The following is a 144,179-nucleotide window of genomic DNA, read 5'->3' on the forward strand; positions in this document are numbered from 1 at the left end:
TAACCTAATATGCATGCAAGCATATATATTTATATTAAACCCTATCAGCTCACGGTTGGATAGGCCCAAACCGGAGTAACAAAACTTGGACTATTAACCGAGCCCAATGGACGCAATACATCAAAAAGCTACGCTACCCAACAATCTCCCCCTTTGCGTCAAATTGGAGCGAGATTACTTCTTCTTCATGCTTGGGCCAGCAGCGGGAACCTTCTTCTTTACAGTTTCAAACAGACGTGGGATGAGCGCGAGGATTGTCTGTCTGAACCGAATGTACCATTGTATCATGTCGTCAAAATACTTGATATCATCCGCTGTATTTTCTTTGCATCTGTGGATGATCCCCAGCACATGCTCTAGACAAGTAGTGGTATAAAGATGTTTATCAGCTAAGGCAAAGAGACATTTCTATCCTTCACTCCTAGTGAACATGACTGAGTTTCGCCTCGGGTCAATTTTTCCCATCTTCATCTGGTTTAGATAACTGGCCGAGCCAACAGGAGAGATCTTCGATTTCTTCTTGAAGACAGTTGCAATCTCCTGATCCATCAGTGCGACCTCCATGATATAGCACACCAACATCCTCTTAAGATGGTCGATGATCGGACCATATTCAGCTTCGTTGGTCAGAAGGATGTTGTACAGAACAATCCAATCATGTGGATTGAGGTTCGATAGATCTGCTAAAGAAATGGCATGTTCGGTTTTTGCAGATCCCCTGAGCACTTTGAACCGAACGTTGATAAACTTCGCTTCAGTGTATGGTTTCAAGACCCGAACGTTGATGATCTTCTGAGCGCTCCAGGTTTGGTATTGAGGTTGAGTAGCCTTCAGATAGAATTCAATCAAATCCCGATAAACCTCCGGATGAGGATGAGGGAACTCAACAACGTTGGAGAAGGCGTGAAAGATGAACGCCTTTCGGGTAAGTGGCATGTTGAACTGAGAGTCGACAGAATTGTAACAGTCAAATGAGATAACTGGTTCAAGCCACAAGATGCTCGGGGTGTCAATTGCCTCCTTTATCATCCTCTCTTGAGTCCAAGCAGGAAAAAGAGTTTTCCTACTCTCGAGAAGGTCGTGGGCTTCTTTCTTTTTGTGTTCAACTTCTTCAGCTTCTCTTGCCACACGATCACTTTCACCTGCATCATTGCATCGACTCTTGCGTTTTAACAAGTCGGCAATGGTTTCTTGATCATCTTCCTCTTCTTCCTCAGCAATCTTCTTGCCTTTGTCTTTCACACCCGAACCAGAGGCTTGGCCTACAGGAGGAGGTTCGGTTGTGTGAGTTGCCTTGGAGGAATGAGGTGGTTGAGGTGCAGACTCCTTTTCTCCCCCTTGTTTCGGAATGGACACGAAATCGGGTAGCCCTTCAATTTTGCTTAAAAGGTCTAGGGCAGGAGCGAGCTTCTCTGCAAGGGTACGCCTCACATAATGATTGAGTATCGGATCATGTGCTTCGAGGATGTTAGATATTGCTGAGTGGACATCCGAAACACACGTCTTGATGACCTCCCGTTCGGACCGAAGAGTGTCAATCTGTTGTTGAGAATTGGAAAGTTGAGCACTCTTGACCTTCAGGGCAGTGGTCTTCTTTGCCAAAACATCCATCAACGAGTTCTCAGCCGCCAAATCTTCTTGAAGCTTTGAGAGACGCTCGTCAATAGAAGCACGAAATGCTGAGTTGTCATCAGTGAGCGATTGACGAAGTGAAGCAAAGGACTTCAACTCAGTAGAGACAAACGTGGCCAACTATTGAACAATTGGTTCCAACGTAGTCTTGGTGGCATCAGCACTCTCCAGTAAAGACTTTAACAGGGCAGAGGCATCAGAAAATAGTTAGTCGACTTTTTCGGTCGTAGCCTGGCAGGCTTTCGTTGAGGCATCGATGGCGGTGGTTGCAGAAGCGACAAAGTCTTGTTGAGCCCTTGAGAAAGCATCAACAATCTTCTGAAGAGCAGCTTTAGAGAGAGATGATTGAGATGTAGAGGAAGAGGCAATGAGCAAGTCGACCTTGTCATGGAGCTCCTTAAGATGTTTCTTTGTGACTGGAGCGTCATCATCATCATCATCGCTTTGGACTTGAAACGGACTGTAGTAGACCGAATCAAACGTCATGTTTTCCCCGCCAAGGAAAGGGTTATCTCCATCAGAGACATGACCGGGAGATGGTGGTGCGGGTGAAGCTGGTGGTACATTTGTATGGGTAGGTTCAGGTTGGGTTGTTTCGGGTGTAGGTGTAGGTGTAGGTTCAGGTTGGTTTTGGGTAGGGGTAGGTTCGGGTGCTGTTTGAGTTTCGGTTGTGTGTATGGTTTCGGGTGCTGGTGGTGGTTCGGTTGCATCAGTATGAACCCCTGTATCAGATACGTTGGCTCTAACATCTGCAGTGGATGTTGTGGTTGCTTCGTTGAATATTGGTGGTGGCATTGGGATTGAGGTTTGTGGAATGTGGGTGAAGGGGTTTATGGTGGGAATGGAAGTAGGAATAGTTTGAGTAGGAGAGGGAATTGGAGAAGTATGGATTTGCATTTCAGGGGTAGGTGATCTGGGTGGTGTGTTGCCTCTTGGAGAGCCGTCAGAATCTGAACTCTCACCCTCTGACTCACTGGAAGAGGAAGCGATAATCAGCTTTCTCTTTGGTTGAGTTTTTCGCCTCTTGTGCTGCGGAGATTGAGCAGCTTTCGTGGGTTTCCTCTTCTTGGGGGAAGGGCCTTTAGCCCCTTTCGCCACATGTTTCCCTTTGTCTGCCTTCTTGCCTCTTGGAGCAGGCTTGTCGGCATCATGGATCGATTTCAACATCTCCTGTGTGAGATCCCTCGGGCCAGAACGTTTGAACTCTTTGTAGCTTCTGATAATCCGGCTGTCAGCTGGAACGTCAGCATACATGGTTTCTGGAATGGAACCATTCAAAGGGAATTTCGAAGCATCTGAAATGATGATCTTCGTGGTATGGAATGTACCAATCGAAGACATCGGTGCACCGGCGACAGTGGGGACGTTGTACTTGTCCATTACCCACTTCGTGATCAGGGTCCAAAAACGAGCATACGACACCTCTGAATGCCGCGAAGAAGATGAGAGACTCTGGATGAGTTGTTGCCAAAGAACAAACCCATAGTCGACATTGATGCCATTGTAGACCCCATATAAGATGGACAGGAACAGTCGACTGGAACCATCTGAGCCAGAGCTCCTTTCAGAAAGACCTTTGAATAGCACAGTGAACATCTCGTTCCACTGTGGCGGCAAGCATGACTTCTTGAACTTGGCGACGGAAGTAAGAACCTCCGTATAACCCATGTTGTAAAACATATTAAACAGATGCCCCATGGGAATTGTCTCTGGATTAACCCTTGTTGGATCAACTTCAAACCCTAACAGAGAGCAAAAGCGTTGCTTGGAGATAGACGCTTTATGATGAGAAACGTCAAAGAAGATCCTATCGACCACTTTGTCGTAATGAGCAGTCGCATAGATCTGCGACAGGAATTCCATGGGCACTGATTCCACCCTTGATAGTGCAGGAGCAATTGGCAAATACTTCAAGCACTCGATGATGGCAAACATGTAGGAATCATAGACATGAGGGGTGAGATCGATAATGAGGCATTCTTGAGGGCGAATAAGAAGAATGTGGGAAGTGGCGTTAACGGAGGATGAATCTGCCATTATTGAAGAGAGTGAAGAAGATGATGAACAGTTAGGGTTCAGGGAATTCTTGCGCTTTGGGATTCTTGATTGCAGTAAAGAGGTAAATGGTAGATGATGTCGCCTTTTATACTGGGGTTTAAGGAGAGAGAAAAATCTTCCCAAATCTTCTATCGAAATACGAAGGGTTTTTCCGGAATTTGACTGGTGCGTGACAGTTAGGGAAACCGATGATCACGCATGAGAGAGAGTGTCAGATTCCTTAGAACACGCCTCCCATCAAGCGCCGGTTGGATAGAAATCGTTTCAGATTCACACGCGCCCTTTCAGTGCTTTTTAGAGAAGAACCGTTTCAAATTCGCACACGCGTCTGCGACGGCATTTGGAGATTAGACGTTTCAAATTTGCACGCGTTCCCTTTTTACCGCCGTTTGAAATCAAATCAATTAGACTCCCGCCTGAGTCAGCAACCCTTCATCTTATCCCTTTAAAGTGTAACGACATCTTTTGAATAATACGCCCATGTGGATTAAAATTGACCACAACAATTAATCAACCACCAATCCAATGAAAAAGCCTGTAATTATTAGAACCAGAATTTTGGAAAATCAAAGATTTTCGTGCTGAGAGTGTAAAAGAAAAGAAATAAAACAATCCCTTTTAGGAAAAAGGGTGATGTCAATAAAGACATGAAACAAATGATCCCGAGCACGAATCTCATCCTTCAAAGTCAAGAAAGACCTTAAAGTGTTAATGTGGTTTCCCGTTGAATAACGATCAAACACCTATTAAGAAGTGTTGAAAGGCATCTTTTAATTAAGCTTTTTAGGGTGGCTTAGCTTTGATTCAACAGTCCTAATCTTGAAATAAGATAGAAAATGAACAAAGTACTTGTGAGACCGGTGTAGTCTGTTGAACAAGTAGGTTTGAAATAATTTTAAAGTGGCTGGGAAATATAAAATCTCAACAAAAATTAAAAACTGGATCCCAAGGGAAGAAATGTTATGGTTTGTAACAATTTCATAGGAATCACACAAAAGAAAAATTTGAGACTTCATGAAGATACGTCCGTCAATTCATTAGTGAAAACTAGAGCAAATTAATTGTTCACCGTCAATTCAGATTGGGTATTGAATTTTGGGTTTCACTCAGCTCGTAGTGGCACGAAACTAAGATCATAAACGCAGTTTTTGAGTAACCATAAACCTCAGTGGTAATTTCTGAGAGTCTCAAGGGTTACGTTTGTGAAACGAATTTAATGGAGAAATGCAATGGAGATGGTGTAAGAAATTAAAGTACCTCTGCTATAAAAAAAATAGGACCAAGCAGAAAACTCTTATCTCATGTGAGAAGAGAGTTAGATAGCTCTCGATTAGAATAAATGAGATAACCTAATTGGGAAGACAAGATTTGTGTAGACCAAGTCATTAAGGCTATTATTCAGAATCTGATGAGGCTTTGGGCACATACAGCAGCATGCTTCTAGGGACACTTAACTAATTCAACCATTTCCCCACACAAATAAAGTAAAAAAAAATAAAGAACAAAATATTTTTGGAGTTTTTGATATTAAAAGAAATATTTTTGGAATTTTTGATAAAAAAAAATTATAAATAAAATTAATAAAAAAATAAGACTGAAAGAAAAAAAAAAAGATAAGATAAAAAGAACTTTTGAAAAACCGAACCTGAGCGTTCGGTTGGTTTCGGTTTTGAAAAATTTTGGAAAACCGAACCCGAGCGTTCGGTTGGTTTCGGTTTTGAAAAATTTTGGAAAACCGAACACGAGCGTTCGGTTGGTTTCGGTTTTGAAAAATTTTGAAAAACCGAACCCGAGCGTTCGGTTGGTTTCGGTTTTGAAAAATTTTTAAAAACCGAACCCAAGTGTGCGGTTGGTTTCGGTTTTGAAAATTTTTTAAAAACCAATGAACTTAGACTTTCAAAAAGGAAATGATTTTGACAATAAGATCAACAAGTTTGTAAAACAATTGTACATGAAATTTACAACCAAGAAAACTACCTTTAATTGATGAGCGAAAGGCAGATTATTCAACTGAACCCGAACGTTCGGTCTATTTCGCTTCTTACGTTTGAGTTTGAGAGGTAGTTTGTGGTACTGACTCTGATTCCATCATACCGAGCCCTTGTAGAATTTTATTGAACGACGCTTCAGGAAGGGCTTTGGTGAAGACATCAGCCAGTTGATCAGTGGTTCTAACAAAGTGAATTTCAACGTTTCCATCTTCCACATGATCTTTAATGAAGTGATACCTCAGTGCTATGTGCTTAGTCTTGGAGTGTTGCACTGGGTTATGACAAATCCTAATTGCACTTTCAGAGTCGCAATATAGTGGGATCTTTTTCATATTAAGTCCATAGTCTCTGAGTTGACTCTGGATCCAAATCACTTGAGAAGTACAGGATGCAGCTGCAATGTATTCTGCTTCACCTGTAGACAAAGATACACACGTTTGTTTCTTTGATTGCCAACTAACCAACTTCCCGTCAAGGAATTGGCAGCCGCTTGTGGTGCTTTTCCTGTCTAATCCACAACCTCCAAGGTCTGTATCTGAGTAGGCCTGAACGAAGAAGCCCGAGTTGGAGGGATACCATAGACCTAAAGAGGTAGTTCGCTTGAGATATCGTAGAATGTTCTTCACTGCAAGCATGTGAGGTTCGCGTGGGTTCGCCTGAAATCTAGCACCGTAACAAACAGAGAACATTATGTCAGGCCTGCTAGCAGTAAGATACATCAGAGAACCGTTCATCTGGCGATAAAGTGTAATATCAACTACCGGTTTATCCAAGGATGGAGTGAGCTTGGTGTCGAACGCCATTGGAACTTTGACCTTTGAATCTCCTATCATGCCAATTTTTTCTAGAAGTGTCTTCGTGTAAGCTTCCTGATTGATAAAGATGCCTTCGGGTCCCTGTCTAATATTTAAACCAAGGAAAAAGTTAATTGGACCCATTGAGCTCATTTCAAATTTAGTCTCCATCAGCTTTCTAAATTCAGCCGTTAAGCTTGGATTCGTAGAGCCAAAGATGATATCATCGACGTAAATTTGAACAATCATAAGGTGGTTACCTTCCTTCTTACGAAAGAAGGTTGGGTCAACCGAACCTTGTTTGAATTTCGACATCTTTAAAAACTTTGTCAGCGTTTCATACCAGGCTCTCGGAGCTTGTTTCAGTCCATACACGGCTTTGTCCAAAATATAACAATGATTAGGATACCTTTCTTTTACGAATCCAGGAGGTTGCTCCACGTACACTGTTTCTTCAAGTTCTCCATTGAGAAATGCACACTTGACGTCCATTTGGAAGACTTCAAAGTTTTTGTGTGCAGCATAGGCGAGAAATATTCTAACGGATTCCAGCCTGGCTACAGGAGCGAAAGTCTCTTCATAGTCAATTCCTTCCTCCTGACAGTATCCTTTCACTACCAGACGTGCTTTGTTTCAAATCACGTTCCCTTCCTTGTCCATTTTGTTCCGAAAGACCCATTTGAGACCAACAACTGAGGCATCTAGAGGAGTTGGAATGAGTCGCCAAACTTTGTTCCTCTCGAATTCATTTAGTTCGTCTTGCATAGCTTGAACCCAATCGGAGTGATCAAGAGCAGTGTTAACTGTCTTTGGTTCAACTTTTGAGACAAAGGAGTTAAACAAACAAAATTCTAGTTTTGAAAACAAGGAAGTTTGTTTTGCCTTGAGTTGTGATCGGGTCAGAACTTTTTCAGATATATTACCAACAACCTGGGAGACAGGATGATCTCTAGTCCATTTGATGAGAGGAGGGTAGTTTGGATCAAAGGTTGGATCCAATTCAGCGTTTATCGTCTCTTCTGGTTCGGATGGACTTTCATCGTCATAAAGCATATCGGCATGCTCCCCCTTGACAGATGAGCTTTCAGGAATGTCTTGTATGTCTGGTGCTGAGCTTTCGGGTGTTGATGCACCTTCGGGTGGTGAGGCACTTTCGGTTGGTGTGGTACTTTCGGTTGATAAAGTGCGTTCGGGAGCAGCTTGAGAACTGTTCTCCCCCTCAACATGTAAGTTCGGCTGTGATGATGATGGCGGATCCTCCCCCTCGACTGAAGCATTGTGTTGTGGAGGGTCATCAGAACTTGATCCTCCTTCATTTATTCTCTTTGCAGCATCATCGATAAGTTGCTTCAGATGATCTACCTTGTTGTCAACTGTGTTGGCTTCTGAGAGAGTTGCCTTCTCTGGTTCATCAAATAACTCAACGAACTTCTCAAAGAGGTTTGCAATAGAGGCGGTAACTTGGCCAGTTTGAGAAAAAATTTCTCCAGCTGTGTCTTCGTTGGCCTTTAGCTTTTTGACATAGCTATCATCAAAAATCACGTAATAAGTTTCTTCTATTTTTCTCGAGCGCTTGTTTAATACCCTGTACGCTTTAGAAGTTAGAGAATAGCCCAGAAATATCCCCTCGTCGGCTTTGACATCAAACTTGTTGCGGTTTTCTTTAGAATTGAAGATGAAACACCGTGAACCGAACACATGGAAAAACTTGACAATTGGCTTCCTGTTGTTGATGATCTCATAAGGAGTGAGTGTGAAGCGCTTATTGAGATATGACCTGTTCTGTGTAAAACAAGCAGCAGAAATAGCATCAGCCCAAAAATATAAAGGTAAGGAAGCGAAACTTAGCATAGTTCGGGCCGCTTCACACAAAGATCGGTTTCGTCTTTTGACAATTCCGTTTTGTTGAGGAGTGTAGGGAGCTGAGAAGTTATGACTGGTTCCCTTTTCGGCCAAGAATTCTTCGAATTCTTTATTTTTGAATTCCAGCCCATTGTCGCTTCTGATGTTGCGAACGACTTTCTTCAGCTGTACTTCAACCTGCTTAATGAACGTCTTCAGTTTGAGAGTCGCTTCAGATTTTTGCTTCAGAAAGAACACCCATGTAAAACGCGAAAAGTCATCAACAATAACAAGAATGTACTTGCTACCACCGATACTTTCGATAGATGATGGACCACACAAATCAATATGAAGTAACTCGAGTGGTTCAACGACTTTAGTGTTTATTATAGATGGATGACTTTGACGACTCTGCTTCCCCATTTCACATGCAGCACACAAATGTTCTCTATCGTACTTGAGCAATGGAAGACCTCTAACATGACCTCCAGTGACAAGTTTATTGATGTCTTTAAAGTTGAGATGAGAGAGCCTTCGATGCCACAACCAGCTTTCGTCAGATTGTGCTTTGGATAACAGGCAGATAGCTGGGTTCCCTTTGATAGGTTTGAGGTTCAGGGGAAACATTTCACCTTTACGCTCCGATTTGAGAATAACTCTTTTCGTCTTCTTCTCAATTATTTCAGAACCCTCATCATCGAATGAAACTTTGAGACCAGTACCTCCAACTAGCTGAGATACACTGATGAGGTTATGTTGTAGTCCTTCCACGTATGCAACCTTTCTAATCGTGAAATCACCGTTTGTAATCATTCCATAGCCTTTTATGGTGCCGAAGGAGTTGTTCCCGAATTTGACATTTCCACCATTTGAAAGAGATCTGTATTCCCTTAGCTCTTCCTTCCTTCCTGTCATGTGACGCGAGCAGCCACTGTCAATGTACCATTCTTCGTCAAACTGCTCGTCACTGATAACCTGCAAAAATCAAGCAGATTTAGGAACCCAAAGTTTATTGGGTCCTCGTGAGCCTTTCACAGGAACAGGAATAGTAAGAGATATGTCAACAAGATATGTTCTTTTTATTAGTGTTGTTTCATCCTTCCTTTTGATGGTGAATACTTTAATTTTATTGGGATTCGTTGCTTTTGGTTTGAACTCTGGTTTAACTGATGAAACCTTCGAATTTCCTTTCGCTTCAGTTGATGATTGAGGTTTTTGAGAATGAATCGAATGGAACTTAGAACGGGGTGGAGAGGAATTAGAAGAGTTTGAAGAATTAGAAGAGTTAGAATGAGAGAACTTAGACTGAGATGGTTGCTTGTCTTGAGATTCTAGGTGACCTTTTTGCTTTTGATCATTAGTGGGACCGAACCTAGAATTTTAATCTCTTTTGTTCTCTGAACCGAACCTTTGCTTTCGGTTGATGTTGTTTTTTGAACCGAACCTCTGCTTTCGGTTGATGTTATTTTCTGAACCAAACTTCTGCTTTCGGTTGCTGTTGCTCTTTTGTGATTCAACAGGATTTTTCTCTGACTTTAAGTTCCTGTCATGATGTGAGAAATAGGCATTTTGAGATCCCCAAAACTGTTTTCTCTCAGAAAGATTCTTCTTGTATCTTTGATTTCTTTGTTGTTTTTGATTTCTCATCTGCTTTGGTTGATGATGGATATTGGATTTTGGTTTCTGTTTTCCTTTAGCTGGTTCACTCTGAACTGATGATGTTTCTTGAGGAACATCTTTTGTACCACTAGTACTTGGCACATCGAAGCTATCAGGCTTATTCAAAGGTTCTGGTACATATCTGCCTTTGCTTTTCCATGAAGTCCTTTCAGATAGACCTACCGTTTCATCAGCATTGTCGATGGGAGCTGACCAGAAGAACTCATCGCAGCCGTCGGCATTGTCTTCGTTTACAATGGCTGTGAGTTCAGCAGTTTGATGTTCGGTTACGCCTATGACCTTATACACCTGATTTGGAGTGGTCCTAACTTTTTAATATACTATTGCCTTTTCTGCAAGGATCGGGGACTTTTGTTGAGACAAACGAGCATACTCCACTGAATTTTCTGAGATTAGATTCTTGTGGTATTCGGGTTCGCTCTTAACAAATTCTGAACAATCAACTATGTCCTCTACAGAAATTTCACTCATATTGTCGTCCTCATTAAGCTCAGATGCATTTTCAACATCAATTTTATTTTCTGAGCTCAAGTTGGCGTTCAATGAGTCAAATTTTTGTATGGTTTCGGTCCTCAGTTTCAGTTTATCATTTTCATCCAAAAGGTTTTTAAGCATGTCCTTATGGTCCTTGGACTTAATGAAAGATTCAATTTTGTCCAGTCCATACATATACGTCGGATTAACTTCCTCAGACGAAATAACACTTTCACAATTATACGCTTCAGCATCAATTTCATCCTCCTTAAACTCAAGTAAGGTTAAAATCATGCGATGAATCTTTTGTCCTATTTCACAGTCCAAATGAAGCTGAGTGATATTAGTATAAAGACGTTTAGCAATCAAACAAAAAACATTTCTCTATTTTAAAAGCTTTAAATTGTCTCTTTGCAAATAAATGTTTTCATCTTTGGTTTTGATTAACTCCGACTCCTTCAGTTCGATCCACATTCTTCGTTCCTCACTCTTCGAAGACACCTTGCTTATTTGGTCAGTTAGGTTAGAATTGGTGACTCGAGTTTGAGTTAAACTACTGTCTAGATGAGAGATTCTTGAATTAACACTTTTTAATTCTTTTTCATATGAGCATTGTGGGACTTTGAATGAAACAAAAATGGATTGTACCTTCTTGATCAATTCATCAAGCTCGTTGAACTGCACGCTGAGCGGTTTTGCTGTGAAGCACAAGTCCTCTCGCTCCTTTGCGTCTCTGTTCCCACTATCTGTGTTGTATCCCCTCATCTGAGACACGTCTGTCACCATCAAGCATTTTCCACCGCTGCCCTCATCTTTCGCCACATAAGCCTTTCCATGAGAAGGCTTCCTCACTTCATCATCTTCAGAGTCAATTGACCAGACCTGCACGCCACCGAACTCATCATCCGCTACCGAACCCTGCACAATTAAAGCATTCATAGAAGGGTTAGCAGTAGATTTCTTCTTCCTGATCTCATCCAGCTTTCTCTGCAACAAAGCTTCTTCATCCTTTTCGTCATCTTTTTCTGTTATTTTCTTGAGGACGCAATCTTTTGCATAGTGGTTCTTTCTTCCACAGTAATAGCAGCTCACTCCCGAATCTCCTTCAGCTTTTAGTTCCTTCTTTGATTCTTCTGCCTTCGGTTCATCTTTGACCTTTTCAGAACTATAACTTCCCTGCCAATTTCTATTCTTATTTGTGGGAAATCTTTTCTTGATGAACCTCTTGGGATTTGACACCATCATAGCATAGTCTTCAGAAGTGAGGTCGCAGTCCTCCAAGTTGAGATCATCTTCTTCCATCACCGCTTTGCTTTTGGACAAAAGAGCCAACGAACCCAAGCTTGAGACCACACTCTTCTCCTGTAACATGATCTTTTCTTGAGATTTCAGGATGCCTACCAGTTTCGCCAAAGAGTAGGATTTAAATTGCTCATGCGCTTTAACAGTGGACACAACAGCTCTCTACTCAGATCTGAGGCCATTCAAAAACGTAACCTTCTGCTCAATAAGCTTCCTTTCAATGTCATGTTTAATCATCTTGCTAAGAAGATGATTGAAGCGATCGAACGTTTGAGTCACGGTCTCTTCGGCCCCCTGCTTGAATTCACCAAACTCAGACAAGAGTAAGGTTTGAATGGAGTGTTCAAGATCTTCGTCCGTAGAATACAATTCTCATAGCCTATCCCATATTTCTTTTGCAGTTGTGCATGAACTCACCAGACTGAAAGTATCGGATTGAAGAGCGAATCTGATTAATCTCAACGCTTTGATATTGCACTGAAATTTATCTTTTTGTCTTGAGCAATATCTTTAACGTCTTTCAAAAGATCATTATACTCCTTCTGAGTTTTAATAATCCTTGAAGTTGCGGAATGAGCGAAAAGTCCAGAAACGATTGCTTCCCAGATGAGGTATCCATTGTCCTCAGATCCTATAACATAGTCTTCAAAGTGATGTGCCCAGACTTCATAATCGTGGGTGTAAAGGATGGGAATCTTCGTTGTTGATCCAATGTTGATCGAAATATTAATTGGATTGGATTGCAACTCGTCCATGCTTGATCGAATAACCTGTTAAAAGATCAGACTTGTAATGTATTAAATTAGGGCAAAACAATAAATATCGAGTTACGTCAATTATGGGATGACGGCTCAATAAATATCAGTAAATGCGGAATAACCCTAATCAAAACCTTTTTCACAGAAAAGAAGTGTATGAATTACACAACCTCCTGCTCTGATACCAATTGATGAGTTAAACAACTAACTTGAAGATCGATTAGATCTTATAACAGGTAAAATAATAAATATGAAAATTGTAAACAACTCAAGTATGGATCGAAGAATGTTGAATGATTAATCAACAATCCTCAGCAGAGCTCGATAAAGAACTTCTACTGTAGAGGATTTAGGGTTTACAAGAACGATGAAGAAATAATCTGTGATCTATCGTAATTGCTATCAATCGTTAACCTAATATGCATGCAAGCATATATATTTATATTAAACCCTATCAGCTCACGGTTGGACAGGCCCAAACCAGAGTAACAAAACGTAGACTATTAACCGAGCCCAATGGATGCAATACATCAAAAAGCTACGCTACCCAACAGGACTGATTAAGACCCTAAGAACTAAACCTTTGGACTGATTTTGACCCAAAACCTGACAAACACCCATGAAAATTGTGCCTCTAGACGTGCGCCCAAAGTACACAGGACGTACACCAACGTACGTTGGTGTGTCTATATCTCTATTTTTTTTTCTTTTATTCTTTAATCTATTAATGTTTTTTTGGTGTTGGTTCTTTTGTGCTTTAATTTTGAAGATTATGGATAGAGGAAATCAAAGAAGAAACCAACCTCCCAAGGAAATAACCGATCACTGCTTTTTACAATTCCCACAATCTTTGAACGAAGAAACTTGTGCTAGATATCAAGAAAAACTTATTTTATTACTCTCCAAAGAAACAAATATTACGCCATCATTCGATTGGAGATTGGAAATCCGAACTGGACTAGATGAACTAATCCGGAATTTTTTGCAATACACCCACTTGGACGCGAGTGGAGTGCCTTTGTTTGTATGTTGTAGTTGGGAAAGATTGTTTAAGATATGTGAACCTGTCTACCGAGAATTTTTGTTGGAGTTTTATGCTACAGTTTCCTATGATCTTAGGTAGACTCCTGATCACAGGACAACCGTTTCTTTTCGACTTGGTGGACTGATTAACGAGTGCAGTGTGATTGAGCTTGTTGTAAGAGTGGGGATTTATACTTTGGATTAGACGAAGAGTGTCCACTTCGAGACATTCCTTGCTAATAGTGTTATGGGACGGCCCGCTGACTATAACGAAAGTACATTTTGGGCTGAGATTACAGGAGGAGTGTATATACCATCAACCGTAAGAGGAAAAATAAGTCGCTCCACCACTTATAGATTATTGCATCGATTGATCTCCATTTCTCTCACATATCACAAGAATAATGAGAGAGTGTCTTCTTCTGCTTTGTTCTTCCTATGGACTGTAACGTCCCAAAATTCAAGACTAAAAATTTCTTCTATAAAACATTACTTAAAACATATTTATCAATCCATAACATAATCAGAGTATTAATTTCCAAAACATATGTTCATTATCAGAGTAAAACATCCCAGACGGCCTAGTTTATGGTGTGTGCCATGCGATCACCCCGAGCTCTTTCCTCCGCTACCAGAAGTACCTGAAACCAAAACTGAAAACCGTAAGCACGAAGCTTAGTGAGTTCCCCAACCTACCAGATACCATGCATAACCATATACTACACATATTGGGCCACGCCCGCTATTCTGGGCCTCGCCCGCTACAACGGCCCCGCCGCTCCAGGCCCCCCTAGCTTTGAGCCCGCTCGGACACAGATGTGTTTCGCTTAGGCCTCGCCTGTCACCGTGCCTCGCCCGCCAACATATACTAACACATAACATATCACAACACATAAACTAAACATATACTACCGGATCCTGCTCTAAAGGCCTTGCCTATCTTGGGCCTTGCCCTTGTCCTGCAACTAATGAGTCATGGAACCCCGTCCACGCTCCTACTGATAGTGAGATACGGGCCCATCCAACACTCACTCTTTCCCTAACCTGGGCCTCGCCCTTACTCTACTACTAATGAGATATGGAACACCGTCCATACTCTGTTGCTGGTGAGATACGGGACCTCGCCCACACTCACCTTCCTACCAGGCACATACATGTATCACACAGACAACAAGTATAACTATCGTGCAAACCATTCCTTGGGCACCCGCCCACTACACTGGACCTCATCCTGATTATCATACTAGCATACTGTACCTAGGGCTAACCCCCGGGTCTTCCTACTCATAACTACATGGGCCAACATTGTGGACGTAGACCCATTCACATAAGGGGAAACTCACCTGCACTTGCTGAACTTGCTGATAACCCCTCAAGTTGCTGCCCAACAACTCCTTGAACTCCTGCTCCACTAGTTCCCCGAGCTACCAATATCAATGCAACACTTAGTCTAACTGTTCCCCGAAAGTCAACTAAGTCAACTCTGGTCAAAGTTAACCTTCCATGTCAACCCTACTCGCCGAGTCTGCCTACTGACTCGCCGAGTTCATATGCTCAGAGTCCTTCCATTCGCGACTCGACTCGCCGAGTCAGTCCATGACTCGTCGAGTCCACCGATTTCCGAGTCCTAACCTGTCCAACTCACCGAGTCCCCACTCAACTCACTGATCCGAGTCTTACTTGAAGGGTTTGGGGTTTAGCGACTTGACTCAGCGAGTCCTAGAACAGACTCTCTGAGTCCAAGGTAATCTTCAACAGACTCGCCGAGTTGTTCTTCCAACTCGCCGAGTTCCTGCCCAACTTCATCCAACTCACCGAGTCCACCCATGTGACTCGCCAAGTTGCTCCAGCTCTTAATCCATTCAATGACTTTTTGAGCCATGCAGGGGCTCCAAATCATAGATCCATACCTCCAAAGCCTATCCCTCACGTAAAGGTGCAAACTTTACGTGTAGCTAAGGAGATCTAGGCCCAAAACACTCTAAACTCGGGTTTAAGACAACCATGCTTCACCTACAACCTCAAGACTGATACTTTATGATTTTCTAGGCCAGAATACACTTAGATCTGAAGTAGCAACTTCATATTTGCGCTCCAACTCGAAATGATTCAAGGACATGGCATAAAAGCCCCAAAACTCATAACCAAGATAGATCTAGATGCAAAGGAGTCCAAGTACTAGTTTATTACCTCCAAATGCTCTGAAATGTATTCCCGGTCTCGGATCTATAGCCCCTTCTCGCACCTCCAAGATCCTTCTTCCTTCTCCAAGCTTTAATGCACTCTTCAAGGCAAGAATTAGCCCAAAAACGGATATGGTAGCTAGGGTTTGGTGTTCTGGGTTAGAGAGGCAGTAAAGGAACCCTAGGGAAAAGAATGAGATGTTTAAATAGGCTCCAAGTCCCGGATTTAGGGTTTTCCTCGTTCAGACCAGACTCACCGAGTCCCCTTTGCCGATTCGTCGAGTCGGTTACTTAATCGATCCCCCGGATCCCACTCCGACTCATCGAGTTCCTCCCTAGACTCGACGAGTTGACCCTTTGACTTAGGGTTTTCTTTCCTTTCTTGGCCTTTCTGATTTTGGGTGTTACATGGATACTTGTTACACCAGGGAGGCACCTGAACCTCCCAATTTCTTTAACTACTTATATGGGGAGGAGGGCCAACGGGATTCAAGAGGATAGCCCAATTTGTGGTGGACACTTCATCACATATTTGGCAAGATCATGTCTATTGTTGATGTGAGAGATCACGAGATCGATGGTGTTTTATGACGCGAGGCAAATGAGTTTGTAGATGTTGGAGTCGATGAGAGTACTTGAGCGTGGTGAGGATGGTATTTTACGAATACGAACAGATGATATGGCTCAAGAGGAGGGAGTAGTTAAGCTAGACCCTAAGAGATAAGGGAGGTGTAGACCTGGTCCACAAGGAGCCCAACAGGGACCACAGCCAGAGATTAATATTGGTTACCTATTTCAGCGTATGGATGTCCTATTTCTAAAGACGGATGACTGTTTTGATTATGTCGAGACTAGGCAGCAGCGGTTTGAGGGGACATTGACTGGATTCTTTTCTTCACATGGGTATCATCATCCAACTCCCTTTCCTCCACTATATGGACAAAGGGGTGACAGAGCATGGCCGTCTGGGATGTAGCATTAGGACGACAATGATGATAAGTGATCGAGTTATCCTTTTTATTTTATTTTTAGTTTGTTTTTGGTTTATTAGACTTAGTTTTATTTTTATTTTGGTGTGTATTTAGTTTGTTAAAATTAGGATGTTTTATTTTTGGTTTATGTAATTTTTTTGACATGCTGATGCTCTTTGATCTTTTAGATTTTTGTAGAACCTTCGCCCTCAGAAAGCTGGCACTAAGTTCAGCCGCTAGGACTGGCTGTTGTTTTATCAAAAAAGAAAAATTTGTGTGAGAGTTTGAAGATGACAATCGAGAGCCATGACTTTCAATAAGTGTGGGGTGAAATTCGATTTCATGAGGGATTATTTTTGAAGAGTGGTGTTTCTAACTATAGATTGATTCCTATGCCATGGAAGAGTTGTTCCCACGCCATGGAGTTTTATTTCAACGCAAAGTAGAAGTATCATCCTGGTTGCCACGATGCTTGAAACTTTCCTATGTCATGGGGGAGTTTTTCATCATGAAAGGAGTCTGTCATTCTAGACTCCACGACGTGGTTAACACTTACCACGTCGTGGCCATGCTGTTATTCGTAATTCAAATTTTTTCTCATTCGACGATACGACGTGGTCGACACTTTCCCATGTCGTGCTCACTATACATTGCATTAGTTTGAAATCCTTTGCACCACATTTCAGAAGTCGATGCTCTTGGTTTTATTTTCCAGCCCATTCAGAAGAAATAATTCCAGTTTCCAGTCTTCCAGCAAATCCATGGAGCAACTTTTAGCAGCCCATTCGATCTCGTCACTACTACCCCATGGGAGTCTGTTCCTTTTTCTGATTTTTTACTGCTTATATGTGCTTAAAAGGTTTTATGCATACAATGAGATCATTGTATGAAATAAGTGTGGGGTAGAGGGTCGAAAAAGGAATTTAAGTTTAAATTGGAAAATTAAAAATTGCTAAATCAAGAAAATTTAAAAATGTATAAACTTGAAAAATGGTTTAATATGAAATCTAGTGATAATTAAAAAACTTAATGCTAGTATTGTATGGGATGATCCGAGGCGATCCTAAATGTTTACCTGAGCCAATATATGTTATAGTGTATTTGTGGTTTCCCATTGCTAGTGAAAAGTCATGAGATATGAACGGTAATCTGGTAGTTTGTACGATATAAAAAGTTTTTCAGCGTGTACCCGAAATCTATCCAGAATAGCTTATGTAGTAATTGCACTTAGACTAATTCCTCTAACCAATAAAGGTTGAAGTTAAGCTCCCTTGCCTAAGTATGTAGGAGTTGAGCGAAAAAAGTGAGCTATGAAACATACACACACACACACACACACAGAGAGAGAGGGAGAAGGAGAGAGAGAGAGAGAGAGAGAGAGAGAGAGAGAGGGAATTGCAAAAGTTGAAAGAATTTTAGAGTTATCAAGTATGAAGATCAAAAGATCAAAAATTCTGAAGAATAAAAGAATTAAAGATGCCAAAAATCAAACAAAAAGGTGTTGAATTCGAAGAAATCAAAGAGCAAATATCAAAGAAGTAATGAATTCAAAGAGTTCCATTGTCGTATCAAAGTTATAATTCTTTCTAGATCATATGTATGTTTAGGAAGCTTAACCAAAAATACCTTGAGGTTAAGAAAGATTTCTGAAGATGGATTCGGAGGGTTGCAAAAATGAGTGTCGTATAAACTAATGGGTGAATGCTCAAAAGGATTGTGAGTATTTAGCGTTTGGAAGTTTTTAGGAATTATAGACACAAATACAAGCATTGCAGTCTTGGGATGATGGTTGGGTTTAAAACGGATTGTTTTATGCGATATTGGTAGATTAAAAATCAGTTTTCCTGGGGGAAAGCAAACGACCAGTGTGGGGTAGTTTGATAATGTCTATTTATAGATTGGTTTTACATACGCCCATCGTAACTTCGGAGTACGCCCAGCATACTGGGATACGTGTTAGAATCCAGATCGCGACTTCTTTCTTAGTACGTCCCGCGTAAACCGACTTACGCCCAACGTACGTAAGTCGGTTCTAAAACTTATAAATTGTAATTTTCGGTCAACCAAAAGAGGGAACTCGATTTTCATAGATCCTTAGTTGACAAGTAACCTTCCTTCTGCCGGCTTGAGAGTATAGAAGGTGGGCAGAGGGCCATTAAGCTGACAGGAGTGAAGATGTGAGGGATTAGAGAGCAGATTCACATCAGAGATCATGTGGTTTGTTGTTCTTACTAGGATTTGCATTCCACTATGATTCCATTATGCGTTACTTTCTGATTTGGGTGTTAAAACCCTTTACTTTGTGTTTATGATTGAATGAATCTTTGAGTTTGTGAATTAATTGCTATTTGGATTGTTTATTCTTATTTACTATATTTTGTCAAGTTTGATTTAAAGATCCATATGTGGTAAAGATTGTTACTTTATTCCCTATTGTTGAATTAATAGAGTTAATATGACCATCTTGACTATGTTAATTTGAATCATAGTCGTCCATGATCATTGGAAATTATGACTAGAGTTGGACCAAAACCTAGGGTTAGGAAATAAAGTGGTGAACTTTAGTGTGTGTGCATTAGTAGATGACTATTCTATGCATGATTTAACTCATATGACCATTAGGGTTAAATAAGATCATTTCATGATAGTTTGTTCACTTGATCAATGAATTAATAGTTGTGTTAAAATCAACGAATTAGTAGTCATGACCATGATGCTAGTCATTTTTGGAATCGGTGAATAACGAATGAATGTCCATTACACTTGAGTAATTAACCTTGAGATGAAATCCACTCTAAACCAAAGTACCTAAAGAAATTTTTCTTCTAGTCAGTTTATTAATATTTGATGTTAAGTTGTTATTTTAGTTTTCTAATTTAATAAAACCCTTCTTATTGCTTTTGTGTGTTTTGTATAACCTATAATCAAACATTCTAAAATTATTTCACCACCCTTCCCTATCATGTGTTCAACACCCTTGCTTATCAAAACTAAACTTTGCTCGATCAAGTTCACTACCTGTAAGGTGTGGTTAGATGCGATAGACTAGGATTTATAAATAAAAAACTAGTGCATTAAATATACACATCAGAGTACAAATAATGGTTTTTCCTTGAGGCCTAGGAAGTACAACCCACACGCGATGACATTCAAACTCATTCAACTCGTCTTGCATATACTACATCCATTCAGCTTCCTTGAGGGTATCAGCAACATTCTTTGGTTCGATCATCGAGACAAAGTTCACAAACATGCAGAAGTTATTGATGACTATGATACGAGGGAGAATCCTAGACCTTACATCTCCACTGATTTGAGATTCAGGATGATCTCAACGAAATCTAAATTAGCACTTTAATTCACATTTGAGTCTTCCTGATTTGAAGAATTGGATGGCTCGGCTTCTTCAAAGATGACATCCTGATCTTTAGAGTCAGAATGAGAATTGATAATTTGATCAATATTAGGAACAACAGGGTCAGTGACATTTTGCAATAACTTAGGAACAGGGTCTAATGGACTGAAAGTGAGCTCACTGAGAATGGAAGAAGGATGATCAATCCGATCATGGATGAATGAATCCTCATCAAACATAACAAGGGCAGTTTCTTCAATAATTTTCCATGAAAGATTGAACACCCTAAAAACCTTGGACACACTAGAGTATTCCAAAAACAATCCTTCCTCAGCATTAGCTTCGAAATTTGAATGTTGATCTCTCTGATTCAGAATATAGTAGACACAACCAAACACATGAAAGTAAGAAATGTTGGGTTTTCTCCCTTTAAGCATGTCATAAGCAGTTTCCCATGATGCTTTACAATGATGGAATAGTTTTGAGTGTAACACGTTTGTGTTGATAGCTTCAACCCAAAAGGATAGAGAAAGACCATCTTCAACAACCATAGTTCGCCCAGGTTCAATGAGAGTCTGATTTTGTCTTTAAACAATGTCATTTTGTTAGGGGGCTTCTAATAACAGAGAAGTTTTGAGAGATTCCTGAGTTTAGGAAAAAGTCTTCTAAGGAGGAAATTTTGAATTCAGTTCCATGATCACTTCGTAATTTCATGACTTAATAGTCATAAAGAACTTCCCATTGCTTAATGAGAAATATGACTTCATCAGCATCATGACTTTTCTTTTTCAAAAACATCACCCATGTAAATCTTGAATACTCATCCAAGATGAAAAGAATGAACTTTTTCCCAGATCTTGACTTAATTGGGACCTATCCAAAAAGGTCCATATATAGGAGATGAAAGGGTTTGGTGATGGAGGAACATGACTTTGGCTTGAAAGATGACTTGCTTTTCTTTCCCTTTTCACATGTTGAACATAGTTTATCTTTAACAAACTGCATTTTAGGAATTCCTTGCACAATCCGATTCCCAGAAATCTTTGATATGTTTTTGAAGTTCAAGTGAGATAGTCTCTTGTGCAACAACCAATTTAGATGAGATTGAGCACGAGAAAAGAAGCAAATTCGAAGAGAGTTGTCAGCAGAAAACATGTCCAGAACATTGATATCATTCTTTCAGTTTACAGTCAGCATAGTGACATTCTTTTGATAAATCACGTTTCCTTCCTTCTTGTTAAAATGAACTTCATAGTCAGCGTCACATAGTATTCTGGTTAAGATGAGATTGTGATGAAGATCTTTGACGTATGACACATTCTTTAATACAACATAATTGCATTTGATAGTGCCATATCCCTTTGTAGCCCCCTTTCCATTGTCTCCGTAACAGTTGGACCATCTTTTCTTACAAAGTCATCCATAAGAGATTTGAACCCTTTCATATGCCTTGAACAACCACTATCTAAGTACTAATTATGTTCTTTACCCTAAAAAACTAAAATATACAATCAATATATATTGACCCATCTCGCAATGGGTCACTTAAGAGAAAATATGATCACAAGCCTCAAGGAGACAATTTAATGAGTTTACCATTTTGATCCATTTATTATTTCGATTCATGATGTTGTTAGCGCGAACAAAGCTTTCTTTAAATGTACACGCATTGACTCTGTGAAAACCATCAACATACCGATAACAAACTCTGGTTCCAGAATTCTTTCTTTTAACATTAGAGCTTTGATTTTTTTAACAACCAAACCTAAAAGATCTTGATCATTTTATTTGAAAACTCTTTCTTTGGTTCTAGACAAAGGAGTGTCATCAATGATGTACTTATATGACACTTTGTCATGGGATGCATAGGGGGTGGAAGGATGATTAGAGGAAGAGAGTTTAGGTTGACCTTCAGTTTCAATGTTGCTAATGGAGCACTGAGGAAACATGCTAAGAATTTCCTTTACATGTGCACTTCTTCGTTGGAGATGGGAAATTTCAGCAAGGTCTTAGTGGAGGGAAAAACATACTCACAGTGAGGAGGTTTCGTGAGAAGGTTCAAGAACAGATAAGAGAAATATACATTTGGTATTACCATTTGATTCATTATTACAATGTGTATCAATTAGAGTTTGATTTATGTAACAAGTATTGAAAAATTTGGTTTCAAAATCTTTCTCGATATTATCAGCATTATATAAAGTTTGTTTATTCTTAAATTTTTTTGATTAAGGTAACATCACCTTCAATATCACCACCAAGATTTTTCTCACACTGATCATGAATTTGATCATTAATAATGCTCATGACAATATAGTGGGAAGATGCCCAATTATTTAAGATACGTTGAATGCTTCGCTCATGATCAATAGCTTTTCTCTTTTTCAGTGTGAAGAAAATTATTGGTCAGTGAGATATAGTTAATTTCATTTTTTTCAATAGAGACAAGGCGTTGTCCAAGAAAGAGAGTTTTTCTTTAAAGTTTTTCAATTCAATTTTGAGAGAAGATTTTTCCTTATTAGAGATAGAAAGAACAAAACGTAAATGATCAAACATGTCATCTTTTTTTTCAACAGAATAGTAGTTAACAAATTTTTTTACTTGATACATTGAGGCTGAGTCCCAGTCCTGAGACTTGGAGTACTTTGCAACTTGAGAGAGGTCATCATCAAAAGTAATGATGTTATCCTTGGTGCTTCAGTATGGGACTCGTTTATTCAAGCCATGAGACACTTACCTTTTGTATCCTCATCATTAGAAAGCTCTTCTTTGTCAAACTCGGTTGATAAAGTGTTCATCATCTCTTGTGCAGTTGATCATATTTGAACCAATCGATAGATATGATATGGAAGAGAATTTCTAATAGTAACCCTTGCATTTACGTCAAGGTTTTGAACTCTTTTATCTTCCTTGTTGTATCCTAGCACCGAATTCTGCTTTAGTCCACTAGAGAATGCATTTTCATTAGAGGAATGATGTATAGAGATGATGTGACCCTTGCTAAATACATCAAGTGTAACACCCAGAATTTTGAAGAACAATTGTAAGGAATGAATCTTATTTTGAGGACTAGACACAGCGTGTTGGAGGAACCAACACGACATGTCTGGTTAAGGAAAAATGTGGTTCTCATTAAGTTCAACACGACATGTTGGAAGCTCGAAAGGAAACCTTAATTTTTAGGATGTTGCACCCTATATAATATCTTTAAGCCCCAAGGGCTGGTCTCCTTACCAGCCTCCATTGACACTAAAACCATAAAATCAATCCCTAAGTCTCTTGGCGGCGTTCTTGAGCTAGTAAGAATTTCTTGGTGCTTATTTTTGGCCTCTGTGAAGGAAGAGGAGATCTTGAAGTTTTCTTACTTGGTGGATTGGCTTTAGATCCAGAATCATCTTCTTTTGGGCAAGATTTCTAAGGTATCAAGTTTTAACCTTGACTTATAGATGTTTAGATCTCCTCATACTGTGCTTTTTTATGCTTTTGGTCCTTTTTGGGTGGATGAGAGATTGAAGTCGTTTTAAGGGCTTTTTATTCCAGATATGAGTTTGTTTTGGTCCCTTTGAGCATAAATTTGCAAGATTTATGAGATTGTTGGTATCATGCATGCATCAAGCCAATTATTAAGTCCCTTTTAAGCTTAAGAGCTTCATTTATACATGCATGAATGTAAAGTTGGCAACTTTACGTGGTTTCTAGCTCAAGGAAGTCAGATCTATGTTTTGGGCTATGTCTTCAAGGATTAAGTGCTTATTAGTTAAGCCCTTGCTCTATCAAGCCTTTTTGGATGGGTTGGAACCTTTTTGGTAATCCCTATGGGTAAAGATGGAAACTTTACCCTTCTAAGTCTCACTATGGTATAGATCTGAGCTTTGGAGCTCTTGGAATCGAAGAGGGTAGCTTAATGTATTAAGTTGTTGGAATTCAGGAAAACACAGTGTACTTGCAAGTCAACACGACGTGTTGGTTTTCCCGATTGTTTAGATGATGGCGTAGCACAGCATGTTGGCTAGTCAACACGGCATGTTTGGTCAACATGGGCTGTTAACTTTGACTAGAAGTTTGACCAGGGTTGACCATAGGTTATTTTGGGCCTTGGGTGTTAATTTGGAATTTAGGCTTTTCGATTGTTTAATTGGGCCATGGCTTTGGGCCAAGTTATGAAGATGGTTAAAATGTCTTTTACCCTATTTTAGACACTTAGTATGAGTCGCATCCGATTATTGATGGATGGTTATCTTATGATAGATAGCGCGGGGATTCTTGCGGGCCAGCAACCATAGATTCTTTTTGTGAGATTCGATAGTGTGAGGTGAGTCTCCTCACTATGTTTAGCGGGTCGAAGGCACCGATGCCGACCGATGATTTGTTATTCTTAGTATGCTTGTTGTTTGGGTGGCTCTTGCATGTGTTATGTGTTTTATGTTTACCCGGCGGGGCCTGATGAGCATATTATATGTTAGTTATTTGTATGTGCTTTATGATTACCGGGTACAACCCGATGTCGGGCGGGGCTCGAAGGCTAGTTTGCTTTGTGATTATGGCATGTGTTGTATGTTTATATGTTAATATGTTTATATGTTTATACCGGGCGGGGCCTGATGACTGACAGGTATGTTTATCAAGCGGGGCTCAATGCGGGGCGGGGTCTGATGCCAGGTGGGACTGATGACGGGTGGGGACCATTATGTGTTTATATGTGCTATTATGTATGGTAAGCGGTATGTTGGGGAACTCACTAAGCTTTGTACTTACAGTTTTCAATTTATGTTTCAGGTACTTCAAATTTTCAAATAGAAGAACCTGGGATGATTGCAGAGCCCATACCCCATGTTTCCGCATTCTGTGAATTACTCTAATTTGATGATGTTTTGATAAATATCGATTAACTTGGTTTTATGGTAGTAATATGTATTAATGATTTATTAATCTAAAAACGAAAATTTTATATCATTATTTTTGGGACATTACATCAAAGCATATGACAGTCCATGATCTTTAGAGAATCCATATCCTTTGATTTCCATGCACCGAAGTTGTGTTCATCAAAAGGAGGAATCTTTCTAACAACAGACGACTTTGAATTATAAGCGGAAGACATGATAAGTTGTATGTATCATAAACCTACTTGGATACCAATTGAAGGTTTGTATCGATCAGATACAATCAAGTTTGAACAATAAAAAACAAACAAATAAGAAATAAAGAGAAGATCACAAAGATACTTACACTACGAAAGAAGGTTCTCACAAAGAGAACGAGGTCACAAATATGGCACGGAGATCTATTAGTGTTTAACCCTAATAGTATATTACATACAATTACAATAATGAAGATTCGACTACTTAGGGGATGTATACTAATCTACGTAAAGGTTTGATCATAATCACTAAGATTACTGATAATAATATATCATATATACACAACGTATAACTACCATATATATATATATATATATATATATATATATATATATATATATATATATATATATATATATATATGTACACACACACACACACATATATATATATATAGATGTTATCGGCTAAGTATGTTCCACTGGTAGAGAGATAGATAGAGAGAGAGAGAGGTTGGCCTAGGAGTATCTATTGCTCAAGCAGACAAAAACGTCAGTGACATAGATCACCAAGATGTTCACGGAGAGAGACATTTTCTTCCCGGAGTATGATTCTTCCGAGCAGGTTCAGATGTCACGTTACTTGAGCATGCTCAAGACGGAGATTAGAGAGTTTGTATCGATGCGATAGTATTGGATCCTAACTGAGTTGAAATTATTTAAACGGAGGAGGGAGATTGAGCTTGGGACACTATCAAAGGAGAAGAGGCAGACCCTAGTTTAGACCCATCCTGCAGCGAAGCGGTTTAAGCGCGCTGATTCCCGATCTAGAGGCTAGAGGGTCCGTACTTGTGGCTAGTGTGGGAAGGTGCACGAGGGTGCATGTAGTTTAGCGACCAGGTGCCACAAATGTGGTGGGGAGGGCCATTATAAGAAAGAGTGTCGTTAGCAACAACAGGCCTCGCCACCGAGTGCTCGAGTTTGTTATCATTATGATCAGGTTTTCCATATGATGGCCAACTATCCATTAATCACTGGTAGGACAGTGCAGGCACTGGCCCCGATGACTCGTCGCATCACAGATGTCCGCCAGGGGAGGGTTGAGGCCCCAAAGGCCATAGGATGTTCTTTTCAGCTGACTGTAGAGGAGGCTAGGGCAGCACCCAACGTTGTTGCTGGTATGTATCCATTTATATTATGTCAAATTATTTTCATGTATGCTTATATTTATGTCTATGCTAGTTACCTTCTTAGTAAAAAAAATTCCTGCTTTAGTAAGTGTGTGTCGGTCCTCTGTATCTTCATTCATCCATAGGATTTTTGGTGTGGCCCTTAAGGATTTGGAGCATCCATTGCTAGTCTCCATTCCCGACGAACACAAGGTTTCCACTTCGGGTCTTTTTGTGGCTATATTTTGGAGATTGTTGGAGTGCCTTACCCGATTGATCTGGTTCCCATTCTTATGAGGGGCATTTGCATAATCATTTATATGGATTGGTTGAGCTGCTTTAGGGATCTTATTGATTGTGAGAGACAGTTAGTGGTAGTTCGTACCCCAAGTGGGGAGACCTAACCATTTACAACAAGGGTACCAGGGTTGGTTCTACTTTTTTTCTTTAGCGAAGGCCAGGAGGCTCATTCAACATGGTTTTTCGGGATATCTTACTTATGTGGTGGATACTTGTGAGGAGCAGAAGTTCTTGATTGTTGATTTTATGATAGTTCATGACTTTCTAGATGTAGTACCGGAGGATTTACCTGGTGTACCTCTGGAGAGATAGGTTGATTTTAGGTTTGATTTGATCCCTGGTGCAGTCCTTATTGCTAAGTCGCCATATCGCCTTTCACCACCTACAATGTCGTATTTTTCCTCTCAGCTTCATGAACCGTTGGGCAAATAACTCATTCGGTTGAGCAGTTCTCCTTAGGGAGCACCGATCTTATTTGTGAAGAAGAAAGATGGTTATCGCTGCACGTGCATTGATTACTGGGAGTTGAATAAGTTGATGGTGAAGAACTGATACCCACTACTAAGGATTGATAACCTCTTCAATCAGCTTCATGGTGCATCTTGGTTTTCCAATATTAATTTGAGGTAAGGGTACCATCAGATGAGGATATAAGAGGAGGATATTAAGAAGACAACCTTTCGGACTTGTTAAGGTAATTATGAGTTCGTGGTGATGCCAATTGGACTCACCAATGCACCGGCAACGTTCATAGACCTGATGAATCAGGTGTGCAGGCCGATGCTTGGTCGGTTAGTTAACGTGTTCATCGGCGATATTTTGGTCTATTCCAACACCAAAGAGCAGCATATGGAGAACCTACAGGAGATTCTCAAGGTTTTGAGGAATGAGAGACTTTATGCTAAGTTCTCCAAGTGTTATTTCTGGTTGTGAGAGGTTCATTTTTTTGGACACCTTGTCAATCAAGACGGGATTTTGGTCGATACGACCAAGATTGAGGCAGTGATGCAGTGGGAGGTCTAGAAGTCTCCATCTAAGATCCAAAAATTCCGTGGGTTAGCAGGGCACTACAAGAAGTTTATTCAGGATTTCTCCCAGATTGCAATTCTTCTTACCTGTTTGATGAAAAAGATTGTTGATTTTCGTTCGGAGCCTAAGTAATAGGCAGTGTTCGTGACTCTAAGACAGAAGCTATGTGAGGCTTCAGTATTGACCCTTCCAAAGGGTGTTGAGGATTTTGTGGTTTATTATAATGCTTCCATCATGGGTATGGGGGCGGTGCTCATGCAGCGGGGTAGAGTGATTACTTATGCTTCCATGCAGCTAAAGCCTCATGAGGATAATCATCCTACTTATGATCTGGAGTTGGGGACGGTAGTTTTTGCCCTCAACATTTGGAGGCATTACCATTATGGAGTCCATTGTACCATCTACATGGATCATAAGAGTTTGAGGTATCTAATGGATCAGCCCAATTTGAACATGAGGCAACGGAGATGGCTCAATTTGGTAAAGGATTACAGCTGCGAGATTTTGTACCACTCGGGAAAGGCCAATGTGGTGGCCAATGTGTTGAGTCGCAAGGTGGTTAGTGCTCCTATCGGAGATCTGCTTTTGAGAATGACTATCTCTTTACCACTTTTGGATTTGATCAGAGAGGCACAGGTCGAGGGAATCAAGTAAGAGAATCGAAAGAAAGAGAAGATTAAGATACATGTTGTCACTTTTGTTTTGGATAGTTGTGGGTTATTGACTCGGTGTGGCAGAGTTTGGATTCTGGATACTGGAGAGGTTAGACACATTCTGATGGATGAGGCACACAAGTCCAGATTTTTCATTCATCCTGGTGTGACCAAGAATTGTCGGGACTTGAGCTCATTTATTAGTTGCCTTGCATGAAGAGGGAGTTGGCCGAGTATGTAGAGAGGTGCTTCACTTGTAGGAAAGTCAAGGTCGGACATCAGATGTCTCACGACAAGTTGCAACCTTTGGAGATTCTCATATGGAAATGGAGCAGATTTTAATGGATTTCATTACAAAGCTACACTAGACTCCTAGAGGATTTGATGCTATATTGGTTATTTTTGATTGGTTGACTAAGAGCGTGCACTTCCTTGCTATTTGGGAGAGTTCCTCGAAGGAGAAGTTAGCTGACATTTACATTCAGGAGGTGGTTTCTCTCCACGATGTGCCTATCTCTATTGTATCGGATCGAGATGTTCTGTTTACTTCAATGTTTTGGAAGAGATTCAATAAGGAGTTGGGTACTAGACTGCACTTCAGCATGACCTATCATCTGCAAACAGATGGTCAGAGTAAGCAGACAATTTAGACTTTGGAAGACATGTTGAGAGTTTGTATCATTGATTTTGGTGGGATCTAGTAAATCTACCTTCCTTTGGCAAAGTTTTCGTACAACATCTACCACTCCAACATTAGAGCACCTCCATTCGTGCTTCTATAAGGGAGGAAGTTTCATACCATTATATGTTGGGGTGAGGTCAGGCAAATGATCATGGGGAGTATTAAGGTGGTACTCCAAACGATAAAACTCATTCAGCAGATCAGACAGAGGTTGTAGACGACATAGAGTTGACAAAAGAGTTATGCTGATAGATGATGGTCTGATCTACATTTTAAGGCTGGATATGTGGTTTTGCTGAAGATCTCACCCTGGAAGGGTGTTATACACTTCATAAAGCGGGGAAAGTTGGGCCTCGATTCATCGTACCTTTTCGAGTGGTGGACTGGGTTGCCAAGTTGGCTTACCGGTTAGATTTGTCTGGGAGCTGAGCCAGATTCATAGCACTTTCCATGTTTCTCAGCTCTGAAAGTGCTTGGTAGAGGATACAGCAGTGGTCCTTTCGGACGACATTCAGGTTGATAAGCGCTTGAATTATATAAAGCGATCGGTGGCGATATTGGACAATAATGTGACATCCCCATTTTCACGGCCAGAAAAGACTGATTTGTTTATGCTTTTTTTTAAAAAAAAATCAGAGTAACCTTTTAAAGAAATTTTTTACGGAATTTGTTCCCAGAAAAACATGAGAAATACATTATCAACCATTTCCGAAGAAATGCATTTTATTCATTTTTAAAACATTGGGATGTCATCGTTAATATAGAAACAAAAGCATAAACAGACCTTACATTCTTTTACACTAGTGATCTACATCTCTTTTAATTCTCTCAGTGTAAAGTACCTTCGTATCAACACCACTGATACAAATAAACTTGAGTGGGTCAGGTTGGGAAACCTGGTGAGTACAGAGGGATTTCAATCCCACAATGTTATATCATATATATAATTTAGAACTCACAAAATATACAATTTCACCATATATATATATAAGCAGCTCTTACACCATATCGTCGATCCTCCCAACGACACTATCCATACTCTCGGACCTTAAATTTTACCTCTTACTTAATCCATACTCTCAGATCTAATCCACGGTCTCGGATCAATGACTCTGCCCATTCCATACTCTCGGACTAGGGACAAACGTCTATGTCTAAATCTATATTCCTAGATTAATGACAAATAACTATGTCCTATTGTAACATCCTAAAATTTGAGGCCAAAAAATTCATTTTAATTTAAGTGATTTATAAATCAGTTTATCAAAACATCGCCAAGATCAAGTCAATACATAAAACCATAATATCGTGTCTCAAAACCCAATCAACATAAGTAATGAAATATCTGAGTTGTATGAACAACCCGTCGAGTCCATCTTCAAAGTTTGGGAGATTGCCTTGGACTCGCCGAGTCTGTTCATACACTCGTCGAGTCCCATGATTCCCAGGTTCCTTTTCGTGTCTAACCGCCTACGGGACTTTCCTTCCTAACAACTGGTCCATCCACATAAAGGAGTTGGGGTCATTACACCGCGACTCGCTGAGTCCCAAGAACAACTCATCGAGTCCATCCTTGACCAACACTATACAGTCGATTTAAATGGATCTTAACACCTCAAAATCATAGATCTGGCCTTCTAATGTCCATTTCATACGTAAAGTTTCCAACTTGGTGCACATGCAAGGGGTCTTTGGCCTAAAAAGCCATAAAAGATGCCCTCCAAGGTGCGTGGGGTGTTCATGGCAGCAAAGTGGGCACCTTTGTGCCATAACCCCCCCCCCTCAATAGACCTGGATCTAAAGCATACACTGACTTCCAACACTTAATCCTGAATACAACCTCTCTAGGGATTAGAAAGATGTAGGAAAAGGCCCAAAATCAAGATCTATAGACAAAGGTCCAGCTTCATACCTCCAATAAGCTAAAAATGAGCTCCAAACTCTGGATCTTCTTGTTTCCCCTTGGTCTCACAAGTCTCCGTCTCCTTTCCAAGCTTCAAACACAAAAAGTAGCACCACAAGATTCCAGAACACAATAAGAACGGCTAGGGTTTCGATACACAACTCTCTGGGAGTGATAGGGGCGATGGAGGCTGAGACAAGGCGTTTAAATAGGGTGCAAACCCTCTGATTAGGGTTTTACTCAAACAGCACCAACTCGCCGAGTCATCCTTCCGACTCGTCGAGTAGGTCACTTAAACTGACCACGGATCTCGACTCTACTCGACGAGTTGGGCCTCCAACTTGTCGAGTCCCATAGAAAAAACACAAGAATTGCTTGAATTAAATGCGTACCTGGAATTCGGTGTTACAAATCTCCCTCGCTTATCTTAGACTTCATCCTCGAAGTCTGCTGCTCGATCCTGAAAAAGCTCGGGGTAATGCTCCCTCATCTCGTTATCCGACTCCCAAGTCCATTCCGAGCCCTTTCGGTGCTGCCACTGCACCTTTACCAACTCCACTCTCTTGTTCCTCAGATCCCTTGACTTCCTGTCAAGGAATGCCACTGGCCGCTCGATGTAGTTCAAGCTATCATCAACTTGAATATCCTCGAAAGGCATTACCACCGAATCGTCCACCAGACATTTCCGCAACAGAGAGACATGAAAAGTGTGATGAATCTGATTGAGTTCGGCTAGCAGATCCATCCTATATGCCACCTTGCCCATTCAGGTCATAACCCTGAAGGTTCCAATATACCTGGGGCCCAACTTGCCCCGCTTCCTGAATCGAATGACGTCCTTCCAAGGCGACACCTTCAGGAGAACCATATCCCCGACCTGGAACTCCAGGTCCGATCATCGCTTGTCGGCATAACTTTTATGCCGACTTTGAGCAGTATGAAGCCTGCTCTGAACATGTTGGACCCTCTCCGTAGTCTTGAGTACCACTTCAGCACTCCCCATGACTCTCTGCCCAACCTCTCCCCAGCATATCGGGGTCCTGCACCTCCTCCCATACAACATCTTGAAAGGAGGATGGTCGATACTCACATGATAGTTATTGTTGTAGGAGAACTCCGCCAACGGAAGGTAAGTATCCCAACTACCTCCGAAGTCTAAAACACACGCCCATAGCATATCCTCTAATGTCTAGATGGTCTGCTCCCTCTGACCATCCGTCTGCGGGTGAAAGGCGGTGCTAAAATGTAGTCGAGTACCCAGCTCGTCATGAAACTTCTTCCAAAACCTGGAAGTGAACCGTACATCCTTGTCTGAAATCACTAAAACTAGCACCCCGTGCCGCGCCACTACCTCCCAGATATAGATGTTGGCCAACTTTTCGGCCGAAATACTCTCCTGGATTGGAATAAAATGGTTGCTCTTGGTCAATCGATCAATGATGACCCAAACCGAATCCACTCCTCACGCGCTCCTGGGAAGCTTCGTAATGAAGTCCATAGTAATATCCTCGCACTTCCACAGCGGGATATCCAACAGCTGGACCTTGCCGTGAGGTCTTTGGTGCTCAGCTTTGACCTTCCTGCAGGTCAGGCACCTCTCCACAAACCAAGCTATGTCCCTCTTCAGAAAGGGCCACCAATAATCAAGACGAAAATCCCTGTACATCTTCATCGCCCCGGTATGGATAGAGAACCAGGATTTGTTTTCCTCAGCCATCAATACCCGGCGCACACCCCCATGATAAGGGACCCACAACCTACGTTGAAGAGTCAACAATCCCCGACTATCATAGTCGAAGGAGGAAACCTGGCCCACAATTCGCTCGCTCTTCTGATGTTCCTCCTTCATGGCCTCCTGTTGGGCCTCCCGAATCTGCTCAAACAACGGAGTCACAATTGTCATTCTCAAACAGATGTCCCTGATCGGCGCTTCCTTATGGCTAAGCGCATCAGCCACGACATTGGCCTTCCCTGGGTGGTAAAGGATCTTGCAATCATAATCCTTCACCACATCAAGCCATCGATGTTGCCTCATATTCAGATTTGGCTGGTCCATGAGATACCTCAGGCTCTTGTGGTCCGTGTAAATGGTACAACGAACCCCATAGAGGTAATGGTGCAAAACCTTGAGGGCGAAAACAGCAGCCCCCAGCTCCAAATCATGCGTTGGATAATTCGCCTCGTGAGGCTTCAGCTGCCTCGAAGTGTAAGCAATAACATGCCCCCTCTGCATCAATATCGCACCCAATCCTGAGATGGACGCATCACAATATACTACAAAGTCCTCCATGCCCTCTGGTAGAGCTAAGATTGGCGCCTCGCACAATCTCTGTCTCAACGTCTTAAATGAGGTCTGCTGCTTGGGCCCCCAGCAAAACACCACGGCTTTCCTCGTCAACCGCGTCAGGGGCACAACTATCTTGGAGAAATCCTGAATGAATCTCCGATAGTAGCCCACCAGTCCTAGAAAGCTCCGAATGGCAGATGGAGACCTCGGAACCTCTCATCTCATCACGGCCTTCACCTTGGCCGGATAAACCTAAATCTCGTCCTGGTTGACAAGGTGCCCAAGGAACTGCACCTCGCAAAACCAAAACTCACACTTGGAGAACTTAGCATACGAGCCCTCCCTCCTCAAGGTATCCAAAACCTCATGCAAGTGCTCCTCATACTGCTCTCGTGTCTTGGAGTAAACTAAGATGTCATTGATGAATATTATCACAGACCGATCCAACATCGGTCTGCACATGCTGTTCATCAGGTCCATGAACGCAGCAGGAGCATTGGTGAGCCCGAAGGCATCACCACGAACTCATAGTGACCATAGCGTGTACGAAACGCAGTCTTCTGCACATCCTCCTCTCCGACCCTCATCTGATGATATCCTAAATGTGGATCAATCTTGAAGAACCAAGATTCTCCTCTCCGACCCTCACTGTAGCTGGTCAAATGGGTCATCGATCCTCGGAAGTGGGTAACGATTCTTCACCATTACCTTATTCGGCTCCCGATAATCTATACACATCCGATGCGACCCGTCCTTCTTTTTCACAAACAGAATCGGGGCTCCCCAGGGTGAAATGCTTGGTCTAATGAATCCCTTGTCTAACAGCTCCTGCAGCTGTGTAGACAACTCTTGCATCTCAGGAGGAGCCAACCGATATGGTGCCTTGGCTATCGGAGCCGCACCAGGGACTAGGTCAATCCTGAACTCTACCTGCCTCTCCGGAGGTATCCCAGGAAACTCCCCGGGGAATACATCCGCAAACTCTCGTACCACTGGCACATCGCCCACCGTCACCTTACCCGCCTCCCGGGTATCCAGAACATAGGCGAGAAATCCTGCACAACCCTGCTAAAGGTAGTGCCTAACTCTCGCTGCTGAACATAAGGCTAGTCCTCGTTGTGGCCTCTCGTCCTAAATCACCAGCTCTCCCCCACTTGGGGTCCTAATCTGCACCAACTGCTTTGCGCAGTCGATCACTGCCCCATTGGGGCTTAGCTAATCCATACCAATAATAACCTTATGAGAACCAGATCTACTAGGTAACACTCCTCGAACAGCCTCAAAACACAATCTCAGTAGACCTTTGATGCTCGCACTGACCGGTCTTCCGCAATCTCGACCTCTAGAGGGCAATCCAACATGCCTGAAGACTCATGAAACTTCTTGCTAAGCACAAGAAAGAAAAATGATCGGGTATCACCCGAATCAAACAATACTTGAACTGGGATACCGTTCACATGGAACGATCCCATCACCACATCGGGTGCAGCGTGTGCATCCTCGGCTGTCAACTAAAATGCTCGGCTGCACACCACCGGAGCCTCTACCTTGGCCTTCTCGCCATCCGTAACCCGCGCTGTCACTGGAGTTGGCGCCGCCGCTGGCACTGCTACTGTCGCTGCTGTCAATCTAGGGCAGTTGGCCTTCTTATGGCCCCTCTAATTGCAATGGAAGCAAATCAGATCTGACATTTGTACTGTAGGATCAGGGGCAGTACAATCCCTGCTAAAGTGCCTCATCTTGCCGCACTTGTAGCAGCCGATCGATCCCGCTCTACAAGCTCCCTCATGCGGCCTGCCGCATTTCCTGCAATGGCTCTGGCCTGGCTGACCCTTCGACTGTACGTTGGATCCCTTGGGTTTCTTCCCCGAAACCCCTGTCACCTGCTGAGACTCTGTTATCCTCTTCCTGACGTGCTCCAAATCGAGATCCCTCTCCTGCGCCCTGGAAATCATGGACTCCAGGGTCGGGCAGGCCGAATAGCTGACATGCTCCCGAATGTCAACCCTCAACATATCATGGTAGCAGGTATTCCGCATCTCCTTATCCCCAACATACTAAGGTACCAACAAGGCCCTTTCCCTTAACTTGGCGGTGATCTCCTCCACTGACTCCGTAGTCTGTCTCATATCTAGAAACTCCCTGCCCAGCTACTGAAGCTCTATAGTTGGCACAAACTCCGCCCTAACCTGGTTAGAAAGTCCGACCACGTCATAGCCTCCACGGCTGGGGCTCCCAGCGAGTCACCGACTGACTCCCACCAGTCTCTGGCTCGATCCCTCAAACATCCCGTAGCAAAGCGGACCTTCGACCCTTCCGGGCAGAAGCTCGTCCACTGCACAGACTCAATGTCTACGATCTATCTCCTGGTAGCAATGGGGTCCTTCACCCTATGAAAATCCAGCGCACCACTCCCTCTGAAGTCCTTGAAGGATAGCGTGCGCATACCCGCTTGGCCAGACGCCAAATCACTCCTGAATGATCGGAGGCGATTCTCCATCAACTCGATAATCCCCTCCTTGATCGACCTGAAAATGACCGGGGTCGACTCAAGGATGCCTCTCATGATCTCAGACGCGATGAACTCGCATAGCCCATCATCAACCTGCTCAGATCCTGCACCTGAACCCGATCCTGATCCTGACCCAGATCCTAGTCCTTTTGCTCCATGTCGTGTAACCACCATACTGAAAATAAACACATAAATTTCAGGATCATACTTACTCTCGAAAGGTCTCACACACCCTCCAAGTTTCCTGGTTCCATCTCGGCCCTCCTTGACTCGAGTACGGATACTTTGCTTCCAGTAGTACGGGCCACACTACCTTCCACATCTATTCATACTTTCCTCAAGGATTTCTTCAACTTCACCAAGTCCTTTGCTTGTACTGATTTCCACTAATCCCATCCTAGGCTTTCCTAGGGCACCCTCTGACCTACTATCTACCATCAGTTGCACTAGGAGTCCCTACTTCCTTTCCTTAAATAGCTTGCGAATACTGTTACATATCCGCTCACTAGTTAGTTAAAGTTAGCCAGGACCCCTATAGCACAAAGCAAGCAGCATTCGTGCATTGAGTAACCATACCAATCATAGCCTAATTAGGCTATCCTACCACTGACTAAATGGTTCTAGCATGCAGCTCATACCACAGGCATTCATGGCATCCTCCTAGATCCTTAGCGCTAATCTAGCATGCAGCTCTCAGAATCATATATCAGACATAAAAGGCATCCTCCTAGATCCTTAGCCTACTCTAGCATGCAGTTCTCAGAATCATAAATCATGCATAAAAGGCATCCTCATAGATCCTTAGCCTACTCTAGCATGCAGTTCTCAGAATCATAAATCATATAATGTAACATAACAAGTATGGGTATCTTGGGGAAAAATTACATGAGCTCGGTCGGTCGCACACATCACACACCTTGTTCTTTCTCAAATTTCCTTGATTTAAAATTTTTTAAAACTGTTCTCTTTGTGAAAAATATTTTAGTCCCTCGGTTTGAGTCCAGACACCCTCGAGGGTGTGTCTGAATTCCTCAAACCAGGGCTCTGATACCAACTTGTAACATCCCATAATTTGAGGCCAAAAATTTCGTTTTAATTTAAGTGATTTATAAATTAGTTTATCAAAATATCTCCAAGATTAAGTCAATACATAAAACCATAATATCGTGTCTCAAAACCCAATCAGCAAAAGTAATGAATATCATAGTACAATCCCAGAAAACTCTAAGAGGAAATCATGTGTGTATGTGTGATGCGCTACTACACCGTCAGCTCCTTCCCCTTGGACAAAGAGGTACCTGAAACCAAAACTGAAACTGTAAGCACAAAGCTTAGTGAGTTCCCCCATCATACCGCATACCATACAATCACATAGCATACATATTTTCGGTCAATTCAGGGGCGCCCGTCCTACCCATGTCAAGCCATTATGGGGTGCTGACCTACCCATGTCAAGCCATTCTGGGGTGCTGACCTACCCATCTCAAGCCATTCTGGGGTGCTGGCCTACCCATGTCAAGCTATTCTGGGGTGCTAACTTACCCTCCGGTCTATCTCAATCGAACACGGGGACTATTTCGCCCTCTATTACTAACACTTAATATCATATCACAATCATGTCGTCAGACATATCTGGGGTGTCCGACCTACCCATTGGTCCTAGCGACCAAATCGGGGACTAGTCCCCTTCTACTGATACTATCTCACATAACATAGCAACTAGCAAACTAGCATACTCACATATCCAGCAATAACATACCAGACAATTATCACAAAGACAATCATCTTAACTAACAATTACTAGTGGGCCGGCCTTGGAGCCTTAGACCCACTTCTACTGGAAGGTAACTTACCTTGATGTCGTGTAGTGTATGAATTGTCCTCGGCGTGAAGGTCGGATCTCCTCGACTCCTCAATCCCTACACGATAACCTTCAAGTCATCAGATAGAACATACAACCCTAACCAGGGTCAATAGCAAAACCAGTCAAAGTCAACACCCAATTGACTTGACTTGCCGAGTTGGTTTACTAACACGTCGAGTCCATACTCCACTAACCCAATCCAACCTCGACTCCACTCGTTGTTTCTAGCAAGAAATCGACGGGTTCTCCTTCATTCAAACCATCGGGACCATCTTCATCCGACTCACCGAGTTCTTCCTTGAACTCGGCGGGTTCATCTCCCTTATAAGAATGTGTCCGGTCTAAGACTCGCCGAGTTGTATGAACAACCCGTCGAGTCCATCTTCAAAGTTTGGGAGATTGCCTTGGACTCGCCGAGTCTGTTCATACACTCGTCGAGTCCCATGATTCCCAGGTCCCTTTTCGTGTCTAACCGCCTACGGGACTTTCCTTCCTAACAACTGGTCCATCCACATAAAGGAGTTGGTGGTCATTACACCGCGACTCGCTGAGTCCCAAGAACAACTCGTTGAGTCCATCCTTGACCGACACTATACAGTCGATTTAAATGGATCTTAACACCTCAAAATCATAGATATGTCCTTCTAATGTCCATTTCACACGTAAAGTTTCCAACTTGGTGCACATGCAAGGGGTCTTTGGCCCAAAAAGCCATAAAAGATGGACTCCAAGGTGTGTGGGTGTTCATGGCAGCAAAGTGAGCACCTTTGTGCCAGAAAACCCCCAATAGACCTGGATCTAAAGCATACACTGACTTCCAACACTTAATCCTGAATACAACCTCTCTAGGGCTTAGAAAGATGTAGGAAAAGGCCCAAAATCAAGATCTATAGACAAAGGTTCAGCTTCATACCTCCAATAAGTTGAAAATGACCTCCAAACTCTAGATCTTCTTGTTTCCCCTTGGTCTCACAAGTCTCCTTCTCCTTTCCAAGGTTCAAACACAAAAAGTAGCACCACAAGACTCAAGAACACAATAAGAACGGCTAGGGTTTCGATACACAGCTCTCTGGAAGTGATAAGGGTGATGGAGGCTGAGATAAGGCGTTTAAATAGGGTGCAAAGCCTCATATTATGGTTTTACTCAAACAACACCTACTCACCGAGTCAGCCTTCCGACTCGTCGAGTAGGTCACTTAAACTGACCACGGATCTCGACTCTACTCGACGAGTTGGGCCTCCAACTCGTCGAGTCCCAGAGAGAATAACACAAGAATTGCTTGAATTAAATGCGTACCAGGAATTGGGTGTTACACATATCCATATACTCGGACTAAGGACACCTGACTATGTCTTGATCCATACTCCCAGATTAATGACAATTGACTATGTCCAATACATACTCTCGAACTAGGGACAATGACTATGTCTAATCCATGCTCCTGGATCAATGGTATATTTTAAAGTTCTATTCTCCGTGTATATCTCACTCGTTCTTATAAAGAGACACTACCCAATATTCCTCATAATTAATTTAGGTTTACTTTGTATCCTAAATCATCGTATATTATCAGGTACGTTCTTTAACACGTATTTTAGGAAATATCAAATATTTTACACACCAACAAACATTTAATACATTATTCAATACTTGTATTAAAATCTTGTTCATGAAAGGAACTATGCACTCACTTGTTAAAGTGACGATTCCAAACTCGGGCAGGGCTTTGCTTTTAACGCTTTTATTATCCTTTGAAGAAACCTAGAATTATTATCGCTAAATTTAAGTCTAATATTTATTGCGACTAATTATTAGTTTAGATTCATCATTAACTCAGAGTCTACTTCATGATCTATCAAGTAAGGATCAGCCAAGCAACACAGTTGGAAGGCAGGACCATTTCGGCATATAGCTTTTCTAAAATCCAACAACCAAACCCAAAGTGACCATTCTAGACACCTTTACCGTAAGTAGTTCAATCAGTATAATGACTTTGAATCACTGATAAATTTTATTTATACGTTCATAATAACGATATTATAAGCTATATTTAAAGTAGGGTAGCATAACTTACTTAGCTAGGAGTCGGGCTCTGCAGGGGCAGAACTTCGCCGCTGAATCGTTCTAAGAAAGATTCTTGCAACGCTTTAGCGCTCACCTTACTATACTAAAAACCACAGAAAGCGAAGTCAAATCACGAGGGACCAAAATGCTCGGGGGATAAGAAGAGAAAGACTCTTAAATCAAGATAATGGTGCAAGAAATATGAGAGCATAGAGGCTCTTATTTATAGTAACTGAATTTTCAAAAACCACCCTCTATATTTACTTAAATGACTAAACACTCATTTATAATACTATTTTAAAAAAGATTTAATGATATTTGTACTAAACTAATGTCGAAAATACTCAACATTAGTCTTATAACGACCGCATCATCGATACCTTTCTAATGATATATATAGACGTATATATGATTTACGCTTTATTTTAATACGTAAATGTGCTATTAAACATTATAACTCGTTCATACGAAATCCATTTTTGACATTCTTTATATCCACGCTATTCACAAGTACTACAACTTTCATTTAGACGCCGTCAGCTAATTCTCATTCTATCTCAGATTTACAAAACTGTATCGAATTTATCGTGCTCGAAGAGTAGAGACCAAGTTTCGTCCATATCTTTAACATACGATCTCTATTCTTGATGTTCTTTATATCCACGCGTTGGTATTTATGAGTATTACAACTTTCATTTAGACTCCATCGGCTAATTCTCATTCTATCTCGAATTTACAAATTTGTATCAAATTTGTCGCGCTTGAAGAGTAGGGATTAAGTTTCATCCATATCTTTCGCATACAAGCTCCCTTTTGCGACAGTCTTTTTATTGTTGAGCTCCTATTAACGAGATCTTAAATTATCATTTACACTATTTTGGTTAAAAATCGACCAATCTAAAATTTGAATTTCGAGTTGTGCACTATTATGCTAAATCTTAGAAAAATCATAACTTCCTCATACGAAGTCATATTTAGACGTTCTTTTTACGCACACTCTCGGTTTAACATATACTACGACTTTCATTTCGATCGGTAAAGCTAGAAAGTATTTTATCGTAAATTCACTTTTTACGATTCCCGGTGTCGTGTCGGTTTTGTCGTACAACTTCAACGAGTCATAACTTCTTTGTTATAACTCGGATTTCAGCGTTCTTTATATGTATGAAAACCTTGTGAGATATACTATAACTTGGTCAAGAATATTTATTCTAAATAATCTTATATCAAAAAAAAGTTATTTTTGACGCTTATTGTCTCTAAATTGACTAACCCGAATCTACGGGTGTTACAAATAAATCCAAGCCTTGGGTAAGTATGTGGTGCCCCTGGTTAAGGTTTAGTGACAACATCGGAAGGGTTTCGAGTGGACTTGAGGGCCCAAGGCGGAGATGCGCGAGCACTACCCAGATATGTTTTTGACTATGGATTTCAAGGAAGAAGTCTAGTTCAAGTGAGACAAAATTGTAACACCACGTTCAAGGTATAATTGCTTTTGTGATTTTTGCATTTAAGACTTAAAAGTATAATATTTCTGGTAGCCACGACGTGGTGGTGATAGTACCATGACGTGGCAGCACCCGATGAAAATGTGCATTCATTTAAGGTGTCACCATGGCAGGGTGATGGCCACGATGTGGTGGCCGCCTGCTTGCAAAACCCTAATTTTTCGGGTTTTAAGCCTTACTTAAGGGATGTGATGGATAGGTTTTGCTCACCCTCACCCTCCGTCACCTCCCTTTCAATAAAGCCTACCCGCCATTGTTGACCTTTTGAGCTCTTATGGTGGATTTTTGGTGCTTTGAAGCAGAAAAAAGGTTTCCATTGAGCATACTTCCAGTAAGCAAGTTCCCCCACCACATTCTAGCATACATTTTGGACCATTGTAAGTCCACAAGTTCTAAACTTAATGTGTTATGCTTCTAGATCAAGGCTTATATACATTTTTCTCCATGTTTGGGAGAGTTTAAATGGATGGATTCCATAAAGTTGGCAACTTTAAGGATCCATGGGGTCCATTTGAGGTTTAATGTTCCAGATCTAAAGATTGGTTGAGTTTTGGTTCCATGCATGAGGTTTTAACCTTATTTTTACCATTTTGACCAAACCAATTTCAAGACATGCATTGGAAATGCATGTCCATATAGCAAGGATTTTTTGGAGCTTATGCATGTTTGAAAGCCTTTTGGAAGAGATGAGTGTGTGGCTTAATGGATTAAGGGCTTCATCCATAAAGTTGTTTCTGGACAGTTCCTATAACGTTACAACATGCTCACCACGTCATGGTGATAGGATTCCTCACAACTATTTTTTAACGAGAGTGACAGGTCGTAGCAGGTGCTTTGCCATGACGTGGTGACTAGTCAAGTCGACTTTTAACTGTTGAATTTTGACAAAGTTGACTTTTGGTCAACTTGAGGGTTTTTGGGCTACAGATTGAGGATTGGCCTTTATTTGTTGTATAGGCGACTCATAATACCAGTTCGTGTCTTCATGTGAGTTGTGGTGATTAGCTGCTAGATTGCAAGGTGGGTTTTCTCACTATACTTTGCATTATAATATGTATCCTTGTGTGTAGGATGTTGTTATGTTGTAGTAATATGTGTGTCCTTGTGCATAGGATGTTGTTATGCTCTGTTAAGCAGGTAGATATGTTATGATTACCTATTTTGCTTATTATTGTTATATGTATGTCGACATATTATGGTTGGGTTGAGGCGGTCCTACTTTGTGTAGTAGGTCAACATACTCGGGTGGTCCAGGTGTACTGTAGTGTGACAACCCAAATATTTCCATTCTGTACAACCATCCACTTCAATGGAAGTCAAGAACTGATTCTGCTAACTTTCAAGCTTTTTGGAATAAGTTTGAGTGTTTTAAAGATAGTACATCAAGAGATATCATGAGAGAGGATACCCTAGGGTTTATTGTGTAGAAATAAAAGCCCAAAACTTCAAGAGTTTGGAGTTTACGGTCCAAGATGGTATTGGGACCGTAAACCCTAAAGACTACATAAGTGAGACTTAGATATTTTATTCACTTTTTCACATTTCCAAGACTAGAGCCATTTCTCTCTCAAGTGTCATCCCATTTTTCTTCAAGATCTTCAACTTGTAAGTGTTTCTAGCCCTAATGTGTTTAGATCAAGTGTTAAACATCAAGAAATCATCCAAATACCCCAAGGAAAGGTTGTTCACGGCGCAAGATCTTCTTGGACCGTGAACACTAAAAATAAGGCCAAAGTGTGCCTTATGTCCCTTTAGACCTTGGAATCAAACATAGAAACTATCCTTGACATGTCTATACCTTAAGAGCATCAAGAAAACACCCAAAGATCACAAGGAACAAGTGTTTACGGTCCAAGAATCTTCTTGGACCGTAAACCCTAAAAAGGGTGCAAAAGTGTCCCTAATCTCTTGCCAAACCTTGGAAACAAACCTAGAACCTTCCTTTGATGTGTTTAGCACATGAAAACCACAAAAATTTCCCATGTATATGTGTTTACGGTTTGGGGAGCTCCCAAAACCGTAAACACCTCTTAGGCATGTTTTGATGCCCCAAACTCTTTCCTTAAGCTTAGAAGCTAGCCTAGACCTTTACCTTGAAGTGTTTAAGTCTTGAAAACATCATTTGACCATAAACCATTTGGGTTTACTACCGTAAACCCAAGGACATATGGTCCAAAAACCGTAAACCCCATAAAGGGGTGATATGTTGCCCTAATCACTTCCTAAGGCTAAGACTTGAAGTTAGGATGCTTCAAAATGACTTCTAGGACTTCAAACCACAAAATGGTCAAAACGACATGAGTTTACGGCAGTAAACTCATGGGTTTACAACCGTAAACTCAAGTGGAGTTGGTTACAAAACCGTAAACACCATTTAGTGCCATTTCACTTCCTTTTGTTGAATCACATGTGATTCCAACACTTAACGAAGGTGTTTCCTAGTCCCAGAAGGTGTTATCTTTCATATAGTTGTTTATAAACACTATATTCATGTCAATATGTGTCCTTATATGTCATTTAGGACTTGTTGTGTCTCGGGACTTCATTCGTGGAACTTCTCATCCTTACACGCATACCCGTTTGAATCACCCACATCAGGTGAGTTCATACCCCGTAATGAATCATTTAACCATTTTAACTGTTTTAAAGGGGGGGAATACAGGTTGAACACAATGATATTTGTGTAAATGTTTGTTGTTAAACATCTTTCAAAATATTACTTATGTTATTTATAAGTTATCAACACATTTCAAAACTCTTTTAAAGTTATCTTACTTTATAGTTATACAAAACTCCATTATTAAAGTGAAAGCATAACTTAGTAGAGAAATGAGTCATTTCAGTAACAGTCCAAGTAGAGCATTAGTAAACTATTATAGGTATAGTTTAGGAGAATGCTATTCATTACTTCTAGTACAATGAAGCACACAAAGAATCAATACCACAACAGAACAAACGGTGAAGAGAATCAAACAATACCAGTTAATAACATAACAAACAAGTTAGGTTGCTATAGCATGAGAACACACAGACAGGATCTAATTATACCAATGAATCATTAACGCATTAGTGATAGTTATATTGGGTATACATGATCATATAACTTTAATGTGAATTACACGGCTTGCTAGGAATTGCTGGAGTCGCGTTTGGTTCCCTTAATCTCTTTACATTGAGAGCGTTTAGTTGGGGTTCTAGCTTTCACATTATGACCGTATTAAAACAATTATGTTTTTAGGTTATTAGTACATCCGCATGTCGTTATAAACGACATCTATGTACATACTTTTCCAATTACTTTCATAAAGTGTCGGTACCACTTGAAAGTTAAACTATTTTCTAGTCAAGATAGTTATGAACTAGGGAGAATACACTTCTACATTTGACAAAGGAACAGTCGGGTTTTAACTCAGAACAGAAGATGCCTTGGTAGAAGGCTACGATTAAAGGTTAGTATCATAATGCTAGCTTTATGATTCCTTAATGTATACGCTATAGGATACATATATGCTAGTAGATTCCGACAGCTAATAGGATGTGTACTCTTTGCTTCAATTCCTGTTCCCGTTGGATGTGGGCTTGGACTGAGGTCACCCAACCTATTATCTACCTGAATCTATATATATATCTATGCTGAGTATACGTTAAGTCATCATAAGGGTACCAGGTATGGATCAGGTCATAGGACACAAAGTCAACACACAGTTTTTCTAGTACAAAACTTACTTTACAAAGTCAGTACTTTTGGTATACAAAACTAGAGATTTCCCAGATAAGGGCTTAATCCATTTTTATTAAGCCAGTACAGTTTTAGAGACTTTAGGTGAGTAACTCTATAACACCTTAGTTTATACACCATGTTTATATATAAAACTAATATCCAATAGATAGTTAAATGTGTGTTTTTCGCCTTACTTCTTGTTCCCGTTGGATTGTAGGATTAGGGCAGATTCACTCAATTAACTTTCTACCCGATATCAAATTATATATAGCAGTATAAACAAAGCTATTATAAAAGTAGTCACCGTAGTCATTATTTTACTATAAGAAATATAGGTTTTCTTAAAAGAACTCATCATTAGATATAAAGGAACCATTACAAATAACTCCATGAGTAACAAGTGAATACACCAGGGTTATATATGACAACGATCTAACAACCAATGGAATGTGTGCTATCCGCCTTACTTTCTGTTCCCCGTTGGGTTGGGAGTTTAGGGCAGATGCGCACAATCGATTGGTTATTTACGCTGAGTATATATAACTTGTACCCACTTAGTACGCATAGAAAGGCTTGTAGTGTCATTTTACTTAACTCCCATTCAAGTAGGAAATGTAGGATTTTCTAGAGGAACAGGCGAACATTTCAAAACAGAACTTACAGCTTACATCACTTGTGCATATACATTTTCAACCACATTTTACAGCTTACTCACATCACTAAAATCTTATGAACTCACCAGCTTAATTGCTGATCAACTCTTTCAAATAACTTGTATTCTCAGGAGACTATTTGACAGGTGCTCGTGCTGGGACTTCAGAAGATGGAGCATTATAGCTTCAAGTCTTGTTTTGTTATTTGTTTATGACTTCTATGTTTTGTGAACACACACCTTGTAAACACTTTCTTTCTGAATGAAATGGTTGTTCATTACTTGCTTACCATATACATAACTCGTGATACTTGACATGACGTCCTCCACCCCCCAACGTTTCCGTCATTCCGGTTTTGGGGTGTGACATGTAGGCCTTGTGAGGCGGTCCAATCAGATTGAAGGCCTAATGAGAGCGATTCAGGTGTCCTGTAGGCCTTACGAGGCGATCCAGTAAGACCGAAGGCTCATGTGTGCATGCTTGTATGTGTATTGTTGTGTGGGTTTTTTTGGGAACTCACTAAGCTTTGGGTTACAGTTATGGATTAAGTGTTTTATGTACATTAAAAGATTAGGGAAAGGAGAAGGCGTGATTGTACACATCATCCAATAGTTTCATGTTTTGAGAGACACCCTGATTTTATTACTGTAATTTTTATATGGCTGTAAAACAATGTTTTGATGACTTATGATGTCTATGAAAATGTCTTTTAAAAATGAAAATTTTTACTATGGTTTTGGGACATTACAATATTGACATGCTTAAGAATACAAGGACTTATGGGCTTGATGAGCTAATATGAATGGATAGATAGGTATGTCACGGTCACCTAAGAAGCACGGAAACTCCATTTTGGGTGACGTTCCCGTATCTGAAATGGTCTGGATACGCCATGGAAACGTCATTGAAACGTTTTCGTGATGTATCGGGTATCCAAAAACGTCTATGTGAAGTTTCTGCAAAGTTTCTATTTTTTTAGGTTTTGCATGGGCTTTTTAAGTCCAAAAAAGACTAATGGGCTATACTAATCGTTATTACCCTACAAGCCTAAATTGATCGACTCTCGACTTGTGTCTACTGCCTCGTCTCATCGATCAGTCATGATCAGATGATCAATCGATCACCAAACCATTCACCAATTCAGAAATCATATCAATTATGATGGCTTCTCAAGAACAAGAAATAGAAGGATCATCATCAATTACATCAATAGACCAACCTCCATTGTGGGACTATGTGACTACAAGTCATGCTCAAGACTTGATTTACATCCACAATAATCTCCAACTTTTGTCAAGGACACCGAATAAAGATGTAAGAGATGCTTTTGATTCAACAGAAGATGTAGGGTTTTTGGAGGTTGTCGACCTCTCACTAAATGAACCAGATTTTGAAAATGATTTGATTATGGATAACTAATTACTTTTGAAAGATTAGTATTTTTGGAGTTTAAACTAACATCAATATATATATCTATTTTGGAATTTGATATATATATATATATATATATATATATATATATATATATATATATATATATATACTAGCCGTTTACCCGCGCCAAGCGACGGATGCATATAGTTTTTAGAAATTAGTTTCTAAAAGCGATTAGTTCTTTTCTGCAAATTACTTAAGTGTAATCAATAATATGGGAGTGTGGTGTGGTGGTAAAGACCACAGGGACCAAAAATACAATATATATCAACCTACTTTCATTTATTAGCAATCATAGAAGCCTACTTTCATTTCTTTTTATAAATAACCACACACAGACTCGCACACATACGCATACAAACCCTATTTCTTATATTATGGCATTGTATTGTCAAAACACAATGCTTAGACAAAGAAATGAAAGTTATATATTTTACAATCAAACGTTTTAACTGTTGAAAAATAAAACATTTTCCGTTTTACATGAACGTGAAATATGGGTGTGTGGTAGGGTAAGGGCATAATTGTCATTTTCAAAAATATATTCCACAAAGTGTTAGTTTTAACAGACCATGTCAAAAAAATCAAAACTTGGATGAACAGTATCTATTAGAGCAAACCACAAGGACCCAAACTGCAATATATAGTAACATACTTTCATTTATTATCAAAAATGGCAACTTATATTCGTTTCTTTTTTCAAATAACTATATTAAACTTGAAAGTACCCAATGATATAGGCATAACACCTTTAATGAAAATAATAAAAAAATATGGAATTGTCCAAGATCTAATAAATATTGTAGAAAAATCATGTAAATGGTTCTTATTCCTTCCAAATCCATATCATCTATGATAAGCTAAATACAGATAAACAGTAAGAATACAAAATCTACAAAAATGGTTCTTACTCCTTCCAAATCCCATCAAAATCAATATCATTCTACAATGTCATTGGTCTTAATGACCTACACGATTGTGCACCAGTAATGTGTAAATAAACTTAGGTATGTTGTTATTTTGGGGACCACAACTTTATGATGTTGCCACGTATACAAAGATAAAAGAAATAAACACCACCCATAGTGAGTTCGAAGGCCCTTAAAAAAACCAGTTTTCTAGTAATAGACCATCCAATAACCATAAAAAATGGGACAAATCATAGCTGGGGTAAAATGGTCCAAAATACAAAGAATTCTGAAAATGCTTATTCCAATACCTCTTCATTATGCAGTAATCCATAAGTACTAATCCATCAGATCAATGTTCACTTCTTTTGGATAACCTGTCAGAAATTGATATCATAACACCATCTTCATCACCACTTATGTGACATTTGCTTAATATGGATACTACAAAACAAAAAATAAAAAATCAATCAAGTAAAAAAGGAAGTTAGAAAAGTTGACCCCTTAGCTTGCATGTAGAGTAGTAACCCAAAACCAACCATAACATCATAGATTTCTCTATAGCATCTTTTAACACTCAGTAAATGCAATAAGATGTAAAACAGCGATTGAAGTTATCCATACCCATTCTGAGGGTAAAATAGTCCAGATTACCCCATTAGGCTTTAATGACCAGACCACGAAACCATGAAACCAGAAGACAGATGCGATACTGTCTTCATCTACATCACAAATATTAAAGTGGATAGAAAAAAAAACAAACATATAATAGAAAATTAGATCCAGATCTAAAACCATTTCAGCATGTTAGGTGAAACATCAAGTCCATTTTCTACCCTATGATACAACATTATCAAACTATGTATGCTATGTATCTCATGCCCCATTATGCAACACTATAAAAATCAAAATATGAATGTTAAAATAAGTTTGTTTGAGTCTAGAAGTCATATATATATATATATATATATATATATATATATATATATATATATATATATATATAGACACACACACACACATATCCATGTAAAAAGCTTACATAGACCAATTTGGGACAGTGTAAGACCTTACCTTACAAACATGTTGGGGATATCTAATCTCAGATCAAGTATTGTATTTGAACTGCAAAAAGAAGAATTGAAATCTTGGTTGGTCAGAGTTGAAATCATCACCAAATAAACAATATTGCCAATAATGAAAGAAAAACAACTCCAGTTTGTTCAAAACTTTATTAGCAAAATGTGCTTGTTCAAGTTGGAAGCATTAATTTTTATAACATACATAATATTCATAGAGTGACAGCAAATGCAAGAATCTTTCGAGTTATAATCTCAGAAACCAACAACTATATAGTCTCCTTTCATCCTAATCTAATACATTTTCACATACTTGTTCTACAACCATTGTCAGTCAATCCATCAGAGCATTGTTTGGCAGACTTGTATTTGGTCCGAAGTTAACAAACAATAATAAAATTAGTAAATTATTAAAAGGGTAAAATGGTAAATGCAAATATAAAAACGACCTTGGGATGGTAAATGTTTCAAAAAGGGTAAAAAGGTAAATACATATATAATCCCTATTGCACTATAATTAGGAGCTTAAACTTGCAACCAATGAAAGATGATTACCAATCATATATACGCATGTTGTTCCTCTTGGGGTTGAAAATACTTCAGACTTCCTTTGTGGCTGACTAAATAATAACCATTGATCAATCACATACATATATACATATTAGATCACACACACATCTGAAACCCTCAAAAGAGTCCAGATCAGATATGGTTTGTCAAATTGTAGGTTGAAATCATCTCATCCAAACCACGAAAAACCAAAAAATATATAACATGAAAGAGATATACAATGAATCAGAAACCAGAAAACACCATCTAGTTGTCTTTATAATTTGGAATTTACTTTTTTTTTACATAAAATCAAATTAAAACTCAATAAATTAAGGGTTAAAATATAAGAAAACACTTGCATAAGTTAATTCTATAAATAAAAGATATAACATGTAAAAGTGAAACAAATAGAAGAAAAGGTTGATTGTAACCACCTTTCAAGATTTCATCTTTAGGACATTCGTGGAGCCTGTTGTGCCAAAATCAAACACCTACAGCAGCTGAAAGATAATGTATTCAGAACCATAATGTCAAGACTGTTACATGTCGAAGGTGAATTGTAGGGGTTCTAGTATAAGAGCATGAATATATTCAAAGAAGTACAATAATCTCAATCAAATCTTCAGAATTTCCTCTAGGCCTGCCATGTGCACCTCAAATTGTCTATCTTGGAAATCAATTAAGATATGGCCTAAAATTTGTATCTTTATTTAAAAAAATACATTGGTGTGATAACTTCAACAATAAAAAGAGTTCGATATTCCTGCATATATTGGGTTAAATGTTTAAAATGTTTACCTTTAGCATGCCCTGTAAGTTAAGTAAACTAATTCCGTTTGATTTGAAGTTACTGATCAGAACCACCACCATGTCTACTCAATACACAGTTTTCTAAAAAAGAAACTCTTAACTTGAGAGTACCTGTGTAAATGAAAGTAATAATCCAGAGTAAATAAGTTATGAGAATTACGGGAGAGTAAGTTGTGCATCGATCGATGTCAATATGAGAGATTTATGAATTAATGTCAACAACCCATTATAGCGTGATGTACTTTCAAAGCACAACAACGTAAAAAAGAAATGAGGAAATGATACACAGAGTAAGATGCATGAAAAAATGGCCCAACCAAAACAGGTGTGAACAAACCATTCGTCAAAATTAGCCAAGACTACAGGTTTAACCTGGACAAAAATACTATGATTAGCGATAAAATCTAGAACAAAGAGAGAGGGAAAAAGATAGATAAATATGGGGGTATACTGTGGTGGCTTACGATGAATCGTGATTGTGATGGTCGATGGCTGAGCGTGTGATGCCTTACGATGGCCTCTGATCAAAAAGTTTGAAGATTTTGGTGGCTAGTGAGAGGTTGATGTATTTTTTTGTTCAGTGAGTAAGTGTGTTTGTGTTTATATCTATGTCGTGGTAGAGGCCGGTCATTGGAGACAACAGACGGCGGTGGGGGAAGCATTAGGTCGGCAATTCGATGGAAGTGGTAAACAATGGAGGCGAAAAATAGTAGTTGAGAACTTACGGTTTCAGTGAGAGAGTAAGGCAGAGAAGGAGAACCGCTTTTGGAGAGAGTGTGATAGGGTTTTGATAAGTGGTGGGTGGTGGCCGTCGTTAGGTTAGATTTGGGGAGTTTTGGTGGTAGCAATAATCAATGAATGTTGAAAGGTTCGATGGTGTTCTTCCAAATACATAGCTTGTAACTCGAAGATGTGGAGGCTTTAACTATGTTGGATGTGGGTAGATGAAGGGACAAAGATACAGAGAGCATATCAAATCAGAATATTGAAACTGTGAAGTGGGGGTTAAATGGCGGTGGTGACAACGACGAATTCACCCATATTTTAAGCAACAAATTAGGGATATGCGATTTGAATTAGTCTTTAAATGAACAATCCTTAGACTTACGTACCTGTTGACCGAATAAGCTTTAATGCATCACATCATTGTACATATTGGAACTATTATTGTACCTCTACATTTTTTTAAATTTAAATCCTTTATATTGGGTAAGAGAATGATGTAGGTTTGAATGTTTCAATATTAATTTTACACTTGTATTTTGTAATTTGTTGATGGTTTGTTGTATTATTATCTTAAACATTTGGACGTTTTAAATCTATTTTAGGAAATAGTAAGATTTGTATAATATATATATATATATATATATATATATATATATATATATATATATATATATATATATGTGTGTGTGTGTGTGTGTGTGTTTATCTATATTTTTATATTGTCGTATCTCTATCACATCTGTATCTTGAATTTTTTAGTTTTTCGTTTCCCGTCTCTGTTCCGTATCCGTTTCTCGTTGCCATATCCGTTTCCGTGCAACTTAGACTGTCACATCGGCTGCTCCTCCGGTAATTCATTAAGGGAAAACCACACTTGTCAAATTCAATTGAACATTTATTTTGGAGAAATGATCAAATTGAAATGATTTTTTTTATAATTAATGGAGTAAAATGACAATTTTTAAATGAAGATGACGCTAAGGATTTTGGACTACTAAAATTTAACGCCTATTTCCAACAAAAATATAATGCAAGTCATGATTATCAAGAACATAATGAAGTATAGTCACATGTGCCCCTATCATTAAGTGACATGTTAAAAAGATGTGGCAATCGTTGTGAGTAGTTCCAAAGAGGCTAGACTTCGACTGTTTCTTGTGGTACATCAATTTCATGGTGTTCGGCACCTATATGGGCTTCGGGGCTTGCTTGGCGCTGTTGTGGTAAATAGTCTTTACCACAACATAGAAGAGAAAACACACTTAGTACTACAAGAATATAAACAACTAGGGTAGTTTGTAAAGTTCATTTTGCAAAACGTATGGTGATTTTGTAAAATCTATTTAAATAATGATCATTTCTTGAAAAGAACTTAATCATGACATTTTAGACATTAATCCTCAGATTAATTGCCAAGAAAAACATTTGATAATCTAATTTAAATTGATTCTTAACAAGTCAACATGTAGCCATTAAATATCTACGACATGATTAAGAAATATGTTTTTATTTTTAAGATCGTATAGTTTTACATAGAAAAATGTGACATGTTTCACTAATGTTAGATATAGGAAAAGCTACATAAAAGTTCATATTTTTTTGTTCTATTGACAATAAAGTCACCTTTGTTTTTGTTTTTGTTTTTTGTTTTCTTCATTTTAACCATTGAAACCGACAATTACTTGCAATTGAACAATTAAAACCGGTTATTTTAACATCAATTCTATTTAATAAAAACCTAAAACCAATTAAAATATAAAAATATATTGTTATAAAATGTATCATCACTTTTTGATGATGGAACTAAATCCAAATTTGATACAAAATGTTTTGACTTCTTCAAACATATGAATTTTTTTTCTAACAAATTCTTACTTATATACTCCTAATATATAAACAACATGTATAAATGAGAGGAAAATAAAAGGTTATTATAAAATGCGATTAACTTAATAACTATAAAAGTAAAGTTACTAAATTAGTTGTAATTTGAAAGGTTGTGGAGGTTTCAAATGAATGTAATGAAAATCATAATGGTTTAGATGGGCTCTTTTATAAGAGTTATATAGATATTGATTACAATATACCACATTGTTACCAATATGCCCACGATTTTAAAAATCCAAACAACAAAGGCCATACGGTCTTCTTTTTCTCTTGGATTTTCATAATGATTACCAATATCAACAATGGTTTCATATTTGTCTTAAAACTTATTTATGCAACAGGAAAAAAAATCATTTGCATATCACCTTCCTTTTAATTGTGATTTTGATACATACCAACTCATATGAAGTTTTTTCAACCAATTACTTGGTATGTGAATGTATTTTATATCAAATTTCCATTAGTTTCATCATAAAAAAGTGACGATACATTTCATAACAATATATTTTTACATTTTAATTGGTTTAGGATTTTATTAAATAGAATTATAATTAAATTTTGTATTTATTTATTATCATATATTAAAAATCAAATAAGTTGTAATGGTTGTATCAACAAAAATAGATTATAATTTAATCTTAATATATATAATATTTGAGGTTAAAAATTTATTATGCATTGACAAAACTACCTATATTTTGGCCTATTAACAAAATAGTCACCTTTGATATTTTTTTTACAATTTAACCATTGAAACTTGATATTGTTAGTGGTTACCTGGAAATAGTCGATTCCAATGGTTTAATTGCAAGTAATAGCCGGCTTCAATAGTTAAAATGTAAAGAAAAAAATCAAGGATGACTTTTTTTTATCAATAGAGCCAAAAATGTATTTTATCCAAATTTTCCTTATATATAAATAGATTATTGTTATGGGTCAAATTAAATCTCATTTTACCAAATATAAACGTATTGGAATAAATCCACAAAATAAAATTTTTAATGTATGTGGTAATGAACTCAAACTTAATTGACTTTAAAAAGCTCATAGAAAAACTGAATATGGGGAAATAGCTTATTTTACCGTTTTTTATTAAAGGAGTTGTTAAAATGCGTTCAAATCTTATCACTTGAAAATGGATTCTTCATACCAATTGGTGTCATACTATATCATACTATACTTGTAGCCTGCCATACCATACTATACTTGTAGCCTCCCGTATCATTTTTCCCCACCTCATAAAACTGGTGGGTGTCATACCACACCTTACAAAAAAAAATTATGTTTTTTTTAATTAAATAAAATATAATTTAATATTTAGATATGTATAAATAGTATATCAATGTTATACTCTATTTATAGAGTAGAGGTGAACATTGGGACCCAGGAAAGGTAACATATGAGCTTTCTCGGGCTTTGACCGGTAAACAGGTGGGTCAGGCAAGGGCTTCAACAGGTCGAGTTTTCAAGAGTATACTTTTTTGTCGGACTATACATGGATCAGTTTTACATGATTTAAAAAAAGGATTTACTAAGTCTGTGAGTATGATTCCATTGGTGTTAATGTTCACTCGTTATCACTAATCTGATTCGTGGTAGTGGTATAGTTTTGGAGCGGAAAACTATAATGAGATAAACAAGCCAATTTTGCTTACAAATTTTATCTAGACAATGAGATAAAGATTGTAACCGGTTATGTTCCTAATTACGGTTGTAGGCTAGGAAAGAGTATGAATTTCTTTTAAACTATGTGTTTATAGTTTTCCGTCCCAAAGACTGACCAATGATTAAACTGATCATTTGCGGTGATGATTTCTTTCTTTTATCAATACTTCGATAGCTCCACTGTATGCTCATTATCACATGTTTTATTAGTCTTGGACATAATTTTGAAGCTCAATAAAATAAAAGAGGATTAAGCATACAAATAAACAAACCAAAATAAGTAGGATGCATTAGTATGAAGAAATAAAAGTAAAATGAGGATGCTATAATAGGAAGAAATGAAATTAAAATTTTATAATAAACAAACCAATAAAATATGTTTCTATTACTTAAGAAACATAAAAAAAAAAAAAAAAAGCGAGAAACCCAACTTTCAGGCCTAAACGCAGCCCATGCAAGGCCTAAATGCCTTACCAGGTTGTTTTTCAAGGATGGCCTCCCGATCTTACTTCCACTAGTTGAGTAAGATTTGACCATGACCGACATTTTGGGCCAGTAGGATGGGTTGGGTTGAGGTCGCGCAGCCTTTTTTGCACCTATGGTTTACGAGTTAAGAATCAGTCGGATTGGTCTTTTAAATATTAATGTAGTAACAAAATAGGAAATAACATCTACATTTACTATTATTATACTTACAGAAAAGTTCCTCAAGGAAACAACACTTTTCTCCAAAAATGTTATTCTCTGACTATGTCAACTCCTAAGTTGACCCACATCTCTCACTACATTGTTGACATACGACCTACTACCCACAGAGTGCTCGATTCACATTGAAAATAAGGTGTCGTTTGTTTTTTCGAAGCGAAAATACCTAAAGTCTGCGGACCACCTCTGCAAACCTTTTGTAGCAGAAGAGGGAGACCAAACGTCTGCAGCATGTAATAAAAAGTTTGTTTGTGTTTTTAACATCTACAGACTGTTGCAATAAGTTAAAGTAAGGTGTAAAGAGGTTTGAAGCAGAGGGTCAAGTGTTGCGCTACGCAACAGTTTTTAAGTCAGAAATCTACTGAAAAACAAACAGTTGCGAAGGGCCAACTGTTGCACGTGTGCTGCGTAGCGCAACAATAAGTGGTCAGAAGTGTTTTAAAAAAAAAACAGCACCTAAGACTCCTACTTTAGTTGTTAACATTAATAATTGTACATTTTCTGCAGTAAACCACCGATTAACAACATTTTATTGTCGTCAACTATTGGTACCCTCTTGGACTACTAATCGAATAAAATTTTATACTCCTGCAAATCGATACCATGATCTCAAGAATGTAAAATCTCTACAAACCAAGGGGTGTTTGGTTCAAATAAAGTTTTGGAACGAATGAAATCTATCAAATGAACTAGAATGTGAAGGAACTAGAATCTATTATGTGTCTGGTTGACATAGAATGAAATCTGATCTTCTTGATTTCATATTTTAAAATGAATTGGAAAGTAGGTTATATAATATGACCAAAATAATGTTTATGATTTTGTTTAACTTATTATTATTATCAATAAAAATGATAAATGTTCATTAATTAAACTCTTATCCACTCGAACTTATGTAGGCATGTTAACGTGAGTGAGTGCTTATGGGTGTGGGTATTAGGTTGGGATAGAGGATGAGGTAAGGTGGGGTGTGCGTCGATGTGGGCTTGTGGATGTTGGTATGTATGTAAATATGTGTACGTGTACGTATATTTGTGGGTGAGTATGTAGTGTAGGGGTGGGCATAAAGTCTGGGTGGGTAATGTAAGGGTGGGACGGGGTATGAATATGTGTATGGGTGTTAGGGTAAGGTGGGTGGAATGGGTGGTGAATGATTGGGTGAGGGTATAGAAGTGATGATGATAACATGCTCTAATTTAATGAACTATGGAAAAAATTAAGATGGGATGGATAAACTCTTTCTCTTTATAATAAAACATAAGTAATGGTCAAGGTTGTAGAACTCGTTGCTCGGTACCTGTTCGGCCGACTACCGAGTAGCGAGTACTCGGGAGTACTTGTGAGTACTCGGGGAGTACTCAAATTTGGAAATTTGTGCAAAAATTCTTTTAGGGAAATTATATATGTCAAAATCATAAGATAAAATCATAAGTTGATTGAAATATATAACAAAATTGGATACATGTGAAAACACAAAAAATGAAAAACACATAATGGTGTCACTTCGTGAATAATTACTGGAAATTTAAGATATATATATATATATATATATATATATATATATATATATATATATATATATATATATATTGTAATAATCAAATATGTGTGTGTTAAATAATAAATCATTAAGTATATTATACATATTAATCACCGAGTTGAACGAATTTCACAACACTACTCAGTTCGCAAGGGGCCGATCGGGGAGTACTCGGGATTATGTAACTCGCCTCGGTAAGGGGGGAGTAGCGAGTACTCGAAGGAGTAATCGGTCAACTCGGTGAGTTTTACAACACTGGTAATGATATATAAATATATTTTTAGTAAAAAAAATAACAAATTCTTTCACACATAATTTAATGTAATTTAAAAATTCTACTGTTTTTGATTTTTCGCTCAAATACAATTTTCTACTTGAATTCAAATTTTATTTCCTTCAAATTCCTTCAAAAGTCGTAAATCAAACACGTGCTAAAAGTCAAAGATACTTATAAAAAATTATAAATTTTAGAAGTTGCATCAAATCCAGTAAAACCGAAAAATAAAAAAAAATAAAAAAATAAAAAAATTTAAAAGTTTTTTTCTTTTGGTAGAAAATGAAAATAATAGTAAGTTTTTCAAAAGCTTTACCACAAAATATCAAAAATAGTCATGATTTTTGTAAGTTGACCACTTGAAAGTTCAGATTTTCGGTACGTAAAAAAAATTGTTTTTTTAATTTATTTTTTGTAAACTTCAACCTTTATGATTGTTTTTCGTAAAAACTCCATTTCTATCTAAATTTTTTTTATTGTAACAAGGGTTTTTTATGAACATATTACATACCAAATTCAGATGTCAGAAAGTCATACTTTTTTCAGTATTGTAAAAATTGGTCTAGTCATTAATCAGTACTTAGGCGTTAGGCGGCCTCGACCTGTCTACAATTGATATTAAGCGGCCTTTTAATGCGGTCTCAGTCAATATTGGTTTCTTGGCGGAGCTAGGCAATACTAGGTAGCCGAAATTTTCAACATTTTCAATTTCAAAATTTTCAAATATTATACTAAAATTTTCAAAATTTTGAAATTTTAAACTTTCAAATAATATATCAAAAGTTTTAATTTTCAAAATTACAAAATCTCAAATTTTCAAATTTTTAAATACTTATTTTTTTTATGATATATTAATTTATGAATAATTTATGCTCTATGATTAATCCCCGTCTAGACGATTGTTCTCTTACCCTTAGTCGTCCAACTAACTAACATCCATCGTTTTTTATAACCTTAACTTTTTTAGCTCCAAAATAGGTTATTGGATGAAAAATAAGGAAAAAAAAAAATTCAACTTTGATCCTTCATAAATTTAAAAATGAACTATGTTTGAGCTAATTATTATTATTATTATTATTATTTTGTAACAAGAGTCATGCATTCACATACTACACTCTCAATAGGACGTGGAAAAATAATATTTTTTTAGCTACAAAGTAGAATATTCAATGAAAATTATAAAAAAAAAAATTATAATTTTTGCATATGAACTTTATGACAATCATTAGAGCATTTGGGTTAATCACAAAAATGACTTGTAAAAATCTTTAAAGAAGTCATAGGCCATCAAGATTTTAGCAGATGTTGAACTAGAAAACTTTATAAACAAAAAGTTCAAAAAAAATATTTGAAAAATAAAATTGAAGACCACCTAAATTTCCACCCATATAAAAAGAATCACATACCATCAAAATTTTAAAAGATAGTAGTGCAAAAATTAATGTCATTTTGTATTTTCTTACTTTTTTTTTTTTTTTGTAAAAACCTTTGAAATGAAAAGAAATTTTCCCCTATTTGAAAGAAACTTGAAGTTTGCAAGGTATTTGAAAGGGCTTTAAAACAGATCTCTCATGGAAGTGCAAACTCAATACAATTCAGCAATTGATAAAACTGCTCCATCGGTGGTATGCAATAATGATGCATCTCTAATAGTATTTACATTCCTTTTACTGATCTCATGAAAAGTTTCATATCCAGGCATAGAAACGATGGAATAATCGAACAGAAACCATACTATGTACCTGAATTTGCACGATGATGCTTTGTTCTGATACGACTCTTCATTGGGAATCTATGTAACGCTTAGTGTAGTTGATACGGTGCTTTCGCTGTGCCATTCACCGGTGACGGAAACCGGCGAAGGCAGGAAGTCTTTCAACAAAACCGTCTTATCACTGGCTTCAGACGGTGGTGGCGCTTTTACAGAATCAATTCTCCCTGGGGCTTGGATATCCTCCAACACATCCAACACCTCACTCATCGTAGGCCTCATTTCTGAATAATACTGTAAACATTGAAAAGCCAACTCTGCCACTGATGTTATCATCCTCATGATTTCAGCATCTGAATCGGATCCTAGATCCGGGTCTATTAATTGATCTAACGCACATCTTTGTATCCTGTTCAAAGCTAGATTAGCCAAACTAATCTCATCTTGTGACCTGCTTAAATCGACAGCCACCATTGATGATATTAGTTCAATCAAGACCACTCCAAAGCTGTAAACATCACTCTTATCCGTTAATTGGTAACAATGGTGATATTGGGGATCCACGTATCCTGGGGTTCCCTGAGGAGCTGTAGACACGTGAGTGACATCATTCGGTATCAGCCTCGAGAGCCCAAAATCTGCTACCTTGGCACTGAAATTGTGATCAAGGAGAATGTTACTGGTCTTGACATCTCGGTGTATGATTTCAGAGGCATGAAGGTACACCAACGCTCTGGCAGTTTCGATAGCAATGTTCATTCTTAATGGCCATGTCAGAAAGCTTGGATTTGCTAGTTCTCCATGGAGGTGATCTGCAACAGTGCCATTGGAGATGTACTCATACACAAGGAGAAGCTCATGGCTTTGTCGAGAAGTGCAACCATAGAGGACTACGAGGTTGGGGTGCCTCAATCTGGCGAGGATTTTGACCTCATTAATAAATTGTTTGACTCGCTTGTAATTGTGCTCGTAGAGTCTCTTCACTGCAACTTCTCTCCCATCTTGGAGTTTTCCATAGTAAACAGCTCCAAAACCTCCATTCCCCAGTTCCTTAGAAGGGTCGAAATTTTGGGTGGCATCTTCAAGCTCTGTGTAGGAGAAAACAGAGACACCATAGAAAAGACTCCCATCTTCATTGTTTAGTGATATGTCGTCCTTTGATGAGTAATAGGAAGGAGGGTTGGTCTTGTAGCGTCGCCAGATTATGAACATAAGAAGAGAGAGGATGAGGATGAAGGCAGATCCAGCGAGAACTATAACATGAAACTAAAAAACCTTTAGGTAAAAATTCTTACAGATGTATGTGTGTGTTTATGTGCGTTCATATAATTTGTAATAGTGTATCGAACCATCGATCAAGGGATATATTAATTTACCTAGGATGAGTTTCAGTTTTCTGTGTGGCTTTTCTTTTTCTGCAGCAATTAAACAACAAACGATAAGTTACATTTCATTTAATTCTGGTGTACCCAAAATAAGGAGAAAATGAAAAGGAAAAGATAATGCATAAATACCCTTTTTTGTGTTGGTAGACTTGAGTCCATCATGGTTATGCCAGTGCGCATCACCCATTTTGGCGTTGGAACACAGAAACTGTCCATTTTGAGTATGACACTGGCCTTCTTCCTTGTGACACTTATCACAGGAAGGTGAGAGCTTAATTAAAACAGAGAATTTGGAACTGAGAAGAGAAAATATGTTTGTTTCATTAAGTACTTTATGGTCACCTGTCTCTACAGGCAGCCGTATTGCTTGACATGTAAGTGGGAGATCACTTAGAATTGTTGTGTTGCTGATTGAATACTTATAGTAGAAGTTGTGATCTTTGCATTTGTTATAGCTATTGTAATTAAATTGGTGAAAATAAGCCTCCGTTTGTGCATCATAAGTGGAATTGTTTGTACATTTGTAAAGCCTGATGAAAGGTTTGATTGAAGTGGAATACAAAAGAGGACTTGGAGAAGAGAAATTATACATAAGTGCCTCACACCTTTCCTTCTCTACAAGTTTTCCAAACACTTTGTTAACAACCCAGATGGAAGAATCAGATACAAAATTGCCTTGAATCTGATACGAGTCTCTTCCAAGATGAATTTCCCCACCATACGAAGTACAATTGACCTTGATCAACCCGCATTGCGTGTCAGTGGCATTATAAAAAGGGTATTTGGATGGGGCTAAATGTGGGCAAACGAAACTTTTTGGGCAGATTGATGTAGAAATGCTGTGGTTTGTAGCAGAGTGAAGAAAAGGTAGACAAGAGAGAAGAAAGGAGGCAAAAAAGACCACAAGAATCATTTCAGATGTCCAACAAGAAATAGGTTAGTTAGACGCTTACTATCAGCCAGATCTATGTGTTCTCTAGAGAAAGTACTCTTTGGAACAATTAGTCTGAAAGATATGAGGTTTTATGTAATATTTAATAAGCTTCCTCGGCTTGCATGCCAAAAGCATTGAAATTCCATCACTTTGGTAATTTTCTCCTTATTTAAAAAGACCAAGACTTTTGAGTCACCCTTCTCTTCTCCTCCATTCATTCTTAACCCTTTTCAAACGCCAAAATGTCACTTGGAAAATTATATGTGATTCCCATTTATGCCGCATCTAATACGTTTCAACTCACCATAATCCAAACTTATGCGAATTAGACATCTTTAGAATTTAGACACTTTTTTCTTAAATTTCCAAAATCATATCATCCTAGAAAAAAAGTATATAATTTTTCACCGACAAAATATTAGACCATGAAGTTGACCTTAGGTTGAGTCTTGGACCAATCAATAAAGTTGTACACCTGAATCATGGAAACTACCCACTTGAAGAAAGTTAGCAAGGTAACATAAGCTTTCACATTATTTGTGTTTTTGCGGTATCAAGGAAAAATAAATAAATTAGAATAAATTACATGCATCGTCGGATCGTCCCTCGTGCAAATGTAAATGCTCGTTCAGTCTCTATTTTCATAAATTAACGTGGACCGTCTCTGAATTGTCATTTCCTTGCATGGTTAGTCCTATCGTCCTTAGTGGTTGCCAATTAAGTACCCCATAGGAACGATCAGTCTCTCATTTGTTTTAAATGACTATATTGCCATTTTCTATTTATTTTTCATTTTTTTATAATTTATGAATTAAATTAGGTTAACTATAAATTTTAAAAACTTATATCATTTCATCTCTCTCTCTCTCTCTCTCTCTCTCTCTCTCTCTCTCTCTCTCTCTCTCTCTCTCTCTCTCTCTCTCTCTCTCTCTCTCTCTCCGGTCACCGATCATGACTATCTTGTGACATCCCCAATTGTCTCGGCAAGTAAAGACCGTTATATATATATATATATATATATATATATATATATATATATATATATATATATATATATATATATATATATATATATATATATATATATATATTGTTAGGTCATATTTTGTTGGTTTGGGCTAGGCATCCATCTGTATAGGTCTTGTTAGTATTTCTTTAGGTATTTATAGTGTTTACGGTTGGGTGAACCGAAAACAAGATGTTTTCGGTTCAGTTGGTGTTTGCGGCGGTGAACTGTTTTCGGTTCACTGTTCCCTATATATATGTGTCAGTCTTGTCAGAATAGAAAACGATTATATATGTGTGTTCCATTGTACCCGACGTTGGTAGCTATACAGAAACGTGTGCAATTTTGATCATTATTGCTATTACTCCTTCTTGTTCTCATTGATTATTGTTTGTTCTTGTGTTTGATCACTAGTTGGTTCCAGATTTGGGGACTTACAATTGGTATTAGAGCCAATCTAGTATCAAAATTGTTCAAGATGCGTTTTCGGTTGGAGTTTGTCTTCATTTTCGTGATTGTTCAAGCTTGGTTACTGAGTTTCTGCTGTTGATCGTGATTTCAAGGCCAAAGGGATTGACGATTTGCTCAAAATCAGTTGTTTTCATAAATTTCTGGGTGTTTTCGGCTAAACATTATTCATCAGTTTTTGACTGTAAACGCGTTTTCGGCCGTAAACGTCTTGTGTTTTCGGTTGTAAACTATTCTCGACTGCAAACGTGTTGTGTTTACGGCTTGTGTTTTGTTTTCGACTGCACACTATGAACTGCCTTGAACTGTAAATTGTTCTCAACCGCAAACCTATGTACGGCCGTAAACCCTCCTTGGCTGTAAATCTTAGTTTTCGATTGTGAACCCTTTCTGTTTTCGGTTGTGCTTTCTTTATAAGTTTCGTTTTCAATCAATTAAGAAAATTTTAAAAAAATGGAATCACAAAACATGATAGTTCATCAGGAGTTGGACTCTATCATGGGAACTACCATGAAAATCATGCGTCTTCTGTCAGCTGAAGGATATCCTGAAAGGAAGTACCGAATGGAGAAATACATCAAAATGAAGGATTTCAAGATATGGCGCAGCATTCTGAAGGTTCCAGTTCGAATCACTACCACTCTTGAAAATGGAACCATTGTTGACAAAGACTTTGCAAATTACACAGATAACAATTTCGAGAAAATTGAGGAACAAGAGAAGGCTCTTGCAACACTGACAATGGCCTTATCTCCTGAAATTGCGCAAGGATTCTGTGAGTATGACTCAGCCAAAGTTTTGTGGGAAGCATTGATTGAAGTTTATGAGGGAAATAAAGACATGAAGCAGAGCCGTCAAGACATGCTCATACAGAAGGTCAACATGTTTAATTATATTCTTGGAGAATCATTGGAGGCTCAACTACAGCGATTTATTACTCTTACCAATGAGATGAGTTCTGCTGGAATTTCAGTGCCAAGATCAAAAATTAACAAGAAATTGCTGAACTCTCTCCTTAAGTCATAGGACATGAATATCTTTGTTATCAAGAAGACAAAAGATCTCAACCGATTCAGTCTTGCAAAAACAATGGCAATCATTAAAGCCTATGATCTTGATGACAAGCAAAGGGAAATCAACCATGTGAACTCCTATTCTACTGTAAATCTTGAGATTTCTTCAAACAGTGCCTTTTCATCCTTTACCACTCCACAAAATCAAGCTTTTTTTGTTCCACAACCACCATCACATGTTGTTCCACCATCCATGCCTTATCCACATGCAGCTTCTTCCTCAAAAGCTCATGCTACCACCTCTGCTGCCAAAGAAGCCGAAGAGAACGTGGTTTTAGCCTCTGGCTTGGTGAATTGCTACAATGCCTTTGTGGTTGGTGAATTGCCTCCTCAGATCTCTTTCGCTGATCTTGATCAGATTCACCCAGAGGATGTAGAAGAGATGGACATTACCTGGCAAATTGCTATGACGGTATTCAGGGCCAAGCAATTTGCAAAGAAAACTGGAAAAAATAATTGGTGGATGAATGCTGAGAAAAGGGTTGGATTCAACAAATGAAACTTGAGGTGCTTCAATTGTCACGAGTTGGGTCACTTTGCTCGTGATTGTCCAAAACCTAATAGAAGAGTAAATCATGAAAGGACAATGGTTCCGGTTGGAAATAACAGGGGAGTTACGGCTACCAACGAGACTGCAAATCTAGCGATGGTGGCTCAGTCATTTGATTGGGAAGACCAAATTCAGACCTTGGTCATTTCAGGTCTCAAGGGTAAATCGGTTGTTACCACTCCTACTCCTACCCCCTTGTCTTAGCAATCGGGCAAGGCAAAGGAAAGAAGAGGAAGAGCCCTTCGAAGGGTACCAAGGGAAAGTCCCTTGATGGCTCCTCTTCAAGTGGAACCTAGAGAGGTTCTGTCACTCCTTCTGCCAACCTTAAAGAGGCTGAATGCTTCTATTGCCATGAAAAGTCGCACTGGAAGCGAAACTGCCCAAAGTACCTGCAAGATGTTAAGGATGGGAAAGTAAAACCCAACCATGCAGGTATTTACACTATATTGTCTAATAACTCACCCCATTCTAATTATTGGGTCCTTGATACAGGTTGTGGTATTCATATATGTTCTGATTTGCAGGGACTAAGAAGAAGTGAGAATGTGGAGCATGAGAAGATAAACTTGATCATGGGGAATAGGAAAGCTTCACCTATCACCAAGATTGGAGTTTATTCTTTGTTGCTAAGTAGTGGATTAGTGTTAGATTTGAATAAATGTTGTTACACATCTGAAATGGCGAGAAATATTATTTCCTTTCATGGTTTGTACAAACAAGGGTTTACCTTTTCTTTTGATAATGAATGTGGTGGTATTAATGCTTTCTTTAATAATGCTCTTTATTTTAAAGCATTACCTTGTGATGGTGTATATGAAAGTGTGTCGGTTGTTGATAACTTAGGAAATAATGTGTTGTGTATTAATTCTTCCAATAGCTTGGATAAAACATCATTACGGCATTGTCGTCTTGGACATGTAAGCAAGAAACGCATAGGCCAACTCCAAAAGGATGAAGTCTTGGAGTCATTTGACCTAAAGTCGGATGATAGTTGTGAATATTGTTTGGTTGGGAAAATGACAATCGGTGCTAAACGGTATGAGGATTTGGCTACGGGGGTAGCTTCGGAATCAAGTCGATTCTAAACTCGACATGGCGTTTGGGAGGTACTCCCGAGAGATCTTCGGGAAATACGTCGGGGAAGTCACAGACTTATGGAATATCCTTGATGTATTTCATTTCTTGTTTCTTATCCACCACATGAGCTAAGAAGGCGTAGTATTCTTTGAGAAGATGCTTTTGAGCCTTAACGCAAGAAATTAAATTATTTGAAGGTTCGTATCGGGTTTGTCACCATAAATGATGAGGGTGTAACGACCCAATTTTCACGTCCAAAAATTTCGTTTTTAAAACATTAATGATTAAAACATTGTTTAATTAAACCATTTCACATCGAAAACCCAAATTTGAAATCCAAAACATGTAAACAACCAAAACATCAAAGTATCAATCCCAGAATAAACTCATAACTGCGGAAACAAGAGTGTGTATGATATGCTGCTACCGCGCCGGCTCCTTTCCCTTAGCTGAAGAGGTACCTGAAACCAAAACTGAAAACTATAAGCACGAAGCTTAGTGAGTTCCCCCACTTTACCACATACCATATAATCACATAACATACATAAATTGTCAGGCATATCTGGGTGCCTGACCTACACCTTCGGTCCTCTCGACCGGATACTGCCTAGCATATCTGGGTGCTGGCCTCCCCTTCGGTCCTCTCGACTGGATACTGCCTAGCATATCTGGGTGCTGGCCTCCCCTTCGGTCCTCTCGACCGGATACTGCCTAGCATATCTGGGTTTTGGCCTCCCCTTCGGTCCTCTCGACCGGATATTGGGAACTATTCCTCCCATCTACTACTACCACATAACGTGTATCACAATATCAGAATCTATCTAGCATGGCTGGGTATGACTACCCCTTCGGCCCTACCGACCGGATATCTTGGGGACTATCTCCCCCTACTGTCACAAGCACATAGCATCATATCATACTAGCACATCATATAACACAGGTAGTAGTAATCCCTAGATGAATATCACAGAGACAATCATCTACATACAACTCCTGGTGGGTCGGCATTGTGGCCGTAGACCCACCGCTACTGGAAGATAACTCACCTCAAAGTAGTTGTTGATCTGATCGGGAACTGACTGTCTGTTGTTGCTGCTCCGGACGTCCTCCGGCTATAATTCCTACAAAACGATCAGTCAAACACTGCTAGATGTACTTAGGGTAAAATGACCCTTTTACCCTTGACCAAGTCGAAATCCAAGTCAAAGTCAACTTCCACTTGACTGGACTCGCCGAGTCCGCGAGCAACTCGCCGAGTCCTTCGCTTACTAATCCGGTCCTACTCGCCAAGTCCCTCTCCCCACTCACTGAGTTACCCATGACTCACCACTCGGGAATAGGGGGCCGACTCGAGTCCCGACTCGCCGAGTCCGCGAGCAACTCTCCGAGTTCCTCGAGCGGATCCCATACTCGCTTCCAATCCACACCAGAACACCCCATACGAGGGTTTGGGGTTTTGGGGACTTCGTTACACGGTTAATCCCGCGTGCAGCGTGACATCCCCAATTTTCACGGCCAGAAAAGACCGATTTTGTTTATGCTTTATAAAAATCAGAGTACTTCATTTCACAAAAAGGTTACAGAATTTGTTCCCAGAAAAACATGGTAAATACGTTATCAAAACATTTTCGAAGAAACGTATTTATTTCATTTTAAAACGTTTGGGATGTCATCGTTAATACAGAAACATAAGCATAAACAGAACTTACAATTATTTACACTAGTGATCTACATCTCTTTAAATCTCTCAGTGTAATGTCACTTCATATCGTCACCTATGATATAAATAAACTGAGTGGGTCAGGTTGGGAAACCTGGTGAGTACATAGGGTTTTCAACTCACAATAATATAATTATTATGTTCAATAATCAAACAATTAACCCAATTACCCATCCCCATTATCTTATTTACTCTTAAGGATTTAACCTAAGAGTCATCTATCCTACATTCGTTTATTCCGAAATCCCTTACTTCCAGGGTTATAGGACTTGCACTAAATCCATAGCTGCCGACGTTCGTTCGTAAAGCACTAAATCCATAGCTGCTATATCCTACTCATCGGGTACTAAATCCATAGCTACCAGTGTTCAATAGGTACTAAGTCCATAGCTACCAATTCCTAACAGGTACTAAATTCATAGTTACCAGCGTCTAACTAATAGGTACTAAGTCCATAGCTACCAATTCCTAACAGGTACTAAATCCATAGCTACCAACGTCTAACAGGTACTAAGTCCATAGTTACCGGTGTTTGTCCCATAGGCACTAAGTCTATAGCTGCCAATGTATACTCACGTCATCTTCTATCTCTCATCATTCATCTACCCATCTCATACCTAACATATTCGTATATATAAAATACGTATACAGTTTAAATCCTTTAAAACATGTATAAAACGTTCATCCAGCATAGACAGCAAGTATTCAAATAATATGCACACATAGCATGTAGTTTATATAAAATATTTCATATCTATGTGTAAGATGAAAGGGACTATGCACTCACCTGAGTAGGTGGTGACTCGGCGCTTGGACAACACTTCGTTACTCTTAACACACTTTTCCTTCGGCAAAATCTAGTATCATTGCCACAAGGGTTTAGTCTAATATTTACTGTGACTAATTAGTAGTCTAGCTATTATTACTATTATATAAGCGTTAAACGATACTTATATAACCCATAATAATAGTCCAAGTACTTATTATAAGGTCCTAATAACATTACTATATTAAAACATAAGCTAAACTAAAGATAGGATAGGTACAGCTCACTTACAACGGGTTTTTCTCGAAAACTGGGCTTCGCTGGAGCAGCGTTCCCGAGCCGAAAGGCTCTTTTCTCGGGACTCCGGGAGCCTCAGGGCTTCCTTCGGGTGCTAGGGGGTTTACCTAGGCTTTTAGGGGGGGGGGGGGGGTTAAGGGGCTAGAGAGAGAGTCTAGAGAGAGAAAGAATAGTTTAGGAAGGTGTGAAGAATGAGGGAACCCGACACCTCTATTTATAGGGGTGCTGACTGACCTACTCGCCGAGTAGGAGGGCCTACTCGCCGATTTGGTGCATGTGGCAAACTTCTGGTGGTGCCACGTGTCCAATTCTGGTGGTGCCATGTCACCCCCTATCGCGTATCAGCCTTCAAATTTAGAAAAATCATAAATCTCGCATACAAGATCCGTTTTCGACGTTCTTTATATCCACGCGTAGGTAAAATCAATATCTACAACTTTTGTTTAGACTCCGTCGGGTAATTCTCAACCGATCTTAAATTTAACAGTAGGAGGCGTTTAGATTGTTAAATGACCGTGAAGAATTCGTAACTCCTTCATACGAACTCCGTTTTCGTCCATCTTTTTACCGTTAAGTTCCTATTAATGAGATCTTCAACTCTCATTTAGATCATGTAAGCCAAAAACCGCTCGAACTAAAATTCGAGTTTCGGGCCGTGCACTGCTAAGCCGAATCTTAGAAATCATAACTTCCTCATACGAAGTCAGATTTGGGCGTTCTTTTTATCGACGCTCTTAGTTTAACATATTCTACAACTTTTGTTTAGATTGCTAAGGCTAAATCTTGCTCTATCGTAAATTCACTATTTATGTTTCCCGGTGCCGTGCCGGTTTTGCCGTAAAACTTCGACGGGCCATAACTTCTTCGTTATAACTCAGATTTCGGTATTCTTTATATGCACAGAAACCTTGAGACATATTCTACAACTTGGTTAAGATTATTTATTCTAAAAAAATATTTTGTCGAAAAGTCGTTTTCGACCCCTATTACCTCTAATTTGACTAGCCCGGATTTGCGGGCGTTACATGCAGGTACGAAGGGTTGATCCTTCAACGCTTAAACCCCTCTTGCTCTGTGAAATTTCATATGACTCGCCGAGTTTGAAGAACAAATCGGAGAGCTCCAGGAAATCTTCATAGGACTCGCCGAGTTGTTCATCCAACTCGCCGAGTCTAAGACCATCTTCATAGAACTCGCCGAGTTCCACTTTGGGACTCGCCGAGTCCCTCGACCCATTTCCCGAGTAGGCCAGATCTGAGACATGCAATGCTTCAAAACCACAGATCTATGGTCCTAGGGCATGTTTACCACGTAAAGTTGCAAACTTTACGTGCATGCACGGCCCTATGAGCTCAAACATGCAATTCCAAAGCTCTTTAAGAGGTCCTACACTCAATAGGGACCTCAATCACCTCAACCACAGAGACTTTATGCTACTAGGATGTCCTAAAGGTCCAAATCTGAAGTCCTTGCAGAACATTAACCATAAACACATAGAGATTTAGGTTATTAGGGCTTAAAACCTCTTCTTAGGGACAAAAAGGGGGTTCAATGAACTAAAGATCAAGGTAGGAACTTTTCTACATGAATAGAAGCCCTTCACAGAGTAGATTCCGGATCTTCTTCCCTTCTTGCACTCTTCAACCTTCTCCTTCTTCTCCCAAGCTCCAAACCACCTTCACAATGCTAAAAATTACCCACAAGGACACAAAGGGGGCTAGGGTTTCGTTCTACAAATCTCTGGGAGTGCTAGGGAAATGGAGGCTGGGTTAGATCGCTTAAATAGGGTGCAAACACCCGGGTTAGGTTTTTAGTCCAGACAGGGTCTACTTGCGGATTCCCACGAGCCTACTCGCCGAGTAGACATAGTAGATCCCGCGTCTAGTCCAACTTCTACTCGGCGAGTTAGTCCTTCAACTCGCCGAGTCCAAGATTAAAATGCAATATATAAGGAGAGTTAATAATCAAGAATACATACCAGGAACCAGGTGCTACAAATCTCCCCCACTTATTTTAGACTTCGTCCTCAAATTCTGTTGCTTTCTTCAAAAATAGCTCGGGGTAATGCTACATCATTTCTTCCACCGGCTCCTAAGTCCACTCTGATCCTTTCCGGTGCTTCCATTGCACCTTCACGAGTTCCACTTGCTTGTTCCTCAAATCCTTCGACTTCCGATCGATGATTGCTACTGGTCTCTCAACATAATTCAGGCCGCCATCGACCTGAATGTCCTCTAACGGAACCACTGCAGAGTCGTCTACCAGACACTTCCGCAGCTGAGAAACATGGAAAGTGAGGTGTATCTGACGGAGCTCGGCTGGCAGATCCAACCTATACGCCACCTTGCCCACCCGCGCTACAACCTTGAACGGCCCAATATACCTTGGGCCCAACTTGCCCCGCTTCCTGAATCGAGTGACGCCCTTCCAAGGCGACACCTTCAGGAGAACCATATCCCCAACCTGGAACTCCAGGTCGGATCGGCGCTTGTCGGCGTAACTTTTCTGCCGACTCTGCGCGGTCTGCAGCCTGCTCTGAACCTGCTGAATCCTCTCGGTAGTCTTGAGCACCACTTCGGTGCTCCCCATAACTCTCTGACCAACCTCTGCCCAGCATATCAGGGTCTTGCACCTTCGTCCGTACAACATCTCGAATAGATGGCGGTCGATACTCCTGTGGTAGCTGTTGTTGTACGAGAACTCAGCCAAGGGAAGATAAGTATCCCATGTCACACCCCCGAACCAGACGGCGGAAACGTCCGGGGGCTGTTGTGACTCAATTGAATACCATAACATTGAATATATATGAAACATAACAACATTCGTCACCATGCATTAATATAGTACAACCAGTAGCGTTTACATGAAATACATTGTTTAAACATTACATTCCCAAAAATAAATTGTTCGACTCGTACATAAATAAACTACAGGCCACCACTGAATATTATTTCCTTTGTATCACTGGTTCCCTGAGAATACAAGTATTTTGAAAAACGTCAACATATGAAATGTTGGTGAGTTCATAAGCGGTATTTGAAGAAAAACAATGTTCGTATCGTTTGAAAACCACCAGAAAATCCGATATTTTCTGAAATGAAAAGCTTTCGAAAATGTTTGTGAAGATCCATAGGTATGCTTGTTTGTTTCTATACTTGTAAAAATTATTCATTAAAGTTGTATACATTTCGAGTCCGTATGTATTGAAAAACCCTAGGAAAACCCGATGTTTTCCTAATCCTTTGAATTCCATGAAGTTACGTTGAAACCATTGCAAAACGAGTAGTCTCATTCCCAGGCGACGTTGGATTATTTTTGAGCATGATTAATTGCTACAAACACGCATTACACAAACGACCAGTTTATAGCTATACTAACGATCCCGTAGGCGTCGTCCGTACTAATCACGTTATCCAACCGCCCTGACTACGTGTAGTCCCACATCCGAAGAGAAAGAGGACACGAAGACCTCGATGACTCCATTAACCGGTTGGGGATAAAAAAAAATGTACGAGGGGTCCCCGAACCGCCTCGCATGAAATGTAGACTTTACTAGCAATACCGAAGGACCCTTGGGGACCAGTAGTATACGAGCCATTGAAAGTCCTTCTACGTTGTGCCAAGTCGGTAAAACCCAACACTTCGTAGAACAAAGGTCTTCGGGCCTTAAGATCAGGTCATTGGGCTAGCTAGGCCCAACAAACAAGATTTTACACTTTTGGGGCCCAAAGATGGTGCGTAGACGTCTGTGCACACTCGCATGTATATTGAATTCCCAAACATTATTTGTATGAATCGTAGTGTCGTCGTGTTAGTAGTTTCGGATTTTCATTGGTTCGAGACCGAACCAATTCGTTTCACAACGATTTTGGTATTGTAGTGTATTGTATTTCGTCGATAGTCGCGGTACCATTGTTTGATCAAATTGCATGTATTGAATTAGCCTTGAAAGTTTTCTGTTTTCAGTCCTTCATTGTTTGAAAAATTTACTTTTTCAACCCTTTAATTAAATACTTTCCGGTTTGGTCCTTAAATCAATTTTCTTGACATTTTAACACCAAAAATTATTGAAATTGATATTTTTCAGCATATTTTTCAATGAAAACAGTTTAAGTCCCTGAAATTTCAGTTTTCTCGGTTATAACCCTTCTTTTTCGCAACTTTGACAATTTTGGCCCAAATTGTAAAATTTTTGCAACTTTGGTCCTTTTTAAATTTAAAAAGCATTTTAAACCTTTGAAAAGGATTTGGAACACTTATAGTCCACTGTTTTACAGAAAAATACAGTTTTGGCCCTCCAAAACAGAAAATCTCGCACAATGGGCCTCATTGGGCCGAAAATGTCATTTTTAGCCCATTAAGCTTGAAATTTATGTTTTTAATCCTCTAAATGAGTAAATTTCCAGAAATTGTTTTATTGAAACTGTTTTGGCACACCTCATCCATCAGAATTCGTGATATGTCAATTTGGGCCCTTAATTTTGTATTTTTTCACATTTTAGGCCCAAAATTTGTGTTTTTAGCCCAAAGAAAATTGTTACTAAACCACTTAGCTATTTTTCTTGAAACACCTTGTATGTAGAAATATATTTAATGCGAAAATCATTTAACATAAGATATATCTCGGTTTTGAGGGGTTTTATGGCTAGATCCAACATTTTAGCACACAAAAGCATACATGTAAGCATGGAAATCATACAAGGCATACAAAACACATATAGATCTACACTTTAACTTGTATTCCCCCCCCCCCACAAAACTCATAAAAACAGAAAATAGGGGGTATGAAGCTCACCTTGGTGTGTGATTTCGGTTTTTGAAGAAAAGATGGAAGAAACTTGGTGATTTTTGGCCTTAGCACCCTTTTCTTGAAGATCTCGAGTTTGGTGACTTCTAAGGTGTATGATCACGATTTTTGCATAGATTAGGAAAGGATTTTGATAAAACAAAGAATTTAATTCATAGATCCAAGCATAACCTTACCTTGGATGAAGAGTTGGTGGAAATATCCTCTTGAAAGCCTCCTAATTTTCGAGATTTTGAGTGGAGAGGGAGGGATGTTCTTGAGAGAGTGTGAGAGATTTTTGTGAGTGTGTGTGTGAGTATGTCCGAGAGTGAGAGAGATAGGAAGAAGAGATGACTTTTGAAGTGATATGCATGGAGATATGGACTAAGGTGCATGGAAACATGTTGGGTATTAATGAGGTGGCAAGCAAATAGTCAACTCTTCCATTTCCTCTTGGAATTGGGCCTTGGGCCGAGAATTTGGAAGGGAAAAGGAAAAATTTGGGCCTTTGCCCCTAAGCCCAATATTAGAGTTAATTTGGGTATGTTTTAAGCCTAAAAGAATGTGGTAGGATTTTTATATTTTTATTGGACTAGTTTAGGTTATTCATGTATCAAGGCTTTTAATTCATTTCATTCTAGGCCCAATATGGCCCAAAATGTTGAAATAAATTAGTGTGGGTCCAATTAGAGCCCAATTAGGGTTCTAAGCCCATGATAGTCTAATTGGAAGCTTATTGGTCCATTTGGATCCAATAAGGAAGTCCTAGTCCAAAATGGACTTAAACAAGGACTTCTAGGGTTTCCAATTGTTTGATGACTATTTGTAGTACTTGTATAATGTATTTGATTGAAGTTTTTGAAGTCATAATCATAGGTGTCAATCATGTTCTTAAGTTTTTGATTCACATTAGCTTGAATGTATATAGGTGCCAATTTCTCGGCCGAAATGCTCTCCTGAATCATAATAAAATGAGCACACTTGGTCAATCGATCTACGATGACCCAAATTGAATCTACTCCACGCACGGTCCTGGGAAGCTTCGTGATAAAATCCATCGTGATATCTTCCCATTTCCACAACGGGATGTACAACGGCTGCATCTTTCCATGCGGTCTCTGATGTTCGACCTTGACCTTCCTGCAGGTCAAGCACCACTCAACGTACCAAGCCACATCCCACTTCATGCAGGGCCACCAATAATCTAGACGAAGATCCCTATACATCTTCATCGCCCTTGGATGAATAGAGAATCGGGATTTATGCACCTCATCCATCAAGATATGGCGCACGCCTCCGTGATACGGCACCCATACCCTACGGTGTAGTGTCAATAGTCCTCAGCTATCATAATCGAAAGAGGAAACTTGACCCACCACACGCTCGCTCTTTCGATGCTCCTCCTTGACAGCCTCCTGTTGAGCCTCCCGAATTCGCTCCAACAGGGGAGTCACTACGTTCATCCTCATGCAAATATCCCTGATCGGCGCCGCCTTGCGGCTAAGCGCATCGGCCACCACGTTGGCCTTCCCCGGGTGCTAGAGGATCTCGCAATCATAATCCTTCACCACATCCAACCACCAACGCTGCCTCATGTTCAGATTCGGCTGATCCATGAGGTACGTCAAACTCTTGTGGTCCATGTAAATGGTACACCGAACCCCATAGAGGTAATGCCGCCAAATCTTGAGGGCAAAAACCACCGCCCCCAACTCCAGATCATGTGTCGGGTAGTTCGCCTCGTGAGGCTTGAACTGCCTCGAAGTGTAGGCAATGGCATGCCCCTTCTGCATCAGTACCGCGCCCAACCCTGAAATGGACGCGTTACAGTAAACCACAAAATCCTCTACACCCTCTAGCAGGGCTAAGATTGGCGTCTCGCACAATCTCTGTCTCAGTGTCTCAAACGCAGCCTGCTGCTCGGGTCCCCACCGAAAGACCACGACTTTCTTCGTCAGATGCGTCAGGGGTACGACTATCTTGGAGAAATCCTGAATGAATCTACGATAGTAGCCTGCTAATCCTAGGAAGCTCCGAATCTCGGATGGAGACTTAAGAACCTCCCATCTCATCGCGGCCTCGATCTTGGCCGGGTCGACTAGAATCCCGTTCTGGTTGACAAGGTGTCCGAGAAATTGCACCTCGCGCAACCAAAACTCGCACTTGGAGAACTTGGCATACAAGCTCTCCCTCCTCAGGGTCTCCAAAACCTCTCTCAGATGCTCCTTATGCTCCTCCTGTGTCTTGGAATAGACCAAGATGTCGTCAATGAAAACTATCACAGACCGATCCAGCATTGGTCTGCATACGCGGTTCATGAGGTCCATGAACGTGGCAGGAGCATTAGTGATCCCAAACGGCATCACCACGAACTCAATGGCCATAGCGTGTCCGAAACGCGGTCTTCTGCGCATCCTCCTCTCTGAACCTCATCTGATGATAACCCGAACGCAAATCGATCTTGGAAAACCAAGACGCTCCCTGAAGCTGGTCAAAGAGATCATCAATCCTCGGGAGTGGGTAACGGTTCTTCACCGTTACCTTGTTCAGCTCCCGGTAATCTATACACATCCGATGCGACCCGTCCTTCTTTTTCACGAACAGAATCGGGGCTCCCCAGGGTGAACTGCTCGGTCGAATGAATCCCTTGTCTAACAGCTCCTGCAGCTGCGTAGACAACTCCTGCATCTCAGGAGGAGCCAACCGATACGGTGCTTTGGCTATCGGAGCCGCACTAGGAACGAGGTCAATCCTGAACTCCACCTGTCGCTCTGGAGGTATCCCAAGAAGCTCCTCTGGAAAAACATCTACGAAATCTCGCACCACCGGAACCTCGCTCACCGTCACCTTACCCTCCTCCCGGGTATCCATCACATATGCGACATAACCTGCGCATCCCTGCTGAAGGTATCGTCTAGCCCTCGCTGCTGAACAGACTGAGGGTCCACACTGTGGCCTTTCGCCATGAATCACTAACTCTCCCCCACTTGGGGTCCTGACTCGCACCAGCTGCTATGCGCAATCTATCACCGCCCCATTGGGGCTCAACCAATCCATGCCTATAATCACCTTGTTCCCACACAATGGAATGGGAACCAAGTCTACCAGGTAGCACTCCTCAAACAAACGCAATACGCAATCCCGAAACACCATCGATGCTCGCACCGATCGATCATCAGCAATTTCTACCTCTAAAGGGCAATCTAACACGCCCGAGGACTCAAGAAACTTCTTGCTAAGCGCAAGGGAAACAAATGATTGGGAGGCACCCGAGTCGAACAAAACCTGAACTGGGATGCCGTTCACATGCAACGATCCTAATGCATACATATACACACAGAACACATATCAATATCATAACATCATATAAATAAATGAGAAGGAAAGAATCATACCTGTCACCACATCGGGTGCAGCGCGTGCCTCCTCGGCGGTCAGCTAAAATGCCTGGCTCCTCACCACTGGAGCCTCTGCCTTGCCCTGTCGGCCATCTGTGATCCGCAGGGTCGCTGGAGCTGGCGCCTTTACCGATGCTAAAACTGTCAACTGGGGGCAATTGGCCTTCTTGTGGCCCCTCTGGTTGCAGTGGAAACACAGCAACTCAGACGTCTGAATAATTGCTGTCGAAGCAGTGCAATTCCTGCTAAAGTGCCCAGGCTTGCCGCACTTATAGCAGCCTGATGATCCTGACTTGCACGCCCCCTCGTGCGACTTGCCGCATTTCCTGCAGCGGCCCCGTCCCTGTTGGCCCTTTGGCCCAAAATCTGATCCCTTGGGCTTCTTCCCCGAAGTCCCTCCTGACTGTCTCTCTTCCGCCTTCCACTTCCGTATATGTTCCAAATCTATCTCCCTCTCCCTCACCCTGGCAATCATAGAGTCCAAGGTGGGGCAAGCTGAAAAACTAACGTGCTCCCGAATATCAGCTCAGAGCATGTCATGGTAGCGGGTCCTCCTCATGTCCTCATCGCCCGTATATTGGGGCACCAACAGTTCCCTCTCTCGGAACTTGGCGGTGATCTCCGCCACAGTCTCCGTCGTCTGTCTCATGTCCAAAAACTCCCTGGCCAGCTGCTGAAGATGACAGCCGGCGCAAACTCTGCCCTGAATCTGGTCACAAAATCTGACCATGTCATAGCCTCGATCGCTGAGGCTCCCAACGAGTCACCCACTGACTCCCACCAGTCTTGAGCTCGGTCTCATAGGCACCCTGCTACATATCTCACCTTCGACCCCTCGGGGCAGAAGCTAGTCAACTGTGCAGACTCAATGTCTGTAATCCATCGTCTGGCGGCAATGGGGTCTTTCACCCTGTGGAAATCCGGCGCACCACTACCCCTGAAGTCCTTAAAGGACAGTGTGCGAGATCCCGACTGGCCAGATGCCATGTCGCTCCTGAACGCCTAGAGGCGATCTTCCATCAACTCAATGATCCCCTCCTTGATCGACCCGAAGATAATGGGGGTCGACTCAAGGATACCCCTGGTGATCTCTGACGCGATGAACCGCCATCTATCAGCCTCGATCATAGTACTGTTGGGTTTTGAGCATTCTAACACTCCTAAGTGTACATGTAACCCTAAATACCTTGGATCTATGTTTTCTCTATTATACATGCAAATAAGAACTTCCAAGGTATAATCCTAATCTAGCATACAAAACAATGAGTGTAACAAGATAGAATACATACCTCTTTGATGTAGAAATTCTTCATGAAGCTTGAGTGCCTAGCCCCAATAGTGTGGAAGCCTCAAATGGAATCACAATCACCAAAACACTTAGAATAACTTGAGAGAATTCTACAACTCATGAAATCGGCTAGCCCTTTTACTTCACACACTAGTGGCCGATTTTGGTCAAGAATAAGATGCTTATATAGTTAGGGTTACACCATGTAAACCCTAATTGACATGGCCTTTCATTTCCATGATCCATGGGTACAAATACACCATGGAGCATCCATGGACCATCCTATGGGTTTTAGCCCAACTTGATTATCCATGGAGCATTAGCCCACTATACAAGTATGGATGATTTACACAATCAACCCATATATTTAATTAGTCTTCTTTTGATCACTTAATTAATCCTAGATTAATTCTTGATCAATACTAATTAAATAATCTTATTATTCTTATTATTAATATAATAGAACTTATAATATATTAATAACCATAAGTGTCTTATTTCTCTCATTATAGTCTATCCAAGTGCATGATGGTATGCAACCCAAATGGACCATGCCGGGTCGGGTCAAGTCTTACCAATTATAGTTATGGACTTAGACATTAATCCAACAGTCTCCCACTTGGATAAGTCTAAAACTATTATTGCGTCTGACTTCAGGAACCAACTGGCAGTCATAGCTCTCAAAAGCTTCTGTCGAACTCTGACCTTGCAGATGAACTCTGACCTTTGTCAATGACTTGTCCATTAGATAAGGGATCATATATTCCTCCATTCTAGATATCGTATGGACTGAGACATGGATTATAATCATTCTCTCTGTCCATTTGTTGTTTCTCGATTTCCGATTTATGACGACTGACTAATTGAACAAATCAAATCAGTCCTGGCCCGGCCGAGCACTTCCATTTGTCATCATCAAATCATCGAGGGGCCCACAGATATCGCTTTTATCCCGAAGGTAAAAGGAATGGATAAACTTCGACTCATATGGCTTGTTCTACTACTTGTTGAATCATACACAAAGGCACGTTTTATAGCACCGAGTTACCAAATGCGTTTTCGTGCAATCAATGTACTATCAACTCATAGTAACAACTCATATCTCTAGGTTTGAAGAATATAAGATATTATCATCTCATGATCACTCGTGATAAAATCCATGAAGTGATTCCAATGAGCGCGGGTTGAATCCAATACTCAGAACTTATGAGCACTCATGAGTGTTGTAGCCCTTTGTCCAACACCTTAGACCTCTACAAGCCAACTCATGACAGTCTTAATTCATATCTACTTCCAACATATGACCGACTGTGGATGATTTGAATAACTTAGTCATTCCGGAAGAATAACCCAGTTTATTCGGGAAGTCAAAACATGCAAAATGAAACACAATAATAATTGAATCCAATATGGTATCAACCCTTTGAACATAAATAAAACACCTTTTATTTATCACCATATGATTACACATTATTCATTGTATACTGTTTCAGCTATCAACTTTATTCTTGAATTTAAAACAATAGTTGTCCCATGCTCCAAGCATGTACACTATGTTTTCTTAAACACTAGCCATGCCATACACCAAGTATGCATACTATATTTGTCTATGATCTTTACTTTGTGACCTAGATCAATTGAACATAACATCAATGATTCTCTTTTCACAGTCCCAAATCCTTACTGCAAATGCAAGAATTCCAAATTCATGCCATTTACTGAAATCTGTTAGATTCTAAACTTATATGCATTGATCCTCTTGTAATGATTATGCACAAAGTCAGAAAGACTTGACAACAATCATTACAGAGTATTCCAAAGGAGATCAACTCCTTGGAAACATCCTTCTTGCATTAAGTTTCCTTAATCTTACACAGATTGAAAATTCTAACTTTGAAACATTTCCAGATTCCGTTTTGACTATCACTTCTGAACAAGAGTTGCCTCCTTACAGATTATGTCAATATGGTCCTTCCAGAATTATCACTATACTTCCAACTGTCCTTGTGCAACCAATCTTTGGAAAACCTTAGATTGTCCTCGACAATTGTTTAATCCTTTTAGTCATATCCAGTTCTAAACCTTTTCCCTTCTTAATGCCCCAGACATTTGGAAAATTTTAGAAAGGATGAATATAGCACATGTAATCGATCCTATATACGAAGCATATGGGAATCGATTCATGATGTCTCACATAAAGACTAAACCAGTCTTTTGCTATAACATTTCCATTTCAATTTGCCAAGTTCTCATAATTCAGATTATGAAAAGGGATGCCGTAATCATAATCGAATTTTAGAACGCAAATAATGGACCCATATATAGAATTTCCTTATGTTGAGCCATTCCAACATGAAATTCATATATATATATATATATATATATATATATATATATATATATATATATATATATATATATATATATATATATATATCCTTGACTAAATGATTAAAACCTCACGATCTAAGCTTATAGATTTGAGATGAAGTATAATTTCCTCTCCCTTAATTATAGCAAAACAACCTTTTTCCCAATTGAAACCTTTTGTTTTCTATAATTAACATTGCTAGCTTGCAATACTTATCATAATTATCATGCTCACACTAACATGATGATTATTAGCATAACACTTATGCTCCCACTAGCTTTGACATGTTCTCAGAAATCACCTGGACTTCTAGAAATCAATACTTCATTGACTTTCTTACCAAAGTTCAGATTTCTGATACTAGATTGTTTTGATAAAACTTTATCAAAATCATACACCTTCCCTTAGATAGCACACTTGTGTGTCTAAACAATTATGAAGAGGTATGCTGTAATCATAATGGTTAGACCTTTTTGCCACTTCTCACAAGTCCAGGTTAGTGTGCCGGTAAACCACACACACTCCACTAACGACTTTGAGAATGCAAATATCACAATTGCTATCTAGATAAAATCTACTTAGTGAAAGTGTTTCCTCACCATCATTTTCATGAATCGGAGAGAAACCTTATGGCACTTAGATTTTTATGGTGTATGAGTTCCTACCCATATGAATTTGTCAAAACCATAATCACATGACAAGGATAATGACAAATCCAAACTCATATGGATTGAACTGAATCTTAATTTCTTGCCACCTGGCAGCTCAAGGGCCTACCATTGCTTCCAAGTTGTTGTGCAACAAATTGAGAACTCTAAGAACTCATATGCAAAGCCAACTTTACTGGAATGGGCATAGAATATGTCAACACGATAGGTTATAAACCTCAAGTCGTGTGCTATTAAAGAACTTCAGGTTTTACTCTTGATTAGTTCTTGAGACTTTCAAGACCTTTAAGACTCCCACTATCCTCTTGACCTATAAGACTCCCTTGTCAAACATCCAAGAGATAGTGCGGATTCTAATCAAGACAAACACTTCACACAATTGGCCTAAGTTGGTCTTTGTTTTATCCAAAACATCACAACTTACCAATTTCAAATGTACAAGAGTAGAAAACTTTTACTCTTACATTTGACAAGTGTTTTAAACCTTCTTTGAGACATGTCACTCAAATTACAATCTTGGAGTATGACTCTAAGACTTGTATTGGAACGAAGTATGACTCATCTTCTTGATTTAACCATTTCAACAATTCAAGTTCCTCTTCTTAGTCATAAGAATGCACTAAGATTTCCTTTGAGAAATAATTTTGATATGGTTTCTTAATCATTAAGATAATCACAAAACTGATACTAAAGTACTCTCCCATCTTTTCAGATTTGAGAAACTTTTATCCTTCTGCCTAAGTTGATTCTTCTTATTCGCTCTGCCATACATTGGAACCTTTTTCCAATGTCTCAGAATTACACTTAAGCATGTAAGTATAATCATATTTACTGAGCTTTAGTAAACTATGATGAATAGTCTTATCAAACTTTTGTGGTGGACTTAATCAGTGCACAAGAATGTGTACTCGATCCTTTAGTCCTTTACTTGACTCACACATCCATGTGAACAAGTAATTAGTCTTAATTTTCCAAAACTTGAAAGTTCTCATTCATCATGCTATACAACTTGCATGATTCCAAGTTCCGGTCCAATTGAAACTTGGGTGATGAGAATCTTTCCTTATTTGGTGAATCTAGACATTACCACAAATGAAAGAATCAATTTCATATTTCCACTCTTGCTATTATTGGAATCATATAAGCAACAATTTTTTCTCAAATGCCATTGTAAGGATATTTTAAAATAGATAAAATCTAAAATTTTTCTTTTATTTTAAAACTTTGCGGAAAAACTTATCCTTACAATCCATATAAAAACTTGTTGTTATCTATTGCTAAGCAATATCTCATAACTCCTAAGAAGTAGCTCAAGAATCCGATCTTCAAACTATGCGATAGAAATCCATCTACGCCATCAGATTCAGCATATTCTTTCTTTAAGTTTCTTCACTTTTCTTTGATTCTTAAAACATCACCATGTGACCCAGTCACATCATGTATCAAGAATCTCAGAATAGAAACTTAGCAGAGTTAGATAGTGGACTTTACCTGAAGTAGAGTCAAACTTATTGACTTCAACATCCTTAGATAAATCTGGCAGATTCGTAACCAATGTCCCTTCCTTTGGCAATATAAACATATGGACCCTTTGATAATGGTACACGGGACTATCACAGACTTAGCTTTTCTCTTTACCATTTGGTCAACCGAGTTGACTATGGCCGATCCCTTTCCATTGGGAAGAGAATGCTTTTCTGGATTTCCCGTGTCACTATTGTCAATGTCCATCAAGTTGGAGGAAGTTGATCTTAGCAAATAGATAAGATCATTAAGGGTCTTGTCATAGTTTGTTTCATAGGTGTCCCAAAGGAACTCACTATGTGACTTAGAAAGTGATTGAACCACCAACTTTCTCAAGACTTTGACACCCAACTCTCCCGGCTTGTCAATATGTGAGTACATCTTCAAGATGTGTCCACACCTAGACCTTGCCTTTCCAATAGGGCTTGAGTGACCTTAAACTTTTTTTTTTCAGAACATGTGGGTTAGGGAGAATAGTTGGAGGAGGTGAAAGAAGTATGATTTCCAAGGAACATCATCTTCATTTAGGAAACCTTGTTTCAAGAGATTTGGGAAGATCATAGGTGTCTAAACCAGACATCTTTTGGGAGATATTCAAGATAGTTGATTTAAAGTCCTTAATATGACACCCAATATGAAATATTAAGGCTAGGACCCAACAAACTATTTTATAACTTAGAAGAGGTATGCCGTAATCCAAGCTATAAAATATTTGAAGGTAGGTGAATGACGATTCACCAATTTCCACCATGAAAAACGAAATGTATTATTAGGTTTTAATTGGTTTTGAAACTCCTAGATCTTTGAGATTCATTGAACTGTTCAAAGGCATGTTTCAATCTCGAGTGTGCCCTTCAGGTTTTGTGACTGGGATGCCGAGGATCACAAAACAAGGTGTGAAGTAACCATGCAAATTACTTGGTACCCTTAAGTGTTTACCCCTCAATCGATGTGCCGGTTAACCACACACGCTCCATCGATACTATGACAAACATTAAGTTACCCTTTGCCTACCTTGTTAAATACGAGTTAGTGTGCCGGTTAACCACACACGCTCCACTAGCCGACTTAAACAAAGTGCAAAGTGTAATTTCATGGATTAGCACCTTATTCACATTTTCCTAAGTAACTAAGATTGGGTATTATTAAGAGTTTAGTTACTTAGTATTATCATTAATACTTTTAATGAAGGGAGAATTCTAGTCCTGTCAAACCCGTTCGGCTAACGACCCTCCACCAGTCAAGCAAGCGGTGGGTGAGAGTGGACACCCATTAAGTTGCCATTTTATAGGCAACAACCTTATACCCACCTTATAGACCGACTTCGTGAATGAGGCGTACTAGCGGTAAGACTGACTTTACTATTATACATATATATATTATTAACTTATAATATTATAAAGTATAAGGGTTGAATTTTAACTTTTAAAATTCTAAGGGCTAACTTGGAATTAAAGTATTCATAAGTGAAAACTTTTCAAATTCCAAAACTTGAGGGCAAGTTTTGAAACTATTCAAAACTAATTAATTCCATAACTTATGTGTTTAAAGTAGTTTTAATCCAAAAACTCTTCAAGTTCCATAATTTGAGGACAAGTTATGGAAGACTTTAAACTAATAAAAGAACTAACTTTTCTTTATTTTATAACTTATGGATTTAATTATGGTTACATATTTTTCTTTAATGAAGTGACTCTTGAACTTCCATAACTTGAGGACAAGTTATGGAGTCATAAAAAATTATTCAATGACACAAGACTCTTCATTTTGTAACCATTGCCAACTTTTATGAGTTTTATGAGTCTTTAATGTGACTCTTCATGTAACTTGAGGACAAGTTACATAAACACATTTTATACTCAACTCTTAGATTAAAATGGATTGAAAACAACTATTTCAATTAACTTTTCTATTAATCTAAGCAACTCATAAGTACAAGATAATTCAAATCAAACTTTTTCATGTAATTAGTCTAAACCTTAAACTAATACAAAACATGAATCTATTGACAATTATCTTTGAAAATGGATTAGCATGAACATTACCACATCAAAAAACAAGTTTATAAGTTCAAAAACAACTTAGGGTAATGTTCCTAGTCCATTTCTAGCCAAAAAAACTCGAAAATATGCTGTCTGGGGGTCCAACTCGTCGAGTGCATGAACCAACTCGGCGAGTTGGATCGAATTGATCACATTTTAGGCATGGACTCGCCGAGTCTGATGATCAGACAGCAACAAATTCGTTTTTTTTCAGCTTCTATTGCAGGTATAACAATAAAACAAGCCTAGGCTCTGATACCACTGTTGGGTTTTGAGCATTCTAACACTCCTAAGTGTACATGCAACCCTAAATACCTTGGATCTATGTTTTCTCTATTATACATGCAAATAAGAACTTCCAAGGTATAATCCTAATCTAGCATACAAAACAATGAGTGTAACAAGATAGAATACATACCTCTTTGATGTAGAAATTCTTCATGAAGCTTGAGTGCCTAGCCCCAATAGTGTGGAAGCCTCAAATGGAATCACAATCACCAAAACACTTAGAATAACTTGAGAGAATTCTACAACTCATGAAATCGGCTAGCCCTTTTACTTCACACACTAGTGGCCGATTTTGGTCAAGAATAAGATGCTTATATAGTTAGGGTTACACCATGTAAACCCTAATTGACATGGCCTTTCATTTCCATGATCCATGGGTACAAATACACCATGGAGCATCCATGGACCATCCTATGGGTTTTAGCCCAACTTGATTATCCATGGAGCATTAGCCCACTATACAAGTATGGATGATTTACACAATCAACCCATATATTTAATTAGTCTTCTTTTGATCACTTAATTAATCCTAGATTAATTCTTGATCAATACTAATTAAATAATCTTATTATTCTTATTATTAATATACTAGAACTTATAATATATTAATAACCATAAGTGTCTTATTTCTCTCATTATAGTCTATCCAAGTGCATGATGGTATGCAACCCAAATGGACCATGCCGGGTCGGGTCAAGTCTTACCAATTATAGTTATGGACTTAGACATTAATCCAACAAGTACCACCATTCTGCAATACATAAATAACAATTATTAGTGATACTGATACTTCTTGAGGGATCACAACCACTTACAAGTTCCCTGGTCTTATCTTGGCCTTCCTTGGTTCGGGTACGGATCCTATGCTTTCAGTAATACGGGCCCATACTACCTTCCACATCTATCCGTACCTTCTTCAAGGACTGCCTCGACTCCACCAGATTCCTTCCACTACTGCTGATCACCGCTATACTCATCCTAGGCTTGCCCTGGGAAATCTCAGTCTCCACCCTACCAGGTCCTCAACTGCTGAAGGCCTCCTAGTAATGCCAGTTAACCATTACCTGAATACCATCACATGGGGTGAGGCTTGGATAATCCTTCGAGTAATAGACTCGTCCCTACAATGGTTAGACTCAAACGAGAGTTGCGCAATAGGGTCAAATCCAGCACTCTAAGATTATTCAACCCTGATCACATGTGACGTGACGTATTCACCTACTGGCTAACTCCCACCACTCAGGGTCCCACAAAGCACAAAGCAAGCAGCATTCGAACTAAGGGAACAATCTCAAGCAAATCCGCTCTCATAGAGAGAAACTGATCTAGCATACAGAGCTAATACTCATACTATCAGGCATAACCTAACAGGCTATCTTACTACTGTCTACTCAATTCTAGCATGCAATTTTCATACACTGAAGCACATAAAGAAGGAACATAAGGCATCACTACTAGATCCTTAGTCCTATTCTAGCATGCTGTTCTACTGAAACTGATAAACACAACATAAGCTTGTATGGGTACTTTGGGGAATACTTACTTGAGCTCGGCCGGTTGCGCACATCACACACTTCGTTCTTTCTCAAACCCTTTTCTTAATTCTTAGAAAACATTTCTTTTTGGAAAATCTTTTACTCCCATGATTTGAGTTCAGACACCCCCGAAGGTGAGTTCGAATCCCTCAAACCAGGGCTCTGATACCAACTTGTAACGACCCAATTTTCACGTCCAAAAATTTCGTTTTTAAAACATTACTTAGAAAACATTAATGATTAAAACATTGTTTAATTAAACCATTTCACATCGAAAACCCAAATTTGAAATCCATAACATGTAAACAACCAAAACATCAGAGTATCAATCCCAAAATAAACTCATAACTGCGGAAACAGGAGTGTGTGTAATATGCTGCTACCGCGCCGGCTCCCCTTCGGTCCTCTCGACCGTATACTGCCTAGCATATCTGGGTGCTAGCCTCCCCTTCGGTCCTCTCGACCGGATAGTGCCTAGCATATCTGGGTGCTGGCCTCCCCTTCGTTCCTCTCGACCGGATACTGCCTAGCATATCTGGGTGCTGGCCTCCCCTTCGGTCCTCTCGAACGGATATTGGGAACTATTCCTCCCATCTACTACTACCATATAACGTGTATCACAATATCAGAATCTATCTAGCATGGATGGGTATGACTACCCCTTCGGCCCTACCGACCAGATATCTTGGGGACTACCTCCCCCTATTGTCACAAGCACATAGCATCATATCATACTAGCACATCACATAACACAGGTAGTAGTAATCCCTAGATGAATATCACAGAGACAATCATCTACATACAACTCCTACTGGTGGGCCGGCATTGTGGCCGTAGACCCACCGCTACTGGAAGGTAACTCACCTCAAAGTAGCTGCTGATCTGATCGGGAACTGACTGTCTACTGCTGCTACTGCTCCGGACGTCCTCGGGCTATAATTCCCACAAAACGATCAGTCAAACACTGCTAGATGTACTTAGGGTAAAATGACCCTTTTACCCTTGACCAAGTCGAAATCCAAGTCAAAGTCAACTTCCAGTTGCCTGGACTCGCCGAGTCCTTCCCTTACTAATCCAGTCCTACTCGCCAAGTCCCTATCCCCACTCACTGAGTCACCCATGACTCACCACTCGGGAATAGGGGGCCGACTCGAGTCCCGACTCGCCAAGTCCGCGAGCAACTCGCCGAGTTCCTCGAGCGGATCCCCTACTCGCTTCCAATCCACACCATAACACCCCATACGAGGGTTTGGGGTTTTGGGGACTTCGTTACACGGTTAATCTCGCGTGTAGGTACGAAGGGTTGATCCTTCAACGCTTAAACCCCTCTTGCTCTATGAAAGTTCATATGACTCGCCGAGTTTGAAGAACAACTCGGCGAGCTCCAGGCAATCTTCATAGAACTCACCGAGTTGTTCATCCAACTCACCGAGTCTAAGACCATCTTCATAGAACTCGCCGAGTTCCACTTCGGGACTCGCCGAGTCCCTCGACCCATTTCCCGTGTAGGCCAGATCTGAGACATGCAATGCTTCAAAACCACAGATCTATGGTCCTAGGGCATGTTTACCATGTAAAGTTGCAAACTTTACGTGCATGCACGACCCTATGAGCTCAAACATGCAATTCCAAGCTCTTTAAGAGGTCCTACACTCAATAGGGACCTCAATCACCTCAACCACAGAGACTTTATGCTACTAGGATGTCCTAAAGGTCCAAATCCAAAGTCCTTGCAGAACATTAACCATAAACACATAGAGATTTAGGTTCTTAGGGCTTAAAACCTCTTTTTAGGGACAAAAAGGGGGTTCAATGAACTAAAGATCAAGGTAGGAACTTTTCTACCTGAATAGAAGCCCTTCACAGAGTAGATTCCAGATCTTCTTCCCTTCTTGCACTCTTCAACCTTCTCCTTCTTCTCCCAAGCTCCAAACCACCTTCACAATGCTAAAAATTACCCACAAGGACACAAAGGGGGCTAGGGTTTCGTTCTACAGATCTCTGGGAGTGCTAGGGAAATGGAGGTTGGGTTAGATCGTTTAAATAGGGTGCAAACACCCGGGTTAGGGTTTTAGTCCAGACAGGGTCTACTCGCCGAGTCCCACGAGCCTACTCGCCGAGTAGACAGAGTAAATCCCACGTCTAGTGCAGCTTCTACTCGACGAGTTAGTCCTTCAACTCGCCGAGTCCAAGATTAAAATGCAATATATAAGGAGAGTTAATAATCAAGAATACATACCAGGAACCAGGTGCTACAGAGGGTTTCGCTACTTGGTAGATTAAGGAGAATGGCTTTTTCGTAACATAGGATATCGGCATGGTGAGGACTTAACCAATCCATACCAATGATGATGTTGAAACTTTTTATTGTGACCGACATCAGGTCGATTTGGAAAGAGTGGTTGTTTAGAGTGAGGGTACATCCTATGTATATATCGTTAGTATTCTCTGCCTTACCGTTTGCCATTTCTACGGTGAATGTGTCTTTTAGTGATTGGGAATTTTGTTTAAGTAAGCATTTAAACTTGTGTCTCACGAAACTTTTCTCCGCACCACTATCGAAAAGTATGCATGTATATGAGTTATTGAGGAAGAACGTACTGGTAACCACAGTAGGATCATTCACGACTTCCTCATGCCCAATTGTTAAAACTCTTCCAACACCTCCAGCATTCCTCGCTTTTGGGCAGTCCCTCATGAAATGCCCTGTTTCACCACATCCGTAGCAAGCCTGTCTCACTCCGAGATTAGTGGCTTGGGTGTTTTGCTATGCCGATGTCCTACAGAATCGGGCAGTATACCCCTTCTTTTTGCAATTGTTGCAGTACATTTATTGGTAGACTCCGGTGTGATGGAAGTTTCACTTGTTACACTTTGGGAGAGTTCCAACATATGGTTTGGTGGGTGTTGGAGTGTCAGGGACAGTAGCATCGTGGACTGCCACCGTTTGTTGTTTCTTTGCGGGCTCTTATGTCGGTTGGCCCTTCTTCTTGTTCCAAAATTTCCTCTTACTCTCACTTCCTTTGGTTTGCTCAGGAGTAGCTGTCATAAAGCCCCATGATCCACAAGTGTTTGTGCCAAGCATTTGGCACTGTCAAAGGTAGATAGGTTTGCAGCTATCACATTTCCTTGAATCTGGGGGGAAAGTCCCCAGATGTATCATTCTACCTTCTTACTTTCCAAGGTGACCATCCCGGAACATAGTACTGCTAGGTCACTAAACTTGGTAGTATAGGCTGCGATGTCAGAATCCTTCATGGTAAGGTTCCAAAGCTCTTGCTCTTGCTCTAGCTTTTGTACCTAGCCCCTCAAGTAGTATTCTGCTAACATCAGAATTTTCAAGTCTTCCCAGCTCAAGGCGTTGGCTACTGGGAGAGTCAATGATTTGACATAGTCATTCCACCAGGAGAGTGCTCTATCAGCGAAAGTGCAGGCTGCAAATTTGACTTTGCTTCCCTCTGGGCATGCGCAGATTTCAAACACCGACTTTGTTTTCTCGAACCAGCATGTCAGAGAAATGACACCTCAGGTGCCATCGAAAGATTTTGGTTTACAATTTGTGAAGTCTTTATATGAGCATTCCCTTGGTTGCCCCTGGCTATTTCCTTGGTTAGTATTACTTGTACCACCTCCCGTTCCACTGGCACTATTCGTGCTTATTTAAGTCATAGTAGCAGTCACAACGGCTGTTACAGTAGCTTGAAAAATGGCAGTGTCCATCTATGGTGGTGGTGGCGGTGGTAGAGTTTTTGGGTGTTGTTTTTGTTCCTGTTTGACTTTTTTGGTGCATTTTTCTGCCATAAGGTTTAAAGATGTTATTGAATTAGAACATTTTTAATTACATGCCTGTTTATGTCAACTGTACAAGAATAATAGTATGAAAGACACATAAAAAGCCTACTTGCATAGTTCCATAGTATCACAAAATACTCTTATAGTATTTTAAACTTTATGTTTAGTTCTAGAGTTTCCTTGTATGGAGTGTTGGCAATATTAATTTATTTTCTTACTACCTTGGAATCAAAGTACCGTAAAAGAAGTGAAGAATATCTTTATAACTAACAGCTTATATAAAGAAGATTTTAGAGAAATTTGGGTTGCTTGATTGCAATCCAACAAATCACCAATGGAACCTAAAGGTCAAGAAGGATGAATTTAGCTAAAAAGGCGACCCATTCAAATGTAGTCGAGTGGTGGGTTATTTGAGGCACTCGACTCACACTCGACCTGTCATTTTTTGTTGGAATTGCAAGTTGTTTCATGGAGTAACCGACCACTTTACATTTCCAAGTTGTGAAACGCATCTTACAATATGTGAAAGGAGCCATTAACTATAGACTCAACTATGGAATAGATCGTGAGTTCAAATTCAACAAAGCCACTTTTTAACAAAGGAAACTTCTTATACACATGGTGAACACAATAAAGTGTAACATTAGTTATAGTGGTTGGTTTAGCTATAAATATAAGCTCTAAGCCTCTAAGCCTGTGACATCATGTGTAAGACACCGCAAAACAGAGTGTTAAGAGAGTAATACTTAGAATGAGTATTAGCCTAGAAGCTTGTTTTTTTTGTATCGAGTGTGTAAGATCTTTATGTGGTTTCAAAATAAAATTGAGTGTTAGCATAGAGGCTTGTTTTTTCTTTGTAATATTAAGGTGTTGTTTGTTTTTTTCGAAGCGAAAATACATGAAGTCTGCAAACCACCTCTGCAACCCTCTGTAACAGAAGAGGTGGACCAAATGGCTGCAATATTTAATAAAAAATTCGTTTGTTTTTTAACGTCTGCAGACTGCTGCAGTAAGTTAAAATAAAATGTGAAGATGTTTGAAGCAATTGGTCTACTGCTGCGCCACGCAGCACATGCATAACAATTTTTAAGTCAAAAGTCTTCTAAAAACAAACAGTTGCGAATAGCCAATTAATGCGCGGCGCAACAATAAATGGATTGGAGTTGTTTTAGAAAAAAACAACCAGCATCTAAATGTGTAAGATCTTTCTTTTCAGAATAAAAGTATCTTTGAACCCAACAAATGATGCATCTTAATATTATTTACATTCCGGTTGCTGATAACATGAAAACTTTCATATTTAGGGCATAGAAACGATGGAGAGAAATAGAACAGAAACCATATTGTGTTCCTGAATATACATGATGATCCTTTGTTCTGATACGACTCTTCACTGGGAATCTATCTAATGCTTAGTGTAGTTGACACGGTGCTTTCGCTATGCCATTCACCGGTGACGGAGACTGGCGAAGGCAGGAAGTCTTTCAACAAAACCGTCTTATCACTGGTTTCAGACGGTGTTGGCGGTTTTATAGAATCAATTCTCCCTGGGGCTTGGATATCCTCCAACACATCCAACACCTCACTCATCGTAGGCCTCATTTCTGAATAATACTGTAAACACTGAAAAGCCAACTCTGCCACTGATGTTATCATCCTCATGATTTCAGCATCTGAATCGGATCCTAGATCCGGGTCTATCAATTGATCTAACGCACATCGTTGTATCCTGTTCAAAGCTAGATCAGCCAAACTAATCTCATCTTGTGACCTGCTTAAATCGACAGCCACCATGGATGATATTAGTTCAATCAAGACCACTCCAAAGCTGTAAACATCACTCTTATCCGTTAATTGGTAACAATGGTGATATTGGGGATCCACGTATCCTGGGGTTCCCTGAGGAGCTGTAGACACATGAGTGACATCATTCGGTAAGAGCCTTGAGAGCCCAAAATCTGCTACCTTGGCACTGAAATTCTGATCAAGAAGAATGTTACATGTCTTGACATCTCGGTGGATGATTTCAGAGGCATGAAGGTACACTAACGCTCTGGCAGTTTCGATGGCTATGTTCATCCTCAACGGCCATGTCAGCAAGCTTGAATTTGCTTGCTTGCCATGGAGGTGATCTGCAACAGTGCCATTGGAGATGTATTCATACACAAGGAGAAGTTCATGGCTTTGTCGAGAGGTGCAACCATAGAGCACCACAAGGTTGGGGTGGCGTAATCTGGTGAGGATTCTAATCTCATTCACAAATTGTTGGACTCGTTTGTAGCTGTGCTCGTAAAGTCTCTTCACTGCAACTTCTCTCCCATCTTGGAGTTTACCATAGTAAACAGCTCCAAAACCTCCATTCCCTAGTTCCAGAGAAGGATCAAAATTCTGGGTGGCATCTTCCAGTTCCGTATAGGAGAAAACAGAGACACCGAAGAAAATACTACCATCTTCAACATGTGGTGATTTGCCCTTTGATGAAAAATAGGAAAAAGGGCTGTTCTTGTACCGACACCAGATTATGGAGATGACAATAAAGAGGATGATGATGAAAGCAGATCCAGCAAGAACTAGAGCATGAAAATATATCACCTTCAGGTAAAATTCTGTGTGTATGCATTTATATATTCAGTAGTAATGCATTGGATGAAAGAGGTAAGTTACCTGGGATATGTTTCAGTTTTCCGAGTGGGTTTTCTGTAGCAAGAAAACAACAAAAGATAAGTTATATATGTTTAGACCTATCAACTCAGGTATACCCCGAAATAGAGAAAAAAAAAGGTGTGAGTACCTTTTTTGACGCCTAAACACTGAAACTGTCCATTGGGGGCATGACATTGTCCGTCTTTCTTGCGACATTTATCGCAGGAACTTGACAATTCAAATGTAATAGAGAATTGAAAACTGAGAACGGAAAATATGTTGGTTTTGTCGGGTACTCTAGTGGTATTCCATTGCAGTTTCACAGGTAGCCGTATTACTTCACATGTAGGTGGGAGGTCACTTGGAAATGTTGTATCACTTATGTTATACTTATAATAGAAATTGTATGGTTTGCATTTGCTGTATCTATTGTAAGTAGATTGGTTAAAATAAGCAACCATTTCCTCAGCATGATTGGTATTGTTGCTGCATTTGTAGATATTGGTGAAAGGTGTGATTGAACTAGAATACATAAGAGGACTTGGAGAAGTGAAATTATACTCAAGTGCCTCACACTTTTTATCATTTACAAGTTTTTCAAACTTTTTGTTAAGGACAAGGACCAGGACGGATGGACGAGAATGAGATCTATAGTTGCCGCCAACCTCATATAATTCTCCTCTGAATTCCAGATTTGTACCATTTGAAGTACAATTGACCTTAATCAACCCACACTTTGTGTCATTGGCGTTATAAAACGGGTAACTAAATGGTTCCAAATTTGGGCAAGTGAAACTTTTTGGGCAGATAGGAATGGAAGTGTTGTGGTTTGTAGCAGAGTGAAGGACAGGTAGACATGAGAGAAGAAGTGACGCAAAAAAGAATACGATAATCATTTCAAATGTCTGGTAGTTAGACACTTACTATATATATCACCTGTGTTCTTGAGACTCCATTGTACGTGTTTTCTAGGTGTATGTGTTCTGTAAAGGAAGTCTTTGCTCTTTGGAACAGTTGGGCTGAACGATGTGAGGTCTTACGTAAACATTTAATAAGCTTCCTCACTCAAAGACTCAGCTAATTGCACCAACGTGAATGCCAAAAGGATAGATATCCATTATCCAATCACTTTTGTAATTTTCTTCTTTATGAAAAAGACCTTCAAGACTTTTGAGTCACCCTTCTCTTCTCCTCCAATCATCCTTAACCCTTTTCTAACGCCAAAATATCATTTGGAAAATTATATGTGGTTCCCATTTATGCGACGTCTCATACTTTTCAACTCATTATAATGGCATAATCCAAACCGACGAATAAGACATTTTTAGAAGTTACACAATTTTTTCTTAAATTTCCAATATCACATCATCATATAAAAACGTTATGTACTTTTTTACCGACAGAAATATTAGACCATGAAGTTGACCTTAGGATGAGTCTACTGTTGGACCAATCGGTAAAGTTGTATCTCTGAATCAATGGAAATAACCCACTTGAAGAAAGCTATCAAGGTATAACATAAGCTTTCACATGATTATTTGTGTTTTTACAGCATCAAGGAAATATGAATAAATTAAGATGGTTTACCATGTGGAAAACCAGCAATTGACTTGAAGTTTCGATTAAAAAAAAAAAAAACCAAGTCTTTTAAACAAGTGGACTGAAATTTTGATGAAATACTCCTTACCCATGAAGACAAAGTATAAAGACCAAGTCCATGGTACTTGCTCCACTAGCAGTTATCATTTTGCCTTCCTTTGAAACACCAAATCAAGAAGACTAATTAATTTAATGAAAATGTGAGAGAGGAAACATCTATTGTTAAAGTTAAGGAAAATATATTAAGGGGAGTTAAAGATACCGGTGTCACGATCGAGATTCTAGACTCTTCCAGAGTACTCAAGAAAATGGGAGAACTTACAAGTATAGCACATTAGACCCTAGAACGTCTTAGATTTCTCTAGGACATCGAAGAATGATTTAGAACATTTCATGAAGACTTGTAAATATATGTAACTTGGTAGAATATTCTAGATTAGTCAAGAATATAGGACTAATGTAGTAATATCTAGAAACTTCCCAAGGGGGGGAAGGACAAGTATAAATAGGGAGGAGCTCATTTGCTCCAAACCATCGGAAAGTTTCCTTGTATTCTCTCGAGCTCTTATAATAGAAGTTCTCTTTCGTTTGTAGAAACTCGAAAGCCTTATTCTCTTGCTCACTTAATCGTTTATTCATCTCTAAGGAAGTGTTGTAGCCTGACTTAGTCGAAGTTACACTAAGTGGCCCACGGTGATTGAGTCGACCCGTGACACGTGGTATCAGAGCCAGGTTCGTACAAGCAAGAGATCATGGCTACGGAAGCAGGAAGTAATGAAGTAGCAAACCTACCCCCTGTCGTCGAAGAGAGAGGAAGGAAGTCCAAGAAGAGGGACCAATCAATAGATGCCTTGGCAAGCTTAGAAAACAAGCTTACAAGGACAGAGATTAACGTCGGTAAGATCCTTGAATGGAAGGATACCATCGATCAGTTCGTTGCAGAGATAAGTGATACGAGCGATGGATTAAAGGAGACCATCGGTGTCCTCAAGGAAGAAGTCCTTGGACTTGTCAACACCCTGCGGAATGAGTTCTGTGAGAAGATAAGCACTCTAGAAGATGAGGTGAAGCTATGCAAAGCAGCGATAGCCGGAGGATCTATTACGAAGATGACGCCACACACAGAAGCACCTAAGCCCTCGAAATATGGAGATAAGCGTGATCCTAAACTACTCGAGGAATTTTTCTGGTCCCTAGAATGTTATTTCAATGCTATCGGAGTAAAGGATGACAAGTACAAAATAGACACCGCCGTTCTGTACTTGAGTGAAAATGTGGCACTATGGTGGAGGCAGAAGCATGGCGACATTGAAAAAGGCTTATATGTCATAGACACTTGGGACGAGTTTAATAGATAACTCAAGAAACAATTCTGCCCCCATAATGCTAAGACGTTGCCATGAAGAAACTCCGAGGATTGAAACATGTCGGGTCTATTAAAGATTACGTAGCAGAGTTCACCGCCTTGATGCTGGAGTTACCCGATTTACAGGAGAAAGACAAGTTATTTTACTTCCAAGACGGACTATAATCTTGGGCTTACAACGAGCTCAAGAGGAGGAACGTCCAAGATGTTGACGAAGCTATAGCAGTAGCGGAAGACCTTATGGACTTCCGAAGAGATACCCCGATTAGGAAACCTAGTGGGGGAGAGAGACCGACAACTAGGCCACAACAAAAGGGCGATAAACCCGCTGCAAGACCATCAACTTTCAAGGGGAAGGCGATTGAAGGGGGACCTCGAAGGGAAGTCAAGTGCTACTTATGTGATGGCCCTCACCTAATCAAAGATTGTCCCAAGAAGAAAAGCTTCAATACGATGGTCTTCGAAGAAGAAAAGGAAGAGAGAGACGAGGCACAACTAGGCTCAATGCAACGCCTCAATTCGGTGGCAAAAGAAGAGACCCACTCGAAGAAGGAAAGAGGACTCATGTTTGTGAAAGTTAGTATAAACGAGAAAGTCGCTAAAGCCTTAGTAGACACAGGTGCGTCCCATAATTTCCTTTATAAAAATGAAGCTGAAAAGATGAACATTCAATACACAAAAGAAATAGGCTGGTTGAAAGTTGTCAACTCTCCTTTCGAGCCTATTCTTGGAGTCGCTTATGGGGTAGTTGTCGAGATCGGAGGATGGAAGGGTCCTATCGATTTAACTGTAGTACCCATGGATGATTATTGCATGGTCTTGGGGATGGAGTTCTTCGACCAAGTACGCCCTTTCTCGTTCGAAGATCAAACTATGCGTATCACCAAGGATTCAACGATACACATCGTACCCTTGGAAAGAAGCAAAACGGAGTCCCGGATCTTGTCGGCCATGCAACTTAACAAGGGACTAAAGAAGGGAGAAACGACATACTTAGTAGCGTTAAAAGAAGAAACCGCCCCTCTCAATGAAGAGATGCCATAGATAGTGAAAAAAGTACTAGAAGAATTCAAGGACGTGATGCCGCCAGGGAAGTGGATCACGAGATAGAACTCGAGCCCGGAGCTAAGCCACCAGCAATGTGTCCTTATAGAATGGCTCCACCGGAGTTGGAAGAGCTAAGAAGACAATTGAAAGAGCTACTAGATTCCGGATTTATCCGCCCTTCAAAAGCCCCATTCGGTGCCCCAGTCTTGTTCCAGAAGAAACATGACGGAAGTCTAAGAATGTGCATAGACTATCGGGCCCTGAACAAAGTAACGATAAAGAACAAGTACCCGATCCCACTGGTAGCTGATCTATTCGACCGACTTGGGAGTGCACGATGGTTCACAAAGCTGGACTTAAGGTCGGGTTATTGGCAAGTACGCATAGCAGTAGGGGACGAACCAAAGACGACGTGTGTGACAAGGTATGGCTCATACGAATTCTTATTCATGCCTTTTGGATTGACAAATGCCCCTGCCACATTCTGCACTTTAATGAATAAGATATTCCACCCATTCTTGGACAAATTCGTAGTGGTGTACTTAGACGACATAATAGTTTACTCAGAGTCGTTAGGAGAGCACGTTGAACACTTGCGGTTAGTCTTCCAAGTACTCAGGGAAAACCAATTATACATAAAGATAGAAAAGTGCTCCTTTGCCCAACCAGAAGTAACGTTCCTAGGGCATAGGATCGTTGATGGGAAGATCCATATGGATAACAACAAGATACGATCAATCCAAGAATGGGAGCCACCAAAGAACGTTTCTGAACTACGATCGTTCCTAGGCCTTATAAACTATTATCGAAGATTTATATCCGGATACTCAGCTAAAGCCACTCCCCTCACCGACCTTCTAAAGAAGAAAGTTTGGTGGGAATGGACTGAGAAGTGTCAAATGACGTTTGATCTTCTAAAGAAAGTTGTCACGGAGGAACCGGTCTTAAAGCTACCAGACTACACGAAACCATTCCAGGTGCAAACGGATGCGTCAGACTTCGCGATTGGAGGAGTGTTATTACAAGATGACCATCCAGTGGCCTACGAAAGCCGGAAACTGAATGATACAGAACGGAGATACCCGGTACACGACAAAGAAATGACAGCAATCATACATTGTCTTTGAGTATGGAGACACTATTTGCTTGGGAGTCGGTTCGTTATCCAAACCGACAATGTGGCGACTAGTTACTTCCAAAATCAGAAGAAGCTAAGTCCTAAGCAAGCTCGTTGGCAAGATTTCTTAGCAAAATTCGATTATGTCATGGACTATAAGCCAGGAAAAACCAATGTAATTGCCGACGCCCTGAGTCGAAAGGCCGAACTAGCAACCCTCACTCGAGTAACATGCGATTTTGCCGACCGGATCAAGGAAGGGCTAAACCACGATCCGTTGACGAAGAACTTAATGGAAATGGCAAGAGAAGGCAAGACCAGAAAATTTTGGGTCGAAGACGGATTATTATTCACGGTCGGCAATCGAATGTATGTCCCAAGATGGAACAACTTGAGAAGAGAAATCCTAAAGGAATGTCATGATTCCAAATGGGCTGGATATCCAGGTACTTAGGACTGTTCACTATTCGGATAAAACCGAATTATCCAATTGGACAATTTGGATTGGACTATTTGGTTTGGATATTCGGATTTTTGGATTGGTTTTCAACAAAACCGAATTATTATTGGATTTCGGATTGGTTTTGGTTTATAAAATAGGAACCGAATAATCCAAAAAAACCGAATAAACATTTATTATTTATCTATTTATAATATATATCTATAGTTTTTTATTAAGTTTGTAATTTATTTTTTTCAAATAGGAACGTTTCACCCGATAAAAAAACATTAATATGCATTTTCACTCAAAAGTTTTCTATCTATAAAATATTTAACTATAATATAAAATATTTAACTATAATATATGTTCTTATTAATTGTTTATACATTCCAAATCACAACTAAGTAATTTGTTTTTGCTTCTTGTGTAAAGTTTAATAATGTTATAATTATTTGTCATTTTAAAATGTTTCGGTTTTCGAAAACCGAATTATAAAAACCGATCCAACCGAATTGTAATTGGATCGGATCAGATTGGATTTAAATATAGTTTGGACTATTCGGATCCATGTTTTGAAAACCGAAATCAATTTGGATTCACTTGATTGGATCGGATCAAACCGATCCATCAAAACAAACACCCCTACAGGTACTCATCGTACGAAAGCAATCATAGAACGATCCTATTATTGGCCAAATATGCGAAGTGACATAGATGCCTATGTGAGGACTTGCCTTATTTGTCAACAAGATAAGGTCGAACAGGCCAAACCGGCGGGATTATTGGAACCACTACCGATCTCCGAAAGACCATGGGAAAGCATATCAATGGATTTTATTTCAGCATTACCGATGTCTGAAGGGTGCGGATCAATAATGGTGATTGTAGATCGATTCTCCAAATATGGAACACTTATTCCAGCCCCTCGGGATTGCACAACTGAAAAAGTAGGGCGACTATTCTTCAAGCATGTCGTGAAGTATTAGGGACTTCCTCGAAGTATCATAAGTGATAGAGATCCCCACTTTATAGGGAAGTTTTGGAGGGAGCTATTTAAGCTAATGGGATCAGAACTCCACTTCTCGACTAACTTCCACCCTCAAACCGATGGCCAAAATGAGAGGGTGAATCACTTGCTCGAGATTTATTTGAGGCACTTTGTCAGTGCAAACCAACGAGATTGGGCCAAGCTAATTGATGTGGCCCGATTTTTATATAACTTACAACAGAGTGAGGCTACGGGGAAGAGTCTTTTCGAGATTGTAACAGGCCAACAACCATTGACGCCCCAAGAGCTAACAAACGGTTACAAAGGATCAAGCCCACCTGCGTACAAGTTTGTCAAAGGATGGGACGAAGAACTCGACATAGCAAAGTCTTACCTACACAAGGAAGCCAAGCGAATGAAGAAATTGGTGGACGAGAAGAGGCAGCCAAGAGAGTTCATAGTAGGGGACGAGGTGATGGTAAAACTCCCACAAAGGATGTTCAAATCCACCCGAAAGGTACACAAAGGCTTAACACGAAGATACGAGGGGCCATACAAAGTTCTCGAAAAGGTTGGAACCCGATCATACAAGCTAGAATTACCATCCTACTTAAAGATTCATCCAATATTCCATGTAAGTCTCCTCAAGACTTACAATCGCGATGAAGAAGATCCATTGAGGAGCAAATCACATCGAGCCCCAGTAGCAAACGTAGTCTCGTATGACAAGGAGGTGGACGAAATCCTAGCAGATAGAACAGTTCGTAAACGAGGCTTACCCAATTGGACAGAATATTATGTTCGATGGAAGGGACTACCCGATAGTGAGTCTAGTTGGGAACGAGAACAAGATCTATGGCAGTTCCGAAGCAAGATCGAGGAGTACATATCTAATACCTGACGAGGTCGTCAAGAACTTAAGTGGGGGAGGGTGCCACGATCGAGATTCTAGACTCTTCCGAAGTACTCAAGAAAATGGGAGAACTTACAAGTATAGCACATTAGACCCTGGAACGTCCTAGATTTCTCTAGGACATCGAAGAATGATTTAGAACATTTCATGAAGACTTGTAAATATATGTAACTTGGTAGAATATTCTAGATTAGTCAAGAATATAGGACTAATGTAGTAATATCTAGAAACTTCCCAAGGAGGGGAAGGACAAGTATAAATAGGGAGGAGCTCATTTCCTCCAAACCATCGGAAAGTTTCCTTGTATTCTCTCGAGCTCTTATAATTGAAGTTCTCTTTTGTTTGTAGAAACTCGAAAGCCTTATTTTCTTGCTCACTTAATTGTTTATTCATCTCAAGGAAGTGTTGTAGCCTGACTTAGTTAAAGTTACACTAAGTGGCCCACGGTGATCAAGTCGACCCGTGACAAGTGGATCTAGAATGTTTGCAAAAGGAGCCCGGAGTACACAGTTTGATTGTAGTTTTTATTTTGAAGGAATAAGATTTCACTTTCAAATGTAAAATAAAATTTTTATACAAATCTAATAAAACACAATATCAGCAAAGGTAACTATCATTCCTTCTCAAAGGGCCTTGGCCTCAATTTAGTTGTCTGCTTGGGCTAAGGTGCAAAGATACCATTTTCAGTTATGTTTAAAATCTTCATAAAAAAAGACACAGTGGTGTTGGTGTTGATGGCGGTTTCAGCCGAGATGGTAGTGGTGGTGGTGGTAGTGGTGATGACAATATTGGTGGTGGAAAAAAATCACATATGATTAGAACTTGGAACGTAGAAAACATCTTCCAAAACCAGAAGTTGTTTTTTCTATTTTTTTGGAAAAAAAATGTCAAAAACTCTTTTTTTAGGGCAAATGTCATATTAGCCCATCAAACTTTTCGTGTTTCTTTTAAAAGGTCACTAAACTATTTTTTTTGCACATTAAGGAAATAAACTCTCATTTCCATGTTTTAAAATACCCTTTTGTTACCTGCAACCTGATTCAAAGATAATATACATGTCCGACTCTCACCTCTAACTCATTTCTCCTTGCCAATACACCTCGCATCAGTCTCGCTCACTAAAAAACCCTAGGAGATTAATCGTATATGCGAGGAAATCCGATGTATCTTCTGCCAAAGAAGGTGAAACCGAGAACCGATTTCAGTTCAATTTCGACTTCGAGAAGGTCTGATATGAAATCGTTGATTCCAGTTGTGAGTAATCCATCATCTTCGGGTTCTTTGTTTGGTAGACGTAAGGATCCGAATACAGTGTTTGTTGTAAGTAGTAACAAAAACCGGAAAAAAAAATCTACATTTACTATTATTTTTCTAAAAATATCCTCAAGGGAAGAAAACACTTTTCTGAAATTCCTAATGAGGCTGCCGAGATTCAAACTCTTGACAAAGTATAGCACAGAGAAACAACAATTAGCAACTCCCCCTAACAGTGCTCCTGGACTACTATTGGACTCAATTTCAACCTCTAGTAATTCAATAACATGATCTCTAGACCTTCAACTTTCATCAAATCATCATCATCATCATCATATCACGTGTCTTTTTTAGATGGGTTTTCACGAGGTAGAATGATACCCTGCAAGAATCTGCTAATCATCTCGTAGCTTGTAAATGTAATAACAGCCGATGGAGTCGTTCTCAAAAGATTAGTCGCACACCCACGATAGAATCCCGCAACGCCTTCTTTGTGAAAAACTTTCTTCACACAATCGACCACACCCTTGTAATGGGTCCCACTGTTTCTTACTTGCCCTTGTTCCTGAAGCCTTGACCTAATCACCTGAGGTTCCTATATACTTATTACTTCTTCCAAAATTGCCCCCAAAAAGAAAACGGAAGTAATCAAAATTACAAAATTACCTCATGTGGGTAGGTCATTAGGGACGCAAGTACTTTGGACATTGAAGAGGCGACTGCAACTTTCCCAGGACTTAGCTTGTTTGTAGTCGTATTATCTGATCACTTGAAATAGATACAATCAACTTTATATTAACTCCGTCTCACAAATTAAATGGCTAAATTACCCTTCAACTACAAATTAACTTTGACAAAAAAGGGTAATGTTTTCAAGTAAGTTGCGAAAGGACTATTTTTAGATTTTACCCCTTTGTGCCAAGTAACATTTGAACTTCTCATACGCAGGAAATTGAATAGCAACATGACTAATTCCAGCAAGAGAAGGTAAAAGCCCACTGTCAAAAACAAAAAATTACAAACTTGCGTAAGTCAACAAAAATTTGATTTTTGTAATGGTACAACTCACGAAGCATACCTGTACCACCCTCGGAAGCCTTCCTCCTGAATGATTCTTCTCAAGGCTGATAATATACCCGTATAAGGAACCACACCTACTCTCATTCCTTGTGTCTAAAACAAACATCACACAATTTTTCTATCATCATTTCAATGTCCACAAGATTCTTTTATTTTGTCATTTATTAATGTAATATATACATTTGATTGATAATAAAAACATACTTGCAATCTTGTCTTGACAACCCACAAGGGATTTGTGGCAATTGATGTAGCTGCACCAGCACCCGAAGCAGCTAACATGTTGGCACCAAAGCTAAGATGCCCATTGCTATCCGCTGCATATAAAATAAAATATATATATATATATATATATATATATATATATATATATATATATATATATATATATATATATATATATATATAGCTAAGATGCCCATTGCTATCCGCTGCATATAAAATAATATATATATATATATATATATATATATATATATATATATATTAAATCGAAAAAAACATAAATTATATGTATGGAGAAGTTTGAAGAGTGTTAAATGGAAAAACCATGTGAATGAAGAAGAAGCTCTTTTAGGTGCCCATAAACAGCAAAATAAACCTATATGGAAAAATTAAAAAGTAGAATATTATTGATGATTGGAACAACATGTCAACATGTAAAGTTAATTTGGTATATTGTAATGTTAAGAGTTAATACTCACAGCCCAATTTGGAAGTAGAGCAGCTAATGTTGGTGAAAGGCCTCTGTATATTCCTCTTAACCCGTCTTTTCTTATAATATTTTGTAGACTTGTGACAATGACACCACCTGAGAAGACAAAAAGAATATCACTCACAAGCTACTGTTTTTTTTAACGAGTGTTTCCTTTTGACTTAATACAGAAAGCATAATATATAGAGAAAAGATAGGGGAATAAGGTTTTCCTCATTAAGCCTAACTTTGTACAAATTTTTCCTCATTTATTTTTTCCTTTCATTTATAAACATAATGTATACATATATGTAAACTATAATAAGATAAGAATAGAAGAGTTTTAAACTACCTTTCTGCCCGGGAGGTACTTTGGGCAGCCCGTGAACTTGGAGTCTTGTCTTGATCACATCTAATGGACACACAAAAGTGGCAGCTATAGCACCTATACAACAACATGAAATCTATCTTATGATATCTTTTAATTATTCAAAGTCAAAGTAATCAGATTTTATACACTTAACCTTTCTAAAAATGCACATTCAGCTGTACAAACAAGAGGAGAAAAAATTATATCTTTCTCAACATTGAAACCTACATTAACATTACATATATGGGATTGATTCAACAATGCTGAAATTGAAGGTGAAAATTTCTTGCTTAGAGTGGCAATTTGTTGCATAAGGGAACTAAAATCAGACGATAAAGAATCCTCTGGTAGTTCTAACAAAACCTAAATTGAAGAATATACCTGCGGAGGCACCAGAAACGGCGTCGCAAATGATATCTCTACCATTCCGATGCTCCCCAGCCGTCATATCATCAAATTCCGAACAACAAAATCAAAAGGAGAGTGTCTCCTCCAAAACGCACAAAAATCACTGAGCTTTCACTCGAATTTTGCAATTTCAAGAAAACCCAGATGGAATTGAACACAAACGTTGCATAAAAAACTACATTTATGCAAAGAAATTGAGGGCGAATGACGTATTTAACAGTTTGGTTGGAGAAGAAGAGGTACTTCTTTTTCCGACTGAATAAAAAATCCTCCGATTTAGAATTCGTACTTTGATCCAATATCTTAAAATTGAATTATATGTAATGTCAATAAATTCAGTAGTGAATGAATGAGGTTGATGGCGTGATCGGGGGGTCCGCCAGGTCGGAGTTCTTTTGGGTTTGTGGATGAATTTGAAGTCGGTTGTGCTGTTTCCGCTTTGCTTTGTAGGTGGTGTCCAGTTCCTATTCCACTTTTAATTCGGCTTTAATTCCATTTCCACTTCGAATTTTAGCTTTTTATTCGAGTCCGATCGGCTATTCCGATTTTGTGGTCGACTTTCTGACGAATGTTGTGCGTCTCTTTCAAAGCAACTAATTCTTTGAAATGTATATTCCCTTTACTTTATAATAAATTAAATCTATGGTTGAAGTATCTCGATTTTTAGTTTGTAGCTCAGCATGGGTGAAATTATTTTATATCGTTTCAGTTGGGGGAATCATATAAGAAACCATATCCGTGTTTTGTCACGTTAACCTTAGGGACCATATTTTCTCATAAGGATTTGTGATATTCAACAAATAAATAAGTGTTACAAAATGTATATGGACTTAGCCCTACTATATACAATGTACACTAATACACCATCATTCAAACTGGACCAAAAATCAGAAAATAGAAAAGACATGAGTCCCTAGATGAAGATATCAACATACTGAAGACCAGAAGGGAGTTGTAGAACCCGAATTTGTCTAGTGGCAACTTTATCCCACACAAAATGAATGACAGTCTTTATGTGTTTCATGCGCTGATGTTGAACAAGATTGGTTGATAAATAAATTGCGCTAACATTGTCAAAGTAGACAATGGTGACCTTCATCACGCATGAGATTTTGAAGCCATTATGTCTTTGCCACAGCGTTGGCAAAGCCTTTGTACTCGGCTTCAATACAAGACCGACATATATCCACATGTTGCTTTCAGGACCGTGATATAAGATTTTAACCAAGATATACACAGTATCCACTAGTCGACCGAAGAGAGATAGAACACCCGCCCCTGTCGGCATCAGAATAAGCGATCATGCATGTGGTAGTAGACACGTTAATATGAAGGTCATGATCAATGGTAATCCGTATGTAGCACATGATGCATTGGAAAGCATTTAAATGAGGCTCTTTGGGAGGATGCATATATAAATAAATTTGTTGAAACACAAAGGATATGTTTAGATGTGTGAAAGTCAAATATTAAAGGTCGCCTACCAGACTGCAGTATAATGTGATGTGACATCCCTTATTTTCTCGGTCCGAAAAGACTGTTTTATTTATGTTTATTTTAAATCAGAGTGATCTTTATAAATGCATAATTAGTCTCATAAAAAGTATTTCTAAAGAAAATGTTTTTTTTACTATTAAAAAATTGGGATGTCATAACTGATACAAAACATATGCATAAAAGTAATCATTACAGACCTTACATTAACTAAACTCGTTGAATCTCTCAATGGATTGTACATTCGTACCGTTACCTGTGAGACAAAGAAACTGAGTGGGTCAGGGTTGGGAAACCTGGTGAACACATAGGGTTTCCAACCCACAATATTGTAATTATATATTTTTCACAATAAAAAAATAATCTCGATTACCATTCTCGTTATTCTTACTCTCAAATCCCTAATGCTAATCTCAAGAGACCCACCCTAAAGGATTTATGTGAGTAGACAATACTGCTTCGAGGATTACGTAGCAATATGTGTCAATAAGGCAACCTAGAGGGGGATAGAGTATCCAAACGAACAACTTTCATTTTCCCTGAAAAGTGTGATCATTAATACCTACAGGTGGCGAATCTGTTAGTGTTCCACTGGACTACCTAGAATAATCGGTGGTCGTTACCTATACTCTGTGCTAGATGACTGGTCCAGTAATATAATGTGTGACCTCTCACCATTATTTCATTTTTCCAAAAACCCATTACTACCTAGCCCTTTATTTTATCTTTCCCAAAACGCTTCACTACCCAATACGAATATGATAAAGTAATTTATAAATAAAATTATATTATAGCAAAAATAATAAGTACACAAATAACAAGCACATATAACATTTAATAGATACTTCATATCTATGTATAAGTTGAAAGTAACTATGCACTCACTTGTTAAAAGTGGATGTCTCCGAATTTGAGCAGCGTTTTGCCTTTGTACTTTGACATTTCTCTTGATGTGACCTAGGTATGATTATTACTAAGTTTTAGTATGATATTCCTTATGACTAATGATAGTCTAGATTCCTCAACAATCCCAATATCTACATCAAGATAGAATCATATCGAAGGTAGGATTTGTTTGGTATATAGAGTATACTATTTGGAAATCTCACTTTAAACACCTCCAAAATCCAGCCTAGACATTAGACAAAATTGCAAGAATGGTCACTGTGGTTAGGTCGAAATTGCTACTTTGGGCCAAAAAGGTTTGGGCTAGCACTCATGGTCCAAAAGTTTTCATTTTCTTGCCACTTTGGTCCAATTTACTTTAAACTCTATTTTAATGACCAACTTGCCCTTGTTTTTTGTTTTTTCATCTTTTTTATTTATTAAAATATGTTTATAATTATTAAAAGAAAAAGAAAAAAGAAAATCTCTCTCTCTCTCTCTCTCTCTCTCTCTCTCTTCATACACCTTAAAACTCCAATGTCCTTTTCTGGCATCATAACCACCACCGGTCCACATTAGTGCCGCCACCAACACCAGACGCCATCAACAGTCGAACGTTGAAAAATGTAACTAGCTCCGGCGAGATATTATTTTGTGGCAAGAAAAAAAATTACTGATGGCTCTCGAATTTGATTTCCGGTGAGAAAAAATTGCAGGTGGGTGAGTGGGTCTCAAACTCCCATTTTAGGAATAATGATTAGCAGGTGGGAGGTTCGACAAAACTCAAATAAATCTCAACCCAAAACTTAAGATGATTGTGTTCAAGTGTTCTTGGTATGAACAAATACAAGTCCAAAATGTAAGATCTGAAATCTTGTTCATAGTGAAGCAAATCGAAATTATTATCATTTTGGCTCTTGAATTTGGTTCTTTTGTTCCAAAAATGACCACCAATGAGAAAACCCTAGAACTTAACCTGAAATCTTTGGAGTCTTGATGAACTTAACTTGAAATCTTTAGAAAACCCTTCATAACTCCAAAAACTCTAAATTTGATTTTGGGTTTCTTATCCAACCATCACCGACTCAATTTCTTATACAACCACCATCACTGCAGCTACCAAGTCAGATCGAAGATAAACCTCCATGGCAGACAGCGATTTCATAGTAGGAGATGACCCCAACATCTTAGCATCTTCGTTTTACTGATGAAGAAAGAGAAACAGCGGGGTTGACGACCGTAATGTGAGTGTGTGTGTGCCTAAGCTCTTGAGAGACTGTAGAGAGATGGTGAGAGAGGTGTTGGAGAAGGGATCAGTCGGAGAAGGGGAAATCTTCATTTCGGTTCATATGGAGTGTGTTTTTATGTAAAAACAGGTATGTGTTTATGTTTAAGAACAAATCGAGAATGGATCAGTCGGAGAAAGGGAAATGTCGGCAGTGAGAGGAAGCATAGAAATCTAGGGAAGAAGAAGAAGTGGGTGGAGGATTTTGACTTTCTTTTTCACAGGAGAGAGAGAGAGGGAGAGAGAGAGAGGAGGGGGGAGGGAGAGAGAAAGATGTATTTTTTTTATTTTTCTTTTAATTATTAAAGTATTTAAATAAATAAAAAACTAAAAAAAAACAAAATCCAAGGGTAAAATCGTCATTACAAAAAAGTTTAAAGTAAATTGAACCAAAGTGGCAAGAAAATGAAAACCTTTGGACCATGAGTGCTAGTCCAAACTTGTTTGGCTCAAAGTGGCAATTTCGACCTAACCACAGGGACCATTCTTGCAATTTTGTCTAGACATTATCCTCATAAGTAGATCAATCAGTATAATGACTTAGGATCACTATTAAATCTTAATTATAGGTTCATAATAACGACTATGACTATAATTAAAACTTACACTTGAATAAAATAAATGTAGTTTAACTTACAAAGTACGATGATGAAAACCGGAAATTATGTGGGCATAACTCTTACTTGAGAGCTTCTAATTGTCAGACTCTTAGGGGCCTCCGGGCTTCGCCAAAACTTAATTCTAAAGAAGATTTCTAACCAAAATAGGGAGAAAATCAAGAGAGAAAGTTGGAAGGTGTGGGAAATCGAATGAGGCTTGAATCATATTTATAGGCATGGTTGTAGAACTTGCTACTCGGTACCTCTTCGGCCGACTACTGAGTAGCGAGTACTCGGGGTATTCGGATTCGGTAATTCATGTAGAAAGATTTTTAGGGAAATTATATATGTCGAAATCATAAGTTAAAACCATAAGTTGATTGAAATATATAACAAAATTAGATACATGTGAATATACAAAAACTGAAAAACACACAATGGTCTCACTTCGTGAATAATTACTGAAATTTAAGATATATATGTAGTAATAATCACATGTGTGTATGTTAAATAATAAATCATTAAGTATATTATACATATTAATCATTGAGTTGGCCGAGTTTTACAACACTGCTTGCTTCAGTAAGGGGCCGATCGGGGAGTACTCGGATTCTACAACTCGCCTCGATAAGGGGCTGAGTAGGGAGTACTCGGACAAGTAATCGGCTAACTCAACGAGTTTTACAACACTGCTTATAGGGCATTTTTGGCTTGCACGACGTACACTTATTCGGTGCACGTCGTGCACTCGGCCAGGGTGCTGACATGGCGTAGTCTGGGTGGTGACATGTGGCAACTTCTGGGTGGTGTGTCAATGTGCGTCGCATGCCATGTCAATGCACATGAACTCATGCGGGGATTTTCTGTTTCTTCACAAAAATCCCATCTTCTTCATACAAGCTCCGTTTTCGACATTCTTCATATACACGCGTAGCTATCAACAAGATTTACAACTTTCATTTAGACAATGTCGGCTAATTTTGATATATTTTTAAAGTTATATTTTTAACAAGCTTAGACTGTTAAAGTCCGTAAAAATTTCATAACCCTCTTGTTCAATGTCCATTCTTAATTGTCTTTATGTTGACGGACTCCTATTAACAAGATCTTCGATTATCGTTTAGATTGTTTTTCCTAACAATCGACCCATTCCAATTTCGGTTTCTGAGTCGTATACTGCTACGATGAAACTTTGTAAAATCATAACTTCCTCATATGAAGTGAGATTTGGGAGTTCCCCATATGCACGCTCTCGATTTTACGATCCCTTTGAATTTTGCTTAGAGTATCAATTTATCATTGTTATAAATAGTTGTCCTATTATTCTTTAATCATCTAGCCCTATCTTGTAGGTGTTACATGTGGGGTCGGCTACAGGAGGGTCGGTATTATCGAGTTTCGTTCGAGGCTTTGTTGGGATGCGACCAGGGCCAACCCAAGCCCAGGGTGAGCTGGGCCATGGCCCAGGGCAGCAACTCTTTATGGGGCATCAATTTTCGTGGTTTATTATTGGTATTGTAATATTTGGGCCAAAATTCATCTAGGTTTAGTTCATCAGGGAAGCGTTAGTGTGGATACCTAATTAGGCGCTAACTGGAAAATCGATTTATCAAGCATCTCAAGCGTCTGGCTTCTTCAATCTTGATCTAAGCAACAACCACGCCTAATTAATGAAGATGAAGAAGACGAGGCTTCTGCTTCTGTTGAAAGATGATCCGTGATTAAATTTAAAAATCTTGATCTAGTATAAAGTAAACTCAGGGTTCTTTTCTCTCATCCTGAGTAAGTCGCTTCCCCTAATTTCTTTCTTTCTGAAGTTTTAAACGAGCCTCAAATGTACTAAATTTCTTATCGTTCTTCAAGTGGTGATTGAGTTAATCGGCCCTCCTAAAGTGCTAATCCAGTAAGTCTTTTCTATTGTTTGAAATTTCTTGCATAACCAACGTGAAGTTGTAAAAATTTGACAGTGATTATTGATTAAAATTTTTGTAATTTCTGTTTTCTGATATAGCTTACTGCTGAAGTGAAGTTGTTGATCAAAGTTGTAGTTTTATCGATCCAGACTCAAACTGAAGTTGATCAAGTTGTAGTTTTATCGATCTAGACCTACTATAAGATTCATTAGTTTTCGAGGTAATTTTTTTTCCTTCAATTTCTTGTGACTTTTATAAGTTTTTCTGTAATAAGATTTTCTTAAGTTCATGATGTAATTATTTTTTTAATTTTTTATGACTCTAATGTATGCTAAATTCTGGTATGTAAATTCCAATTTTGAAATGTTGATATGTAAATCTGATTTTCAAATTCTAATATGTGAGTTCTAATTTTAAATAACTGGTGTGTTTTTGATTTCTGATTTATCTGAGGTATATGAAAACCTGATGTATGTCAAAATCTGATATGTTATTTTAATTTCTAAAATTCTGATGTAGCGGATTTCTGAAAGGCTAATATGGAAATTTTGATATCTGAATTATGATATTGAAAAGCGGATGTGTTTTTTTGTATAATATGATGTAGTTTTTCTAAATAATCTAATTAGTTATTTTAACTTATGAAACATGATGTATCAGATTTATGAGATTTTGATGTTAATTTAATTAATGAATATTATTTTTTGTTTTTGTATAGGGTGTGGTTATGGATAGCCAACTTCAGGTTGTATCCTTTTTGCTTTTACTGTATCTTTTTGACTTTCAATCTTTTTTTTTTCTTTAGTATAAATATGATTCTTAGTAAACTAGTATTGGGTGCTCAAAGTAGAAATCAAAAAAAGAGAGAACAACATCTTACTAATAAGTTACAAGGCTCTTTAAATAGGAATTTTGTTAGAGTTGATGAACTTGATAATTCTTTATTGAGTTACAAACTATTGTAGGAAATATTGTTGGATGAAGCCTAAAAAGGTGAACTTCTTTAGACAACTGTTCAAATTATGGAGTTTGTAAAGGAAATGAACATGTTTCTCAATAAGTTTCATATTTTTGAATATGAAAAGTCAATTTCTACTAAGTCTTGATTATCTTAAAATAAGATATTGTATAAAGGCATTGTTTTAGATCAATTTTTGTATGTTTTTGTTTGTATAACCTTGATATAGTTTGACTATGAGATTTATTTCGGTTTTGCTATATAACTTTTTATATATATAAGGGCATTAATTTAGTATCACGTCCCAGGCATTGAAAATCAATGGACCGGCCCTGGATGCGACATATATTGTAGTTCGCCATGTGAGCACGTTCCAAAATCTCCAATGCATATTTGAAGAAGTTATGACTGTTTGAAGCTGAAGCTGAAAACTAAAAAATCATGAATTTTTCTGAGGAGCGCGGAGTGCCCTTTAAGAGCGTGGGGTGCCTCTATTATAGTGGGTTGCGCGTATTTTTACGTTTTTTTGGGGTATTTAAAGGCCATTAACCCTATGAGTTCGTTATTTTCATCCTCCACCTCCTCTAGAACACCTCTAATGAAACCATAGCCTCCATTAAAGTGTTTGGAACTTAACCTCTCTCCTAAATCCATTTTGGTACTCTCTTAATGTCCATTTGATGCTTTTTTGGTGGTATTGTGCTCTAGAAGGAAAAAGAACAAAAAGGATTGATCCTTGAAGCTATGCATTTGAAGTATTTAACCTCCATTCACCTCTAGACCTTTGTAACTCACAAAGTTCCAATTATTGTGTTTTATCTTTAGATCTATGAATATATGGAGTTTTGGTGCCTTGGTGGCTTTCCATAGAGTTTGAAGAGCTCTTGAGCTTTTGATTGATGGTTTGGGATGATATATGGCCACTTTGTGAAGTGGAGAGTGCATATAAGAGCTTTTTTTTACCCCATATATAAAGAAAGATGAGTTTTTGGTCATTTCTCAACTTAGGGTTTTAGAGCTTCAAAGTTTGTGGCATTGTAATGAATAAAGTTGGAAACTTTATCCATTTATACATCTTGTTCATTTAGATTTTAAAGTGGAAGATTTGGACTTATTAGATTTAGACAAGAAAGATGCATTCTTGGACTTCATGAGACTTAAAGTTTAGATCTTGCTTGATTGGAGTGTCCTAATGGATAAATTTTGAACTTTATCCATTAGGACATGGTTAAGGATCAAATCTAGGAATTTGGGGAACTGGCTTAATGGATTAAGTCATTTTTACCCTTTGGATTCAACCTCAGCATGATGCGCTCCTTTCTGAGCGCAGTGCATTTTTAGGGTTATCTGATATGAGCTTGTTATGTGAAGCTAGTCAGCGGTTCTAGTTTGGATGGCGGCAACACAAAGAAGAGATGAGAAGTTGAAGAACAATGTTTACCAAGGGTTCCCACACTAAAAAAACCCAATCAATGGTTCTAATATAATCGAAAAACCCAATCAGAGTTCCAACACAATAAATAAAACACAATCAAAGAATATTTCTGTCTTTTAGAACTCCTAAACTTATAGTCGTCATCTTGGTCCATCCTTGTAATATCTCAGGATGATCTGACAAATTCATCCACACCTCTCTCATACTAGTGGAAAACTCCAAAAATATGGTAAGCAACAAATCATAGAGGATGTACTGGGCCATCTTGTGTATTTGGCTTTGAGATTGTCATATGCGTTTTTCATTTGTTTTTTAGTCACATCCATGCCAAATTTCTCCTTAAGAACTCTTCCTAGCTTGATCCATTAATCTTTGTGCAAACTCGCTCCTTTTATACCCACATTGTTTACTTCTTCAATGCAAGTTTACAATAAGCACTTTAGATGGGCATTTGACCATTGTCATTTATCTCCCATTTCCAATAACCAAAAAAACGTATACAAATAAGATTTTAAAGCAAACATAACCTTATAAGATTTGACCAAACATACACATTTCAAGAAATATTGATTTTTAGTAAGGAACCTGATTTCATATCATTGCATGAAAAGGCATTTTCAGCAAAATTCGGCACATAAACATTAGGGTAAATAGCACAAAAGACACTAACTTTAAATCAAAATTCTAATTTGACATTGTTTTTTTTTTTCTCAAATTTAACATTGTATTTTTCAATTTTTTACAATTCTAACCAGCTGACCAGTCGATCTGATTATTTGCTGACGTGACATAATGACATGTCAATTTTATTTATTTTTAGTTGTTATACAAATCACTAGTTTTTATGAGTAATCTTTTAAGAATTTTATTTTTTATTTATTTTCTAATAGTTATTATAAAACTTTATTTTTAAAACAAACATTAGATGATCTTATAAAATATAAACCCTTGTTATTAGGGGTGAGCAAAAACCGCACCGCAACAAAAATTAACCGCAAAAAACGCATAAATCGCAACCGATTAACCGCAACCGCAATAAAAACCGATGGTGAGGTTTTCTTTTTTCCAAAAACCGCAAACTTGCGGTGCGGTGCGGTTATTGGTTTTCAAAAACCGCAAAAAAAAACCGCACCGCACCGTATATATTATATATAATTTTTTTTATTAATTATTAACATATTAAATATTAAAAATAAGACAGGTTTCATAGATGAAAGATGGATAAATACCATAAGACAAAAGTATTTTATGTTTAACGTTAAAAAATGGTGAAATTAGACAATTTTAAGATATTTATTGTTACTTACTATTGGTTTGATGTTTTTAAGATATTAGTTGTTTGTAATTTAAGTTAATTTTCTTATACCTTAAGGTTTTTTATATTATTACAAGTAATATGTTTGAACTCTTAAAACCGTTTAAGCTCTAAACCATGGTTAAAAACCACACAAAATAACGACACCAAATTCATGCGGTTAATAACCGCAACACAAAAAAAACAAAACCACACCGCAAAAATAACCGCCTAACCGCATCGCAAAAATAACCGCACCATGCGGTTTTGAAAATGGATTAACCGCATTTGCGGTTAATGGTGAGGTTTTAGCTAATAACTGCACCGAACCGCACCGCGCTCACCCCTACTTGTTATAATACAATTTTCGATTTTTTTTTTTAAATTATAATGCATGCCATGGGTTAGAATTCACGAACATATCACCAAACCCACTTGAATTGTGCTGCGCTTGTGTGATTGTGAGTGCAGTTACTGTAGGCCCAAAAGCCGCTATCAAACTGGCTTGTTGGAGTTAGATGACCATCAATTTTATCTTGTTTTCAAAGTATTGAAGTGAGTGATAGTGGTCCATCCAAGAGATATTGCTAAATTTATTGCTTTTAAATCTTGAAATTGACTTCATGTTTATCATTGTTTTTCGTTCATATCTGATAATAAATATAAAAATGTTTTTATTTATATCTAAAAATATATTGTTACGCGAAGTAGTTAATTGTATGAATAGTTCTCTGGTTAAAGTAATTTGCACGTTTAATCTTAATTTTTTTTCTTTAACTGAGACTATTTTTATTGTTTTTGTTTCGGATTTGGTCCCATTCACCCATATTACCCTTAATATTTTTTTTTTCGTACCTTTGTTATTTGTTTATTCATTTCATTGCTTATTTATTTTATTAGCACATGATATTAGCATTAGGCCTTATAACTAGTGGATTAGGCTAAAAAATAATATGTTAACTCAATATAACACGTATAAAATAAAGACCTTTGGCATTTCGGAGCTTGAGATGGTCGCCTAATTCTCCTGGATCCATGGGCTGGCCGTAAGTCAATGATACAATAATTTAGGATTAAAATAAATATATACAACAATATCTACAACATGATCCATATCTTTTATCAAAAATAACATTCTAAGCTTATATGAGCAAAATTTGATAAATTACTATATAACAAGTAGAAATATAATTTTATAAATCAAAATCAAATATACATTATTTTATTAAAACATACAATTCATTATATAAGCATTAATAAAAAAGTAAAAAACAACCATGCAAAAGGCACCAGAGTGAAAATGAACCTTTTGTCCGTGTGTTTGTGAGCTCCTCAATAAATATTTCAGAAATTGATGCAACGCGTGTCACCCATTTTCGATTCGTCTCATCTTCACGTTCACATCAAACCCTGAAAAACAAAACCAATCACCATTGATGCAAGATTCCTTCCTCACAAGTCACAACACTACAAAGCTGTAAATAAAAAAATTGAAAACCCATCAAAACCCCATTTTTTTTTCTCGTAATTGCTCATCCAAACCAGTTAAAATTAAGAATCTTATCAATCTGGCTTTTGATTATTGATTCTTTGGTGGGTTATTTTGCAAGAATCACTTTCAAGAAAGTCCGCTCATAAAAAAGTCTCCCTTTTGGATCTCGGTAGAAAGAATCATTTTCGATGTAAGTTCCCTTTTCTTTAATCTTTTTATGTTTCCCTGTAAATAAATGCCCATTACTTAATTCACTGAAATATCTTTGTCTCCACTCTGCAAGATGTGGATGTTTTATTTGACCTCTGTCTGTGTGTATTTTTTTAATTAATTCTTTCACTTCATTTATATATGCAGACAATGCATACGCTCTCTTGTGCTTCTCTCTCTATAATTATAGTTCTTAAATGATTAGGAGAAATGAAATTGATTACAAGTTAAAAGCTGGCACTAATGATTTCATAGTTCTTGTTCTTGTTCTTGTTATATTTCCTAGGACGATTGTCGGATCTGAATTGTCGATTCACAACCGAATTCTCATGGGTGAGTTCAAGATCTATTTCCATTTCTTTAAAATGCCACCATTTCGATTCCATTTTCTTCTCAGATGTTTCTGCATGTGGGTTTGATCCTGTCTCCGTTTTACAGATTGAACATACAAAAACCCTAATTTCCGAGTCCTCTGTCGTTCAAAACCGCATTTCGGGAGTGATGATTCAAAATTAAAATCCCGGAAGTATTCTAATTTAGATTTAGAAAAAAGGGTTTGTGGAATTGAGTAACGTAAAGATGGGATCGAGAGAAGAGAGACATCAACATCATGATCTTGTCCCCTTAGCTGCATTGATTAGTAGAGAGATGAGAAGTGAGAAAATGGAGAAACCAACTGTTCGTTATGGATATGCAGCTCAATCAAGAAAAGGAGAAGATTACTTCATGATGAAAACCGATTGCCAAAGAAATTCTGGTCATCAATCATCAAGCTTTTCAGTTTTCGCTGTATGTAGTTTTTGATTTTTCATCTTATCCAAAATATACATAGCTCATTAATCTTTATCGAAGACTTTTCTTCTAGCAACCTTCAACATGGCTCACCCAAATCTGGAATCAAAACTCTAATGAAAAAGTTTCTAATTTTTTATTTTATAGATATTCGATGGTCATAACGGGAATGCTGCAGCAGTTTATTCAAGGGATAATCTTTTAAACCACATCTTGAGTGCGATTCCTCGTGGTCTTGGACGTGAAGAGTGGCTTCAGGCATTACCTCGGGCATTGGTTGCAGGTTTTGTGAAGACCGATAAGGAGTTTCAAAGAAAAGGCATGCCGAATTGACGATATTACCCTTTCCCGATTCCTTATAACTAGTAGCTTCGTTATTTTATAAACTCATGGTTGACTTATTGTAGGTCAAACTTCTGGAACTACTGCTACTTTTGTAATTGTTGATAGATGGACTGTAACAGTTGCTTCGGTTGGAGATTCCCGTTGCATTCTTGATACACAAGGTGGTGCTGTGTCTGTTTTGACTGTTGATCATAGACTTGAAGAGAACGAAGAGGAGTGAGTAAAAATTATGAAAGTTGACTTTTTTAGTCCTCGTACTTTCTTTTATGTTGCAAACTAATAATTGTTCATATGAAATGGTCAGACACATAGTTTATTTTGGAAGATATGCAAGAAGAAATGACAATGCACTTTCTTTTAGTTGTGTATTATAGCATCTTACTTTCATTTTTTTCTATTATAACATTGTACTTCTATATTCTTTCTTATGAGGGCATTTGATTTTGAAAATTCTCCAATTATATCATTGTATTTACAATTTTTTTTTGTCTATTTGGCATTATACTCTGAAACTTTACACAATTGTTGTAGTGAAAACTGCTTGACATTGCTATATTTGGATAGATTTTTATTTGGAAAATGTTGTGATAAGAAGAAATGAAAGTAGGATGTTATATCTTGCATTTAACCCTTTTTTTTGCATCATATGAAAGTTTTTCCTTGTGTTGATAAAGGAAAGATGTTGATTTTGATTTGGTGTTATTTCAGAAGGGAACGTGTAACGGCTAGTGGTGGAGAAGTAGGGCGGCTGAGTATTCTTGGTGGGGCCGAGGTGAGATCTTTTAGACTTTTACTAAATCAAACAAGACAAACTTCATCATATTTTCAAAAATTCGCTTCATTACATAATCTTTTTGTTTGTGATTTTAACAGATTGGTCCCCTTCGTTGTTGGCCAGGAGGGTTATGTCTTTCAAGATCAATCGGGGACATGGATGTTGGAGAATTTATTGTCCCAATACCGTACGTAAAACAAGTGAAGGTATCTATCTGTATAGACCATTTACTTCTGGTCTCCGTTCTGTGGGTCCTGTTTTTTCATGGGACCCACAGATACTTTTTCGTGTCTTCTGACACCATGAAATCTTTGTATGTAATAGTTATCTCATTATTTCTAAATCTAAATCGTTTTTTAAATTTAAAAGTTGTCAAATGCTGGTGGAAGGCTTATAATCGCGTCTGATGGCATCTGGGATGCCGTGTCATCTGAGATGGCTGCAAAATCTTGTCGTGGTTTGCCTGCTGAACTCGCTTCTAGGCAAGTAGTCAAGGTAATTTCTCAAGAAAACTTAAGAATCAATACACTTTGACTTTTCAGGTCGTTTGACCTTTTGGAAGTCAAAGTTAACCGATTCAAGTATGACTAATCTTCTTATTGCTTGTATGGATGGTTGTTCAGGAAGCATTGAGAACAAGGGGATTAAGAGATGATACAACCTGTATAGTTGTGGACATAATTCCGCCTGACACCACAATGCCGCCACCATCTCCACCACGTAAAAAGCACAGCAAACTCCGATCCTTCTTCTTCAGAACAAAGTCCCATGGTTCCACTAGTAAACTATCCAAAAAACTATCTGCTGTAGGCATCGTTGAGGAACTTTTCGAAGAAGGTTCAGCCATGCTTGCAGAAAGGTTAGTTTGGTCATATACACAGTTGGTTCCACGGTGGTATACTTTTAAAAATGGTCAACAGTTCGAGTCTCAGCAGTTGCAGTATGAGAGTTTCAATTCCAATGTGGATTTGTCTCCTTGTGAGCACTGGGCTCTTATGACACTTATGACACACACCTAGCAGACTGTTGTGTACCTGATTCAGACACACTGTGTGGGCCAGCTCAGAGGTTGCCAGAAGAATAACTTTTTCTTTTTTTGATATATAATGTAGGTTGGGGAACGAGGAGAATGGCGGTTCATCAACAACGGGTCTTTTCATGTGTGCGGTTTGTCAGGTTGACTTAGGGGCAAGTGAAGGGATATCGGTTCATGCAGGTTCTATCTTTTCAACAAGCTCAAAGCCATGGCAAGGTCCATTTCTTTGTGCTGATTGTCGTAATAAGAAAGATGCTATGGAGGGAAAGCGACCTAGTGGAGTGAAAGTTACTTAGCTGATTTATTTGAGGTAGATGATTGATTTGAATCTAAAGGTGGTGTGACACCATGATGTATATGTGGTAATTGGTAATAATGTTTTAATGAGTTGTGTAGTGTATGATGGAAATTTAGGATTGAAGAGTGTTTATTGTTTGGTAAGATGTTGATAGAAATTTAACAAATTTTGTAGGGGGTTGAGTTAACAATAAGCGAGTTAGGAACATTGATTGTTTCGGGTGTCTTTGTTTATGGTATTAAAAACGATTTGTTTGTGATTATGATATTCTTTATAAATCATAATTCCAACCATGATGAAAAAATCGTGAAACCATTTGCGTTTAGCAGAAAAATGAAAAATAAGCCATTAGGTTGGTATATGTGATTGACTGATTCAATATTCAGATGTAAAGTGTAAACCATGGGTTCAGAAGTAAACTAACGTAACATTTTAAAGACTAAAATCAACAACAACGACGACCAAGACTCGTATTGCAATAATTTCTACGTCGATTTAATGTTCTAAAAGTAGACCGATAGTCAAGCCTCATCTTCAGCCACATAAATCTTCATCATTGCCTCCCACTCATATCTCTTGGGATGATGTCCATCTAGGCTTTTCAGTTTTCAGTTAGAGCAATGGGATAAATCTTTTGAACGTAAAATCTATATTCTTGTTAAAAAATTATCATATAATTCAAAATCATAGAAGAGAAATTGAATCTTAATTACTATCTCTAACTTAACATTTCCTTTGTGAGTAGTTAGAAGACATGACAACATTTCATGTGTGGCGGGTTAAAAATAAACAGTCAAACCAGGAATAAACGACTATATAATATGTAGAAAATATAATAAAGAGCACAAACCATTTCCATTGAAGGGTCGTTTTTTAAAACAAAAGATTTATAAAAATATAATTAATTTGTCATAAAAATTTGAACTATCGTCTATACCAATTGAAAGTAAACCTTGGAGGTGCTGTGTGTTGAGCCGTTTACCCCAACTACGACCCATTAGAGAAACAATAAGGTGACGTTTGGTTCACAATGTGAACTTGCTTTAAAATCTATTAAAAATTATAATCTAGTTATATATATTCTGTTTGGTTGTAGAAATTGAAATTAAAATCTAATTCCACATTTTATAAATGAAATTGGAATAATATAAATTGATAAAATTGACTTTCTTATTACTTATTTTTTGTTTAATTTTACTTTGGTTTATATTTTATATGTAAAGATATATTATATAAATTATAAAAATCGTAAATGATGGTTGTGGCAGTAGTGGTGGATGGTGGTGACAGTGGCGGTGGTTGTGATGGTGGTGGTAGGTGGTGGCGGTGGAAGTGATGGATAGTGGTGGTGACAGGATGAAGGTGGCAGCGACAATGATGGGGGTGAAGGTGGTGTGGGTGATGGTGACGGTAGTGGTGATGGGGTTGGAAGTGGCGGCGTCAATGGGGTGGATGGTGGTGGTGGCGGCGGTGATGACAAATGTTGGTTGATGGTGGACTTTCCTTTTTTAATGGAAAGTTCATCTCATTTATGAATCCATTTCCTTAGCAAATCTTGAACTAAACATGAGAATCTAGTCGAATTGGATTCAAATTTCCTCTAATTTTCAAGGGTTCAAGCGAGCCAAACACCACCTTAGCCTTTATAATAGACTTCAAACCTTGTACAAAGATGTCTTAGTACAATATGACCAAACTTATGTACGGGTTAAAGGTGTTAATTCATATCAAGATGATGTTAGCACAGGTAGGAATGAAACTAAAACGCCATCATCAATAAATATGACAAAGTAATTCAATAGTCCCATAAATTGACAAAATTCAAACGATGTATGCGAGGTAGATTAACAAAAACTCGTAGCTTTTCCATTACGTATGATGTTTTCGACCATCCAAATTGTTTAGGGGATCAAAAAGATGTTTTTCGGTTTTTTCGGAAACTTTTTTTTTGAACGGATGGTTAGTCGTTAGATGTTAGATTCACTAAGTTTGTTAATTCACATATGACCAAGTTTGAACCCAAGACCTTCGATCTAAGAGGCTTCCATGTCTACCAAGTGGGCTAGTCCTACTTCACGAGGTCAGGATGAGGTGCCATTCCATTTCCTTATGGGTCGAATTCTTATATGCACTACTAGAAAAACAACCTTTTACGACGCTCATTGCGCGTCGTAAAAGGCTCAGACGACACGCAAATGCGCGTCAAGGAAGACCCTGTCATAAAGAGAGACGACGCGCATTTACGACGCGCGTTTACGACACGCTATGCGTATCAAGGAAGGCCCTGTCATAAAGGAAGATGACACGCATTCGCGTGTCGTAACCTTACGACGCGCGTGTTAATGACATGCAATGCGTATCAAGAAAGCCTCTGTCAAGAAAGGCCATGTCATAAATGAAAATGACACACATTTTTGCGTATCATAATTTTAAATGTTTAAAAAAATATTATTTATAGATTTACTATTTTTCAAATTAAATTTGTATTTAATGTCTCATAATAGAAAATAAAAATCATATATAAAAATACAATCTATTGCATAAAATTTAACGTCATACAAATAATCGTTCCATGGAAAGATAAAACAAATCAATAGTTGTAACAAAAATTTACAAACTAATTAGATACAAGAAATATAAAAAAATATACCCTCAAATGCTTTTCAAAGTCTAATCTCCATGTCAGCTCTTCAACTCACTTCTCCAGTTTGTCCTTAGGTTCTCTAAGGGCTCCAGCATCTCTTGTAGTTTCAAAGGCACAAAGAAGAACATAACGTGCAGCATCTCTTGCAGTTTCAAAGGCACAAAGAAGAACAGAACTCCTCTTACCATTCTCTAATCAAATTTCGGTTTTATGTTATGGGATTGGGAGTCGTGTTAGTGTTAGTGTTGTTGTTGCTGTTAGGAGCACCATCAGATGTGTTGCTATTGCTGTTGGCTCCTTGTACCCATGCTTGGATTGGAGTGCTTGTTATAGAACTTGCACTGCCATTTTGAGCAGCTGAAAAATGAAACAAAGTAAATGAATATCTCACCACTTTCCCATAGTATAAATAACTAATTCTAGGGCTAAACACAACAAAGTACAAGGATTTAATAGAATGAGATGAAATAGGATGCTATAATACACGTGTAAAAGAAAATATGTTGTTGTTTCTTGCATTCAACAATAAATAATAAGTGTAGTAAATTATCGACCATGGAGATTGTTTTGCCAGCATGACCAAAATGCCCTCGAGCTGTTTCCTAACATCTTCTTCAGGGTGAGAGCTTAACCGAGCAAATAGTTGAGGAGTTACTTCCTGTAGAAAGGAAAAAAAGTTACTAGTTAGAACATAACTGATTAGGTTACTGTGATAGAAAACTGGCGAGAGGGGTCCCACCCACCTGCCATGGCAACAAAGGAACTGTTGAAAGTGCAGGTTCAAGTAGCAAAGTCGTAAATGTTTCATTAAGCATTAATTTCGCATTCTATAGTTCATGTTGCACTTTATCCAAATTTCCTTCAATATTGTAAAGCATTGCTTGTAAAAGCATCTGCTCACTCTTGACCCCTCACTTTTGGTTCCCTATCAGATGCAGCATCAAGAACAAAGAACACGATCTCTCCAAACATAATCAATAATCAGATTGAAGTATATATTATGAGTAAGTAATAAAGTACATGTAACACAATAACGTATTATTAAGGAACTTATGTCTTTAATGATAGAAAGATGTATATTTAAATAAGAAGATAGCTCACCAGCCTAGGTGGTTCATAAAGGCATTCCAGGAGGTTTATTTTGATAATAATTATCAAATCTTGAACAGTAACAAACAAATGATATATGTTTACATATTAAGAATATAATGAGCAAAAAATAAAGTGAATACCACATTTTAGGAAACCATTGCTCCCCCATAGCAACTATATAAGGAATATGGGACAAAAATGGTTGGACTTCATGTATGACTTCAAGTATAAACCATCATCTTAATGAAATCTAAGATAGATCGAATCTTAGCTTTATATTTTCTTCAATCAATGACACTTGGCAGTTACAAATTTCAGAAAAAGTTTTATCCAAAATTCCAATTAAAAAAAGTTTCGCTAATAAGAAAGGAGATCTATCTTACTTTCTCAGCAGCTTCAATTATTCTGAGATGTGAAGACTCTGGTTTGTTTTGGTCATCATCTTCTTCAGAGATGGAAGTGAATTGACCTTTAAAGTACCTACTATAAGAACTTACTATAATTAACTGCTATGTGATCAAAGGGGTAGATATGGAAATACCAAAATATAAACATGTTGATTTAAAGTAAGTACCTCGACAACAATTCTATGGCAGCTGAACCATATCCACGCTGCAAGTAACAGATAATACAAGAATCATTTACTATTGTGAGTGATAAATATTGGAAATAAATACCATGATATGCACATAAAACACACACACATACACACACCTTCACATGTTTTGGATTTTGAGGTAAAACTAGTTTTGGATCAAGATTGAAATGGAAATTGTTACTATTTTGGGCATTTCGAGCAACAAATTACTTCTTTTCAAAGGAGATATTTGACAGGTTGACTTTATCAAAAAAGTCACTTTTTGACTTAGTAACCGATATGGTTTTTCATGTACAGATTAAAGCTTTGTTTATTCACTTTATTGACAGCCTTTTTCTTTTACTTAACAACCCGTTATTACTTAAGTCTAACTTTATTCTATATCTACATTGAATATGAATCCTTTAGTTGACTATTTTTTATCATTAAAGTCAAACTTCCCTTAGTTGTTAGCACATGGATTCATCAATACTTTAAAATTACCCATCAACTTTAAGCAGTTTAAATAGCATGTCTCCTAACACATCCCATATTTAAAGTTACCCATCATTCTAAAAGGTACCTCCAGAATGGTGAAAACCAGGGGATAAATTAGCACTTGTCCCAATGCCCACTCCAGAATTCCCAGCTTCTTCATTTGCAGTTGTTATAAGCTCCTCGGTCAAAGCAATCACCTACAACAAAAAAAGTCAAACCTTAAACACTTTGGAGCTTTTGTTTCCACATCAGTAAGATAAAAAAATGGTGTTGTTTCAAACTCATAATCTTAGTGAACATCAGAAATTAGGAGACAAAGGTAGAAGTAGATTGGCCATCACAACACATAGCAGACACCTACATAGAAATCAAGATACAAGTGATGGAGTAATGAAACAAAAATAATGTATCTCTATCTTCCCCTTCCTTTGTAGCTTGGTCAAGATCATCATCTCCACCCTACAGAGTAATGAAACAAAAATAATGTAAGAGAGAAACATGTAGTCTAAATAATTCAAATAAGAACATGCATCTTTTCAACAAGCTATATATGATAAAAACAAATGGGCCTCTACTTAACAAATTGTAGTGATGATTTAGACTAAATCATATGGTAGGAAAAACTTACCAAAATTTGTTCCAATGACAACTCAGTAGGCTTACTGAATAGTTTATCATTGTATGTTTTGAAGGTTGTGGAAGCATTGGGTTGTTTGGATACGTGTATTGTAAAGAAATGTTCTTGTTGACTCCTGTGGTTATAAATGATCCATCTGAAGTGTAAATTATACCCGTATCAAGATCCACATAGTTGAAATTTTTAGGTGATCCACAATCAATGATTATATACCCTATAACAGAATAAAGACAAAAGATAACTAAGTTCATGGGGCTAACCTATTTGAACACGTGCATGAACAAGAACCAAAACTGCAAGAATACAACAAATGAAGAAATGAAGAAATAAGATCATTATAACTCAGAAACCATTAACCAACCTCTAGTGTTTTTGTTGAGAGATTAATGACTCTGAATTTGTTAATAAGGGAGATGGAATGGAGCGTACCTGAGATGCTTAGAGTGTAGAATTGGGGATCAAGGAAAGAGGAGGAAATCACGATTAATATCTGTATCGCTTTTCCAGTTAGGGTTTTACATAGGAGAATAAAAGAAGAATCAAAATCGAAATCAGAGGCATGAATAAAGGAGAAAGAAGAGCAATTTTTACAATACAGAGGAGTGCACCTTACCAAATAATCCTTCGATTGACTGCAATTTGGAGTCAAATCGATATCGATTCAGCTAGATAATACCAGTTTCGATTTCAATTTCATCTACTCCAAGTCTTTGTGGCCTATAAAACACGGTGTGTGGCTGATGATGGACAACCTACGAGCTGCTGGTACGAGCTGTTGGTTTGTACCCAACGCTTTACCAGCAATACCTTCTCCCGATACGAGCTGCTGGGTTGAGGTCGCCTCAAAGAATCCTAAAATCTCTGGATCAAACACATACGAAGCGGATTCAATCACATAAATGGGCCCGGATCTTCCTTCACATGGGCCCCATGTTTGCCTTGTCTAATTACTGGAAACCATAGTTGAACAAGAAAGTCTGTGTCCATTATGCATTATTCATTCAATAGTCAAAGTCTTGAACCAATCGATCATCACAGAATTCTTGATAGTCATCAAGAGGGTTCAAATTTGTTTCCTCTGGGGAAACGATTGGATCAAATCTGTTTCCTCTGGGGAAACGACTAGAAACCATATACGGATTAGGGTTTATAGAGAAAATGAGAAGGAGAGATTGAAGGTTGTCGGCTGGTGGTGTGCTTGCCTTGATCGACGTGGACGATCGGGAATGGCAAGTAATGATGGTCGAAGTGTGAGGGAAGAAGTAGGTGGCTGTCAATGTTGGTAGGGGGAAGGAAGGAGCGTCGATAATTAGGGCAATAGGGAAAGGAACAAAAAGGAAGGCGGGGATTTTAATTTTTTAGGATTTCATTTTCCCCCTCAGCTACTAAAGGATGGAAGGCGCGTTTCCATTAAAATTTATAAAGCGACATCCTCAGACGACACACGTTTTATTATAGGCGCCCTCCGTGTTTTTTTTTAGACACTAATTTAAGGGTACGCAAAAATGCGCGCCCTAAATCCTTAAAATTTATAGAGAGATGACATTGTTTTTAGATCACACTCGTTTGCGTATTGTGAATCAATGCGTATCATAAATTGCGCGTCGTAAAAGGCTGTTTTTCTAGTAGTGATGGCCATGCAACAAGGTTGTATTTCGGAGATAAGCATATTTGGTCCACTACTGGGTCCAGCAAGGCGACCCTTTGGGACCACTTCTTTTTGCTCTTGTATTGCACCCACTTATACATCAAATTAGAGACAATTGTAAGATTCTTCTTCATGCTTGGTACCTGGATGATGGGACAATCATTGGAGATTCAGAGGAGTTGGCCAGAGTATTGGACATCATTAGGATGGCATGACCAGGATTGGGGCCTGAGCTGAATATCAAGAAAATTGAGCTATTTTGGCCTTCATGTGATGGTAGGAAGCTTCGTTCAGGTTTATTCCCTGCTAACATTGGACGATAGTCAGTGGGGGTGAAGCTTCTTGGGGGAGCTGCTAGTAGAGATGCGAGAAAAAATATTACAAGAAATATGAACCGGGAGAAGAAGAAGTGAGAAAAAATCGCAAAGAAGAGAGTTGCTAACTTTAAAAGGAGGAGACTTGAAATGCATATAAACAAGGAGGTAACCCTCCAGATCACTAAAATTACTTAAGTGAGGGGTGGAGTCAGACTCACGACTCCTAAAAAAGAAGCACTTTGCAGGAGGCATGTAACACCCCGAGATTCAGGTGCATTTCTTTCATCCTTGTTCTTTATTGAATTTTCATGTTTAGTCCTTGAGTGGAGTGTAGCAAGTGAGTACGCTGGGCATACCAGAGGGGTAGGCTGCGCGTACTTACGCGCTTAATTTGGACGCGAAGTCGCTAAGGTACGTTGGGCGTACCTAGAGTTACACTGGGCGTACTCGGCCCAGGTGCAAAAACCCTAATCCTCCTTGTGCACTATTTAAAGGGTGTTATGGCTCATTCCTTAGCCTCCATATCAGTGAGTGAAACCCTAAAAGAGAGCCCCATCGTTCTTAGTGTGTGAGAGTGTTGATTTGAGCTTGTTGGTGCTTTAGTGGCTTAGTGAAGAAGGAGGAAAGGAGTTCTTGGAGGCTAAAGCTTGAGGTGCCATTTTGGATCTGAGATCTACAGAGGAAAGGGCTACCCTTGGAGGTATAAAGTTCAAAACTTTCCTCTTCTTTTGGTTGTTGTTGTATGTGTCCTTTTTAGGGCTAAAAACCCCAAAGGTGGAGACTTTATGAGTGTAAAGTGCTCCATGGTCCAAGATCTGTCCCTTTTCAGTGTTATTAGTGATGTAGAGCCATAAAGTTCCCATCTTGGATGTTACTTTGGGGTCATGCATGTGTTTTAAGCCTTCTAGAGTTGAAGGTTGGATCATTTTTGGAGTTAGTGACTTGTTCAGCCATGCAAAGGCTTAAAGTCATCAACTTTATGGATTAAGGGGCTTAGAAGGGGTCAGATCTAAAATATGGACGTAGGTCTTAACTGTTTAAGACCTCAAGAGCAAAAGGGCTGAAGCAGGGGAGTACGCCGGGCGTAATTCCTAGTACGCGCCGCGTACTGGGTGGCACTCCCCGATTCTGAGGTGCAGCCGGGTACGCTCAGTGTACACATCTGGTATGCACAACGTAACCCGGAGAGTTGACTTTTGGTTGACTTTTAGGGTATGGTCTATTGTGGGGCCTTTGAGCTATGAGAGGGGTAAAATGGTCTTTTACCCTTCTGAGAGTGTCATAAGAGAACATAGTGTAGCCTTTGAGAGTTATATTAAATAGAGTGTTATTTTCATATGATTAGGCGGAGGCTAGGCCAGCGTTTACCGAGTCAGAGATTTACCGAGATACCAGAGGTGAGTCTTCTCACTATACTTCACCTAGTGTGGTAATAGAGTTAAGAGACAGAGTATTATAGAGTTATATGCCAGTGTGATTGCATGTTATTATGTGTTGTGATTTACTGTGATATGTGATATGCATGATTCAGAGTTACAGAGTTGGGACTTTCGGGTCCCTAGAGTTAGGGCCAGAGGGCCCACAGAGAGTTGGGGCTGGAGGGCCCCACTGAGACACATTGACCAGAGGGTCAACAGGGTTACAGCCTCGGGTGGCTATTATGTGATTTGTGTGGTAGTTTGGGGAACTCACTATGCTTATGCTTACAGTGTTCAGTGTTATGTGTTTTAGGTACCAGTGATGACCGCGGGAAGGCGCCGACTTGATTTGTACACACATATGGGATTGGATGTATTTTGATCTTGGGAGAAATTTGTGAATTAAAAACATGATGTTATGACATTTTATGAATGAATGGTTTTATTTAAAAATGTGTTTTCAAATGTGAAAAATTGTTTTAATTTTTACGGTGTTACAAGTTAGTATCAGAGCCTAGGTTTGAGGGATTCGGGTGCACCTTCGGGCGTATCTGAACTCAAACCGAGGATTTGAGAAATTTTTGATAATAAAACAAGTTTTCAAAAGAAGAACTTGCGAGACAAACAGAGCAGAGTCGTGTGTACGAACAGCCAGCGCCCGAACGGTGATTTCCCAAAATACCATTATTATAAGTGTTATGAGATATGATGTGATATGTTATATGATGAGCTATGATATGCATGCTAGAGTAGACTAGGTATTCTTGTTAGGACTAGAGTGGCCTGATATGTGATGCCTGAGTCTAGGAGTCTTGCTGCTATGAATATTTCAGAGTGGAGATTGTGAGGGATATGTTTGCGAGTATCATATGATTAGAGAAAGTAGAGTGCTTGGGACTTGGGACTCTGGGGGAGAACTTCGGGTGGATGCTGATGCGGTGTGGACGATAGTATTGGGCCCATACTACTGAAGACACCGGGTCAGTGCCCAGTCCAAGTAAGAATCCTTGGAGTACCAAGGAACAAGTAGGATGGAGTACTTGAGTGTGAGTATACTCGAGCGATTCCCTGATATTATTCTTATATTGTATTTCAGAGAGAGAGATCATGGTTGGGACTCGCCAACACCAGGGACCAGTGATACGAGGGATGAGGAGATCCGTAGGATCATCCAGGAGGAGGTGGCTGCGGCCATCAAGACAGAGATACCAGAGATGTGCGGGTCTATCAAGACCACGCTAATAGAGACATTTGATGAGAAGTACGCTGCTCTTTCTGAGGCTGCTATTGTTGCAGCCACTGCAGCTATAGCTGCGACGAGGCCGCAGGGTGGTGATGCGTTGCTGTTCCGAGAGTTCAGCAACACGAAACCACCAGAGTTTGACAGGACACAGGACCCGATTGCGGCGATGAGATGGATTTCAGAAATAGAGGGATGTTTCTTTACTTGCTCATCTCCTGAGCATTTGAGAGTCCGGTTTGCGCTGAACCAGCTTCGCTTGGGAGCGAAGGACTGGTGGAAGTTTGTGACGGCGCACTATACACCTGCTAAGTTTGCAGCAGTGACCTGGGAGAGGTTCACTACTATGTTCCGAGATGAGTACGTTCCCCAGGTGGAGAGGGAGCGTTTGGCCCAGGAGTTTCTGACCCTCAAGCAAGGTACTGAGTTTGTTACGGTGATTACGAGGATGTTTCATGAGCGGGCGATGTTCTGCCCAGAGCACGTGTCCTCTGAGCAGGCACGTATGAGTCGATATTTGAGCATTCTGAGGAGGGACATACGTGAGTTCGTGGCGAACTCGACGTACCGGACATTTTCCGAGCTTCAGGCAAATGCCCAGAATCGGGAGATAGAGCTGGAGACTCAGGCTAGGGAGGAGGCCGAGTCTCAGGGGAGGGATCGGCGACCGGTGTAGTCTTAGCTAGTAGCCAAGCGGGTCAAGCCCGCCGATTTGAGATCAGGGAGCCAGAGGGGCCGCACTTGTGGCAAGTGAGGGAAGAGCCACGACGGAGTGTGCAGAGCAGGCTCTTGCTACAAATGTGGCAAGGAGGGGCATATGGCCAAGGACTGCCCCAAGGGGTTTGCAGTATGTTTTCACTGCAACCAGACCGGACACCGGAAGGCAGAGTGTCCGCAGTTGCGGGGATCAACACAGGGAGCACCTCAGGGATCTTCCCCTGCCGCCATCAGAGCTACCGAGAGTCGGCCAGTGAAGGCCGAGGCGCTGAGGGCACGAGGGAGAGCCATTCAGTTGACCGCGGAAGAGGTCCGCGCAACGCCCGATGTCGTGGCTGGTATGTATTCTTTCGTGTATTTATTTTGATGTTGAGATATTGTGCTTATATTATGTTATGCGTAGGTACTTTTCTTGTGAATTATGTACCTGCCTTGGTGTTATTTGACTCGGGTGCGAGTTGGTCTTTTGTATCTTTGGCTTTTAGTCAGCATATCAGTGTTAGTCGTGAGGCGTTGAGTCGGCCTCTGAGAGTTTCCATAGCTGACGAGAGGGTGATATATGCTACATAGGTGATCCGTGGGTGCGTATTCGAGATTTTCGGTGTTGAGTTCCCGATTGATTTGGTTCCTATTGCGATGGGTGATGTCTGTTTCATTGTGGGCATGGACTGGTTGAGCAGACTCAGTGCGGTTATCGACTGCGAGCGACAGTTGGTGACCATACGAGACCCTAGTGGGGGAGTTCTTACGGTGTACGGCGAGGGTACAAGTTCTGGGTCAGCGTTTTGTTCGGCCGCTAGAGTGAGGCAGTGTCTACAGCAGGGCTATAAGGGCTTTGTGGCGTATGTGATGGATACGCGGGTTGATTCAGAGAGAGACCGAGGTCAGTTGATGAGGTTCCGATAGTGCGTGAGTTCCCGGACGTATTTCCAGAGGAGTTGCCGAGTGTGCCTCCCGTGAGGCAAGTGGAGTTCAATATCGATTTGGTTCTGGGGGCCGCGCCTATTGCCAAGGTGCCCTATCGCCTTGCACCTCCAGAGATTCAAGAGTTATCCTTGCAGCTTCAGGAGCTGTTGGGAAAGGGGTTTATTCGGCCGAGTAGCTCACCGTGGGGAGCGCCTATCCTTTTTGTCAAGAAGAAGGATGGTTCACACCGGATGTACATTGATTACCGGGAGTTGAACAAGCTGACGGTCAAGAACCGTTACTCGTTGCCGAGGATCGATGATTTGTTCGATCAGTTGCAGGGAGCATCTTGGTTCTCCAAGATTGATTTGAGGTTGGGGTATCATCAGGTAAGGGTGCGAGATGAGGATATCCAGAAGACAACGTTCAGGACTCGTTATGGGCATTATGAGTTTGTGGTGATGCCTTTCGGACTCACCAATGCCCCGACATTGTTCATGGATCTCATGAACAGAGTGTGTAGGCCGATGTTGGATCGGTCGGTGATCGTGTTCATCGACGATATTTTGGTGTATTCGAGATCTAGAGACCAACATGAGGAGCATTTGAGGGAGATCCTCGGAGTTCTGAGATCGGAGAGGCTTTATGCCAAATTCTCCAAGTGTGATTTCTGGTTGCGAGAGGTCCAGTTCCTAGGGCACCTCGTTAACCAGAAGGGGATTTTGGTCGACCGGGCCAAAGTGGAGGCAGTGATGAGTTGGGAGGTGCCGAGGACACCATTCGAGATCAGGAGTTTCTTGGGGTTGGCAGGCTATTATCGGAGATTTATCCGGGATTTCTCCAAGATCGCTGTGCCACTCACCAGGTTAACCCGGAAGGGTGTCGCTTTTTCATGGGGACCAGAGCAGCAGACCTCCTTTGAGATGCTTCGCCAGAGGCTATGTGAAGCCCCCGTGTTAGCCCTTCCAGAGGGGATGGAGGACTTTGTGGTGTATTGTGATGCGTCGATCTTAGGGTTGGGAGCGGTGTTGATGCAGAGAGGGCATGTGATAGCATACGCATCGAGGCAGCTGAAGCCTCATGAGACGAGGTATCCCACCCACGATCTTGAGTTGGGGGCAGTGGTGTTCGCCCTCAAGATTTGGCGTCACTATCTGTACGGGGTTCGGTGTACGATATACACGGACCACAAGAGCCTGAAGTATTTGATGGATCAGCCCAACCTAAACATGAGACAGAGGAGGTGGTTGGACGTGGTCAAAGATTATGATTGTGAGCTCATGTACCACCCGGGCAAGGCTAATGTTGTAGCCGATGCACTGAGCCGCAGGGCGGAGAGCACCCCATTGCGAGATCTATGTTTGAGATTGACCGTGATAGCTCCGGTGTTGGACACCATTCGTGGGGCACAGGCTGAGGCTGTGCAGCCTGAGATGCAGAAGTAAGAGCGAAATGTTGGGTTGGTATCGGAGTTCGTTACCGATGGCCGGGGGCTTATGACATTTCAGGGGCGTATCAGGGTACCGTTTGTGGGAGGGACGCATACCATTTTGATGGAAGAGGCTCATCGGTCGAAGTTCTCGATCCATCCTGGGGCCACTAAGATGTATTTACACCTGAAGAGGGAGTATTGGTGGCCTTGTATGAAGAAGGATGTCACGTGGTTTGTTGAGAGGTGCGTAACCTGCCGTAGGGTTAAGGCCGAGCACCAGAGACCGCATGGTAAGTTGCAGCCGTTGGAGGTTCCCGAATGGAAGTGGGAACATATTACCATGGATTTTATCACCAAATTGCCAAGGACTGCTAGGGGAGTCGATGCAATTTGGGTGATTGTGGACAAGTTGACAAAGAGCGCCCACTTCCTTGCTATCAGTGAGAGCTCTTCCGCAGAGAAGTTAGCAGAGATGTACGTGAGGGAAGTGGTATCACGGCATTGAGTGCCGATCTCAATTGTCTCAGACCGAGATGTGCGTTTCACTTCCAGATTCTAGAAGAAGTTTCACGAAGAGTTGGGTACTAGGCTGCATTTTAGTACCGCATATCACCCCCAAACTGACGGACAGAGTGAGCGGACGATTCAGACGCTCGAGGATATGCTCCGGGCATGTGTGATGGATTTCGGGGGGAGTTGGGACACGTATTTGCCCTTGGCAGAGTTTTCCTACAACAACAGCCATCATTCGAGCATTGGTATGCCACCCTTTGAGCTGTTGTATGGGAGGAGGTGTCAGACCCCCATTTGCTGGGGAGAGGTCGGGCAACGTGTTATGGGTAGTACGGAGATTGTGCTGCAGATGACTGAGCAGATACAGCAGGTCGGCAGAGGTTATTGACTGCTCAGAATCGTTAGAAGAGTTATGCGGACAGGCGCCGGTCCGAGCTTGAGTTCCAGGTTGGCGACTTTGTTCTCCTGAAGGTCTCTCCTTGGAAAGGAGTGATCTGATTCAGGAAGAGGGGCAAGTTGGGGCCCCATTATATCGGTCCTTTTCGGGTGATTGTAAGGGTAGGCAGGGTAGCCTACAGGTTGGAGCTACCTGCAGAGTTAGGTCAGATCCATGACACTTTCCACGTGTCGCAGTTGCGGAAGTGTATAGCCAATGAGTCGGCAGTGGTATCATTGGAGGATATTCCGGTGGATGTGAGCCTGAATTATGTTGAGAGACCAGTGGCAATTAGAGATCGGAAGATCAAAGTTTTGAGGAACAAGGAGGTACCCTTGGTTTTGGTTCAGTGGCAACATCGGAAGGAGTCCGAGATGACTTAGGAGTCAGAGTTGGAGATGCGAGGGCAGCATCCAGAGTTGTTCGAGGAATGAGACTTCGAGGGCGAAGTCTAGTTCTAGTGGGGGAGAATTGTAACACCCCGAGATTCAGGTGCATTTCTTTCATCCGTGTTCTATATTGAATTGTCATGTTTAGTCCTTGAGTGAAGGGTTTGTAGCAAGTGAGTACGTTGGGTGTACCAGAGGGGTACGCTGTGCGTACTCACGCGCTTAATTTGGATGCGGAGTCGCCAAGGTACGCTGGGCGTACCTAGAGTTACGCCGGGCGTACCCGGCCCAGGTGCAAAAACCCTAATCCTCCTTATGCACTATTTAAAGGGTGTTATGGCTCATTCCTTAGCCTCCATATCAGTGAGTGAAACCCTAAAAGAGAGCCCCATCGTTCTTAGTGTGCGAGAGTGTTGATGTGAGCTTGTTGGTGCTTTAGTGGCTTAGTGAAGAAGGAGGAAAGAAGTTCTTGGAGGCTAAAGCTTGAGGTGCCATTTTGGATCTGATATCTATAGAGGAAAGGGCTACCCTTGGAGGTATAAAGTTCAAAACTTTCCTCTTCTTTTGGTTGTTGTTGTATGTATCCTTTTTAGGGCTAAAAACCCCAAAGGTGGAGACTTTATGAGTGTAAAGTGCTCCATGGTCCGAGATCTGTCCCTTTTCAGTGTTATTAGTGATGTAGAGCCATAAAGTTCCCATCTTGGATGTTACTTTGGGGTCATGCATGTGTTTTAAGCCTTCTAGAGTTGAAGGTTGGATCATTTTAGGAGTTAGTGACTTGTTCAGCCATGCAAAGGCTTAAAGTCATCAACTTTATGGATTAAGGGGCTTAGAAGGGGTCAGATCTAAAATATGGACGTAGGTCTTTGATGGGTTTTAGCCATAAGAACTTTCCTATGTGCGCATGCAAAACCCTAATGCTCGGATCTAGGCTTTCTAATTAAACATGCTTTGAATCCAAGACTTCTAATGACTAATTAGGTGTAAGAACAATACAAAACTAGATCTAGAAGTTTACCTTTGAATCTCTTGTTTGATCTTGTTGTCTTGGAGCTCTAGAGTCACAATTGTCACTCCTCTAATGGCTTACAAACACCAACAAGCAAGGAGGATGATTTGAGAGTGAGAGGAGAGGGGAGGAAATTCGTCCAGGGGTTCTCTACTTGAGATGAGATGCCGAATTCCCTTGGCTAGAGGGTCTATTTATACTTGTAGACTCCTTAAGGGTTTCAGCTTAAACCCTAATTGGATAATCTTTCCTTAAAGCAATCCAAATCCATTCCTTAGATAACCTTGGACGATTTTAAGCAATCCCTAGCTTCTAGAATTCGTCCATCCTCTATCCAATAAGGATTTACAGTCTAAAGTGTAACTATCAAACAATTGACAGTTTCTACCCTCTTATTTAATTAATCTCTTTAAGTCACCAAATTAATACTAATTAATTTATGACTTATATTAATCAAATAACAATATTATTATTACTTATATTATTCTCATAATATATTAATAATATTTATTCTCTCATAATAAATCATCTTTTCAAGTTGCTATGGTGAAGGCAACCCAAAAGGACCATGCACAACCGGGTCAAATACTTGCCTAATATAGTTGCAGCCTTAGACACTATTCCAACAGTCTCCCACTTGGATAAGTCTAGTAACTATATGCACAAGTACAATCCGATTTGCAATCGTAGCTCTCAAAGACGCTGTCAAACTCTGATCTAATCAATCTTGTCCTTTAGATAAGGGATCGTATAGTCCTCTGTTAGATATTATGCTAACAATTCTATGGAATGATTAGTCAAGCATTTAGGTTTCTTGATCTCTGATTTATTCGACATAGAACTTAATCGAACACATCAATTCAGTTCTGATTGGGATCGGCACATAAATCAAATCAAATCATCGAGCGGCCAAGATATCGCTTTTACCTTCTTGGGATAAAAGTTACAGATAAACTTCGACTTATACGCATTTACTTATTCATTAACCAACTATACACAACAATGCGTTTTATAACACCGAGTTACTGATGCGTTTTCGCATTATCAATGTATAACTAATTAACAAATAACAAACCATATATCTAGGTTTTAAGACTATATGATATTATCGTCTCGAGATCACCTTTTATATCATATTCCATAAGGTGATTCCAGCAAGCACGGGTTTGTTCCAATGCTCAAAACCAGTTCATAAGCACTCATGAATGTTGCAGCAACCCTTTGCTATGTCTAACACCATTTAGACAATCTACACACCAATTCATGACAATCTTCATTCATATCTACTTCCAACATACGAACGATTGTGGACAATTTGAATAGTTCGATTATTCTTAATAAATTCAATTATTCTGGAAGTCAAAACATGCAAAGTGAAACAGTAGTTAAACAATTAACATAAGATAGTAACATTACTCATAAATAAAGCTCCTTTATTTAATCATCAAATGTTAATTACATTTATCTATTACACGTTTCTAATACTATCTAATCTATGCTAAAATCATCCTTCAGCCCAATACTCCTAGCATGTTGCAAGCTTAACCCTACTCAGTCCCTTCGTAAGCGGATCTGCTGGGTTATCTTCCTATGATATCCTCTTCACTACGAGTTGTCCTTCTTCTACACGATGTCTGATAAAATGATATTTTCTGTCGATATGTCGTGATCTACCATGATCCCTCGGTTCCTTGGTCAAGGCAACTGTTCCTTCATTATCACAAAAAATCTCCATGGGCTCCTTTATGGCAGGTACAACTCCAAGGTCACCAATGAAGTTCTTCAGCCATATTACCTCCTTCGATGCTTCACTCGCTGCAATGCACTCTGATTCACACGTTGAATCAGCCACGGTTTCCTGCTTGGAACTTTTCCAAGTCATTGCTCCTCCATTCAGGGTAAAGACCCAACCCGACTGTGAACGGTAGTTGTCCCTGTCGGTCTGAAAGCTGGCGTGACTATACCCTCGCACCTTCAAGTCATCACTCCCTCCGAGGACTAAGAACCATTCCTTCGTTCTCCGAAGGTACTTAAGGATATTCTTCACCATAATCTAATGGGCTCTGCCAGGATTCCCTTGATATCTGCTAACCATGCTCAAAGAAAAGGCTACATCAGGGTGGGTACAAGTCATAGCGTACATGATAGAGCCAACTGCGGAAGCGTATGGTAATCGGCTCATTTCTGCTATTTCAGCTTCGGTACTCGGACTTTGAGTCTTACTCAACTTGGCATTACTTTGTATCGGTAATTCTCCCTTCTTTGAGTTTTCCATACTAAAGCGTTTTAGTACCTTCTCTAAGTAAGTGTTCTGACTAAGTCCTATTAGTCTCGTACTTCTTTCTCTCACTATCCTTATTCCCAAAATATAGGAAGCCTCTTCGAGGTCCTTCATAGCGAAGCACTTCCCGAGCCAGGACTTAACCTCCTGCAGAGTCGGGACGTCGTTTCCTATGCGTAATATGTCATCGACATATAGAACGAGAAAGCTTACTATACTCCCACTGGCTTTGACATATACACAATATTCATCTTCGCTTCGTACAAACCCAAACTCTTTGACTTTCTCATCGAAACAAAGATTCCATCTGCGAGATGCTTGCTTAAGTCCATAAATGGACTTCTCAAGCTTACACACTCTATTCGGATGCTTTGGATCCACAAACCCCTCTGGCTGAGCCATGTAAACATCCTTAGCCAACTTCCCATTAAGGAAAGCGGTCTTGACATCCATTTGCCAAATCTCATAATCATGAAATGCAGCAATCGCTAGCATCACTCTAATAGATTTTATCTTCGCAGCTGGTGAGAAGGTCTCATCATAGTCAACTCCGGGAGTTTGAGTAAAGCCCATCGCGACCAATCGCGCTTTATATTTGTGTACTTTTCCATCCACGTCGGTCTTCTTCTTGAAGATCCATTTGCACCCAACGGTCTTACGTCCGGGCACATTATCAACCAAGTTCCAAACTTGGTTATCATACATGGATTGGATCTCGCTATCCATTGCCTCTTTCCACTTTGCAGACTCCGGGCCTACCATGGCTTCCTTATGGCTATTAGGTTCATCTAGATTTATTAGGTGCTGTTTGTTTTTTTGAAGCCAAAATGTCTGCAGTCTGCGGACCACATCTACAAGCCTCTGCAGCAGAAGAGGTGGACCAAATGTCTGCGGTCTGCAATAAGAAGACTGTTTGTTTTTAACGTCTGCAGCCATTGAAATAAATTAATTTTTCAATCTTAATTTCATGTCATAAAGATTAAAAATGCATTTTCAGCAAAAAGAGAAAGAAAATAATAATAATAATAATAATAAAAAAACGGGTGGTCTTTTTTTTTTTTTGGTTAAAATGAGGTCTGAAGACCTTTGAAGACAGTGACCCATGTCTGCGCCAGGAAGACCTCGCGCAGACGTTTTTTGGTCTGCGCACTTCCAAAAAACAAACACTCTGCGAGGGCATATGTCTGCACGTTGTCTGCGCGGCGCAGACAAAAGTGGTTGCGCAGCTCTTCACAAAAAAAACAAACAGCCCCTTAGTGTACCATCACTAATATACGTGTCCCCTTCGGTAGTAATATGAAAACCATAAAACTGGGGTTGAACTCTAACTCTATCGGAACGTCTAAGAGGTAATGATTCTTCAATTGGTTCAACTGGAGTTTCCTCCCCGGGTTGAGTGCCAGCGGTAGAGGTTCCTTCATCTATCGACTTTTGAATCTCTTCAAGCTCGATTTGCCTCCCACTTTCTCCTTGGCCTATGAGTTCTCGCTCTCGGAAAACTCATCTCCTTGCAACGAAGACAACATTGTCCTTCGGTCTATAGAAGAGATATCCAAAGGATTTCTGCGGGTAGCCGATGAAAATACATCGCTCACTTCGAGGTTCGAGCTTGTCATGAGTATCTCGTCTTACGAAAGCCCCGCAACCCCAAACCTTAATATGTGCCAACGAGGGAGCTTTCCCCGTCCACATCTCGTGAGGTGTTTTGGCAACCTTCTTAGTAGGGACTCGGTTAAGGATATGGGTGGCAGTCTCTAAGGCATACCCCCAAAAAGAGATAGGTAGTGAAGCATGACTCATCATAGAGCGAACCATATTCAATAAGGTTCGATTACGCCTTTCTGCCACACCATTCATTTGTGGTGTCCTAGGTGGCGTCAATTGTGAAACTATTCCACACTCCTTCAGATAATCGTGGAATTCAAGACTTAGGTACTCTCCCCCTCGATCGGATCGAAGCATCTTGATTTTCCTGCCCAATTGATTCTCCACTTCATTCTTGAACTCTTTGAACTTTTCAAAAGTTTCTGACTTTTGCTTGATTAAGTAGATATACCCATATCTACTATAGTCATCGGTAAAAGTCACATAGAAGCGGTTCCCATCCTTCGTGGTTGATCTAAATGGTCCACATACATTGGTATGTATTAGGTCCAACAGACCCTCACCCCTTTCGCAAGAACCAGTTAAGGGTGACTTAGTCATCTTTCCAAGCAAACAAGACTCGCATGTGTCATCTTCCCTAAGGTCGAATGACTCCAATACTCCATTCTTTTGGAGTTGGGCTATGCGTTTCTTGTTGACATGTCCAAGGCGACAATGCCACAAGGATGCCTTATCCATACTATTGGAAGAATCTATGTTCAAAACATCATTTCCTAAGTTATCAACAATCATAACAGTTTCATAAATTCCATTGCATGGTATAGCTTCAAAATAAAAGACACCATTCAGATAAGCTAAAATAGAACCATTCTCATTATTAAAAAAAAATCTAAAACCTTGTCTAAACAAACCATGAAATGAAATGATGTTTCTAGCCATTTCTGGCGAATAGCAACAATTGTTCAAATCTAAACTTAAACCATTCCTAAGCACTAAAGAATACACTCCAATCTTGGTGACAGGCGACGATCTTCCGTTCCCCATGATTAGATTTATTCTTCCAGCCTCCACATCCCTATTTCTTCTTAGTCCCTGCACATTAGAGCAAATGTGGTAACCACAACCGGTATCAAGAACCCAAGAAATAGTGTGAGATGATTCATTAGATTTAATTGTATATATACCTGCGAAAGATAGCTTAATCTTTCCTTCCTTGATGGCTTGCAGGTACTCTAGGCAGCTTCTCTTCCAATGTCCTATCTTGTGGCAGTGGTGGCACTCTGCCTCCTTTGGGTTAGGGCAGGGCTTAGCAGGATCAACTTTGGTCCCACTAGAAGAGGCATCATCTCGGGCTTTAACCTTACGATAGTTCTTAGACGAAGCCTTCCTCTTCTTTCCCTTTCCTTGTCCAATAGCCAAGACAGGAGCAGCGGGTGGATTGGGAGTTGGTGCAGCAGACTTGTCCTTGAATTTGCTCTCAGCGACCCTCAAGAGACCTTGGAGTTTGCTTAGGGTGACCTCCTCTTTGTTCATGTGGTAGGTCATCCTAAATTGATTATAGCTCGGAGGCAAAGAGTGAAGCACCATGTCGATCGCCAAGTCTTCCCCAAAGTCAACATTCAACTTGCGAAGGCGGTCGACATACCTTTGCATATTTTGCAGGTGCACAGTAAGAGACTCTCCATGACCCATCTTAGCGGAAATCATGTTAGTGAAAATCTCATAACGCTCTTGTCTCGCGTTTTGGTGGTATCTCTCCAATAAGTCTTGATGCATCTCGTACGGGTACATGTCCTCATAGGACTTTTGGAATTCGGAGTTCATAGTGGCTATCATGATGCAATGTACATTCGTTGCATCGCGCTCATGAGTTTCAAAAGCGGTCATTTCAGCCGGAGTAGCGATGTCAGGGTTAATCTTCTCGAGCTTCTCATCGAGGACATACTCTTTATCCTCATAGCGATGAATGGTGCGAATGTATCTTATCCATTCGCTAAAGTTCGTTCCATCGAAAGTGACCTTTTGACAAAGGCTCATCAATGTGAAAGAACTAGCAGTAGCGTTGTTTGCGTTTGACATCTACAAATAGAAAGGACAAAGATAGATTAGAATATGAATCCCTAATTATCACCCAATAAGAAAAATTAGGGCTAGGATCCAATAACAATATTTACATATTAGAAAAGGGATGCCGTAATCCAACATGCAAATAATATGAAGGTAAGTGAATGACGATTCACTAATTCTCCACCACAAAAACATAACTTTAAGTCCTAAAACATAACTTTAACGATCACCTATTCGATGCGCCGGTAAACCACTCACGCTCCATCGAACTATGATAAACAATGAATCACCCTTTGCCACCTTTGCTTAGAACCAATTAGTGTGCCGGTAAACCACACACGCTCCACTAACTTCTTAGCAAGGGTACAAAGTGTAATTTCATGGGATTGCATCAATTCACTTTTCCTAAAGTAACTAAGATTGGGAAATTTTAAAAATATGTAGTTACTTTATATTTCTTATTATACTTTTAATGAGAGGATGAGGTTGCCCTATCCTACCCGTTCGGCTAATGACCCTCCACCGATCAAGCAAGCGGTGGGTGTGAGTGTACACCCATTAAGCGCCATTTTATAGGCCGCAAGCTTATACCCACCTTATAGATCGGCTTCGTGAATGAGGCCTACTAACATTAAGACTAGCATTTTAGTTATACATACATACATACATATATATATATATATATATATATATATATATATATATTAATCTTGTAATATTATACTAGTATAAGGTTGTATTTTAAACTTTTAAAAATCTAGGGTTGAAATTTAAATTGTCTAAATTAAAACTTTTAATCACAAAACATAAATTTCAAAACTTGAGGACAAGTTTTAAAACATTTAAAACATGGAGGATCAAATAACAAATAATTTTAATTAACAATTAATTCCATAATTATCTATATTTGATTTATTCAAGATTTCTTGCAAGATAATTACCAATTTAATCAAAATAATTAATTAATTATCATATAAGGAAATTAAATATTTTATTAGTTGATAAATATCTTTAATTAGATCAAGATTATAGTCATATATATCAAAAAATCGGATTAGGGTTGATCTAATACGATTAAGGTAAGTTTCCATAAGATAATCATCAAAAAATCCCGAATCTGGCCTTTCCTGACGCTTGGACTCGCCAAGTGCACCAAGGGACTCGCTGAGTCAAGCCAACTCGCCGAGTCCATGACTCAGAAACAAAAAAATCGAATTTTGCAGTTAAGAATCATACAAACAAGCAACAATTTAATGGAAACCAAGCTAGGCTCTGATACCACTGATGGGTTTTAGCCATAAGAACTTTCCTATGTGCGCATGCAAAACCCTAATGCTCGGATCTAGGCTTTCTAATTAAACATGCTTTGAATCCAAGACTTCTAATGACTAATTAGGTGTAAGAACAATACAAAACCAGATCTAGAAGTTTACCTTTGAATCTCTTGTTTGATCTTGTTGTCTTGGAGCTCTAGAGTCACAATTGTCACTCCTCTATTGGCTTACAAACACCAACAAGCAAGGAGGATGATTTGAGAGAGAGGAGAGGGGAGGAAATTCATCCAGGGGTTCTCTACTTGAGATGAGATGTCGAATTCCCTTGGCCAGAGGGTCTATTTATACTTGTAGACTCCTTAAGGGTTTCAGCTTAAACCCTAGTTGGATAATCTTTCCTTAAATCAATCCAAATCCATTCCTTAGATAACCTTGGACGATTTTAAGCTATCCCTAGCTTCTAGAATTCGTCCATCCTCTATCCAATAAGGATTTACAGTCTAAAGTGTAACTATCAAACAATTGACAGTTTCTACCCTCTTATTTAATTAATCTCTTTAAGTCACCAAATTAATACTAATTAATTTATGACTTATATTAATCAAATAACAATATTATTATTACTTATATTATTCTCATAATATATTAATAATATTTATTCTCTCATAATAAATCATCCTGTCAAGTTGCCTAATATAGTTACAGCCTTAAACACTATTCCAACAGTCTTAACTGTTTAAGACCTCAAGAGCAAAAGGGCTGAAGCAGGGGAGTACGTCGGGCGTAATTCCTAGTACGCGTCGCGTACTGGGTGGTGCTCCCCGATTCTGAGGTGCAGCCGGGTACGCTCAGCGTACACATCTGGTACGCGCAGCGTAACCCGGAGAGTTAACCTTTGGTTGACTTTTAGGGTATGGTCTATTGTGGGGCCTTTGAGCTATGAGAGGGGTAAAATGGTCTTTTACCCTTCCGAGAGTGTCATAAGAGAACATAGTCTAGCCTTTGAGAGTTATATTAAATAGAGTGTTATTTTCATATGATTAGGCGGAGGCTAGGCTAGCGTTTACCGAGTCAGAGATTGACCGAGATACCCGAGGTGAGTCTTCTCACTATACTTCACCTAGTGTGGTAATAGAGTTAAGAGACATAGTATTATAGAGTTATATGCCACTGTGATTGCATGTTATTATGTGTTGTGATTTATTGTGATATGTGATATGTATGATTCAGAGTTACAGAGTTGGGACTTTCGGGTCCCTAGAGTTAGGGCCAGAGGGCCCACTGAGAGTTGGGGCTGGAGGGCCCCACCGAGACACATTGACCAGAGGGTCAACAGGGTTACAGCCTCGAGTGGCTATTATGTGATTTGTGTGTTATTTTGGGGAACTCACTAAGTGTAATGACCCAATTTTCACGTCAAAAAATTTCGTTTATAAACCATTACGTAGAAAACATTAATAATTAAAACAAATTTTAATTAAACCATTTCACATTGAAAACCAAATTGAAATCCACAACATTTGATCAACCAAACTATCAGCGTATCAAACCCAAAATAAACTCGTAACTGCGGAAACAAGAGAGTGTGTGTGACATGCTGCTACCACGCCGACTCCGTTCCCCTAGCTGAGGAGGTACCTGAAACCAAAACTAAAAAACGTAAGCACAAAGCTTAGTGAGTTCCCCCATCGTACCACATACCATGCAAACACATAACATACATACTGCCAGGCTATCCTGGGGTGCCTGTCTACCCGGTACGGCCATTCCGGGGTGCCGACTACACGTGCGGCCATTCTGGGGTGCCGTCCTACCCGTGTCAAGCCATTCTGGGGCGCTGACCTACCCATGTCAAGCCATTCTGGGGTGCTGACTACCCTTCGGTCCTAACAACCGAACCTTAGGGACTATTTCACCCCCTACTACTACTATCACATTTAAACATAGCATAAACATATTACCACTACCCCTGAAGTCCTTAAAGGACAGCGTGCGAGATCCCGACTGGCCAGATGCCATGTCACTCCTGAACGCCCTGAGGCGATCCTCCATCAGCTCGATGATCCCTTCCTTGATTGACCCGAAAATAATGGGGGTCGACTCAAGGATACCCCTAGTGATCTTTGACGCGATGAACTCGCGTAGTCCCTCATCTACCGGCTCGGAACCTGATCCCGAACCTGACCCCTCTCCTGAACCGCCATCTATCGGCCTCGATCGAAGTACCACCATTCTCCAATACATAATAACAACCATTAGTGATACTGATACTTCCTGAGGGATCACAACTACTTACAAGCTCCCTGGTCTTATCTTGGCCTTCCTTGGTTCGGGTACGGATCCTCTGCTTTCAGTAGTACGGGCCCATACTACCTTCCACATCTATCTGTACCTTCTTCAAGGACTACCTCGACTCCACCAGGTCCCTTTCACTATTGATATCCTCTGCTATACTCATCCTAGGCTTGCCCTAGGGAAATCTCAGGCTCCACCCTACTAGGTCCTCAGCTGCTGAAGGCCTCTTAGTAGTGCCAATTAGCCATTACCTGAATACCATCACATATGGCGAGGCTCGGATAATCCTTCGAGTAACAGGCTCATCCCTACAATGGTTAGACTCAAACGAGAGCTGCACAATAGGGCCAAATCCAGCACTCTATGATTATTCAACCCTGATCACATGTGACGTGACTTATTCACCTAATGGCTAACTCCCACCACTTAGAGTCCCACAAAGCACAAAGCAAGCAACATTCAAACTAAGGGAACAATCTCAAGCAAATCCGCTCTCATAGAGAAAAACTGATCTAGCATACAGAGCTAACTCATACTATCAGGCATACCCTAGCAGGCTATCCTACTGTTGTCTACTCGATTCTAGCATGCAATTTTCATACACTGAAGCACATAAAGCAGGCACATAAGGCATCACTCCTAGATCCTTAGTCCTATTCTAGCATGCTGTTTTACAAAAGCTGATAAACATAACATAAACTTGT

General features: G+C 39.4%; 5 protein-coding genes and 1 long non-coding RNA gene across 20 annotated transcripts; 2 read left to right on the plus strand and 4 right to left on the minus strand.

Moving 5' to 3' along the window:
- Positions 1-20,062: 20,062 nt before the first annotated feature.
- Positions 20,063-20,614, minus strand: LOC111914821 (uncharacterized). The gene has a single exon (XM_023910528.1). It carries the CDS (start codon positions 20,612-20,614, stop codon positions 20,063-20,065), a length of 552 nt encoding a protein of 183 aa, XP_023766296.1.
- A 27,118-nt stretch (positions 20,615-47,732) lies between these two features.
- LOC111914823 (LEAF RUST 10 DISEASE-RESISTANCE LOCUS RECEPTOR-LIKE PROTEIN KINASE-like 1.1) lies at positions 47,733-61,235 on the minus strand. Of its 14 annotated transcripts, XR_006189245.2 has the most exons (9): positions 60,295-61,235; positions 60,157-60,195; positions 58,812-60,033; positions 50,261-50,383; positions 49,897-49,962; positions 49,466-49,530; positions 48,906-48,956; positions 48,456-48,553; positions 47,733-48,275 (listed from the first exon to the last, which is right to left on the minus strand). XR_006189245.2 is itself a non-coding variant. In XM_023910529.3 (3 exons), exons 1-3 carry the CDS (start codon positions 61,076-61,078, stop codon positions 58,862-58,864), a joined length of 1,995 nt encoding a protein of 664 aa, XP_023766297.1. In that variant the 5' UTR covers positions 61,079-61,234; the 3' UTR covers positions 58,807-58,861. The 14 variants fall into 14 exon arrangements, 1 of the variants encoding a protein (XP_023766297.1); XR_006189246.2 differs by having other exon boundaries at positions 47,733-48,553; positions 49,466-49,526; XR_006189247.2 differs by lacking the exon at positions 48,456-48,553.
- A 29,703-nt stretch (positions 61,236-90,938) lies between these two features.
- On the minus strand, positions 90,939-93,523 carry LOC111914825 (LEAF RUST 10 DISEASE-RESISTANCE LOCUS RECEPTOR-LIKE PROTEIN KINASE-like 1.1). Its single transcript, XM_023910530.3, has 3 exons — positions 92,540-93,523; positions 92,413-92,445; positions 90,939-92,318 (listed from the first exon to the last, which is right to left on the minus strand). Exons 1-3 carry the CDS (start codon positions 93,285-93,287, stop codon positions 91,150-91,152), a joined length of 1,950 nt encoding a protein of 649 aa, XP_023766298.1. The 5' UTR covers positions 93,288-93,523; the 3' UTR covers positions 90,939-91,149.
- Positions 93,524-101,203: 7,680 nt separating this feature from the next.
- Positions 101,204-104,292, minus strand: LOC111914826 (nicotinamide adenine dinucleotide transporter 2, mitochondrial). The gene is made up of 9 exons (XM_023910531.3): positions 103,643-104,292; positions 103,244-103,336; positions 102,902-103,008; positions 102,747-102,798; positions 102,402-102,514; positions 102,196-102,290; positions 102,027-102,115; positions 101,784-101,878; positions 101,204-101,703 (listed from the first exon to the last, which is right to left on the minus strand). The coding sequence occupies exons 1-9, from the start codon at positions 103,707-103,709 to the stop codon at positions 101,455-101,457; spliced, it is 960 nt and encodes a 319-aa protein (XP_023766299.1). The 5' UTR covers positions 103,710-104,292; the 3' UTR covers positions 101,204-101,454.
- A 5,150-nt stretch (positions 104,293-109,442) lies between these two features.
- Positions 109,443-110,944, plus strand: LOC111914828 (uncharacterized). The gene is made up of 4 exons (XR_006189252.2): positions 109,443-109,714; positions 109,796-109,835; positions 109,944-110,065; positions 110,564-110,944. It is a non-coding gene; the product is annotated as an uncharacterized LOC111914828 (long non-coding RNA).
- Positions 110,945-114,892: 3,948 nt separating this feature from the next.
- LOC111914827 (probable protein phosphatase 2C 15) lies at positions 114,893-118,742 on the plus strand. Of its 2 annotated transcripts, XM_023910533.3 has the most exons (10): positions 114,893-115,214; positions 115,521-115,567; positions 115,673-116,023; positions 116,174-116,345; positions 116,434-116,587; positions 117,080-117,143; positions 117,245-117,352; positions 117,516-117,641; positions 117,770-118,005; positions 118,259-118,742. In XM_023910533.3, the coding sequence occupies exons 3-10, from the start codon at positions 115,814-115,816 to the stop codon at positions 118,476-118,478; spliced, it is 1,290 nt and encodes a 429-aa protein (XP_023766301.1). In that variant the 5' UTR covers positions 114,893-115,214; positions 115,521-115,567; positions 115,673-115,813; the 3' UTR covers positions 118,479-118,742. The 2 variants fall into 2 exon arrangements, with proteins under 2 accessions (XP_023766301.1, XP_023766300.1); XM_023910532.3 differs by lacking the exon at positions 114,893-115,214 and having other exon boundaries at positions 115,308-115,567.
- Positions 118,743-144,179: the final 25,437 nt, after the last annotated feature.

Source organism: Lactuca sativa, chromosome 3 (assembly GCF_002870075.4).
Source record: "Lactuca sativa cultivar Salinas chromosome 3, Lsat_Salinas_v11, whole genome shotgun sequence".
NCBI lineage: Eukaryota > Viridiplantae > Streptophyta > Magnoliopsida > Asterales > Asteraceae > Lactuca > Lactuca sativa.

Bases quoted from the DNA above. Each gene is read 5' to 3' on its own strand.
- LOC111914826 (XM_023910531.3), bottom strand. From the start codon at position 103,709: ATGACGGCTGGGGAGCATCGGAATGGTAGAGATATCATTTGCGACGCC. The intron at 103,337-103,642 runs GTATATTCTTCA...GTTGTTGTATAG, and splicing joins CGTTTCTGGTGCCTCCGCAG to GTGCTATAGCTGCCACTTTT. The intron at 102,799-102,901 runs GTGAGTATTAAC...TTTTCCATATAG, and splicing joins CTCTACTTCCAAATTGGGCT to GTTTATTTTGCTGTTTATGG.
- LOC111914823 (XM_023910529.3), bottom strand. From the start codon at position 61,078: ATGATTCTTGTGGTCTTTTTTGCCTCCTTTCTTCTCTCTTGTCTACCT. The intron at 60,196-60,294 runs GTATTTATGCAT...TAATTGCTGCAG, and splicing joins GTCTACCAACACAAAAAAGG to AAAAAGAAAAGCCACACAGA. The intron at 60,034-60,156 runs GTAAATTAATAT...TTCATGTTATAG, and splicing joins AAAACTGAAACTCATCCTAG to TTCTCGCTGGATCTGCCTTC.
- LOC111914827 (XM_023910533.3), top strand. From the start codon at position 115,814: ATGGGATCGAGAGAAGAGAGACATCAACATCATGATCTTGTCCCCTTA. The intron at 116,024-116,173 runs GTATGTAGTTTT...TTTATTTTATAG, and splicing joins CAAGCTTTTCAGTTTTCGCT to ATATTCGATGGTCATAACGG. The intron at 117,353-117,515 runs GTATCTATCTGT...TAAATTTAAAAG, and splicing joins CGTACGTAAAACAAGTGAAG to TTGTCAAATGCTGGTGGAAG.
- LOC111914821 (XM_023910528.1), bottom strand. From the start codon at position 20,614: ATGGTTGTTGAAGATGGTCTTTCTCTATCCTTTTGGGTTGAAGCTATC.
- LOC111914825 (XM_023910530.3), bottom strand. From the start codon at position 93,287: ATGATTATCGTATTCTTTTTTGCGTCACTTCTTCTCTCATGTCTACCT. The intron at 92,446-92,539 runs GTACTCACACCT...TTCTTGCTACAG, and splicing joins GTGTTTAGGCGTCAAAAAAG to AAAACCCACTCGGAAAACTG. The intron at 92,319-92,412 runs GTAACTTACCTC...TTCATGCTCTAG, and splicing joins AAAACTGAAACATATCCCAG to TTCTTGCTGGATCTGCTTTC.